Source organism: Meleagris gallopavo, chromosome 3, assembly GCF_905368555.1.
Source record: "Meleagris gallopavo chromosome 3, MGAL_WU_HG_1.1, whole genome shotgun sequence".
Taxonomy (NCBI): Eukaryota; Metazoa; Chordata; class Aves; order Galliformes; family Phasianidae; genus Meleagris; species Meleagris gallopavo.
The window spans coordinates 86,742,070-86,868,645 of record NC_139406.1 but is presented as its reverse complement, the minus strand read 5'-3'; the positions used below and the strand labels follow the sequence as shown (position 1 = coordinate 86,868,645).

The following is a 126,576-nucleotide window of genomic DNA, read 5'->3' as shown; positions in this document are numbered from 1 at the left end:
GCACTTGAGGAAAGTGACTTGCTAGCCATACATTCTCCATAGCCATCCTTCACAGTGGAGATTTCTTTAGTCGTTCAGATAGTTTCACCTTTCTTTTCTGATGCCATAGAAACCAAAAGAAACTTTAAAAAAAAGAAATTGCATCAGCTTGAGACTCTGGGATTGAAGGCAAATTGAAATAATCTTTGCTCTATGATTTTGTCCCTCTTCATCTCATACTTTCCTTGTTACCTTACATGTGCTTTAGAAGTTTTCCCAAGGTATTCTAGCATTGGGAATATTTCAGAAACAACTGCTAGCTGTAAAGCACACATTTTTTTGACAATAAAAGGAGTGAGGCACTGGAACAAGTTGCCCAGAGGAGTGGTGGATGCCCCTTAGAGACATTCAAGTTCAGACTGGACTGGGCTCTGAATGACCTGATGGAGCTGTAGGTGTCCCTGTTCGTCGCAGGGGATTTGGACTAGATGACCTTTAAGGGTCCCTTCCAAGACAAATGATTCTATTTAGGGACATGGTTTAGCAGACAATATTGATTGTAGGTGGATAGCTGATTAGCTGATCTTAGAAGTCCTGTCCAACTTTAATGATTCTACGATTCTATGATTTTGGACATCAACAAGGCGATATTGATACTGTGTGCAGGCTTTGAGTAGCACTTGTCATGCCATAACTTTTCTCCCAGAAGATGACAAAATATTATGTGGAAAACCCATCCTGCTCCCACGGGTCTGGTAAACCTTTCTATTATCAAAGAAAATCACTGAGAACAAAACTGAAAACAAAGTTGAATATGTTGTAGTTCTGGTTCAAATATCTGTAAACGACTGCATAGAATGTCCTATCGTTCAGATGCCATTACATTTTAATGCAATCTGGAATGTTATTCCCATGCAAAAATCTAACTGCAATTTTTTTCTGGCTGTACTCTCTGATTCAGAGGATCCATGCATATCTTGCTTAAAGAGGTTGTGGATGCTCTGTCCCTGGAGGTGTTCAAGACCAGGTTGGATGGGGCCCTGAGCAGCCTGATCTAGTATTAAATGTGGAGGCCGATGGCCCTGCCTGTAGCAGGGGTTTGGATCTTGATGATCCTTTAGGTCCTTTTCCACCCAGGCCATTCTATGATCCTATGATTCTATATGATTACCTTTCTGCTTGTTATTGAAACAGGATAGGTAGATGCAGAAAAAGTGTTTAACCTCACAAAGATTTGATCAATTTTCCTCTCAGAAGAGGTAGTGGGGAAGGAAATGACGCTGATGGGGAGAAGAGAGGAGAGAAGACATGGGTGCAACATGGGGGGACCATTTACACAGAGGAGAGATAGGAACTGTACTTGATGAAAAAGGAGATACACAAAAGAAGAGAAAACTGTAGAATAATTTTGATGAATTAGAGGCATAATGGTCCTATTTACTGATTAATACTTAAGATTCTACTCTTAAACTAGCAATATGGTATAGTATGAAGGAGGATCTGTTTGCTACTGGTTTGTGGAGATGTATGTGTGGCTTCATGTTCTTTGGGAAAAAATGATGAGGCTTGCAGCCAGTAATCTCTTCTGTAGATCCAGCACAGCAGAAAGGGCACAGTCAGAAAACATCTTTATTTTCCTCTTAAGCTCCTATTCAGGAAACACCAGGGACCGTTTGGGTGCAAGATGACCTCTCATCTGCAACACAGCTGTCATTTTAATAAATAACCTAAGGTGATGGAGAGAAAAATACTGGAGAATATGCTTTACCGAAAACAAAATAAAACTCAGCCTACTCCCCCCACCCCATCCCCAGGACACTTTTAATATGTTGGTTTTGTTTAAAAAAAAAAACAAAAACAGGGATAATGGGAACTGCATGTCTGTGCAGAGTATTTTGTGCGTAATTAATTTTATGTATGGACAAGAGCTGCTTTATCTACTAGATTAAGCATCAATTCCAAGGTAGTGTTTCTTGCTTGTAGTTTGGGGCACAGGGCCCTATTTTATTAGGCATTTTAATTGCTTGTTGGATTTTTATACTTCAATAAAACTTCTGGCACAGTTGTCATTTCCCCTTCTTAGAGATGAACAGAGAAGAATGTACAGTTTTAAAGTAAATCCCTGGATGTTTCATTGAGCTCCCAAAGACAAGCACAGTCAGACCTGCCAGCGGCCATTCCATTTCTCCACCTGCTTGAATCTCTGCTGCACAGCAAAATCACATGTAGGATCTTTAGCAGCAAGGTGCTCCAAAGAAACATTGCTAAGCCACTGATGTGGCTTTCACTCATACCCGTAGACTGACTCCATCTCCCGCAAGGAGATTTGGAACAAGAAATGAATAGTTTGTACTTTGTCCCTGAATGACTGATGATTACCTCAAAAAGGTCATAAAGGACATTATCAGCCAAAAACTTTTCCTTCTTCTGTGCCCATATCCTGGTGAGGATACACCAATCCCTGCCACTTACTGCAAGAACTGAAGAACTTGATTAGAGCTTTCTCAAACTGCAGTCCATGGGAAAATATGCACGAGGAAAATCTAAAGGCCAACAACACACAGAGCGGGAGAAGAAGAAACCTAAAGGGCTGAGAATGGTGGAAGGCCAGAGGAAGGTCTGCTCTTGTTCAAACTCAGTAACAACAACTTCAGAATCACACTGAAATTGCTCCATAAACTGATCAAGAAAGGAGCTTTGATATCACAGAATCACAGAATCACAGAATTGCAGGGGTTGGAAGGGACCTCCAGAGATCATCGAGACCAACCCCCCTGCCAAAGCAGGTTCCCTACACCAGGTCGCACAGGTAGGTGTCCAGGTGAGACTTGAATATCTCCAGTAGATATTCAAGTAGATATCAGTAGAACTTAAGGGCTTGGGCTGAATCAGTACTTCAAATACTCATGTGGAGTTGCTAGAATAGCGTGAGGAGCAATGTGAGCTTGAATATGCATTACCTTACAACACCGACATAACCCAAGAAAACTAGTAGATCAACAGAACTCCCACTGTGTACATATTATCAGCTTTGTATGCTGAAGTATGATATCCAGCTAGGATATAATAGCCAGCTTTCATGAACAGCACTCATTATATTGTGTCCATTATAAAAGAGCAGCTACATGACAGTGCTGTAGGCTATAATATTCTTGCTCAAAAGAGTTTCAATTTTCTTCCAAAAGACAATATCTTCCTTTGGCAAACTCATTTCGTGCATCCTGTGGTCACTTCTACTTGATAGGATGGGTGGAGCTTTTTGTTGTTCTGTTCGTTTGTTTGATTGGCTTGGTTTGATTGTTTGCTTTCCTCCTAAAACAAGAAAATAACAACAAAAAGATTTCTGCAGTGATTTGGGAGACAGAGCAGGGTAGGTAATCAGCTAGTGTAAATCAGGATGACACACAACAGCTGAGGGCTTTTACAAGACCACCATAAACTTGCTGGATCAGAATGTTTGTTGATGACCAAAATATCTAACAGAAATGGCTAAGGTGTCTCGCTGTTGAAGCAACAGAAGGTATTGACAAGTCAGCAGAAAACTTGGTTTTATTATGTGATGATTTAACATTCAGACAGAAGAGCTAAGTGACAAAACTTTAACAGTGAGATAACACGGAGCAGAAGCAGATGAAACACCTACAGTTTTGTGGAGAAACACCTGAATGGCACAGGCAGATCCAGTCAGAGTTCACTGTCTCTGAATAACTGCCCTTTATCTGGTCCGAACTGTCAAGTTACCTATACAGGTTTCCAGGCCTGTCTTAAGAAATCTCTGCCATGTAGAAAGCTATATCTGAGCAAGTCATCCCCAGCACCCTTTGTAAGACAAAGAGCTGCAGAATGCAACTCATCTAATCCTGCCTCAAAACACTGCAAAGAAAAGTAAAACTCAAGTGCCCTTTCCATTCATATTAGTCATAAAGGAATTAGAAACAAATTCTTGTGGGTTTGGTGTTTCAGCAAAAATCTGAGATTGGCTGTCGCTTTCCCTAGAGAGAGATCAACCTGGATGAATTTACAACTTACATTTGCACAGAGGTATGGGGAAACATACAGGAAAGTCATGCAGGAGTCAGCTACTAAGAAAGACAAGACAAACAGGTTTCCACTCCAGGCACAGTAGCTGTTATCTCTGTGATCACAGATATATAAGTATTTTGTGATATGCCAAATCACTATCTAAATACTTAAGCCAAAGAGCACTCCTGAGATCTCTCTCTAGGATACTGCTTTCCATTCAGCCAGGAAAGTTTGTCTGAAGCAATCTTGAGCACAAATTCTTGCAAAATCCAAGGCACTGTTCTGATGGAGCTGTCTTTAATTTGATAATAGGGACCTGGTGATTCTCACTGCCTTGACAGAAATGGTATCTGGTTTCAGCCTTGAGAAAATAATTTTCTTGTAGTTAGATGTGATGTCACCTGCAGCCTCCACTCAACCTCTGTGTTGGCATGGCCAACACAGGAAATTGTTCCAATCACTGGTGCCAACACTGCATGTGAACAAGAGCTGTTAAACCCAAGATGAGATGTCCAGTAGTAAATGAACCATATTCCAGCAAGGGACCTACACAGAAAGAAGAAGGGAAGACCTAGAGAAAGTGTCGCCTTCTCTAACTCATCATTAGTAAGAGCTATAAACGGAGAGTTTGGGATCTTGGCGGTTGGACTGGATGGTCTAAGAGGTCTTTTCCAAACTTTATGATTCTATTTTGGTCTTCTGGATCATTCCTAATTGTGTTGCTGCAGACATACTTGTGGAGATGCCACATCACTGTCTTATCTTCACTGGGATGGGAGGTGGGTGGTCTCGCTGGCCTCGTTATGCTTGCTTTACAGGAGTTAGTCCCACATCAGATTTCTCCCTTCACCTCACTCTTGTAGTCTTTGTCAAAGGACCCCAGCAACAACTGTACAGACTGTGATGATGAAAAGACAACAGAAATTATCTAAGGTTCAGAGTAAGATTTGTTGTCTCTTTCAGTCCTTGTTTCCAGATAAATCCTTTTTTTACCCATCTCTATCTTTATTTAAAGTCTAGTTTCATCAATGAAATTGGATTTGTCCGACTAAGCTTTGTGTGCACCTGTGTGATCCATACTAATAACCTCTGAACCTGCTGGCCAAAGGTATTGACAGATGTCAGAACTGTGAAGTTCTACCACTTATGAAAACAAATAAATGCTGCCAGTTTTTCCATTTAGAAGAAAGGAAAACAAACAAACAAACAAAAAAAAAACCTGGCAATTAGTGAGTAAATGCTTCACTATGGCACTGCAGGGTTTTTATTCTCTGGAAGCCCTATCTTTGTCTGTAGGGTGGCTCATGTTTTTTGTTTGCTTTGATTTTTTTTTTTTTATTTATTTATTTTGATACAATTTTTCTTTCAGTCAGCTAATTCCTTGCTTGACCAAATAACCCTCTGCACACATTTAAGTTAGTTTCCTTGGCTGTGCTTTCCAGGACTGAGGATATCCCACAGATAGCTCACAACCTATAGAAATGACCTTCTAAAGTCTGTTGAAGATGAAAGAGTCAGAGGCTTATGTTATCATTTTTACTCAGTATACCCACTTTGCTTCATGCAGGATCACTGTATTCACAGACTAGGTGGTATCACAGCCCTTTAGCATATGCCATCAGGATTCAAGGTTGGAAGATAGTGAATTATGTTAAAAAATATTGACAGAAATCCTGAGTTCCACTTACCCTGTATTTCCCATCTTGGTTTCTGCAGCACTACCCGCCCCAGTAAAAGATCTTCAGTAGGGGACTTGCTAATAAGTTCTAGTGCCCAGGAGAAGTGTGGGAGGATGTGCCTGCTACAGTTATCTCCTGTCTCCCAGGGAAAACATACCAAGTGTATTTTAGAAAAGGTCTTTCCATGCATTAATTAGAGCAACACTGAGTCACCCATCTCATTACACTGCTGATAGAGCTCAGCAAATACTTCCTCTACAAGCTTTTGACATCTTCCAGGGGCTGCAAGTAACAGCACAAAGAGATATACTACTTTATTTAGTAGAAAACCTGAGTGAACTGTTTTCTGGTGGATTGAAATATTTACTAGCAGCTTGTGAAGAGATTAATAGTATGAATCCTCTTCCCTACGCACAAAACAAAGCTTTTGGAGGTGGGAGCTGGATACATTCCCATCTGGCTTTATGGCAGAATTATCGCAGCGTTGGTCATGATGATGCTTAATATCTGTTTCAAGCCCATGTGGCATAGCCAAGGACTCTCATTCTTCTCTCTAGTCATCTTCTCTTTGTATTTTCTTCCATGTCCCATACAGCATCAAGCAGTAGGAGAAGGCTGAAAGTGGTAGTTCTAACAGGTAGAAAATGCTTTGGGCAGGGAAAGTGCGCAGTCTCCTTATCTGAAATGCTCATGTCAGGTTGGCTGTTCTCCTGTGCCAGCCGTGGGACTGAAAAACAGCTATTCCCAGTGGAATATCTAAGTGACTTGGAAAAAGTGTTGTTTTTCAAAGGAAATTTTTTAATGTGATCATTTCCGTCAGAAGTTTGTTAAACAGTTCTACCAAACAAGAAGCTGGGGACAGTGATTTCAATTAAAACACTACTAGTATTTTTGAAGCAAGTTTTCATTCCTCTTAACCTAAAAAATGCATGAGGTCCCACTATGCAAAAACTGAGGAATTATATTCAAAATTCACTTTGGATATGAATGTTAAATGTTAAAGATCCTGAAACGGGCAATGGAAGATTATTTGCACTGTGGGCAATACTCTGGAATGGAGTCTCAGACACTACAGTTGTCCCCCTCATATATATATATATTTTTTTTTATTTTATTTTATTTTATTTTATTTTTTTCTTTTTATAAGTCAAAGTGCAAGCCTAGGACATATTTCAGAGCATCACAAAACTCCCTTTGGTAGACAACTAAATCATCCTGAAAAAGAAACACTTTACCAGGCTCAAAAATTAATTAAAAATGCTTGGTGTGATTCTAGAAATCACCCACTGAATCTCTCTGATACATTTTTAATGAAAAAATACTCCTGAAATTCATTAAATTTTACAGATTTATATCTTCCAAATTATTCAAAGCAGCATTTCCAGAACGAGGAGTGATCAAATTCCCCAAATTGATAATTATGTATAATTACATAAATAAGACATTTGACATGCAGTAAATACTCCCAGATATTCTGTTTCACACACACACACACACAATTAAAACAAAGAAAAAATAAAGAAAAAAAAGAAAACCAAGTAATTAAGAAGTCTGAAAGCAAGTATGTCATTTGATATAAATGAAAAACGACAGTTCACAAATGTGAACAGTGCTTTCATTATTACACTTTAAAGGTTTTGTAAGGCTTACAGTGTTGCTTGTTACTAAACAGTTCTACTCAAAAGGCAATTTGGGGTTATAACAGCTATGAAACTTCTATACCTATTTGGTGCAAGATGACAGCTGCTATATAAAAGCAGTAAAAGATCTGCAGAATGACTTGGGATCCAAATTGAGTACATTTTTGATGAGTGTCTTGAGAGACCTTTGAGGGACCTGCTTTTTAAGAATTCAGTGTGTTCAGTCCTCTCTCAAGTGCTTCTCATACAAGAAGTTGTGTATCTAGAATTGCTAATGATGCTTTGAAGATCTAGTATAGAAATGTACATATTAATGCTAAAAAGGCCTCATTTTTGAAGTTTGGCTTTGTTGGCTCCTTCTAGAGTAACATTCATTTCTTATCCTAAATCACAGCAGCTAGAAAACAGATCACTCGTGTTCTTTGCAAAAGTACATTTAAAGCCCAGTGTCACTGAGATGATATATCTGCATTCTAAGATGTTAATTCTTTAAAAAATTGGATTTTGGATTAGTCTGTACAGCCATGGAAGAAATAAGCATCTACAGGAATGAATAGCTCCACTGAGCTCCATGGGGATTCCTCCTATGAAAATGCTCTCCAGCACAAGGAAGAGATACAAAACCAAGACCTTACCACAGGAGAAGACTAATATTTTTAAAACCTGGACAAGATGCCAAGTCTAAAGAGTTATGTGCTGACTGTGAGTGACTTATTGGCATCACACTCAATATAGAAATGGTCTAGCTTGTTAAACAGGGTTTTGCAGCATCCACCAAGTTTGTACCTACACATTCCTGAGCAAAGAAGAACAAAAAGGGACTTGAACATTTCATTTCCTCTGGCTGGCTTACTATAACCAGCTGTCTCATTTTTGCTGCCCACACAGTTTTATCCAAGAGTCTTACACTCTGTCTAAAAAAAAATTGGCAATTCAAGTAGAGAATGCAGAATTCTTGGGAATAGTTATATGATGTTTCCATTTCATGCATCTTCTTCTCATTAACATGCTAATATCTAACTGACACCATATCTTATGTATACCTTGGTGCTTTTTGTTGCTATTAAAAAGAAAATAATTTTTTTCAGGTTCTGTAACAATTTTAAATACTTCTGTGTAGAAGATGAACCACTGGATTAATTGTATAAATCAAAATTGTTATGAATTTTGAGGCTGAGAGAAAGGGAGATAGATACACTACACACTGTCTTGTAGCAAATGACTATGTTTGATGTTAGTCTGGAGAAGAGGAGGCTCAGGAGAGACCTTATCGCCCTCTACAACTACCTGAAAGGAGGTTGTGGTGAGGTGGGGTTTGGACTCTTCTCCCAGCTAACCAGTGAGAGGACAAGAGGGAATGGTCTCAAGTTGCACCAGGGGAAGTTTAGGTTGAGTATTAGGAAAAATTTCTTCTCAGAGATAGTGGTGAGGCACTGGAACAGGCTGCCTAAGGAGGTGGCAGAATCACTTTCCCTGGAGGTATTCAAGAAAAGTGTAGATGTGGCACTGAGGAACATGGTTTAGTGGGCATAGTGGTGACAGGTCGGCAGTTAGACCAGATGGTGGTCTTTGCTAACCTTAATGATTCTATGATTCTATGATTCCATGACATTCTGACCTTGCTGGTGTCAGTAATTGACTTTGTCTGGTTCTGCTTCCAGCTGCTCTCTCACTGCCTCTCCTCATCAGAACAAGCGCAGAAAGTAAGGCGAAAGAGCTCTTGGGTTGAGATAAAGACAGGGAGATAATTTCCCAGTTATCATAGGGGAAAATTAATTTAATTTATTACCAATTAAAACAGTAGGATAGTGAAAGTCAAAAGTGAAACTATAAACATCTTCCCCTCACCCCCATGTCTTCCAAAGCTCAGCTTCACTCCTTTGTTCCCCACTGAATACCTGTAGAGCACTCCTGTAGCCTCCATGCAATCAGAATCTTGACACAAAAACCCTATACATTTACTAAGAGGAGAGGGACAGGAAGCTTTTAGGTGAAATTCCACCTTCCCCTGTAGAAAATACAGAAGATGTTGAATAGAGTGTGACGATGCACAGTGTGAATTAAGAGCTAATTGTTCCATTAAGTTGGTGCAGTGAAAATCAAGGCATAAAGGAAGGTGACAGAGGAGATGAGAGTCAAGAACATAAAAATAATATTCCCTCCCTTCTTCAAGTGATAAAGTCTAAGCTTTCTTTAGAATTAAGAAAAAAATTACCCTAATCTTTCCAAAACGGGCAGAAGGACAACACTTAGCTTGATGTGCAGGGAGGCTGGAAAATGATCTCCAAGAAGTGATGGAAGTTTTTAGTCTCCCCAGGAATCTGAAGCAGCTCCGACCATCCAACCAGCCTCAGAATAAATCCAGGCAGAGTCCAACCTTCCCCCACAGCCAACAACTGTTCATGTTAGCGATCCAGAAACACTGAAGTGTATAACTGCTTGAGATCCCCTCCCTAGTTGAAATACAGAGATTTTTTTTAATGCCTCCTTTATTTGTATGCCTGCGGGTTTTCAAAACATGTCATGTGTTTAAAATATTTCTTTTAATGGTTAGTATTTTTTACTGAAACAAAAGTCAATTTTCACAAAACCAAAAACGGTGGTCACTCAGGTTTGCTAATACTTTCCACAAGCATCTTAGATAGTGGTTAAAGGAATGGAATTTGCTCTAAGTGCCAGCACCTGAGGAGAGCTGCTGGGATTTTTTTCACATTTTTTTCATGGAACCCTTGAAAATAAGAAATGAATTTAAAGAAATTCTTTTTAGTATATTTCTTAAAATCTCTCTCTGCCTACAAATGAATAATGGCAGTGGTGTAAAACTCAAGGCAAACTGACAGTTAGATAAAAAATAATTAGCTCAGAAGGTCACAATCTGTAATATGTTAATATTGTTTATTGTAATCTAACACAGACAGTGAAGGAAGGCTTGTTGCTGTGTCAATAAACAAATGTTATTTCTAGAAAGCAATCATTCTATTAAAAAAATAATAAATCTCAAGTGGAGATAGAGTGAGGCTGTGCTATGAGAAATCTGGACACAGCTTAGGTCACAGAGCAGAGGCAAGTGGCCAAGGTGACTCCCACAAAGGGTTTTCCAGATGGTGTTTCCAGTATACTGAAGGGGTCAGGCAGTCGGGGTGGTGAGGCTTGATTTGACCTTGTAGCAACAGGGTTGTATTGAGAGGGTATTTATGGGCATTGATAAGATGTCCCCCGAGCTTCCTGTTCTCCAGGTAGTCCTATCTCCCCATAGGAGGAAGAAAGAGACAAAGTGAACTGCCAAAATGTAGGAATAAATGGGGCAGTATCCAAGCAGTATCCATCTCCCTACTAGGGAACTGCTAAATGTGAGAGTGCGGAGTGTAGAGGAAAAGATGCTATTTCTCTGTCTTCCTGGCTCTTTGTCCACTCTGCTGGGATGGCTGCAGCCAGCCTGCGCACTCATTAAAAAAGGTTTGTCCTGTGACAAAACGCTCCCTTTGGAGCTGATCTTAAGGAAATTATGACAATACAGCTTTCCTGACAAGAAAATTGTCAAGATTGACTTTTCCAATTAAAATATTTCAGTCAGTGGTTAAAAAGAAAAAAGAAAGAAAAATAGCAATTTTGAAGCTACTTTTAAGAGGAGAAAAAAATGAAATGTTTCATCACTCTAGTTTTTATTCATTTTATGTTGACAGATTAGATGAGTTCACATTGTATTTTTTTGTGCTTTGTACACATTACAGCAATATTAATCTGGGCTACCAATCCTTTCCTCTATCTTACTTAACATCTTATGACTTTTGGGACTAGAGCTGTCGTTTCAGCCCAGTCCAGAACATTTCCAATATACTTCCATATATCCTGTGGGAATGTTAAATGGGGTCAGGTGAGAGGGAAAGGAAAGAACACAGAGCCAGCTATGAATGTAGAACATTCCGCTTTCTTTTACTAAACTCTCACAATGAATTATATCCTCTGAGCCTAGTTTGTTTTATACCAGGCATGTATATTTCCACAGAGAATTTCTTTGCTTTTATTAAGACTAAAAGAAATTCATTTACAACTATGTTTAATTGGCTGCTGTCTTGACATAACCTTTGAGAAAAGCAGGGGTTGCTCTCACTATCCAACAGCAGCACAACCCCAGAGATCCTGCTACCACACATCCACTTTTCTCAGCCTTAGGGAAGCACTAAAAAATGAGAGTAAGCTTTACAGTTTTAACCTGTGCTATGAACAAGATGAAAGCTGAAGACAGATGAAGCTTTGAGAGAGTATCACGTGTATTTATCCTTAGGTCTGAAGGGCTAAAAAGATAAAGTGTTTTGCTGAGTAGGCAGATGTGGCTCAGTTGGGAAAGCCCAGGAATGTTCTGAGAAAGCTGAAATAATGGCAGTTTCATCAGTCACCTCTCAGTGTCTCTCTTCTTTGACCTTCTGTGCATGTTGCACCTCCTGGTCTCCTTCAGAACCTATACCAAAAAGCTCCTTGGCTTCTGGACATCTTCTCCTCCAGGAAAAGCCTCACTCAGGAAATACATTTCCTAGGATGTTCACCACCTGAAGAAGCTCTCTGCCATGCCCACGGTTCAAACCCTCTGCAATATGTCCCTTTCAGGTGAACATCCCCCCTGAGAACCTGGCTGATGGAAACTCCCTTCAGATAGCTCCCCTTGCACCTGGTGATGCTAGGGTAAAAGGAAATGAGCTGCTTCTATCCGTAGTTCACAGGGGACTGGTCTGAGAGGCATCAGGCTAAGAAACACCAAAGCCATAAATCAGAAAAAGAGAAGTGCTGTAGTTAAATTGACACCTCTGGTGGCAGCTGAAATGATCCAGGAAGTCTCTAGAGGCAATTGAAGTTTCTGCTGTCACAAGTGAAAATATCTGAGTATTAAGATGTCTTTTACATCAAACTTTGATCCCTGGTTCCTGCACAGAGAGGTCAGCCGTGTTTCAAACCACTGGAGAAGCTGCAGCTGCAGAAAGTGCTCTGCACCAGGGGAGGCTGGGAACAGTGAAGCACGAGAAAAGAAGAGATGGAGATTGTTCACAGGACAAAGTTGATAAAGAATGGTGGAAAATCAAAGACGGAATCAGGGTGGGGAGAGAGGAGGACAAACAAGAGTGAGACAACAGGCAGAATAAGAGACAACGAGTGGAGGGTAAGAAAAGAGAATATGGGGCAGGAGACAGGGGCACGGAAATGAGATGGGAAAAAATTGAAGGAAGCAGTATGAAAAAGGTGATCTTTGAAAGCTTTTCTTCATTCTGAGGTTTTTCCTTCACCACAAGACTGCAGTAGCACTTGAGCTGAACACACACAACATCATTTCCCTTCTTCAAGCAGAAGTACCACCTGCTTGACAGTTCATCTACTTATATCATCCAACCAAGTATAATTTATAGGAGAAAAATGGCAGACTGTCAGTCTAATTGAGGAAGAAATTAGATGTTGATGATGGTTATAAATAGCAAGGATAACTTCCCAAAACATCCCCAGCAAACAAGGCTGAGCAGGACCTATGCCCTGGGATGCCCAGGGTTTCTCTAAGGCTAGTACAGGAAATGAAGGATCTATAAATATATTGCAAGATATACTTTGGTAACAGATATTGCTATCTAGAAAAATGACCACATAGTGCAGGTACAAAAAAGGGAGGTAATTTAAGGAAGAAGAGTGGCCAACAGGGAACTGCTGCTTTCTGAGTCTTTGTATCTGGTCACTTAAAATAGCAAAGCAGAGATATCTGCTTCCGTAAACACTTTGGACATCAAGTTTCAGTTCTTTATTTTTTATTTTTTATTTCTTTATTTCTTTATTTTTTGCTAAGTTTAGTGGCAGACATTGTCAGTTTTTCAGTCTTTTTTTATTTCTCACCATCTACTGTGGTCATTCATGTTATTATCTTTAGATTACATATACCTTGTATTGTACTTACTAAAATGATTAATCATACTTTCTTCTTTCTTATTCCTATCTTTTTATTCTTCTGTGAAGGAACTGACATATAGAACCTTTTTGAGATTTAAACCTGCAACTAGTTTAGATTCAGGGACTTCAAGATGAAAAGTCTTTCAGAACTGGAAAAATATGTCTGACTTTCACTGCAGATTCTGTCCTGCCATCTCTCTGGAAGGAGAGTTATGAGAAGTGTTTATGTATGGAGTGGAATCTGTAGCATCCCAGCCATAAAATGGCAATGGATATTAAATTAAATTGTATCTCAATACATGTAAGTCAGGAACTAGGCATTATCATATTTGGTAAAAATAAGTAAACAGAGAAATAAATAAATAGTCATTTTTATTGAAACGGATGCAGATTCTAAACAAAATTCTTTGTCTGGATGCCAGGTCAGACCTTTTGAGTCCAGCTTGCTGAGCCATTTTCTATATGAGAAACATGTCAGATTTACAGCGCTTTGGGAACACATGCAGTAGACTTTTCATTACCCAGGCCTCAAAGGAGATATAATTGGTTTCAGAAATTATGTGCAATAAATCCTTCTGCTTGGTTATTAGTTAAATAACACTTCTGTTTATAGCACTTTTCAGTGCTTCCTGCCAGTGTTTTTGCAGTGGAAATCCATGTTTTGTTGCATTGGATTCAGGGAAGGGAAGGGAAGGGAAGGGAAGGGAAGGGAAGGGAAGGGAAGGGAAGGGAAGGGAAGGGAAGGGAAGGGAAGGGAAGGGAAGGGAAGGGAAGGGAAGGGAAGGGAAGGGAAGGGAAGGGAAGGGAAGGGAAGGGAAGGGAAGGGAAGGGAAGGGAAGGGAAGGGAAGGGAAGGGAAGGGAAGGGAAGGGAAGGGAAGGGAAGGGAAGGGAAGGGAAAGGATGGAGCACTGCTGGTTTATAAATACCTTAGTGTCTAACATGCTCAAGTCCTTTTGGCAAGGCCCAAGTGTACTCTAAGACCTGAAAGTACACCTGCATCCCACCCCAGGACAAGCTGATCCACGGTAGAACAATGGCAATGTTTACTTGCCCCTAGGCTTCCCACAAGGCTTGAACAGGGAGAACAGCTAAAAGAGTTTACTGTCTGCTCAGTAATGATTAGATGTAGCCACCATAACAGAACAAAACCACAGCAGTCACAGATTGTCTTCAGGTAAAGAAAGTGTGGTTTTACTATGGACATAGCCTTTTCCCTCATAACAAATATTCACCATCATTATTACGTCAGTAGAGAATTCCATCAGTGATTAGACACGAGCAGTTCTTCACAATTAGTTGACAAGGAAATCCCTTACCCAAACAGGTTTGGATTTAAAAAATTCAATGAAATGTAAAGGTCAGGCTCAAGAGTGTTTCCCCAAGAACTGATTCCTCAAAAGATTTGAGTAACTAGTGTTAATAAATCACTTTTTATTTGCAACTTTCTGTTGCACCTATTGGACACAATTCCTAAATTTAGACTAAAGGATAGTATATATTTTATAAGAAGTAATGACAGGGCAGGCAACAACTGAATTTTGGAACTTGCAGTGAATTACAGCCTTGGATAGTTTAAAAAACACCATAAGATAAATAGATGATACATGCCTACCATTGCACATCGATCACCATGACCCAGCTTTGGGAAAGGGTCTTGTTGCCCTTACGTCATTCTCTGCAGCTGCTTCTTTTTCAAATGCTGTTTCTATATGCAATAAGAACCATTCTTGATGATAAGACAAAAGGATTTGACTTTTATAAATCTAATTTATGGCTGCCCATGCTGCTCTTTCACTAGTGACTCTTTTGTTTAACTTACGCTGGAAAGGAAAGAAATTGGAAGATTCCTATGGTACTAAACTCATCTCTGAAAGACAGAAAAGAGGAGGGGAAGGGAAGGAAGGAAGGGAAGGGAAGGGAAGGGAAGGGAAGGGAAGGGAAGGGAAGGGAAGGGAAGGGAAGGGAAGGGAAGGGAAGGGAAGGGAAGGGAAGGGAAGGGAAGGGAAGGGAAGGGAAGGGAAGGGAAGGGAAGGGAAGGGAAGGGAAGGGTTATTAAAGGCAACTTTGACTTCAGAGATGCTGTGATCCTGCAAAAGAGGGAGAGGGAAGAAGTTGAAATGGATCAGCTTTTGGTAAAGGAGCTGAATGTTAAAAAAGAAGGGTTTTCTATGGATAATTGTCAAGTCCTGGCCATTTCTTTTCATCCACAGCAGCAAAGACACTGTCAAGTGGTGTCAGATGCACCTGGAATTGCACCAACAGGCATCGCTCACCTCATGTGCCTCCAGCACCTGAAGCAAGCAGAGCTGTGGGAAGGTGACGTATAAGCCTCTGTCTAACAAGCCATAATCCAATTTCCACATTGAGAATAATCCACTCTGGCTTCAGATGGGTACTTTATGCATCAAGCTGAAGAGAGAGAAGCAGATTATTACCTTAATGAATGAAGCAACATATTGCTCCCTATAAAGACCCTTTTACATGTACTGCTTTAGCTCATGGCTGCATGCAGGGAATGACTTTTTATCACTGCCACTCTCCTTTAATATATATGTATATTCATCCTCTACTACAATGGTATTGCTACCTATTTCCTAGCTATCCTTTTCATCATCTTGTTGGAAAAGAGACCCTGACCACAAAACGGAATTTGTCTTCTTAATCAGAGGAAGTCAGGAAGTTAATTCATCAAGTTTTGCCCAAGACAAATAGCAGAACTTTATATATTAGCTAAGAGTCTCTGAAACACCCCAGATTTGTGAGGTTAAAGATGAAGCAAATCAGTGCTTACAATCTGAGATTATCTTGTTTTCTTGAGATGTGTTGTGTATCTGCTGTTCTTTGGTGCAGCCAGTGACAACATCAGATTGCTGTGTATCATGGAGTATATCTATGGCTGTTATATTAAATCTGTAGTGGCCACCAGTCAATTATTTATAGTATAACACACACTTTGTTATTTATATACCCTCCCTGTGCATCACAAGATGAATCACTAGGATGTAGAGAGTGATCCAGGATATTCTTCACAGAGTTTCACAACAGTTTACAACTGCCAGGAATCTTCTCCAAGAGGCTTTGCCATAATTGCTATAGCAATTAAGACAAGGGACTGTACTGCAGACAATTCCCATTTTAGCAACAAACATGAACACAATTCTGAAATCTATTTTAAGTTGTCCAAGGATAACTACACCTAGGCTACATTCAGCTTTGTTCCTGGTGATCTAGACAAACACAATGGCTTTGATACCTATCATATTCTTTCCCCTCTGTATATAAAAGAAATGAAGGTAAGTCTTATAAATCAAAGGGAGAATAATCCGGATTAAATTTGCTCTTGGGTGTCTCAGTATAAGAGTGCACCATACATTGTAGTTCAGGTTCAGGTTCTTACTCCAAGCCTCATCTATCTCCCTGGAAAGAGAAGTCTGTTGTTTTAGTTTCCATTAATTAAGATCTATCTTTTGAAAGAGGAGACACACATAAACAAACACATTTTTGGTCCTCTGGGTGTTTAGTATGAAAAATAGTAATATTGAAATAAATACAATGTTATAGACAGTATAGATGGAGATATATTGAATTATGAAGATATAAGATCTACACATGTATATATATGCGTGTTTTTATATATATATCCAAATTTATTGTCAATAATTCTCAGTACTTCAGTATCAAAACATAAATTTAACAGGCATCAATTGTGCTATTGTGCAGGCCAAGAAAAAACAGGAAGGAAGTGAGGAAAAAGAGGACAGATTTAAGTGACTTGTGGGAGGACACTGGCAAGCTTCTGCTTCTTGCACCTTCATAATGGGATGATCCCCTTTCTCACAGAAATAATACACATTGCAGTTTATATTAGTGAAATTACACTTCGTTTGGTGTATCTTAATCCCACCCTCTCCTGGTTCAATGCTGATAAGAGCAGTGAAACCCAACAAACTAAATAACAAGCAAGAATGCTCTTCCTCAATCCAAGTGATCCATGCAGAATCAGATGGGCCCAGAGCAGATATGGAAGCAGCCCTGGCAAGAGTGGTAAGTGGAAGATTAGATTAAATTTAAAAACATTTTGCCTTGTAAAGATCACACAGATGGAGAGGCCTGTTTTTAAGGAAACCTAAAGGTCATGCATTGCTTAGGCAGAATTGAAATTTTTGTCCATTCTGCTAACTTAAAAAAAAAAAAAAAAAAAAACCTGTTAAGAATTGAATAAAAGTGGAGTTAGAAATAGAAGCATTTTAATTATTTTGAAATACTCATGCTTGAGACATGTACAGAACCATAGAAACAGGGAATTTACATAGTAATTAAAAACATGAGCAAGAAGACTGTGAACTCTGCAAGACAAACTGCATTGCTGTCCCAAAATTGTCTAGGACAGTGATTCATTTTCCCCAGATTTAGGACTGGCACCTCCAAGCACCACAATAACAGCAATGTTTATGCACAGTGGGTGCATGTGACAAAATTACTGAAATTGGTAAGGATTATAGCACCTTATCCACCGACTTCAGGGACTCTAGAAAAACACTAGTAAGCCTAAAAGTGATACTGTATCTTTTTTGTTTGTTTGTTTGTTTTTCTGTTTAAGCTCTCTGGTAGATAAGATTTTGAATAAAGAAAGAAAGCACTTCTGCCCCCATAGGAATATATACAACCCCATATCCACATCAGTTTCAATTAGTCTTTAAAGGAAAGGTGGGCCCCTTTGAAAAACTGACTCTGTTTTGGATATCTTTCATGGATAACTGCCATGAAAGAAGTCAGAACTCACAAAATTGAAGCAGCTTTTTTTTTTTTTTTACAGAGAAGCATTTACAAAGACACTGCAACTCGCAAGAATCCTTTTAGTAATTCATGCAAGGACTGATCTGATGGATGTCTCTGTTAAATGCACACACTCATCATGCATGCCTCCCTCTGAGCCTCAGGCCTCTCAGTTACCATAGGTGCAAATGGCACAGAATTTGTAGGAAGATGTACCTCAACTACTGGTACAGGTGTCATATAAGTGCCACCTGCCTATTTGCAAGATCTATAGGGGATGAAAGTGTAGGAGATATTGAAACAGCTATGCTGCCATAAAATACCAAGCAATCACCATGTGATGCATGATACTTCCTTGAAGGTTATCAATTTAATACAATATTTTGACAAGACCACCTACTACAGAAAGGCATACTAGATATATTATATCATCAGAACAAACTTCTACCCTAAGGGAGGCATACTGTTCTGAGCTGTTTGAAGAAAGGGTAGCCTGATTCCAAAATAGGAACTTTAAGGCTTATGTGAAATGGTGATGTGGATTTGGGCAATAGAAAGGAGACCATCCCAAAGCACTTGTAAGTGCTAACAAAAATTCCAGAGAAGGAACCATACAGGGTCAGACTTTTCCCACAAGATGTGGCATGAAGTGACTGAGAAAATGGATGGTGAGAACGCTTTAGGCTTTTCCATCCTTTATCTTTGCTATATAGCAGCAGAACGTATTGGAAGTCTTCCAGCGCAGAACTTCAATCCAGTTCTGCATAGGAACAAAGATCTCAGATCCCACAGAGCTTTGCTGAAAATGTCTTGTGTTTGAGGAGAAACTTGCAGTAGTCAAAGAACATTTGCTCTGCATCCCTGCCACTCCCCACCACAAAGCTCCTTTTCTCTGCAGCTGATCTTTGCTGTGCACCTGACAACAACATCAGAATGATAGGCAACAAAAGTTTGCAGAGTTTCCAGATAAAGAAATAATGGTTTGAATCCAAAGTGCAGCCAAACACACTGAAAGAAAAACAAAGACTATACAGCCAGCAAGATTTCTGCTTTATTTATCAGCTCCTCCAGTTTGTAACCTAGATTTTTGCTCAGAATATGATAATGCTATAAATCATCTACCAAAAAATTTGCATAAACAGGACAAAGGTATTTTTTACTGCTTTATGAGTGCTATGTTTATTGATAAGGATTTGGTCCTTCTGGGAGACCTCAGAGTTCTAAACTTGTACAATGATTTTGACTGGGATAGAGTTAATTTTCCACATAATAGCTTGTGTGGTGCTGTATTTTTAGTGATGAAAACAGTGTTGATAACACAATGACATTTAATTGCTGCTGAGCAGTGTTTACAGAGTACCAAGTAGAAACGTTTCTCATGCTGCCCTGCCAGGGAAGGGCTGAGGGTGCACAAGGAGCTGGGAGGGGACAGAACCAGGACAGCTAACCCAGACTGACCCATATGATGTGACAGTCTGCAACAGCTGGATGAGAAATTTACCAGGTTTGCCATTGCTCTGGGAGCAGCTGTGGATCCATCAGCTGGTGGTGTGCAATTGCTTTTTGCATCATTCCTTTTTCTTTGTTTGCTTTGATTATTTGTTCGTCTGTTTACTTTTTAAATTGTTTTTACCTCAGCCCATGAGCTTTATGACTTTCGCCTTTCCATTTATCTCCCCCTCATCCTGCTGGAGGGGAGTAAACAAGCAATAAGCAAGTACCTCCCAGCCAAGGTAAACCAGGACTATCAAATTCAGAGCTAAATTTGAGTTTATTCAAGGCTGAAGGTTTCCTATATAGTGTAATTGTATTAGGATCTGCATCTGTCTAGTTTAATACAGTTCCCTTTGTTTTACAGCCCTCAGTGATGCTTTTTGCCCTAAAACGCAACAGTCTGTAAGGAAATCAGCATCAGAAAGTGAATTCTTCAGTCTGCTGGGCAGATGACAGTGCCTTTACAGATATACAGAAGAAGCCTAGAACAAAGACACATTCCTGGCACAACTCATTAGTGCCACTTTGGTTGTACCAAAGTGTGAGATGAAGCAATTCACTTTTAGAAGAAAGGAGTTCTTGAAACACTGGGCCATGTCCTTGCTAGGGGTTCCCCACATCCCTCTTCTTCTAGGCTCACTGCTCAGGAGTGTGTTCTGCATACAGACATACTGACTAGCAACCAGTTTACACCCAGCTGGCCACTTTATCCCCAGCTAGTTCTTCCCCAAACCAGATACACACATCCCCTAAACATCACACAAGCTTCTAAAACATTTTGCATCAGTTAAAGGGAAATCTCTCAGGAGCAAAGCACTGGATGTGTCCCACTCCTTTCCGTGTCCTGTAAGTTATGAGTTACAGACTCACTGCAGTTTTGAGAAAGTGTGTGCCATGTGAGAACATGGATGGAGAAGGATGGCTGCTCAACCTAGCTGAATTAATAAAGTGCATTTTGTTAATGTTGGTGTTATTGCTAAATATTTGTTTGAGAAAATAAGGGAAGTTAATATTATAAACAAATGAAAGGCTAGAGGTAAGAGGTCCTGACAGGGTACTTTCTGAGACAATTCTTGGGACATTTAGATTCAGATCACTTGGAAAGGATCCATGATCCCTGCATCATGGAATAAGCCTTCAGGAGTATGAAACAGCATAAGTCCAGAATTCCGAACTTGCTCCACCATGTATTATCACACATACTTTATCCCACACTTCACAATTTTCTGTACCAGCCTGAGGGGACCATAGTCTGTCTTCCTCAGTTTGGGCATTAAACCCAGGTATTGATCCTTCTTTCATCTTCTCCTTTGAGTCCAGGTGAAAGTGCTATTGTACCTTCTGAATTCATCACATTGTGGAAACAATATTTGTATGACAGCAAATCCATACAACTTACAGCTAGCAAAAAAAGAGGAAGCCCATCAGGTCCTTGCTAGAAGGGAAAGTAGTTCTCTCCTTTTCGTATTTCAGAGCAAATTCTTTGCATTACATGAAACCAGTCACCACAGAATTTTCCTGGTTCTTTCTTGGGGGGGGTGAGTTGTTTGGTTGTTTGTTTCTTTCTTTTTAAGATGAAAAAAAACAAAAGCCTGGATTCTAATGAGTTATTTATTAATTTTTTTCTTAACAGTAATTCAGTATTAAGTTGTTTGATTTACAGTTAGTCTGATCCTACAGTATATTGCATACTTTCCGTTATCCATAGGCATATAGAATGGAAAAGAAATATAAATCCTAGGCACCGCTTAGGATAAGGGAAGGAGGAACGATCTTGGTCTATCTGTGCCTTTCAATCATAAAATGATGGAATACACTACTGTGAAGTCTTTGAGCAATCCACTGGAATGTTTGTAGGGGGCTAGAGATAAGAATTGTCCCAGAACAGCATTTTAAGAAAATCTGATAGCTCCAGATTGAAAATAAGACTAGTAGATCTCAGATTAGACACTGAAGGTGCTTTTATTTTTGGGAGACTCATAAATTCATAGAAGACTTCTCTGTTTTCTTTGCTGTTAGTCACCTTGGTCTCCGCATACCATAGTGTATGGTAGTGTCAGAGGGATTTGTCTTACTGCTGTAACTTCAGAGCAGTCAGAAAACAAGGAAATTTTTGCCAGATAATGTCAATTTGAAATATTCATGGAAATGTGTCAAATGTAGTAATATTTCAGTAAACTGCAAACTTGGTCAGTACCTTTGAGGGCTGCGATGGAACCCTGAGTCATCTTCGTGGGATGAGGCTTTGGAAACCGTAGGTAGTCTCAGGTCTCTTTTCTATACAGGTCTCTTTTCTATACAGGTAGGTGCTAAAGATTAAACCAGACATCAGTTTCCAAGTATTCCCAATTCCTTAAATAGTATGTTATAATTCTCAAGTTTGTTATAAAAGTTTTGGTGATTTGAGACCTCTGGGTTAACATAGGATGTTCTTATATTCTATGGATAGGATGGAGGAATTTGGAGATTAAGAGACAGACTTCCAATATTAGGACCCATGTAAATAATCCTAATCAACAGATATCTTTGTATAAGAGGTATTAGTTCTTATCATGTTTTCTAGCTTCAGACTCAGCCCTCTCAGGAACACAGAACCCCACATGTCCCTCACAGTCTGGTGGGATTAACTATCCAAGGGTCACAAATGAACATAACGAACTCACATGATGGTCAGATCAGAGTGGATGATCACAAAAAAGCCTCTTTTTCCAAAACATCACCTGGTAGAGCTTTTGAAAATAAAAATTGAAAACATCAAAGCAATCACAAATTCAATTTCAGCCAGCAGTATTTTTGATCTCCCTTGCATCCATTTTACTAATGTTGAGAGAGTCATTCCTGACATGGGGACTGGAGAGTGATCAGCAAGGAAATTCAATTAGAGTAGAGTTGATTAACCTGTGCATTACTCTGAAAATCACATTTATTATGTATCATGGATTTGCTGAACCCTTAGACTGGATTGCCAAATCCATCCTGTTAAACATATTGGAGGGATCTGAAACAGCCTATTTTCCCTTAAGTTCAGTAACCATATCTGTACAAATTTTCTACAATCACATCATGGAAGAAGAAGCTAGCAGGTCAACCAAGGTCTGGTTGTGCAGAGGAAAACAACAGATATTGTGACAAATCAGATTCAATGAATCCAAGCATCAATGTTGGCTCATGTCAGAAATATGACATTCTCTATGTGCAACTGGAAAGGGGCTGTGGCCTTGGTAACTAGTACAACCAGAGAATATAACTGGGGAGACTGGTATCCAGGGCCAGCTACTAGGTAGACTGACTGCCTGAGCCCGGATGAATCACACAGAATCACAGTATCACATAATGGCCCAGGTTGGAAGGGACCTCAAGGATCATGGATCTCCAACCCTCTGACACATGCAGGGCCACCAAGCTCCCCATTTAATACTAGACCAGGGTGCCCAGGGCCCCATCCAACCTGGCCTTGAAGACCTCCAGGGATGGAGTATCCACAACCTCTCTGGGGAGCCTGTTCCAGCACCTCACCACTCTCAGATGCTGGGGAGATGACACTGTAAATGTGTGTATGTGTGTGTATATATATATATACATACTCTTTTCTGCTCAGCCAGCCAGAAAGGGGAATGGGATGAAGTCGTTGGTGCTGTGTATGTTGTTCATATGTGTACTCTGTGGGTTTGCATATATTTTGTGTGGTCAGACATGTCTGTCTGTCTGTATGTGCTGAATAGGTGTGCTGAGTGTGTGTGTCTGCCAGGAATCTGGGCTCAGCCTGGCTGCTGCTGGGATCTGGGCATGGGTCCACTCCAGTGTCACCTCTCTCAGATTGCTGGACTCATGGAATTCCAGAATGCCTGAGGTGATCAGGGAGTTCTGGAGGTCAATTGGTCCAATCTCTGCTCAGGCAGGGACACCCAGAGCAGAGTGCTCAGGACCACGTCCAGGTGGCTTTTGAAGATCTCCAACAAGGAAATCCTGCAACCTATCTGGGCAACCTGTTCCAAGGCTCAGTCTCCTGCATAGTATCAAAGTGCCTCCTGATTTTAAGACAGAATTTCTTGTGATTCAGTTTGTGCACACTGCCTCTTGTTTTGACACTGGGTACCACTGAAAATAGCCTGTTTCTTTTGCATCTTCTCTTCAGGTATTTATAGATGTTGATAGGAACACCCCTTCCTCCCCCCCCCCAAAGATGTCTTTACTCCAGGCTGAACACTTCCAGCTCTCTCAGCCTTTTCTGAGGAAGTTCTCCTGTTCCTTGACCGTTTAACTGGCTCTGCACTGGAGTCTTTCCAGCATGTCTGTTTTGCATTCTCCTAAGAGTAACTGTCACCACTGACAGGACATCTCCACCAGGTACAGATGGAAGACGTGGTCTGTCTCTGGCAGCCCAGTATCACTGTCCCAGAAAAAAAGTTCAAGGAAAGAAAGAAAGGGTAAGCACAGCTACAAAATCCAGGCCATGATGGCAACGGCACCAATTGTTGTGAGCCCATGTGACCTGTGGGTTTCAAAGCCTCAGCCCCCTTTCTTTTCCTTCCATCACCAACATAGAAAGTTCTATTCCTCTTACAGGAAACCTAGCCAACACTTCTTCCCTCCCACCTTCCCACCTTCTCAAACCTAATCTGTGATCAAATCCACCCACAAAAATCAGATGTCTTTCCAGGGATGAACTTTCACACAGTCTTAGAAGACATTTCCTAGTTCTGTGGTTGGAGAGAATGAAAAATTAATGCAGCTTTTTCTGTGTAGAAGCATCAGTCTCACTTTGCATTTATGCTAGATTCACAGGGTTACAGAAATTAAAGATTAGAAAGCCCAGGGGAGACAGCTGCTCCAGCTAAGGGACTGTGCAAAAATATTGCCTGTACCACATTAAAGCAAGGAAGAGCTTTCATGAGCTGCCATGCTGTCCTTGTTTTCTTGTTATCTTCTTCCTGAAACATGGGTGTGGCTACCGTCTTTTCCAGAGAAAGTTGTTTATTAATTTTCATGAGCAATCAAAATGTGTGGAGTTGAGGAACAAGCTCAAATTAAAATGTTATTATTATACAGTGAAACACAGGCCTTTCACAGTGACATTTAAAGAGCCGTGTCTTTATTTTTGGTTACAACTGCACTGAGCTGATGTGAGATCCATCAACCTACCTGTATAGGGAGCTGACCCAGATTAGATATATTTGTTTTAACTCTCAAGCTATTATTTAATTGTGGTTCTCATCTTAATGCCAATTGAATGCTGTTGAAAAATCTCCAAATGGCTTTGGCTGAGTAGAACTAGGCTCCCCTCAGAGTATGTGCTTAAGGTCACTTGCTGTTCTCAGATATAAACCCAGCAGAGAGCCACTGAAAGCAGTATTGCTGATACATGTATATAACTCTGGCAACAGCAGTTGACTCATTGCAAGAGTCTATCCATGGCCCCCATTTAGCATAGATCTCCCGGATCCATTGTGTGGCTACCACCTGACTCTCATTTGAGTTCTATTTAGTTGAACTTTCTGATGACACTGTAATGATGGGATGAAAATTGCCATGTTTGTTGTAAAATTGTTCCCCTATGTTTTCCTAGCCCTATGCAAGTGGCCAACATTGGAAAGAAAGTGACCTGCTTCACTTTTCTTTCCTAACCGAGAGTCAGTCAGTATTTCTTCAAGAAAGCTAAGACCTTTGGTCAGGGGTATGGCTCACTGCCCACCACCCTCATTTCATCTCTGCAGAGCCACAGGAGGTGTCTTCAGGTGCTTCTTCTCTTGCACAATGCCTCCTCCACACTTCTCAGCATGGGATGTGACTTTGCTGTTCACTTTGTTCGTGTCCTAGATTCACTCTGCTTCACAGAATTAATAGTTCAGCAAAAGGGCAATTCCACACGAGGATTTAGAGGGCTACTAAGCCACTGCTGCAACAATCTTTTGCTCTCACTTAAAAGCAGCAGACTGGTGGGCATGAGAAGAAATCCACAAGGAGCAGGGAAAACATATTCATTTGCCGTGACTTGCTGATGATGTGGTTTTGCTGTCAAAACCCATGACCTGAATTACTGCCTGTACTGCCAGAGGGATTATTGGAAAGAGGATAGCTTCGCTGGGAAAAGAAATCAGATTTCTGGGCAGAGCTTTTTTTAAAATAAAAGGAAAAAACTTATCTCTGATAAGCAAAGAGGACATGGTCTGAACGTCCCTATTCCTAGACCACGCTGAAGAGTGGAGCTGGTCCATGTGAACCACAAGTCAGGAATGCTGCAAACTGCCTTCATGCCCTCTTCTGCCTAAAGCACCCAAAGCTTTGTTCCCCAACCTACAGTTCTTTGGATGCTTCTCTAGTTTCCAGTAAGCTGAAAAAATTACAGCTGAAGAAGCATGGCATAGGGTTGTTCTCAGATCATCTCCCATTCTATATTCCATTTTCCAAAAGGAATTCTGCAGACCTTTAATGCTGCTGGAAGCCTGGAGTTCTCTCTCAGATGATGTTTTGAGATATTGTCAAAATATTTGCGGTAGAGGAACTTCCAGAGCAGTTGTGAGCATGACAGCCTGCATCCCGCCCCACTGCTGGGGGTGCATTGCCAGGAGGACAGCTGAAAGGTTCAGCCACACAGTCTTTTGGTTGGTCCACAGGACTGACTCGGATGCCCTGCTCATCCCATTTGTATCATTGTGTAGTCTTATATGCCTTGCTGCAGGATAAGGTCTCTTCCTATTACTTCTCCCTTGTTTTGAGACAAAAACAAAACAAAAATCTACAGTGATTGCCATAGACTCATAAAATCATTAAGGTTGGAAAAGACCATTAAGATCATCCAGTCCAACTGTCAGCCCATCCCCACCATGCCCACTAAACCACGTCTCTCAGTGTCACATCCACTCTTTTCTTGAACACCTCCAGGGAAGGTAATTCCATCACCCCCCTGGACAGCCCATTCCAATGCCTCACCACTATTTCTGGGAAAAAAATTTTCCCTAATATCCAACCTGAATAACAATATCTTGTTCATGCTGCCTTGAGCTATTCTCCCTAGAGTTTAAGGGGCTCCTTGAGCAGCTCGAGCTCTGCACCCTGAACATCCCTGCTTGACCAAAATGGAAAATCACATCATATTAAATACTGCTAACAAACTTGTCTCAGACAGGTGTCCTGGGGATGTCAAACACTGCAGCTCTTCAAATGCTCTAAAATCACCACAAGTGAATTTTGTTGGTTTACTGACTTTTCAATTTTTAGCTTTAACTTTTAGTCTTCTTGTATATAGCATCACTTAATGAACTCCAAAGGGTAAAGTTTAGGATACAAACCATGAACAATAAAACCTTAGCAAATAAGTTCAGGTAAGTCATTAGCACTGGTGTTTATGCATCTTTACTTAGAAATCAACGTCCCCTATCTCAAAAATATTTTTAACTATATAAAGATTAAAAGCTCTTTTCAGACCACTTCCTATTCTAGTGAATGGAGTCATTAAATATGAGTTCAGTGTATATCTATAGTAACACTTCTGCTATTGTGCTTCTGAAAATTGGATGCCGATAGACTCATGACTTCAGCAAGCTGCAAATCTTCCCTCATGATGTTACCCTCTATAGAGATATCAGTGTCTTTTTTGTTCTTGCTCATAGGCACCCTTGTTGACTCTTTAAATATTGTGTCTGACTTTGGGGAGGAGTAATTTTTGAGAGATAAACAAAACACATTTTTCCTTAGGTGTGTTTTGGCATATTTTGACACACTGCCCTGAAAACAGGCTGATGGGCATTGACACTTTTTCCCTCTGGAGTTTCAGTAGTGATGGTAGTGTTCAGACTGAAGCTTTGTCTATAAAGGGGGATTAGCTTTGATCTCAAAAAGCCATCTTTCCCTGTCATTTAAGATAAATCCCTTTTCTGGAGTGAATGTTGGTATGATTGGAATCAATATGTTTGATCCTTCAAATATTACTGCTTTCCTAATAAATACCATGTACACTTCCCCCACACATATTGCAGACCCCTGCTCAAAATCCTGCTGTAAGCTGTATCCTGCATCACCAGGTTATGCTTACTCAGGGCATGTGGTAGTTGCCAATATGTAGGTTGGTAATGGCATCAACAAAAGTCCTTTGCCCTACTGAAACCTGGGCTAACCTCGAGTATAAACCACTGTGACATCTTGAGTGGCATTTAGGGAACCCTTTAAAGGCTTTAAATCCTTGTAGACGCTGATTTAACTGGTCTACACATAGAAATTGATACTGCTGTGGCTATACACATAGAAACCTCTAAAAGTCCATTACTCAGTTGTTTCGAAATTCATATGTTATCTAAAAATGAAAGGCACTGACATGACCAAGCATAAGTGAAAGTCAGCATGCTTTAAGTTTGTAAATTAAATAGCTGATTAGATAACTTGACCTACGAATCAGGAAGAGATTCACATGAATTTCCATTGCCGCCCTGTGCATGTCTTCTCTTCTTTCACAACCTTCTTTCAAAAAATGTCACAGCTTAGCCTCTCTATCAAATACTCCATTCCATCATGGCTCATCCTCTCCTTTGTCTTTTCTCATTAAAATCTATTTATTACATCCACGAAAACATTTTTGTCAAGATCCATCCACAAACGTAGAGAACAAAGTGCCAACATACTTCAGTGGAAGCTAAAGCAGAAGGATTTTTCTCTTACAGCCATGTGCTTATTTACCAAAATATTATATTTTCACGTCAAATTGGGCAAAGTGTTCCAACTGAAAAATATGTATATATGTATGTGTGTGTGTATTGTATATATGTATAGAATAATTTATTGTCAATTTTCTTTTCTTGTCATTATAGTTTATGGCAGCCTCACATTCTGTAGAATAACTAGGTTCAATTTATATCCTCCAAAATAACCCCCCAATTGTAAAACTACAAAAATCTATATTTGCTCTTTTGCTGAAGTTGTTCTATTTTGCATAAAACATTTGAATTTTAACTAGCACAGCAATAGAAACCCAGATGGTTTACTGCCTAGGTGAATCTCTGAGTATCTGACACTGTTGAACCCTCTCCTCCTATCCTTCCCCTGTTTTCTAGCTCAGGGAATAATTATTGTTATTATTGTTATTACTGTGCAAAATAAAATATTATTAAGAAAAACAATAAGAAGAAAACAAATTGCAGATGCATCCACAGTACCCTGGGAGATGTAATTTAAGGAGCAGGTGAAAGCTAAAGCTGTTTTTTCATATAACTCTCTGTAGATTACACTATTATAAGTGATATTATTATATTAGAAACATTTTTATATCACCTTCTGTAGATTGGTACACTTAGACCAGGGTGCAGGGCTATCTGGAAATTCAGGCTATTCCATGATGTCTTGACCAATTTGTGATGGATGTCGTGGGCACCTTTTCTACCCATGACTGGATAACAGCTATGCAGGTGGAAGGGAATATAAGGTCCTGGGATTCCCTCTCAGAAGGACATACTGAGGGGTTGAACAGGTGCAGATGCTTGCCCTAGTTTATCTGACAGTTCCTTGTAATACTTACTGATGCTTTCACCCAGTCTGAAAATGCAAGGCAAACAGAGACTCAGAAATAGGCTAGAGTCACGCTAATAGTTTCCCTGAGATAAAAACATCCAGGAAATAAAGGGATTTTTGTCCACTGTTGGGTTGGTGTCAGTTAAGCTTGACATGTCGACTGATGCCTTAATGGGCGAGAAGTGTTAATACGTTGTTCCACTCATCTGGAGAGATGAGCAATGAGATAGCCTGTAAAACATTTAACAGCTGCAGTGCTGTTGCTGGTAATTCCCTCCTTATCCAAGAGTATCTCAGAGGCTAAGCCAATATTTGGACAGCCTGAGCCCATTCATTACTACCTTCAGTAAACCTCCAAACATGATGTTAATACATCACCTTTTTCATTGGTGGTGTGAGAAAATAGAGAACAGAAACATGAAGAGGTTCCTCTCACATGTTTGTTGCATTTTAAATTTCATGATGAAATTCTGTCCTTGCTAACCACTTCAGGTCACCCATTTTCAAATCCTTCTCAAATCCTTTACCAAACTCAAATCCTTTACCAAACTAGTTGCTTAAGTTCATATTAAACAAGAAAGAAAAAAATTAAGGACAGGAAAGCGAAAGAGTTTCTGAGACGCTTGGGACATCCTTGAGATACAGAACAGTGACTTCACCATGTGAATTTTCTAAACACAGCAACTGAAAGCAGGCTAGTCATGCTGATGAAGTCTTCCACCTAGGTAATTAATCCTCCTTGAAAAGCAGGATAACCTAGGCTGGAAAGCCTGACTATCTAATTCATGACTGCTCAGTATCTTCATGTGCTATTGCACTGCTCTGTGTAGGTACTTTTTGACTTACAAGCTTCACTTCTTTCACTAAAATTAATGCACCAGCATGCAGTTACTATGGTGATTTACACTACCTAACTATTTTAGGCTACTCCCATACTCACGTGTGAGCCAGTTCTCGCTGTCCCTGAAGTTTGTTGGCACCTGACCATAACCAGATTGCAAGCCAAAATACAAGCATGGATGAATGATCAGGGAATGTGAAAACAACTGAAATAGGGAATTGTACTCTTCAGTAGCTGTGGACTTGTTTGGGTATCCCCATGTACCTGTATGCTCCATATACGTACAGGGGACAATGAAAACGAGCTTTGGTCTTAACAAAGAAAACAGCAACGCAATCAATTTCTTCTGAACTCAATGCTTGTGGACCTGCGTATGCTGCTTTCATTTTGCCAGGCTCCTGCCTTAGCTTAGGAGGTAAAGGTGCTTCTGTGTTCTGTTCTCAGCTATAAAAGGTCGGGCTTCAGAGTAGATGGAATTCACCCCAAGAGCCTCAAAGTCTCTGAAATACTGGGATACTGAGGCACATCATATTTCCAGGACTTCATGACATTGAACAGATACTTACATTGGCCCTCTGCATTAAAAGCCTCAAACTGTAAGTACCACAAGCAAGTAGAGGACTTCCAAAGGATCTGTTTGCGACTATGAAGAGGGTGAACTTAATGAAAACTATGATTTGCTGTTCGTCACCTTCTCAGCTACTGATGGTGTATGGCTTTACTCTGCTGCTTGTTCACAATCCCTGGAGTCTCCATACCTGAACATTGCCATGGTGATTTTATTTCACTGAACTTTTTCTTTAGAAATAAATCTTTGTGTCCACTGATGGCTTAGTCAGCAGATTTGCTTCCCCAGTGCAGCTCACTCTGGCAGATGGTGCTGTTGCATATTCTGAAAAAGAACAGAGTTGCTCTGATTTACTATAACGACGACAGCCTTCCTGCTATGATGGCACAGAGACATTTATTTTTTCCAAGATTAGGGGACATCTGTAGATCTTCTACTGACAGGAATGTGCTGCTGTAGCAGGCTGTTTGCAGAAGCACCCTTTCATTGCTCAAATGGCTTTGTCTGCAGCTGCATGCTGCCAGAAGGAGGAAAATCTGTTTTCTGTTAAAAAAGAAAAGCAAAAAAATGGTGATAGGGAGGTTCTGAGTCTTCCCATCAGATCTGCTTCTTAGCTTACCTGCAGCTTAGGGTACCAACCAATGTCTGACCAATACAGATTGCCAGTCTGGAAAATTATGTAGGAGCAGATTTTGAAAAGTGTCGGTAGATGCAAAACTCTCACCAAAATGAGAAAATAAATAAATAAATAAATAATAAATCTGTTGGACTCAAAAGAAGTTGGATGCCTAAGCAGTCGGGGATTTTCAAATCCCACTTTCTGCATTTTCAGGTACTGACTAGCTTTGAAAACCACTGCAGAGCTTATGAATGTCCTTGAGGGTTTTATCTACAGAGGTGCTACAGATATCTTTCAATATTCTTCCAATTCCCAGTGGGTCTGAAGCACCTCAGTTGCTCTCCAGGACTGGAGGAGGCTGCAAGTTGCAGTTCTCTGTGGAGACGTGTGACAGTGACAAAATTCTGCTTAAGAGTTCTGGGCAAGAAGAGCACTGAGTTGTTTAAAGAGCTTTAAAAGTGTTTCCTGGCAATGGGACTGGTGTGAGAAAACACAAAGCCTGCAGAGGGTAGGCTTCAAAACAGTGAGTTCCCTCCACGAGCATCAAGCCAATGACTTGAGGATACATTTGTAGATTGTTTTAACCAGTCTAAGCATCACAGTGACCATGCAACAACAAGCCTGTTGGGGGATGCACTGATGTATCTGAGCTGTCAGCTCTGTCATTTCTCTGCATTTCCAAATGAACTGTCTCCTGTGAAACCTCTTATTTCACAGAATGGAGCAGCCCAGCTGGTTAACATGCTGTATTCCCTCACACAGACCTTCCTCTTATGTTTCTTAGTTGTTTTTTGTTGTTGTTGTTATTTTTTTCATTCAGTGAAAGAATTTATTTTATGCCATTTAAGCTGGAGGAATCCTCTGGCTGCTCCCATGTGCTGTAAATCTGCACTGAAAAGCCCTCCCCACCAAAATAACAAAAGAAACAGAGAAAGAAGCTGAGAAGTAGATGGAAATAAGATCTGAACTACAGAAAGAGATTATTATTTTAAGAAGCTTATCGTCCATTCTATCTTCTAGTACAGGCTACCTGCCATTAAATCTAGAAAGGAATTTGTTCTTTTCTCTAACACACAGCAGTGATTTTTGTCTCACTGAAATATAATACAGGTAACTGCCCTGTTCAAGACATACCTGCGTGCTCCCAGAACTGCAGATCAGGAGTCACTGCTGTATTTAACCACTTAGGCAAAGAAAAAGAAAAAAGTATTTCCCACTAAAAGTACAAGCAGAAGACTGGGCAGAACTAGCAAACTAACTAAACAAAGACACTGTGTGGAACTGCACAGTTCATCTTGCTTTTTCACTGTAGGTTGACATAGTCTCATTCTGAATTGCACAATTACCTGTTCACCTCACTAGTATAATAAATTAGGTAGCTGTGCTTCTTCACATTCATTGATGTGCAGTCCAACCTACCCACATTGGAAAAGAACAAAAGTAGAGATCTTGTCATTCAAAACACTTCACAGCTGTGAAAGCTTGTGCTGAAATGGAAATCCTCATTTTTGCAGTGCAGGAGCTAAACCACAACCAGAAAGCAAAAGGTCTGAGGAGCACTGAGTGAAATCTTAGTCGTTGACAAACATTTAATAGGACAAGAATAAGAGTAACAGCGGTAGAAAGGCTGGAAGGGGTTGTGTTGGTCACCTCTGCTGACATTCTGCATGAAAAACACCGGTGTTTCACCCACATCAATCCCATGGTTCATGGCTTGACCATAAGCTAGTAACACCCAGTCATGCCTGCTAGATGCCAAGTGTGTGAGCCACTGTGCATATTCAAGGTGGAACAAAAGCTTCCTGGTGAGTGCTCTAACCTTCTGGTAAGCTTTTGAACCATAGAATCATAGAATGACCTAGGTTGGAATGGACCTCAAAATCCTGCTCAGTTCCAACCCCCTTCCATGCGCTGGTTGCCCCCCACCAGACCACCCATGGCCCCATCCAAACTGGCCTTGAACACCTCCTGTGGTCCCCTCCTTTTTCTGAAAAACTCTCAGGTCCAACCATAGCATTGTGGAATGCTATAAACATCCCAAGTCAATTAAGCGCTGAGTAACACACGAGTCAGGAACCATACGCTGTCCCAAGGGTAGGTCTAGCTAGCAGCATAGCTCACTGATCTGTCATTCTCACTAATTGGCTTCACTGTGAGAAACTCTCACTTTATTTATATTGCAAATATGCTTAGATTCACCTCGCAGCTACCACTTCTCATAGGGTACAGTAGGTTGAGAAATATAATCTGAGCTGTGCCTTCACGACCTATGCTCATATCTGCATTTGGAGTGGTGCAAAGAGGGTAGTGTAAGGCGAGCTTAAAGATCTCTGACATCAAAATCTGGTTTGATTGGCAGGATGGATGAGCTGCACAGAGCCTGATCTCCATCTGACATGGCTTCTGCTTCTTGGCTGCAAGCTGAGCAGCTGAAGCCTCTCTTGGTCCCTTGATGTGCTGTGAGCCATGGGCACTGCCTCTCCCTTTGAGTCTCTGCAGCGCTTTGGAGGGTTACCAGACAGCTCAGAGGGCTGCACTAAGCCCCACTGGGGACACATGATGTGGGTGAGCTGGAAGTCTTGCCATGCATTCACTGCACTCTGGAGATTCTCGCTGATTTTCACAAGAATGCCAAATGCAAAACCCATGAATTAGGCCATCCCCAAATCCCCAATCCAACATTAAAATATTTCTTTATTCAATGCCGTAATAAATGTTGCAAAGTTTTTATATGCCTTCTGCTTTCTGAACCTTCTGGGCACATTCAGTACACTCATCAAAGATAGAAATATGCTTTTGCTTCTGACTTACTTGATCTTCCCCAAACCACCTATTTCCAGAAATGGGGAATTTCAGTGAAGCACCAGTGAGAAGCGCAATGTCAGACAGTAGTGCTGCCGCACAATATTTGCTCAGGTATTGGCAGTGATTTTTTCCCCTTCAGGCCTTGTTACAGATGAAGACATTGCACATACCTGTTCTAAAGCTATCACATGAATACTGCACATTATATAACTAATTTGAGTGCTTGACATTCAAAAATGATAATTTAGCTTTCTAGAGCTGTGCATTAAAATAAAAGCTATTTCCAAAGTCCAGTCATAAAGTGCATTCAATGACATCCACAAAAACAACATCAGAGTTTAAATTTGAACTCCATGCTCTTCAGTTTGCAGAAGCGCTCTCAGATTCTGCATATGCTACCTTGGGAGCTGAGGATCCATCTGAAAAAGTCTATAAATTTGAAAAATAACTCTCATAAAAACTAATGTGATTTATGTAAGCACATTAAGGGGAAAATACCCTGAACAGTTGGTTTAAGTGCTTAGGCTTCCTAAACTTAATATTTCCATATGGTTACATTGTAATTTTAGATTTTTAGTGTCTTCATACCCTTCTCTGTTAAATTTGAGAAACAAATCAAGGTACCAGCACAAAGAAATTAAGATTAAGGAACAAAAATGACTGCAATGAGTATTTGATTTCTCCCACACAAAGCAATGATTCTTCCTACAAATTTCCTTAATCCTCTAGGAAGCATTATTCCAATTGTCACAGGATTGTTTGTGAGATGTTGCAAACAAATGATTATAAAATTCTTTTGGTATAAATGGCATACAGAAATGGCATACACCATACATTTTATTTTATACTTTTTAATGCAGGATCATATTAGCTAAGTAAAGATTAGCTTTAAAATTCCAGACAACGCTTTAATTCTTGCTGAATATTTCACACCTTTAACACTCTCTTATTTTTCCCACATGATTTTCACTTCTGCCTATCCCTTGGTGGCTTTGCAGTGAAACACCACTAAAAACCTGTTTTATCTGTAGCACCAAAATTGGCTAAGGTTCCAGTTTGTAACTGAAGGCAACAAACATCTTAAAAATGATTATTCAAGCCAACACAATCCATTGCATGAACCTTCCTGAATCAATCGGAGCCCACATTGTATTGACTTAGCCTAAGCTGATCCCTACTGACTGCAACTAAATGGATATAAATCACCTTTACAACAATGCAGAGGGATGCGCAGGCAGGTTTTGTGGTCTCACCTGCATCACCTCGGCTCACTGACCACAGCAGCGTGCAGCAGAAGTTAAGAAAAAACAATTCTTCACAAGGAATCTCTGCTACAATCCATTTTGATTTCCCAAAAAGAAAGCCATGGTACAAGCACATTGAAAATAGGTGGTGCAATCTGCCTTCACGATATGTGTCAGACTATTTTACAGGTATAGATGGAGTTGATGTGAAACAACACAGTGAATGTAGGCTACAGCTTGGTTCTACAGCATGATCTGGGCATTTTCAAGGGACACAGCCATAGGTAAGAAAAAAATGGCAATACCGCTTCAGAAGTGCTGTCCATTTTCCTAAAAGTGTCTGCAATCAGAGGTAGTGAATGTGTGAGAGGAGAAGGCAGGGATGGGGAGATATCAGACAAGAGAGAGGGACAGGCAGAAGTAGGGCACACCTGAACTGTTGCTATGAGTTATGGTAGAAGACCTCCAACAGGAATAAGCAGGATGGGGAAAAAACAATTCTCATTTCTCCTTGCCAGCTACACTTACATAAGTTCCTCCTGAGCAGTGGCTGCTGCCCAAGTGAGTGAGAAACACATAATCATGTAATAGTGATAATATTTATCACATAAGAGCTTAAACAGGGATGTTGGTCAAGAGAAGGGATTTACATCACTTCTTTCCTGTAGAACTAGTAAAACTCTTTGAGAGTGATACATACAGGGTAACACACTGACTCTTAAACACATCTAATTTAAAATAAGGGGAATTTGTCCAGCCACAAAAATCCTTTGTCTTTTGTTGCAATTCTCTGGTTGTCTTCTTCAAATGGGAGAAAAAAATAAATAAATAAAAAAATGTTGGATTCATTGCTCTCTGCTTTACAACTTGACAGATGTTTGTGTTTATTTTAAAAAACAAAAAATAAAAATCTGGCAGCTGTCTGGCTGAACTAGTGGCTGAGCCTGGTGTGATTAGATACAGCTGAGCAGCTGATGCTAGAAAACCAAGCTGGATGAAAGGACCTGTGGTGCTGCAGGGGATGTTAATATCAGAAAAAAATGGAAAACATATAGAACAAAAATACCAAGATTAATAGTTACATAATACAGTCTTTTTTCCAGGAGGATCATAAATATTAAGGTGCTTTCTCATTCTTACTGCATACTCCTCATTAAGAAAGTACAATTAATGCAAAATACAGACTGTAGACAACATGCATATTGAAATCCAGCTATATCTCCCTCATCAAATCTTCAGTGAACCGCCCCAGTGTGCAGTCCCAGCACCTAGGAGTAAGGCATCCTTGTACATGGATATTAAAGCCATGCTTCTGCTCAAGTTTCTAAGTCTCATTTGTGTGAGGTGCAGAGGAAATGATTCAAAGCTGGAAAAATGACAGCTAGAAAGAAAGATCCATCTTGCCTAAATACACTGGTCTACCATGCAGGCTTTGACACAAGATGTAGCCACTACAGGCTTCCTTGATTGTTGCTAGAAAGAAATAGAAATGCTGTGAGGGACATTCATCTAGTCTGTTTCAAACATCCAGTTTAGGATGAGATGAATTTCACTCTGGAAGGACTCATTTCTCTGCACTGCCTTCAAAGCGAGATGATGGCAGTAGTGCTGTACAGCCATCTGTTGGGTAGAAGATCACATCTGGTCAGAGGTATCCACCTGAGAGACAGGAAAAACTCAGTCTACTTAATTCATTAGAAGCAGATCATGGTGCTAACTTGTTTATAACACAGAAGACCTTCAGATGAAGACATTTGTTCCCAATGAATATTGTTATCCAAAAGAAATAAACAAGAATTAACAGCTGGAGGCTGAAACAATCAGGCACATGCAAAAATCCGGAAGGTTTTATTTGTAAAATGATTGAGAAAGCCCACTGTCAGATGAAGATATCTTTCCAAAATACCTTTTCAGGCCAACATTCCTTTTTTGACCTAATAAGGGCTGCCTGGATAAATGCCTATGGGCTGGGTTGCTCCAGAAGATAAAGATGACTTGTCCAGATCATTTGGTTAATCTCTGTCTTAAATTTATTTTGAAGCTTACACACTGAAAAGTCCACACTGTTTTCCACTCTGCTGGTAAACTAATAAACACAAAGAAAATAAACAAACAAAACAATCAAAAAACTCCCCAAACCCCAAGCAATCAACCAACCAGCCAACCAACCAAACAGAAACACGTAAAAATGCAGCAAATTCCTTCATCTGCTAAAAAAAAAAGAGACCTAATCCTTTTTGACCATAACTATACCTTATGTAGCTGTGAGAATGATCTCAAGGATTTGATCTGCCTCAGTTAGGAAGGACTTCACAGACCAAAAGGAACAAGTTGTCTGAGGTGCCATCCCAGGAAAGAATGATGTATTGCTCTTTTACCTCTTTTAAGAGACAGATGGAGATTTGAGAGACTGAGTGTGTTCAGCCAAAAAGAAATATTTGCACTGGACTTACGCATGTCAGGCTCAGTTCAGATCTTAGTTGAGATCTGCATCTCTTCTCACAGACATGAGAGCTTCCCAACAGGTCACTACCTCAGCTCCTAATGTGTCAAGGAGGAGAGGCTGGGATATAATCCCGGTTCATACTGGGTAAGTTCTTGATCCATGGTGGGAACTGATAGGAATGATCACAGTGTAGGAAATACAGACACTGCTCAGTAATGGCAGCATGTGGGATTTAATTCAGAACAAAGAAGAGAACAGAGAAACAGCATCTTACACGTGGTGGAATGGGTGGATTTCTGAAGTCAAGAGGGGAAGGTATGTCAGTGAGAAAACCTATGGAGATACAGTGGGAAAAAAAGACACTGAGATAGCCCAGCATTTTATTTCCTAGACAACTGTTTCCTTGTGTAAGATCTGCATTTCTATGATGTGTAATTTACACCAGTTAAGGTTTAAATAGAAATGCTAATGATGTGAATGGCAGAAGAAAGGAAAGATATAATGAGTGTCCTACCAAATAAAAGATGAAGGCAGATTGTTGCTTGATGTAAATCATCATAAATCCACGAGAGTTGCTAAAAAGCTGCTTTATGCTGAGGGTGCAGCCCTAAAGTCTGCAGTTATCGACTGATCATGTTTCAGGGTTCAGGGAAGAAAGTCCTCCTGCAGTTATGGGGAAAGAAAATGGCAAAGGCATTGCAGCCCTGTATGAGTTCACGAAGCTCACTTTGAAACACATTCTTTTTTAATTAACAGTGGTAAGACTGGAATGTCAGCCAGTACCACAGCAGGGTCTTTTTCCTCTCATATCTTGATCAAAACTTCTTTTGACTTCTCAGACTGCTCAAAGTACAACTGAAGGAAGGAAAAAGACAGTAAAGATAAAAAGTGTGTTCAGTGACACAAACTAGCAGTAAAATGAACAGTAGCAACTATTTTGTTGTAAAACATTACCATTCAAACTAGCTTTATTTTTTTATTTTTATTTTTAATTGAAAATCATTCTTCTGCCAAAACTACAATATTTAGAAACTATATTTTGGAACAACATATCTGTGGGAAACTTTAATGTTGCACAGCGTGTGACTGATAATGTGAAAATACTAATAATATCTGATCTCAGTGACATTTCCCAGAACAAGCAGCACCCTCGTGCAGCTTCACTCCGTCTTGTTGTAATCTCAGCACTCTCATAGGGGCAAAGCAGGCCACCCTGAGCCCCTTAGAGAAGTTGGAAAGGGTGCTGGATGGTGGCCCTGTTGGGAGCAGCAGAATTCCTGCCAAGCTGTGTAACATCTTTTGTTTCTTACTCTTTTCAGTGCGATATAATGGATGCCACCTGTTATGCTGTATCTCCTTGAGCATACACAGCACCAAGACACATTTGCTTATACAAGGATATTAAAGTCAGATCCATTAAGATCAGTCGTTTACTCATACAGGAGACTGTATCATAAAATTTTTCCCATAAACGCATCAAGCCCTGTATGCAAACACCACGAGTTTGCTCTCCCTTCTCCAGTGGAGGTTTTTTTTTTTTTTTTTTTTTTGCATCATTTTGTCTTGGTTAGTAACATTTTTTGAATTCACAATCTCAATGTATTCACCTGCAGCTAACACTCATTGCTCCTTTAGTTGCTATACATTTCCCCCTTCCCTACCATTTACTTCCCAATTAATCGACAGCAATCGGATTCCCCCACAGCTTTCATTTCACTAGGCTGAGCAAATCTCATTTGCCCATTTCACGGCTCCATCCTGCTGGCGGCTTAGAGTCATCTCATATACCAGAATTTTTCCCCTCTTTAATTGGAAGCAAATGAAGAGCTGCTATCTCAAGGCAGATGGTTCTATTCATTCCTAAGGGTAGGTTTCACCTCATTTCACTTGGTCTAAAGTGCACATTGTCAGCTCCCTCAAATTTGCGGACTGCTTTCCAGCCATGGAGCAACCCCCTGCCCAAGCCTTTCTACAGATCCAGGGAGACAGTAGAAGACTGGGAACAGTGCAAAGGCACGATAGCCTTGGATGAGGCTTATTTGGAGCCACAATTGTATTTAATTAACAGCGGTGAATGTGGACTGTCAGTATATAATGCAGGATGGGCTTTCTTCCCCATATCTCCATAAGAAGCTATTTTGAATCCACGCTTACATAAAGAACAAGTAGTTCAGCTCTGTCTGTAACTTCTGATAGCTCATCCTCAGCAGACACACACTTTGACCCACCAGTCTCATTTACCCTAGCTTCTAACAGAACCAGCAGTAATCCCAGTAGTACCAGTCCACCTGCTTCACAGAACGGCCTGGGTTGGAAGGGACGTCAAGGATCATGAATCTTCAACCCCCCTGCCACAAGCAGGGCCACCAAGCTCCCCATTTAATATTAGACCAGGCTGCCCAGGGCCCCATCCAACCTGGCCTTGAACACTTCCAGGGACGGGGCATCCACAACCTCTCTGGGCAGCCTGTTCCAGCACCTCACCACTCTCTCTGTAAAGAACTTCCCCCTGACATCCAACCTAAATCTTCCTCCCTCAACTTAAAAACCATTTCCCAATGTCCTGCAGTTATCTACCCTTTCAAAGAGTTGACTGCCCTCCTGTTCATAGGCTCCCTTTAGGTACTGGAAGGCTGCAATTAGATCACACTGGAGCCCTCTTTTCTCCATGCCGAACAAGCCCAGCTTCCTCAGCCTGTCTTCATAAGCTTCATCAAAGACCACCTTCCTGCTTCATCAAAGACCAGGTGAATACAATCTACTACATTAATCTTTCCTTGAGAACTACTCTGTATCTCAAATACACTTTCAAATTTTTCTTGTTTAATCTCCTCCTGGTAAATACAGGTTGCCTTTTATCCAACTAGCTATGTATCTCGCATTTATCTCCAGATCTTAATGTTTCCTTCTGAATTTGTTCTATAATATGACACTGTAAAAATGTTAGATTAAGTGCCCTCTGCATTGTAAAAGAAATTTCCCTTCAACTTCCTCAATGCAGGTTATAATCTAAATGCTGCATCCATCTGTTTTACAAATTATTTTCAAATCTTTGAATTCTTTTGTCTGGTTCTCATTTCTGATCATTAAAGCAACTCCTTCATTCACCCAACTTTGGCCTTCTGAAATCAGATACTCGTAGTTATAATCTTGGTTTTCTTTATCTAGACATACAATTTAAGTAGGAAAAAGGTCACGATCAGTTACTTCATAGTCATCCGTTATGACAAGTCCTTCCATAGCAGCTGATTTGTTAACATCAGGTAGAAAACAGCACTGTGGATAACTTAATGCTGCCTTAGTAAGTAGGTCTGCAGAGAAATAATACAACCTAAATATTTTCCAGTCTACATCTGGGAGATTTAATTTTTCCAGGCCATTTCAATTTCTAGACTTTTTTTTCCCCCCTCCAGTAGTATCTCAGATACTCTGTTCTACATGGAGCTCCAAGCCTGTGGATTAACATCAGCACTACTCCCAGCCCCACTGCTCAGCTGCATTCCCTGGAGCAATCCTGTCTACACCATTTATCCCTGCTCAGCTTGTCCCACCAGCTGAAGGGATTGTGCAATGTTATCTCAACATTTACACCTGGCAAGACAAAAATCTCTCCTATTCCATGTAGTTTATTATGTTGCTTTTCTACCAACGAGCATAAACGTTGTTCCACAGTAAATTAAGCTGTGACTAACATCTGTCAGGTGTGGCTCACTGTTCTTCTCATTGTTTTCCTAGGAGATGACTTCCACACACAATTAGTGCTTTGTTTTCTTAGTGTGTTTAACTTAATACAGCATGTAGAGCCCTTGTAAGGTGTGCAATGTCCTTTGAGGGAGAATATTTATCTAAAAAACTGCATGGTGGCAGAGTTTGTGTGCTTCTGTGACATTCAAGAGAGATGAAACAGTAGCTGGTACTGATGAGACAAGCACACTAGCCTGACTTTGAAAAGGTTCTTCTATGTTGCTATATTTATTTTGTTTGAGTCACACACACACACACAAAAAAAAGCATTCTTGTCAAAATGTTTCTTTAACAGGCTTTGCTTGCCTTTCTTCTTGTGGGCTGGAGACTCAAACACAGACCTAATAGACACTTCAACCTCACCAACATTTGTTTTCTGAGTCTAAATCTAATCTTACCTTCCAGTTTACTCCTGATTATCCTGGGGGTAGCTGCAATGAAATGAAATGAAATGATGCTAATAACTGCACAGTCAGTTAATGCATCAGTTTTCAAGTCTTCAGCTGGGAACAGATGAGGATTTTGAGCTGAAGTGGCTGAGGCACAGTAGGTTCCTGACGCAAAAAGGTAAATCAGGTGAATTTTACTCTTGACCCTTTCTGTAGGTGATGTCTGAACTACCTAAAATGGTTCTTTATGCTGGGGAGATTGTGCATGTTACATGTGTATAAAACACTCCAAAAGTATTCCTATGTGAATTTAACCTCCTTTATTCTGACAGATGTATTACAGTTTTATCTAATTTATAATATCCTCAAAGTGCTTTATTCCTATCTTCTGTTTATTATTTCTTTTGAGCTTTATATTGCTCTTGCAGAAAAACAACAACAAAAACCCACAATACTTATCTGAGAGTATAAAAGCAAGGCAGTATTTAATAGCTAGGATTGTTTTTTATGTGAGTTTGCTAAGGGCTTGGCTTGAGATCCAGACTTGCTGCATATTTCTGCTAATCAACCTTCTAGTATTTACAGTGCGTATTTATGTGCTACAGCACTGAAACGTTTTTCTGACTTTCGTAGATATTCACTGAGAGCAAGTTGTGCCACATCGCAACCTCTATCCACAGCAAATACTTTCATATCCAGCTCTAAGGAGTCCTAAAAGCTAAAAATGTTCTCTGTATTATAATTTGATCTCAGAGGAAAGCATGCTCTGATATGAACGCCATCTCAGATGCAGTACAGTACCCAGATGCTGAAACCACCAGCCATGCATCAATCCCACTCAACCCTTGCAGATTTCTTGCTATTTGAACTCCAACATCAACCAGAGAAAGGTGTTGCATACTTTTTTTTGGTTCTTTCCTCTTTGCCTTTAAAGCCTTCCAATTCTAGAGTCTAATTTTGGACATTTTGAAGGCTGAGGACTTGATCTAAAAACCTGTTTCAAACCTCTGAGCAATTCTCAGGAACAGAGAACCAGCTGCCATTCGTGTGTTTTGGATTAGAGAACAGGATCACAATTTTGCAAAATCCAAAGTCAGATAGGATTTAAGTCACAGAATCACACAGAATCACAGAATTGTAGGGGTTGTCCACTGCATTGTCTGCAAAAAATGAGCCAATACCTGAAATCAAGGAGTCCACCGATCACGGCAAACCAATTGTCATCAGATACTTCTAAAAAGTTTACAATCTTGTTTTTATTATGTACAAGGGCTTCTCCAAAAGTAATACCTCCTATTTTATTATACTGTCCAACAATGTTGGAGGCAGACGTTGGTGAGATGGCAGTAGAGGTTGAACCTTCCTACCAGTATCTCATTACATTTTGTTGCAGTGTGACAGACAGCAGCAGAGGGGCAGAGGGTACGAATCCCAGAATTGTAAAATCACCAAGATTGGAAAAGACCTCCAAGATCATCCAGTCCAACCATCCACCTATCACCATTACTTCCCACTAAACCATGTCCCTCAGTACAACATCCAAATGTTTGTTGAGCTCCTCCAGGGTCTGTGACTTCACCACCTTTCTTCATGAAGGAAAAGTTTGTCATTTAATTCCTCTATGAGGAAAAAATGGCACCCATTGACATTCATGGACACTTGCTGAACATTTACAGAGACCAAACAGTGGATGTGAGCATGGTGACACGGTGGTAATGTATTTCAGCAGTGGTGACAGTGACAATGGGTCACCTCCAATGGAGCAGATTCTTATGAGTGCAGCATGCATGTTCTTGTTCATTACTGGCTGAATTGTAGAGCTAATGGTGGTGATTATATTGAAAAATAATGTTTTGTAACTGAGAATTTGTTCTATCAAATGGTGTTATTGTGCTCTTTGTATCAGTTGTAGTTTCCATGGAAATAAGCAGCATTACTTTGGGAGTGACCCACATACTTACTGCTCTTATGAAGCAATGCGTGCAACACAATGGCAGTGCCTCTTCTGCATTCAAATAAAGAATATCATTCATTTCCTCAATGGAAATAACATATACGTAGACCAACTGTCTCTCGTATCAGTCAGAACAAATAAATGGTGCAGAGCTCTGTCATGGTCAATAATCCTAATGGTTACAAAGTTTTGAAGTATTTAATTTCCTTCACAGCTAAACATAATAGACAATAGGTGTCTTTCTGTACAATACATAATAAATGTGTATGATTAGCTGCAATAAAAATATACAGATTTAACAGTAAAACCATCTGTGTGGAGTTGGCGTTGGACTGGAGACACTGTATTTCTTTGTGGCAGGTCAGTAATATCAGCTGTGACAGCAACCAGGCAGCATTTCAGTGTGTACAATGGTTTGTATCAGCAGTAATAGTGGGGAAGCTGAGGATGGGGCATTTGTTGGCCACGCTCCCACACGTCTCCTCTTTCCTCCATTGGTAGCATGGTTTAGTGGATCACAGAATCATAGAATCATTAAGGTTGTAAAAGATTTCTAAGATTGTTTAGTCCAACCATCAACCCATCACCACCATGACCACTGAACCATGTCCCTCAGTGCCACATCTACACACTTACTGAACACCTCCATGAATGGTAACTTCATCACCTCCCTGGGCAGTCTGTTCCAATAACTCATTACACTTTCACAGAAGCAATTCTTCCTAATATCCAACCTGAACTTACCCTGGCACAACTTAAGGCCACTATCTCTTGTCCTATCACAGTTGCCTGAAAAAAGAGGCCAACTACCACCTCACTACAACTTCCTTTCAGGGAGATGTAGAGAGCAATAAGGTCTCCCCTGAGCCTCCTCCAGACTGAACAATCCCAGTTTCCTCAGTCACTCCCCATAAGATTTCTGCTCCAAACTCTTTACAGCTTCATTGCCCTTCTCTGGACACTCTTCAGGGCCTCAATGTCTTTCTTGTAGTGAGGGACCCAAAACTGAACACAGTATTCAAGGCGTGGCCTCGCCAGTGCCAAGCACAGGAGGACGATCGTCTACCTGCTCCTGCTGACTGCAATATTTCTGATACAAGGCAGGATGCCATTGGCCTCCTTGGCCACCTGGACTCACTACTGCCTCATGTTCATGTGGTTGTTGTTTAGTACCTCCAGATCCTTTTCTTCCGCATAGCTTTCCAGCCACTCTGTCCCAAGCCCACAGCAATGCACGGTGTTCTTGTGACCAAAGTGTAGGACCTGGCACTTGGTTTTGCTGAAGCTCATACAACTGGCCTTAGCCCATTGATCCAGCCCATAGCACTTAAGTTTCATTGCAAATATTTTGGAGCGAGCCAGCCATTCTGAATGACAATTTATTTACACAGGCGAGGAGAAATAGCTTCTTGGCAACTGTGTACAGACCAAATGCTGGTTTTCTATTTTAACTCCTTCTTCTGGCCAAGACACAATGGCAATTGGCTTGTTTGAAAGATGGCAAGTTACCTATTGCAAAGAGCCCAAATGCGGAGAAAGCGAACACAAGCCCAATCTGCACTCTCAACTTACATCTCACTGAAATACATGACATTGGTTCTGGTCCTGAAAAGCTTTTAAAATAATCAAAATAATTTATTTTAATTGCAAATCTGGAGTTACTATAAAATAGACGTGACGTGCTGGCCAATCCAAGGAAATAAGGAAGTGTGTGGACAAAGGTGTGTCAGACTGAAAACCGTTCTGACTTCAAGCATCTGCATCACTGGTTGCAAGCAGCCAGGGAGGGACAAGAAACAAAGCCAGTAAAATATGAATCATTGGGTACTTACCAGCAATTAGCATCGTTTTTAAAACTGCCAAGAGTGACTAAGCTGACGTTCCAAGCACTACATTGTTTAGGAAGTTAACAGGAGGTTGGAAAAAAAAAATATCCAACCTTAAAAAAAAAACAAAGTCATCATACTGTGAGTGTGAGGGTCTCTCAGCTCCTCCTCTGCCACAGCTGGGTCCAGCCAGTAGTGTGTCATTGACCAAACTGAGCTCCTCTGGGATGGGTTTTTTTGAGGTGAGTGAGCCCCAGCTCTGCCCACATGTGGTTCACCAGTGTGTAAGGGGAGAAAAGCAGTGAAATTGCTTCATTTCTCCTCTTTTCTGATCAGTGCCAGTGATAATGATTTCCCTGTTACAGCTTGTAGACATCAGCACACCACTGTGTCAATGCATAGGAGGGCTCAAATCTGAGTCTTAAATAAAAAGGGTTTTGGTTCCAGCACAGCATGTTTGTGAAACATGTACTGACAAGACAAAAAAAAAAAAAAAAAAAACTGTTCTACATGGCTTGTAAAACATATGTTAAAAATTCTGCATCATAGACCAGCTTTAAATTATTCATTTTTAATTCCTTCAGCCTTGAAGAGCCTTTAAACAATCCTGCCACTGAGGGAACAGCTATAAAATAAAATACTGGCTACTTAAAATTATAGAGAAAAATGCTTTACCTAGACACGGTTTCTGAATTTTAAGATATGAACAAAGGGCTGGATCCCCACTTGGTGAAAGCTGATAGAGCTGCTTTGATGTCTGCATAGCGATCCCCCATCAGCAGCTGAAAGCCCTGGCCCTGAGTTTAGAATAGATTGCGTTTATCCACATAAGAAGACAAGCAAGATTTGCATGGTTAGTTCAAACTATTTCATATCTACTGAGCTGTTGAGGAAATATTGTCTGTGAAACAAATCCTGGAGTCTTTCCCAAAAACATCTAAATGACATTTGGTAGAGAAAGGCTGAGAGGGGAGCGGATCCAACCCTCCAGGCTGAATCCTGCTGTAATTACTCCTGCATTAACAGAGAGCATTTTGCTACCTGCACACACACTGGGGAGCAGCAGAGAAGTTACAAGCATCCAAATAAGTTAACTGATAGAACAAAGAGAAGTAGGTTCCATGCTTGCTGCTGCAGGGGGATGTGGTCTTGTTCTCTTTTCCTTGCTCAGCTTCTCAGTGTTTGTGGTGGCAATGGCTGAGACCTGACCTCCATGCCCCACAAATGTCCTCCTCTATACCTCATCATGGCACTTCTCCATGCCCCAGCAAGGCCCTTCTCCACGCTACACCATGGCACTTCTCCATGCCTTACCAATGTTCTCTTCCATGCCCCACCACGGCACTTCTCCGTCACCCATGAAGGCCCTTCTCTGTGCTCCATCAAGGCCCTTCTCCATGCCCCACCAAGGCCTTTCTCCATGCCTGACCACAGCGCTTCTCCATGCTCCACTAAGGCTCTTCTCCATGTTCTGCCATGGCATGGATACAGGATATCATAGAATCAGAATGGCTTGAGCTGGAAAGGACTTCAAAGACCATCTAGCTTAGGAGATCTCATCACTCTCTCCATAACCTCAATGTTTTTTTAGGTGGGATCCCAAAGGCTGCTGTATAGCCTGAGAGCTGGCGAGCCATTCCCAGAGACTTCCTCACAGACAGACCCACTTACCCACAGTCATCAGGAAGCAAATGAAGCAGAAAACTCAACTGCTTTGCTCGAAAGTATAGGAGGGTTACAGAAGCTGTCATGGTTGATCACACAGAGTTCCCTCAGGAACTATCCCACCTCCAGGAGCTCTTGGAGAAAGAACTAATTAATACTCTGTTTCCCCCCAGCAGCAATTCTTTGTCTTAATACACTCTCTGTGAAATAATTTTTTGAACAAAGTATTTTTTTTTTACCCTCTTTACTTTTGATTTAACTTCTTCCACACTCCACTTAGGAAAGACACAGCACGACGTTGCTCTGTGGCATCCAGAAGCAGAGTTGGGATGGGGGAGTTCCCCTATGGGTTTATGAGCTAGTTTATGGATCCGTGGGTAAATGGGTCCATGCTCAGTCTGTCACAGGTGCTCAAACCAAACACAAATATCTGCACAGAATGGTACACAACGTGGCACCGGTCTGCAATCACACTTTACGCCTTTAACTAATGCAACCATGGAAATGAGCTCGGCAATGATTGATGACTTACAGCTCCTACATAGCGCCTTACAGCTTCCAGTGGAAGTCAGTAGTGCTGGATGCAATAAACCAACAACGTGGGCAGTTCGGGTAAATAAATTAATAACTGTAAACTCATAGGCTTCACAGAGCTACTTATTTCCCAGCTGCCCAGCATCTTTCAGAGCTCACATATGCTGTGGATGTGTATCTTCTAGGCCCACAGTGGGATTGGGGAGAGGAGCAGAGAGGTATTTGCTTTTCTGGACGTGCTATAAACTCTGTGCTTCTCGGCTTAGCTCCAACCCTCGCACACCAACACTAAAAAAGCCGGCATTATGTTGTTAAATAGTTAGAGCATACACTTTATCAGTTGAATGTATCTGTCAGGGGGTTTCTTTAATGACGCTTTTTAATTCGACAGCATTTTATAGCAGTCTTAAAAATGTCAGATGCAGGACACAAGGAAGATATTATTTACAATGCACACTTTTTTATTATTAGCATTAACGGCGCAAAACACACTTTCACCCCTGAGAATCACTGAATTTCCTTCCACTGAATTTTCTTCCTGCTGCCATCACCTCTGGGATGCCTACGACGACAATCCTGGTGTCCCAGCGATGGGGGTGGACGGAAGGCACTTCAGGGTGGTGATCTGGGGAGCAGATAGCAAACGTCTAGTGGGGGAGAGGGCGGTCTCGGCACCCACCGGACAGGGCAGCTCCGCGCACAGCCCGCGGGAGGCCGGCTGCCCGTTATCGCCCTGCCCAGCTCCGAGGAGGAGCCGCGGGGCCCCGCGCAGTCCACGTGGCTGGGGGCCGCTATATGAGCGTGCAGGAGGCCGGGGAGGAGGTAGAGAAGGGGAGGGACGGGGCGCCCGGAGCGGCTCCGCGGGCAGCGGAGACAGCAGTAACAGGAGCAGCAGCAGCAGCAGCGCCGCCGCAGCGCCGATCGCCCGTCGCCGGCCATGGGGTTTGGCCGCCCGCCGGCCTCCCGCGCCCCGCCGTGAGTACCGCGGGACCCCTCCGCCTTCCTCCTCTTCCTCCTTCCCTCCCCCTTACCTGCAAATCCCGCTCACCCCACTGCAAACGGCGCGGCGGGAGCCAACACCCCTCCCCACTCCTCTTTAAGTTCTTTATCTGAGGGTTCTCGCCCAGAAGCAGAGAGAGCGGCTCCGGCGCCGCGCCGCTCCGTTGCGGGGAGGCAGCGGCCGCGCAGCCGTGAGCGCCCCGCGGGGAGCGGCCGCGGGGGCGGTGGGAGCGGCGCAACTTCAGGACATCCCCGGGGCCGCTCCGGGTCCCGCCCGCCGCCTCCGAGCCGCCCGCCTGCCTCGGTCCCGCACCCGCTTGTCTATTATGATCATTTTTCTCTCCATTTTACTTTTTTTTTTTTTTTTTTCCTCGCTCTGCCGGTATTGCTCCGTTAGAGGAAGGAAGCGGACCTTAGGTACCCACACATCTCCGCCGGCAGTATTAATTTCCAGCGCAGTGTAAATAACTAATCTTCGAGGTCAGCAGTTTGTCAGCTGTTCATAGCGCTCTTGGTGTCTCTTCTAGCCAACAGTTGGTGCGTGCCGTGGTGGATCTTAGCCTTGGAAAAATGAAAACAACATGGTCAAAATTGCCTTGGTGTGCGTTGACTCATTTGAGATGTGTGGTTTTTTTACAACTCTTTATAAAGCTTGAGTTCCTCTGTGTTCGGTACTCCAAAATAACTCATTCATATATAACCGTAAGACAGAATTATAGTTTTGCGTGCTGGACGTGCATGTGAAGGGAGAACCTCCCTGGCTATGGATCGTTTCGAGGAGATTGGAAGGGTGACAAAGCCCTTGTAATCTTCTGGGTCCGTTTTCATAAGCTCTCTTGGAAAAGGAAATTAAATTTCAGCATGGAAGAGAAACAGGAAATGTGAGGATATGAAAAAGAAACTCCACCTTTTATTTCGATCCCATCCTCATGCATTGCTCCTGAGCGTTGGTGCTCTCCGCTGGCAGAAGGCACAAAGAAGCATTGCCCCTTACTGGAGCCTTCCTGCCACTTGACAGCTGGAAGTGCGCTCTCCGCCTGTGTGTTAGGCACATGGCTTTAGCTGGAGGCTGGCTCTGTGCAGAGTATTTGCTTTGGAATAGTTGGATCCCTACTTGGTCTCCACTTGGATCCCTGCTTAGTGTTCCGTGTGATCTTTTGATCAGCCTGTGGGATGCTGCCTGCTGTAATGCTTTGGCAAAGCTGCTCTTGTCTTAGAAGCTGGGGTTTGCCCCAGGCTACCTGTCCCACTTTTAGCTGTGCTTCAGGTCCCTTCTGGGAGCATGATGATTTTGAATGGATTTGAATTTTCAAGCTTATGAATGGTTGGGTGTGAATTAAAAGAGTTTGGGAGTTGTTTTCTTGTTTTGCACTTTCTTGGTTATCCTGGAGACGGCAGATCCTCCATGTCGGTCCGTGGGGAACTTGTTGCTGTATCCCCTTCCCACTTCCTCACTCTGTTTGCTTCATTTGGGTGCTGCTGGGGAGTAACATTTCAGCAGGTTTAAATCCTAAGCAGTGACAAAGCCACACTCTGTAGCCCAACCCAAGCAGCTTCTGGTCTCTCTACCACTAGGTTTTTCAAGTACGCTTCTGTCAGACATACTTTTGTTGCACTTTTCTGCTAGGAGCACGTGAGAGCATTGTCTGAAAGCAAAAAGAGAGAATAATCCAATTCCATATTCTTTGGGCTTGCTGTTTGTGCATGGTTTGCTTGTGCATGGGAACAGTGAGTTGCTCTGTTTGTATCAATTTTTCACACATCCCAACCGGAAGAGAACGCAGCCTGGATTGCAGTTTTTCTTCCAAACTTGATATTAGTATGAGAATCGCAACTGCAAAGGTAACTTTTAACACTAAGCATCATTTTGTTTAAGGCTTTGCTTCAGCTAATCAATTTGCTTTTCTGTTGCTGGAAAACTGGGAGTAATTTGAGGGGAAATCGTGGTCATGCAGATGGAAGTTTCATCCCCTTGGCTACCATGGCGTCCTTTATCTCAAATACATTGCAAATGTTGCTATTAAATGATAGCAGTAATTCCTCTTTTTTATTAAGGACGCCTTGCAGAAGTGTTTTCAGAGGTGTAGTGAAGCAGAAATGTGCTTCTAAGAGCAGATCCGGCTCCACAGCAAATTTAACATGCTGTTAATCCCACCACCTGGTGGAGCTTTTTATGGCGCCAGCTGAGGAACGCCGGATAAGCACACGTTTTTGTTTGGGTTTGCTGGCCAGATGCCGTGAGTAGACTTGCTTTAACTTTTTCCTTCCTCGCACCAGGCTTACTTTTCTGTACGTTCTACCAATTCTATACTTTGCAGAAGGGTGCACAAGGCTGTGGGTGTCTCATCTGAAGCAACATTTCTGTGCAGACAGTTAAATCAGTGACAGATTTCCTTCCTTCCTGCCCTTCTCCTTCCCTTACAGCACACTTTTTTTCCTTTCTCCTTTTTATTTCAGAAAGATGATGTTGGCATAGATCACAACTGTAAGCTGGGCGTCCAGAAGCTGCTTGTTTTCACTTAGGGGGCAAACTCCTTCTTGGGGGAAGTATCTGATCAGGAAGAGAGAAGCAGCGATATCTTTTTGCTTATAATCTGAGATTACTGGTAAAGGTTAAAGCATGGGAGTGCATGTAGGAGAAGGGATTCCTTTGCCCCTGTCTGACTTATGTAGTCCTGCTTCATTGCATCAGAATGTGTAATGTTTGTTATCTGCTCAGTGAAGATGCTGATAAGTCAGAGGTATGCAAATTGACAGCTCATACATTAGAGTGGAATTGGGTACCACAGTGTGAAACTTTCTGTTAGCAGACCCCAGAAAACATCTGTGTAGGACAAGGGAATGAAACATACAGACAAATTATTTTTGTGACCAGGAAGGTGGTAGCTCCTGTGTGCCTCTCAAGTTCTGCTGTGATGCATCTGGTCCCATATCTGGTCCCATTTATCCCAAAGTGGATAAATGCCTTTGCAGTTCATTCACAGTCATTTAGCCTTGCAGGTATCTGCTCCAGTGTACTGTGCGAGCCATGTCCCAAGCTTCAGGGTCTGCACATTTGATCTCCGCAGAGCATAGGGAGAGTGCAGTTGTCTACCTGTAGGAATCTGTCTTTCAGCATCTTGAACACAGTGTGATTTTTAAGTACCAAACTGAAATACTTAATGGAAAATACAACAAGCTCATGTTGGTTGGGTTTGTCCAACATACATTGCTGGGAAGTACAGAACATGAGGAGGAATGGATGTGGTGAGAGCCCACTGGGACCAAAGATGACCGTCCCCATATTTTGCTGCCTGTCATAGGGCTGCTGCTGCCATGGAGGTACCTGCATGTACCTTGGGTGTCCCTAAAACTCCTCTGAGCTGGAGACATTGTTACCCATCTCCTTGGAGGGTTTTTCTGCAGAGCAAAAACCAGCACAGGGAAGTTTAAGTATTCAACTGAATGTTGGAAGCAAGATTAAAATGCCTCTGGACTGAATAAATTGTTACTGAAATTTTTCCAAGATTGGTGTATTTCTTTAAGTTATTACTTTCTAGCTGTTGATGCACCAAAACAAAGATTATTCCTTTTAAAGGACACAACATTATTTCTGGAAGCTGGATCTTCAATCAAGGGCTTAAACTTACGTATCTGAAGTGCTGGATGTGCTGACACATCACAGTGCTGAACCAGCTCAACAGAGAAATCTAATTCTATCAAATCTGCCAGCTCAGTTAACATGACCCTGCTAGGGAAGTGTAAGGTGTCACCTCCTGATTTTTAGGTAAGAATCAGGTTCTCTATCTCCAGCTCAAATTCACTGAATGCTATGGGTGGCCAGAACTGGATTTATTTTTAAGGTACCTGCTTACAGCATGGCATGCAAAACTAAAGATCAGGTTAGAATATGTGGTCCGAATATTAGGGTCGAAGTACACCAGTTGGAGTCCTACAGAAAGTCCTTGCTTGGGCTCAGTCTGGAAATAGAGTACTTTGGTCTGAGACTTCTACAAAATTGTATGGAAATGGAAAGAACATGGTATTGAGCTACCTGCAACACAAATTAGAGCTGACCTCTCTGTATGAATCTCTTGTATGGTGCCCTGCAGCTATCGGGGTGCAATAAGGACATTCATGCCTATATCTTAAGTTCCTTTAATCTGATGGGATATAGTGGTGCTTTTCACATGATCTGCCCTTGGGCTGCATTAGTGTGAGCCTTTAGCTGCTATTGCTCCATGCATGTCATGTTTTCTCCTACTAATTCTTGCTGAATAGGTTTGTGAAGGTGATCTGGCTTAGCTTTTGGCTTGGTGGGGAAACATAAGCAGGTCAAGATAATCATCAAATCAGAATTTTGGTTTTGAAAAAACAAGGCATTCATGCTTTTTGGTTCACTTGAACTTAATTCCGTGTCAATTTCAAACACTTTGAGATAAAGATTTTTGACTGGAAGAACCAAAAGTAAAGTTTGCCTTTAGAAATATCAGGACAGTTCCCATGGCTTCGTCCACGTTTCTAGCTCTCCTGCATGGCAGCCAAGTGGTCCAAGGTTTGCCATTTGGGTTTCTAACACAAAATGTCAAAACTAGCAAAAAAATAGCAACACTTTTGTGATGGAGAGTCAGACAGTAGTGAAATTCCCGTGTCAATTATATTCAGATTTTTCAGGAAGCATAAACTATGGACGTGTGGCATTGTGCCCTGCCGTCAGTGACACTCTGTGTGTTTGGATCAAAGTTAAATATATTGGGTGGAGTCTGTGGTTTTTTTTTTTTTTTTTTTTTTTTTTTTTTGTGCCAACTGCCATCAAAGCACTGAGTGTGTGAGAGGCTGAGAGCTTCCCTGGAGCTTTGGGGTGAGTTTTCTTGTTTTCTCTCCGTTTATCTTTATGATCACACTGAAATGTTTTTCAGTCTTGCCTTTCCAGTATGCTTCTGCTTGTTATCCTTTCTTTTACATGCGTTCTTCCTCTCATCAGACCCTGTGCCACCATTGCTCCTTGCTAGGGGAGAACAGACTATTGCAGGCCATTTCTGTCTCTCTGCTACTTCCTTTCCTTTGCAGAGTTTTGTCCTTTAAGAGCCATGGTCAGAGCAAACTGAGACATCAGGAAGGCTGAGGACACTTAAATTTTGCACCTCAGGTGATGTCCTGAGTTTGAATCGGGAAAGTCCGATTAAATCTGCAACCTAATGGACAGAAGATCTTTAGGTCTAGAGTGATTCGCTGTCAGCCACTCCATTGAATAGTGTAGTCATTGATGTTGTGCAAAAGCTTGACAACAAAAATCATTTGAGTTTCTGCTATGTCTGCTGTGGTGATACTTGTGCTGCAAAGTTTGTGCAGTTTGGTGCTTAGTTCAGATGGCTCTTGGGGCACTGCTATTGCTGGCTTGGTTCTTGAGATCCTGCAGGGCAACTGCAGGACTCTCTGTGACTGCCACAAAGGATTTTATGTGAATATTGCAAAAATACTTATGTAAAAGTTAAAAAGGAAAAGCTTCAGATCAGAAAAGTTAGAAGAAACAGCTGTCACGTGGTAGCAGAATGTGTGAGCATGATAAAGGTTTACGGTTGCTAAAGCTGTCTCCACGGCCTCTTCATTAGCTTGCTAAGTTAGTAACATGCATGTGTCTTGAACATAGGAAGTTCCATACTAATGTGAGAAAGAACTTCACAGTACGGGTGTCAGAGCACTGAAACAAGCTGCCCAGAGAGGCTGTGGAGTCTCTTTCTATGGAGATATTCAGGACCCAGCAGGACACCTACCTGTGCGATCCTGGTAGGAACCTGTAGGGTTCCTGCTTTAGCAGGGGGGTTGGACTTAGTGATCTCTTGAGGTCCCTTCCAACCCCTGCCATTCTATGATTCTGTGTGTATACTGGGAGATAATGTAATCAAACTCATTGAAGAGTGTGCTGATTATAGACAGACTTTCTGCGAGCCAGCACATTAAGTTTGATAAGATTTGTTTACATAATTGTGTGCAATATTCAGGTGCTCTTTGGCCACTTTGAGGGACTGGAAGTGTTTCATTGACCTGTAAGATTTGTGCACTATAAGATATTTAAGGGCACTGGAGAACTGTGCTGTGTAGCCCAGACAGAGGGAAACTTGGGCTGATTCAGATCTCTCACAAGTGGGAATTTCCCTCCAATTACAGGAAAGAAATGTGACTCAGACTGATACTTTCTTCTGTATTTCTCATGATCCTTGAAAACCATGGAAGTTACGATCAATATATACAAGCTTTCCAAATGTTGCTGTGATTTAACATAATGTTCACAATTCAGACTAGGTGTTAGGAAACATATTTCCTTGTGGTCAGGGTCAAACACTAGAACAAGCTTCCTAGCAAGTGCCATAGCAAATTCCCATGACTATGGCTGTTCTGTAGATAGTTGGGTAATGCCCTCAATAATATGCTTTAAGTCTTAGTTAGCCTTGAAATGGTCATTCTTTTGAGCTTGATCTTTGTAGGTCCCCTCCAACTGAAATATTTCTACACTATTCACAGTTAAACCACACTATCATGAGTTGAATGTAGATGTCCAGTTGAGCCTGTCTGTAAAGGAGTAAAGGAGCAGGAGATCACAGAATCCCAGAATTACAGGAGTTAGAAGGGTCCCTTCATTGGGTGTTCATTGAGTCTAGTCCCTCTGCTAAAGCAGGTTTCCTATAGCAAGTTGCCCAGGTAGGCGTCCAGATGAGTCTTGAAAATCTCCACAACCTCTCTGAACAACCTATTTCAATTCTCTGTCACCTTTCCTTTAAAGAAGTTCATATCTGTATATTTGTGTGGAACGTCCAGTGTTCCAATTTTTGGCCATTGCTCCTTGTCCTGTTGCTGCACACTACTGGAAAGAGTCTGTCCTCATCCACTTGCCTCCCACACTTTAGATATTGATAAACACTTACCAGATCCCCTCTTAGTCTTCTCTTCTCCAGGCTGAACGGACCTGTCATCCACCAGAATGCCCAGGTCCTCTGCAGAGCTCCTCTCCAGCAGTCATCCCCTACCCTGTACTGATGCAGGACTCTATGCTTGCTTTTGTTGAACCTCGTCATGTTCCCCTCCACCCAACTATTCAGATGGATGCTGGCTGTTGAAAAATACAAGACAGTGTACAGTAACTGCAGGATTTGTTAAAGCATTTGCTGGTAGCATGGAAACAGGAGTTTTTGAATAAGTTATCTCTCTGCAACTCAGGAGTCTCTTGTCAATACTGGGTTGAGTATAAATATTGGCTGAGTAAGCTACTATGTAAGTGATTCATTTTGGGATTTTTTAATAGGGAAAAACTGGAGGTTTGGATGGAAGAGAATCGATAGGCTGCAATTACCATCTCAGCTTGTTTGGAAGGGGATGTCTGCCTCAGTTTTGCACAGACAGAGGAGAATAGAATGCTTTTTTTCTTCCTCTGTCCTGTTGGAATAGAAGAGGGGCTCATTAGTTGTGTCTTTGCTTCAGCTTGCTTATAAGCAGGGCATGTTTATCCTTTACCTATACCCTCAAAACAGTGGGTGAAGAATGCTTTGTTAGGAAAAAATATTCCCAGATGAAGCCAGAAGTGCTCAGTGCGGTCAGTGCCTCTGTTGCTAATTGGTGAAGAGATTCCCTCTCCCCCAGTCTAGACCTTTGTCCTATACATGGGGATTGTCGTTGCATAACTGACCAACAGTCCTATCAAGCCACATGTTTGCTCCATTTAAAGTTGTTATTTCTGTGAGAAGGACAGTCTTCTTGTGGGAATGAGCCTGACCAAGAGTTAGAAGTTAGAGCAGCAGGGAGCAAACCTTGGATCCTCATTAGGAAAGCCATCGGGGATGTGAACGTCCCAGCTTTCTTCACTTGTGTATGTGTGAATTTCTTAATGAAGCTTTGCTCAAAATGTCAACTCCCTAATTTATCTTGCCACACTGAAACTAAGGAATTTTCTGCATTTTATGAAAAAAAAAAAAGCGTCAGAGCTTCTCTTTGGAAACCTGCATTTCATCAAGCTGTCAATCTGCCCCAAGATTGTTCCTGTGGAGCCACTAACCATGCTTTCGGCATGACTCTGAATGTGGAAATTGACACTGGGAATCCGACTGTAATCTGCCAGCAAAGTTTTATGCCATTGCTGTCTTGCTTAGAAATGTACAGGCTGTGATGCATACATGCAGGAGGCATTGGCGTGTATCCTTAGGGAATAGACCAGAGGCAGAATGCTAGACCCTGCCCCCATTTCCTCGTTGAACTTTCTATACATGCTTGAGATTTTCTTGGCATAAAAGCATGTGTTAAGGGTTAGATTAACAGGATAGGGTGGAAATCTTTTCACTATCAGAAGAAAGTAACAGGCTTTTCAGGACAGGGTGAAGTGAGCTACTTAAACTTGTACTGCCTATTCCTTTGCCACTGACAGCTGTCTCATTTAAATTATGAGATTTTATATTCAGGCATCAGTGCCTGAGGGTCACATCGAGGGTACAAGCAGGTGAGACTTGCAGATTTTTGAAAAGCATCACTCTCTGACCTCCTCACCTCTACCAAAGGAGCTGCTTCAAATTTGTCAAAGCCAGCATCCCTTTTTTCATATTCTTTTGTCTAATCTGGTGTTATTTGACAAGTGTAGCTCTTAGAGATGGAAATTCTGTTATTAGGGCACTGACACTTTCTTGAATATTAAAAACCCTCTTGTTTTTTTACAGCTATCAAAAATCAATCTTTCCGATCTCCCCTTGAGTTGCCGTGCTTTCTTCCAAGCTGGCTGCTGCTCCTGGGCAGTGCTTGGCAGCATCGCTTTGGCTGGGACTGACAATATTGACTTCCAAGGAAATGAAGGTGTTTCTGCTTCTAGTACCAACTACTGCTTTTGGTTTTTAATCCTCTTTTCCATCAATAACAAATGCTGCGTGACAATTTCACCTCTTTCTCCAAGAGAGAATAGAGCTGTGCAAAGTAACCTTGAATATAAACTTGTCATATCTAATGAGCTCATTAAGGCTTGATCTGCTCATTACTTGGGGACTCTTTTGAGCCTGAAATGTGTTAAGGAGACAGAGTGGGTAGGATGCTTCTCTCTGAGTCAGCGCAGGGCTATTGCTCAGCACATGTGTTAGAATCGATTGCTGAAAGTCTCATCTGCTTAATGAGACTTGCAAAGCATCTCAGTTCTCATAATCTCTGGAACACATGGCACTTTTTTAGACAGGCTCATTGATGCTGATTTCCTTATCCAGTTCCAACTGGACTATGTTCAGTGTGTCTACCAGAGTTATTTTCCTAGACATATCTGCCATCGCTGTCCAAGAGTGTGGTTAGAGGTAAGAAAAAACAAAATGTCCTTTCTTGCAAAGTAACCTCATCAGGTTTCCTCCCCTTTCCAAAGGAGATTCTTTTGTTGAGATGACAGTCCTTGGTATTCTACTTATAGCTCCTATTGAAATTCAACTTCCTGTCCAAAATAGTTGGGGTGTGAGATTAAGTTTGGCTTGAAGGCCACTAAGTCCTTGCAAACAGTGCATGGTAAAAGATTTCAAACCTGATAAGTGAACTTTAAGGCATGCCACAAGGATCTGCAGGAAGCAGTTTGTGTGTTGAAAGAGTTAGAGAGTAAAGAATTGGTTCTTCTTGACACGCTTGGCATCCAGAATTAAAGGTGTCCATCAGTCAGGCTGCTCAGCAGGCTATTTTAGGAGGTGTAAGCACAGTAAGCATCACGGCAGAGAGGCTGAACTACTCCACATCAAATGAGAATAGTATTAATGTAGGCTCAACCTGTCCTCAGCAGGTAACTTCACAACCCTCACAGGAAATGAGGAACTGTATCTTGATCTAAACAGGAAAGAGACTTATGTCTTAGTCTCTTACACCAGGTTTTCCAGTGTGCACACTCTGGTGCATTAGCACAATCATGAATGGCAAAACTTGTATACTTCTCACATAGTGGTACAGGGATGCATAGTTTTATCGAGACAGTGACTTGGTGATGTGGTTTTTTTTTGTTGTCGTTGTTGCCTGAAGCTTCAGAGGAGAAGGTGAAAGGGGAATAACTATCAGATAGCCCTGCATTTATCTATATCTAGTACATTCCGCGCTGGAATACCCGCTGAGATGCTTTGTAAGGAAGTTACGTGCATCTGGCTAAAACTCCTCTTTTGTTTTCCTTTAACATATGCCTGGAACCAGGGACAGATACTGTAAATCAAGGTAATTAAATGCGTTGATTTCTTGTAAAAGATGGTTACTGTCATTCATTTCATGGTTCAGGGGTCAAGAGGGATCTTAAATAAAATGGTGCTCTTTCTGTGTAATTTACATTCTTAATTTTATTATTTTTTTTTTAATTGCAAGGCTTGCTTAATAAATTTGCAGGCAGAAGTATTTTGCAATAATGAATGTCTTCTGTTGGGTGTTATCAGCAGCACTTCTGAACCTCAGTTCAGAGTGCTTTAGGCAGGATGGATGGGGACATGCAGAAGAATTTCTTTGTGCATAGAAGAATTAGAATAAGCCCAGCACATGGTTTGTACTTAACACTGCAAGCCTGAATCTGATCTTCCTTTTACTAATCTCTAAAGGGATTATTCCTGATTTACACCATTCTGAACAACATCAGAATCTGGCCTGAAAGCCTCCTTGTACTTCAGACATTGTCTCTAAGCAGCTGACCAGTGAATAGGGAAGAAGCAGCTTGGCTCACCACAAGTTAATTGTTTTAAATTTGTCAAGCTAAGTGGACTATAGCTTGTTTAGCAGGGTTTATTTTAAACTACAAGATCTTTATCCAGGAAACTATTGTAAAAACTCAGTCTAGAATCCATTTACTTCTCTTGGACCAGCAAGAGATGGTAATCAGAGGACGGTCTTTGGTACATCACAGTGCTCTTTATTTGCATACTTCCCTTCGTCTGAGGATATTAAATTAATACTTCATTGCAATTCTAGAAGCTTCTCCGCCAGACAGGTCTTGTTAATGACCTGAAGTGACTGCAGTTGCTAGCAGTGAAGCAAAAATAATCTATTGCACTAGGTCTGTGGTCACAAGTGTCATCTGGAAGAAAAGGTCTTCAATCAGAAGGGGAAGGAAGCTGATAGCTAAAAATATGGGGGTTGTGGAATAAAGATCATGGCATGCCTGTTCACTGTGGAGAGAGTTGGAGAGTGGCTGTGTTTATATCATACCTGTTTGTATTGTCATGAAAGGAAAGTGGAATACAACTTTTCCTAAGGACAGTAATACCTCATATAACCTTGCATATTTCCAAATGAACAAGTCACATTTGTCTTTGCTGTAAGGAACAATTTTATGGTAGTGATACACTTATACCCGGTTTGAACTGTACAAATATAACTGTACAGCCATATAATGTCAGGAAACAAGATGAGTGGCCTTGTGCAATGTCTCTATTTCTTTTGAAAATTTTCTTGCATTCTGTTGCCAACTTTGTTTTCCTGGGAACTGTCTCATTGCCATGACTATTTGAGATGCTCCAAGCTTTAAACTACAGTTTAAAGTACTACATAGTAATCAGGGTTTATGTTAACGTTTATAAACGCTAAAAGCATGGATGACCGAAGTGACTGAATCACATGTCCTGATTACTGTCTTTGCAACAAGGTGGTAAATGACTCTCACAAGACATGGAATTGCTTGGATGACCATAGGGAATCATGTGTTTATGGACCAGTTGATATCTACAGCCTGTAATTCACCCAGCATAGTGAAAAACACAGAGTTCTGGGATACCTGTCCAAAATGCACAGTGCAGGAGGATTTTGCTTATGTGGAATCACTTATCCTGTACAAACATATGCTCCTGGCTGAAGGCATGGCAGTGTGAGGCAATGGCATTAAGTATGTGCCACTATGTAATAAACTAAATTTGATATGCACAGCCATTTGGCTGGAGAATACTCTTAATTTTTTTTGCAGTGAGTACAGATGTCTGCTGTTTTGTCGGTCATAATTTACCTTTGTTGCCTGTTGTTCTGAACTGACAGCCAGGAGAAGCTGGATTTTCTTTTGGAGCTCTAGCCATTTGATTGAATTAAGTTTCTGTAGACAAGGTAGAATGGTTTTAAACTAAAAGAAGGGAGATTTAAGTTAGATATTAGGAAGAAATTCTTTACTTAGAGAGTGCTGAGGCACTGGCACAGGCTGCCCTGAGAAGCTGTGGGTTCCCCATTCCTGGAGGCATTCTAGGCCAGGTTGGATGGGGCTTTGGGCAGCCTGAGCTGGTGGGTGGCAGACAGCCCACAGCAGAGTGGACAGGATGGACATTAAGGTCCTTTCCATCCCAATCCATTCTATGATTCTCTTCACCTGTATCTGCTCTATAGAGTAAGAGACATTTTTTCCCAGTTTCCCTGCTCTCAGATGGTCCTGCTAAGGCATTACAGCAGATGTAGGGGTGGAGAAACTTGCAAATGCAGCATGTGCCACATACGAACTCTCTGCTTTACCCAACTGGGTAATGTTGTTCTGCTGACAATTTTATAACGTAGAAAAAGCTGCATTTTATTGGCCAAGCACCTCATAATTTTCTGGTATTTCTAAAATGGATGACAGCACTTGGAAATATTGAGTAATTTTTAATTGAAAGGATATGATCAGTAGGTGATTAGTTTGTAAAGTGCCTTGGATGCATGCTGTGTTGTAGAGACAAGCCATCTGGAGCAAGCCTGTGATTTGGCTTCTGTAATGAGTACCCACAGACCACGATGCCAAAATTGAACCAGCTTTATTACGTATATATGAAGATCTTGAGTAATTCAGTTCATTTTCATAGATCTAAATGAACTAAAATAGGAACATAATTTGGCCCAAACTATTGATTTGCTGCTCTTAACCATTAAGTCAGAATCATCGATGTATCTTCCAGTGCCCTTAATAAAACCAGCCACAACAAATCAGACTATTGAGTTGCTGCTTCAGTCTGTAGCTTTACCAAATTTGCTATGATCAGGATTTTACTCTCTTTTTTTTTTTAGTTACAGAAGCCATAGCTTGCATTACTGTGAGATACCTGAGTTGTTACTGTTGTGGGTTAGATGTGTGGAAATACAGGGATTCTACATTTAAAAAATGTTGGCACTTGACTTCTCATCACGGAAGTAGTTCCAGAACTGAAAATAAATTGTTAGAGCTTTGGATTGATCATAGAATTGTTCAGGATGGAAAGACCTCGAAGTTCATGAAGTCCAACTGTTGACCCATCCAACCATGCCCACTGAACAGTGTTCTTCAGTGCCACAGCTACACATATGCTGAACACCTCCAGGGATGGTGGTTCCGTGTCTTCCTTGGGCAGCCTGTTCCAATGCCTCACCAGAGTGACATTGTCACTAACTTAGAGGGACATGTCTTGTAACCCAGAGACAAAGTGCATCTGCCATCCTCTCTTCACTCTTTCTCCAGCTTTTTCTGGACACAGTGATGTCCGCTTGAGAGATGTGGGACACACGGGTGTCTCTTGGATTCTTCAGCTCTTAGTGGGTACCTGCAGCAGTGCTGGCCATGTTGCAGCTCTTGAAGCAGCTGGAGTTAATTACTCTGAAATGGAGATTGATTTGCAGCATCACACCCAAATTAATCCTCCCTCTCTCTGAATTTATCATTACACAGTCGTTCTGCTGAGGTCCAATCAATCATCCTGATGTACAGCATTAAGACTCAAACACGAAGGGGCTGCCCTGTACCCGATCTGTTAGGTGGTGCAGGAAGGAGCGAGTAGAGGGAGAGGTAGCAATGAAAAAAAATCCTTCAGAAGGCTTCGGTATATGTGTGCCCTGTTGGGGAGGGCACTTGTAGGAGAAGGGAAGCAGATGTATTCTATTTGATGTGTGAGATCAAGGCATCGGAGCACTTAGCTGCTCATCTGGCCATCTTGCACATTTTTCCTCTTAATTCCTCCCTAGCGTTTAGGAATTGTTTTTCCCTCTAGTTCTGTGAAGCATTCTTATGCAAAGCCCAATCTCCTGCAACTCAAGCAAGCTGTTTGTAGCATAAGAAGGAGGTGCAGGAGTTTTGGCTTTGTACAAAAACATTTTTTTTTTTTATCTCCTCAAACTTGTTATTGAGGGAGCAGTACTTTAATGAAGCATTTCATGGAGGAAAAAAATGCAATTTTTTTCATGTACATCTTTTCCAGATCCACAAGGGAAAGATTATTTGCAGATTAAAGTCCTCACTGTTTCCTGTGTCACTGCAAAGCAAATAATGAGCAGAACTTGAAAAGCTCAGCTATCCCCTGGCTTGGAGTGCCAGCCCCTCACAGAACATTAGAAATGCCAGCATGGTTTTGTGGTACCAGATGTTTTATACTGTGTTCTTTCCTGATTTAATGCTGCTAATAATCGTGTGAGCTGGATTGAAAATCTATGTACACGTTTAAAATCTCAGCTTTTGTATTTGACTTTAAGTCTTACAGGAAGAACCCATTTGAAATGGAAGCGTGAGTTTAAAATCTCGTTTTTTGATTTTCTTTTGTTTTTTTTAATTGCAATTTCTTCAAAGCCATGCAATCCATGTAAGATTACAGATCAGGAATGAAGTTCTTGCTGTAAGCATGGATGTGTGGTGTGCTGGCACGTGACAGACAGACAGCAGTCTCTCCACAGAAGCTGAGTCACTTGGGTAATTGGGGAGTTTCTTTTTTAAACAGCAGCAGTGAATTCATGCTTGAAGCAGCCTCAAAGAGGCAAAGAAGAATAAACTTTAAGTTTAAATCTTCTGCTTTGTGTCATTACTTTCTCCTTCCTTTTTCCCATGCAGTGACAATGTATCAGGTAACAAAGGAAAAGTGAACCGTGTCATAGGTGGGAATAATAAGAAGCAGTAAAATCTGTGGGATAAAGGTCCCAAACTAAAACAAGAAATATAGAAGCATCTAACTTCTAACATATTGGAAAGAAAACTAGACACAAGTTTATGTAGAACATTTGGGCAAACTGAGTACAGATTTCCTCTATACAAGATATGTCTTAGAGCAGGTGAGGAGATAATCCAGCTATCCACCTTGACTAAAGGAAAAACAGATCTAGCTAGCTGACATATGTTATTTATGAAACACCCAGAATATATCTGTAACACATTCTGCTCCCAAACTACATTTTACAACAACATCTGGCCCTTCTGCTTGCAGTGCGTGGTTGCCACTGCTTTGAAATGATTGGTTTCAGTGGCAGTGTTGATCTGAGCGTATTTTATCTATTGTATAACCATGGGATGAAGACTTGTGACCTGCAGTCTAAGGTACAAAAGATAACATTTGTTTTGTCTTTGTTTCAGCAGAAACCTGTGATACAATCTCTGATTCCAGCCCCTGAGAGAGTTTGTAGAGATTAGGTAAATAGAGATTTTGATCATCTTTAGAACAAGTGAAATGGGATAGATTTTTAGATAGAACACTGGCTTGAAGATGTTTGCATAGATCTGGGAAATTCAGCTGTCTGTTGTGGTTTTGCCAGCCATGGGCTGGAACTACTACTTTCTATCACTTTCAGAGCTTATCTAGTTTTAATTAACATTTCTTTTCTATCTTATTTTCAAATATGCTGTCACATTAAACATTTTTGAAACAGAGCTGGTTGGGTCTACATTCTGAAGTACTGAAAATCCTCAGACATCTGCTATTGAAGAGCTGAAATGCAGGTAGTTTATTCCATGGGGAAGTCACAGATGCCAAAAGCTTGTAGTAATGAAGAAATACAGGGAACCTTTGAATGTGCAGCGTAAGAAGACTCTGGTAGCACAAATAACACCGTAGTTGTTCGTTTTTTTTTCCTCTTTTTAAGGATTCTCCATATCCCATGTTGTGCAAACATGACTGATGAGATGTTAAAATGTGCCAGAGCAATGTTCTAGAGATTACACTGTTCTGGATGGAGATTAGAGAGCTTAATACTTACTTGAATGCAAATACACCTATTTATAAAATATAAGTATGCCTCCTTTAGACAGGTAGATGGGTAATTTATAGTACCTAAGCTCTCAATGTATGGAAGTCTTATGTAAGTGAATTTGGTTTTGTAAGCTATACCTTGTAAGCCTTACTGTACTAAAACAGAAGAGTGAATGTGACTTATTAATAGCTCTTGATAGGTAGCAGCCATGGTAGCAAGTAACAGCATGTAGTTGGCAGTGTGCTGAGAGCACGTGGCCCTCAGCAGGATTTGGTGGCCCTGGAGGATCTGCTTTGGCAGCAAGGATGGAGAAGGTCTCAAAATGGGATGCTGCTGGCTGCCAACCTGTGAAAGCAGAGGTTAAATATAGCCAGGATGACTCTGAACTGATAAAAGATGTTTGGGTGAGGGAATGGATCAGTCCAGGTGCAGAGTAACACCCTGTGGCGTCATAGTTTGAGGTCTGCCAGGCCCAGAGTTGCTGCAAAGGTGTCAACCTTTCACGCAGAAAACCCTGATGTGCAGAGGAGTATGAGGTGAAAAAAGCTGTTCGGCTGCAATTGCTGTGGTACCAAGCCCCATATTTAATTTGATGTGCAGCAATAGAGAGTGGAGGGAGTCTATCAGAATACTTTTCCTGGATGAATCCTAGGACAATGTTTTCTCCGTGTCTTCCTGATTGGAGGCTTGGGAATGGGAATGAAGATATGGTGATTGTATCCATGCTGGGGAAGATGGTTTCAGTGCCTTTAGTCAGGTTTGTAGGCCTTCGCTTCCACATCTTGTTGCAGCACTGTCAGGCCACATGTGTCCATAGGGAACGTGGCTCCTGCTGTATCACCCCAGTATTGCTGGTGAGCACTATTGGCAGAATCAATACTCTGAATAATATACCACTGTGACACAATAATTTAAAAATGACCTTGCAGAAAGGAGTATTCCCTGTGTCATCCAGGGAATTTGGACTTTATTTGGACTTTATTTTCCATCAGGAGTGTTTTGGTTTCTTTTAATTCGGAGAAAACTGATTGTCTTCCAAAATGAAAGTGTTTGGAGTACAGGTGTAGAAGGGAGGTAACTGTGTTCCTTTTGGAACAGTGTTTTCCTGTTCTGTCCTGGGACTTTGTGTAGACAGTGGGATGCACTCACCAAGCGCATCTGCTATGATGAACAACATAGGTGAAAATTTACCCAGCCATTGTCTTTCCAATCCCTGACATGCTCCTGTAGATGGATTCTTAGACCTGAGAGGTCCAGGCTGAGGAAAGCCTTCTTCAAGGATTCCCACATCAGAAATCAACTTCCCTTAGTATTGTGTAGTTGTTCTCGTGCTGTACTTAAAAAGATGCTCTCGGCACTCTACCAGGGCACATGTGTTAGCATTTTTTTTTTTTTACTGAAGTGAAAGAATAACAACATTTGAACTCTAGTGAGGTATTGCTGCTTTGGCAATGCCTGACCCTGAAACTTGATGCTGCACTCCAGGTTTGAGTAAGCCAGAAAAGTACGTGGTGTGTCAGGCACTGAATCTCATGCTCTGTTCTGTACTGCTGTCTCCTAAAGGTTAAGGAGGAGATCCTTTTTACTATCTAGGGCTTTTCACAACTTTCTGCTGATTATCTGAAGCACCAATTGCTGCTGATAACCTGAGGAAGGAATATCTTCTGCAAAAACATCTGATCATTTGTAATTTCTGTGGCAATCTCCCTTTGTTCACACCATCTAGATGCTTTTTTGACATGCTTTGTAGCAGAGCATGCATGAGCTCTTTTCTCAGTGGGATGTTTCTGCGGTGTATGGAAGTCACCAGTGATATTATAACAGGTTAGCCTTTAATTTAGTAGCCCTGTTGATCTTACACATGTTCAGTGTCACTGCAAGAAAGCTTTTATTGACTTTTTTCAGGAAGAGATAGGGGGATGCAGGAGGAAAATTTCTCTAGTAGTGAAACGTCAATTCTCCTCTCTGCTAGTATCTAAATACATAAAAAAATAAGGCTAAAAATATTGATTGAGCTATAGAGAGGTAAAAGGACTACTAGCTTGCAAATGCAGCCATGGGATGTGAAAACATGATTCTCATTGAGATTTTGGATTCTGCATCACACTTTTGCTCTTCAGAGCTTCACTCAGTGTCCCTTTATGTGTTCAGCTTGTTTGGAGTGTTTGTGATGAGCTGGACAGCTACAGCCTTAGATATGATGTAATCTAAAATCATCTGAGATGCTGAAATACTTGGAGAAAATAGAAGACATGGCTAAAGAGTACATGAAGTAACTGGAAAGTCTGACCACAAAAACCTCAAATGTCTGCTGAAGGCACTGTTTGCTTAATTACTTAATTTGGGTTGTTAAAACTGTATGTAAAAATAATAATAACTTGCAGGCAGTTCTTCTGAGGTCTAGAATGACTGGGATGAATGTATTCTTAGACTGTGAAAATACAGATGCATCCAGAAAAACAAACAAAATCTACTACTTTTTTTTTTTTTAATAAATTATTATTGCTATAGCTTTTACATCAAGTTCACAGTCATTTTGAGTTTCTCTGAATGCTAAGTCTGCTTCAGAGGGATGCTTTCCTCATTCTTGAGGCTTGTACCGAGCCATTGATGAAGATCTGGTTTCACTCATCCCTGAACTGCTCTCCGTGTGGCTTTGCACTTGGCTGACTTGCTGTGTGCTGGCCGCTGCCATATCTCAATACCAGACCCCAGGGAGTGATGATTTCCCAGCACAGAGCACTTGGCCTGTAGCTGTGCTTTTACATTGTCCTATACGTTGTCTTTTTTCCCAACCTGCTGCCAGTGGCTGTGTTGAACCTGTGCCCTCATATGTAGCCTTCACATCCTGAAATCTTGTGCACAGGAAGCATCTGGCAGTTCCATGCTGATGGGGAATTCTTTTAACGGATTATCTGTTTCCTTCTGGCACGAAGCCCTGAAAAAGTCATTTGACGAAGCCAGCTCTGCACATCACCCATCTCTCTTTGCTCATGCGATGCGATTTCTCTGCGCACTGCCCGGGTGAACATCTGCTGCTTGGAGCTGCCTTCTCAGGAATCCCTCAGGTTTTCCCCCTTCTGGTTGCTTTATCATTTAGAAGAGAAACTGCAGGGCCCTAGGGAATAGCTGAATCAAAATAGATGAAACTGCAGGAAGTGAAGTTTGGGACAAGGTGAAATTTTTTGAACATCTGCTTTCAGTATGGGTAAGGCAAGGAGTGGTATTCCCCTCTGCTCTGCATTTGCAAGTTTTCCATTAAGAGAAAAGGGAAGTTGGTTTCAGTTTTGCAGGTGTAAGAGAAAACAAGTGTCTATGGCTTCCTTCCGATTTTACAATGACTTTTTTTTGGCAGCTCCTCAGCCGTCTGTGCTTTCTTTCGTTGAGTCAACAACAGATCCAGACAGAGGAGAACAGCTTAATGATCTGTAATAATCATCTAGCCAAAAAATTCCTCTCCCCACACTATCACTCCTGCATTCATCCCATAGGGGATGGCACTTGTGTAGGCAGCGGGGTTTTGGGGTCCTTTTGCCCTGGGTTGGGCAGGCGATGCTGGTGCAGGACAAAGACCCCCAGAACCCCCATATTCCTTCTGAAGCCTTTTCTCTGGGTAACATATATTCTACTGGGTTCCATATAAGCAGATTTCACTTTGACTTTGGAGCTGCAGGTTTTCGACTTGTGGATTGCTGCTGTACTGAGGAGATTCATGTTGTCGTTATGGTGTTTCAGCAAAATGTTACCTTTCCAGGTGGAGCAGGAAGGTGGGGTGTTTTCACTTCACTTTTTAAAGTGAAAATGACTTTGTTACAGCAGGGGAAGCTTTGAGGTGAAATTCGTAATGCTAAGATCAGAAGCTCTATTCAGAGAATGCAAAATCTCATGATTTCCAAGGCCTGCCTGAAGTGTATTTAATGTCTGGGGCTGCTGACATGCACCAAACTCCTCTGAGTATGCCTGGAATAAAGGAATAAAAGCCTGGGAGAGACACACTAATTCATTACGATGTATGCTCATACATTATAAAGCTTAATGTTTGGTTGAAGCCTGGGTGACAGGGACTCCATTCTGCTGTGTTTGGCTGTTAATCATTATGATAATTCATTATACATCATTTTTGAGGGTAGATTAAGTCCAAGCTTGACAAAACCTCCTATTGGGTTGCTGCTGAGATCTATTTAATAAAACTGGTGTTGGGCTTTTTTAAAAAAAAACAAAATTCTTATTTTCCAGTTACCTAACCACGCAATTACTTAAAGAGGTAATTTTTCTGCTCAGCGAGGAAATCAGTCCCCTGGATATATCAGTGGGGTCACCCCTCTACCTGCAAAGGAGATCTAGCAGCTTAGCAGCGCTTTGCTAATGACTGCTGATCCATTGCCCGGTGTGCAGCAGTCACTAGCAAGATGCTGTTGGCTACTGGCAGTCCCCAGGCTGGATGCTGGTGGCTGTGCTGTGCTCAGCATTACAGAAGTCCTGAAGCATTGATAACCCTGCCATTGGCACAGGTTGAAAACAGAGACGACATCTTGACGGAAGCCAGGCAATGCTGTTCAGTGCACAGCATGGTCTTTTCTTCATTGTAAGAATTTATTTTCCCTTATGAGGCCCCTGGGCTGGCTTTTGAAAACGAGAACCAGATTTTGTGCTTTTGTTCCAGCAGAGTATCAACTCACTTGCTCCTGCGGAACTTCTCCTAGGGCTGCAGAAGTGCGAAAGAAAATCGCTCTTGCTCACATGTTGAAGTTGACTTCCCGTGTGAGCCTGGCGGGTGTTTCCAGCCAGCCCCACGCCCACAGTGCAGGCTGGCAGAACAGGAGAGGTCCCACGGTGTCAGTGCACACTATGGGTTTGCTCCCTGCCTGCAGCTGCCTCTGCTTTGTGTGAGATGTCTCTTCCAAGTGAGCAAATCCAGCTTTTACGGCGAGCTCACGGCTCCCCACGAGGGCTCCTCCTCCTCCATGCTGCTGCTTTGCTGGAGGCAAATTAAACAGATCTATTCCTATCTGACTGAAGCCATCGAATTACTTAAACAGATTGACCCGACTTAGGCTTATCAATTTCTTTAATGAGGTATCCTCTGCAGCTTCTGCTTGGCTTTTCGCCATACTTCTCATTAAAAAAGTTTATTTTGAGATCACTTTGTTCCAGGTGGGTTCATTGCCAGCCAGTTGGCTGACCCTTATCCCCTAATAATGCTTTAATTTTAGATTTCAAATCATGAGAAATTGAAAGCAGATGCACTTAGAAATAACCTTATTTACAAATTAATGATTTAAAGGGCATTTTAATTAATTGTAACTCATTTAACTCATTTTAACCCAAGAAAAAAGAATGGAGAGGGGGCTTTCTACCTCTGGCTGCGTGGAAATAATCCTGCAAAGCACAGTAGTTTCCAGATTAAGATACTTCATCTTGCAACTTGGGTGAGATGCCTTCTCATGATAGTCTTTGAAAATGACAGAAATGACAGATTCCACCCATGCTGGAGGACAGCAACCTCCCACAGCAACTTCTTCACCGAGCAGACGTGCAAGATTCGGATCTGTGAAGGGCCTACCCTGTAGTGTAGGAAAAAAGTCGTTATTAATGTTTAGAGAAACTGATGCGTTTCTCTAGGATGAATATGCGTGAAAAATGGCTGAATTTACCTAGATTTACTTGAAAAAACTCTGTTCTGCCCTGGAGCCCCAATCCATCTCACAGTCTTTCTTTTGGAAGCTGATGAAGCATCTCTTAAAGCCATTAAGGGAGCTACTGGTTATCAACCCTGCCCATGGCAGGGGGAGGGAAGTAGATGATCTTTAAGGTCCCCTCCTAAGCTGTTCTGTTATATTTTTAAATAGGTTAATGTTAGGGGATTCTTTTGCTTTTTTTCCTTCCGCTGGTAGCTATCCTATATGTATGTCATACATCAGCCAGAGCCAGATCCTCTAAAGGTCTTCTATGTGCATGAATTGATGCCTTTTTGGCCTTATTGAGGGCTACACAGAAGCCAACTTCCCTGTGATTCAGATCCTTTACCTTGAACCTTCACTCAAAGGAAGTCCCAAGAGTTACAACCCTGAGATGTAAAGCATTTACCTTACAAGCAGATCTGTTCTGTTTAGGAGCACAGATTATTAATCCAGCAAGTGAGGTATGGAGGTGGGAATCCTGCTGGGTGGAAGAGGACATTTAACTTAAGTTAGCAAAAATTTCATCTCAGAAGGAGTAGTGGGGAATTGGAACAGGGAGGTGGTAGAGTCAGCATTTCTAGAGGTGTTCAGAAAACATGTAGATGTGGTTCTTAGGGACATGGTTTAGTGGGCATGGTGGGGATGGGTCGTGTTGGTTGGACTAAATGATCTTAGTGGTCATTTCTAACCTTAATGATTCTATGATTCTAACTGCATGTCTTGCCTCAGCTGAGTGGTGGGGAGGGAGAAGCTCCCTTCATCTCCTTCTCAGGAAGACTGATGCCTGTGGTTAACTTTTCTGCCAAAGTCACCCACTTGTGTTAGTCACAACACCTGCTATGCTAAGGCCCCAAGGAATGCCTGATTTTTGTGTGTATGCCATGTCATGACACAGATGCTAAACGCTCACTTGTTTTCAGATACAGTGTGCAAAGACATCACTCTGGACACCTCTGGGAACCTGTTATTATTATTTTAGGATTTACTGGATTCCTTTCTGGCAAAATCCCTGCACAGCTTGGGGTACCAGTGTCAGAAGAGTGCTGCTAAGCAGAGGGTGTTACATATGCAAGTTTGCACTAAGGCGTCTCTCTTAGTCTCTTTTTGTTGGTTTTAACTCTGACCTTTTCCTGAAGCAGTCTTATCAGAGCTGGCCAGACTTACAGGGACCACCTTAAGCTTCCCCAGCATGCAGTATGTATAGCGCTGATAGAGGCAGGATGCCAGTTCCAGTGTAGTATCGCTTACATTTATTTTGAGGTTTGCTCATTTATCCTGGTTGAAATAAAGCCAGTTTAATACAAAGTTGCTGGAGAAGAAAAGCCTTATGCTTTGGCAAATATGCTACCTCTGCTTCTGTCCCTCTCCAGCTCCAGGCACCCAGCTGATGCGCTGACACTATCTACATCTTGAATGCATGGTAGCAGGGAAACCCAAGATAAATCTTGCATAATAGATGTCTTCTATATCAAGACACGTCTTATTTGCAGACAGGGAGAGGAGGAGGAGTGTGTGAGGCTCTCAGCCTGTCTCTGCACACCCAGGGAATTAAATGGTATGCAGGGAGCAGAGGCAGCCCCCCAGCACTGATATGTGAGGGCACAGATTCATTCCATCCTTCTAGCTGGAATGACTCCTTTATGGCGCAGCATTTATTACTGGCAGCTATTGGATTTTTATAGACCTGATTCAGCAGTGCATTTGCATCTGCATTATTTAAGTAAGTGGGAAACCCACTCTGTCTTTATAAAGTTGGATGTGTGCTTAAGTGTCTTGCTGAGCTCGGATTAATTTAGGGAAAATAAATAGCAAGCAGTCTGGGGCCACCATTTGCAAGCTGACTAGATTTAGGATGTTTCGGTTCCAAGTACCCAACTTGAGATTCCTCAGCGCACAAGTTTATCAAAAATACAAGCATTGGTGAGAAAATCAGAGCCTTAGCTGCACTGAATCCCAAATGGCAGCTTGAACACCAATTTACAGAGCGATTTTTTGAAGTCCAGACAGTTGGATAATGAATACAAAGCTGGCCACCGAGCTACATGTATTGGATCTGTAGGCAGTGTTATTGAATTGTGGTCAAAACGACCACAGATAGACCTATTCTGACCCAAGTAACCCTGCATCAGTCTGTGTGTGATCCAGAGTAGCTTGGAGAAGCTGTTTCTTGTCCTTGTGTGTGCTCAGCAGACCCAAGCCTTCATTGCTGTGCAGGGTCTGAGAGAGCTCCCATTAAAATTAAAGAGATTTTCTATGAATAGGGAGTTTAGGCTCTATCACTCTGTATTTGAATTCTTTCTGTTAATTTTCCTTTGATTACTGGTACAACACTTTAGTTTTGCATAGTGTAATATTTTATTAAAGCCACATTTGTAGTCAATAACATTTATGAAGAGGTGGCTTTGACTGAAACTGCATCTGTATGACACTTAAATAATGAATGGGAATGCCATATATTCATTAAAATTTGAACAATGATAACTGTATGTCTGTTAGAATCCCCTTTTTTGGTGGATGTGGCCAGCATCAAAATACAGTGTAAAACAAAATATATTCTTGTTTGCAGGCTCACAATTGCTGATAATAACACTCTTGATAAGCAGTTGCAGCTCAAGACACTGAATTTACAAAAAGGATTCATCGTAGCTAACAGCAGCTGTAAAGATGAAATGTTGCCATCACTCAGCTCAACTTCTTTGTTACTTTACAGTCTGTGTGTGTAAAGAAAGGATTTCACTTCCTCGTCCATCTACAGAGTTCATTTTCTGCTGGTTCCAATGGGAAGCCACGCAAGTTCCAAATGGGGTATTGGCCCATGTCCACAGTTAGCATGGACTGGACTCAGAGGGAGACATGGGATCTCAATGTGTGATGGTGTTTGGTGAAGATGTTCACTTTGCCCAGGCTTTTCACAGCAAACCATGCATAGATAGAATAGGTAGCATGCAGGAAGCACTGGGATGTTTTTTCAAATGATTTGGCACCTGATCTCAAGCAGCTGAGACTACCGTGATCCTTACTATAAATAAAACTGTCCAAGAGACCTCTAAAACGTGCCTGTCTCTATTCTGGGTACAAAGCAGCATTTAGCACCCTGTCCCCAATATGTTTCCTCCAAAGAGAGCATATAAAGCTACTTGGCCCTCTCAGCCTACAGTAGAGCACTTGTTTTATAGGAAAAAATCTACTTTTCAACCTATTTTTAACACAGAAAGTTTTATGGAATTCAGAAGTGGAAGTGACTTGTGGGGTCATCTCACCTGTTTTCTCCACTCCTCCACTCTTACTTCCAAAAGTTTGTGTTTCCAGGTTTTTTACTGTTTACAGATGCATTGCTATTGCTTCTGTTTCTCCAGCTGTATCATGTGTGGGTCTGATTTGGCTCTAACAAGAAGACCTACGCAGCACTTTGAAACTGGAAGTAAATATGGAAAAAGCAGCATCTGTCCCAGAAAGTGACTTTGCTTAGCTTACAGTAAACACAACATTGTTTTAAAAATACATTAACTACAGACTCATGTAACTCTTTGCTTAGACCTCTGAAGCTGACCCAACAGAAGCAATGTGCTGCAGTAGTTACGATGACTGACAGGCAGCTGACAGGCTTGTATGTTCACTTTGACCTTCAAAAAGCCCCTTAGTAGAGCTTTTCCTTTCCACGCTTGACCATTCTGCAGGGCAAAGTTTATCTGAGCAAGAACCACTTGCTAAGCATCAATGCAACATCTACAGGGCCAGGACCCTGAGCTTTATCTCTCAAGCCTGGTCAAATAAAAGTAAGTTGGACTTCTGAAGAAATAAGGCTTTGAGAGAATTTTGTAGGATTGGATTTTCAGCTGGCACAAAGGATTTGCCAAGACATCTGAGTTTAGCATTTTCTCTTTCATCAAGGATACAGTCTGTTGACTTTGCTGATTCTTTCCCCCGTTCATGTGTTCAGTTCCAATCTGGCAGCAGGAACTGGAAGGCTCACATCCTTGTGCATTAAACAGGATGCAGTGCCTAATTATTATCTTGATTAAATTTTGTGATTAAGTGGTCTGTAATTGTCTGTAGGCTCAGACTTTCCAAGAGATTACTCAGAGCTGCGCTGACTGATCATCTGGTCAGGGCTGAGGTGGCCATGCATTGATTAAGTCTTACTTGAAAAGGAAATGGCACACATCCCTACACGCACTTGAGCTCTGTGGAATTTTGTTATATTTGTCTTTGGTGAGTAATATGTACAAGTCTATCAAGTGCAAAGCTAGATAGGTAATAAGTGTTTGAGGAAGAACGTGTGGAGAGATGCATGTGTAATGTTTTAATGACTCCTTGTTTAATTTCAGAAGCGGAAGAAATAACAGTTTACTGATGGAAAATGTGCACAAAAAAAAAAAAACACCCAAAGAAATAAATAGATGGTAGCAACTTCCTCTTGATGATATAGCTACGGAATGTTTGAAGCTAGGGAAGAAGCAATTGTAGGTGTGTTTAAATTTTGATTTTGTATCCTTTCAGGATAAGTTATTTAAAGTTTTGTTCCTTTAATATGCTATAGCATATTGGTTATTAACAAAAATAATAACAGTGGCCATTTTAACAAAAATATGCAGTTTGGATATGCTTACACTTTTCAAGCTCCATCAGCTTGGGCTTAAGTCGAATATCACCCAACAATAACGATGCAGTTCACTTGGATAAAAAGTACAGAGCAATGCAAGTTGACAGGCTTAGTCCTAAAGGGCAGTAGTCTTGGATCCAGTAGTCTCTCTCATTTTGAATAATTGCTGTTCAACCTTAAATTCAACATCTATTGCTGAATACAGGCACATTTGCTCTCCCCGGTACCCTCTATAAGCAAATGTGCAATATGGTTTTATTACGAGGAGTGCATTTTGCACAAGCTGTTTGCTTTACAGAATTAAATAAAGGCAGACAAAGGACAGTCAATACGATTGTTTTGCCTTCTTGCATTTAAATGCTCTATCCTAGGCAGTTCAATAGCAAGCCAGGAGAGAGTACTGCTCTGTCTAAATGGTTTGCACAGAGAAATTCACCTCTGAGGAAAAGCTCACAGGAGCACCGAAATCGAGGGGTTACTTCTCTGTAGGCCAGCAATGCATTCAGACCGGTGCCTTCATCTCAGCAGCCAGTTGTGATTGATGGCTTTTGAGGATTAGGTTGACTGAGGAAATCTCAGCCAAAAAAAATTGTTTCCAAGCTGGAATGGCCAAGCAGTGGCCAAGCTTTGATTTTACTGCCAATGCAGAATTTGAAGAGTGAAACCATATTTGTGGCTGTGGCTGAAAGAGCTTCTGGGAGTCATTTTGAACCCATGCCATGAATTTATGAACTAGAAACATTTTTCAGTGCACAGAAAAGAGGATGTCTCAGACTAGCATTTACCTTGGGGAGGGGTTGATAACGGTCTTGTCTTTGAGCAGAGCCTGCAGTGAGGCAGGTGCCTCTTCAGATCAATTAAAAATAAAGGCATCTGGTGCCTCCCTTGTCGCGATGACAGCACATTGCACTTTTGTGGATGGACATTAGGAGCTACTTCAAGTGCCAGCAAGTGCCTTACTGATTGTGCTGACACATTCTTGCACTGCTAGGTCCCCCTGCTAGGAGCATATAAGGTTAAACGGGCAGAAAGGTTAATGTGTTCAACTCCTGTCTTTGAGAGCTGTGAGCAAAGAAGAGTTAAAGCATCCCAAAGCATGGAGAAGAGGCTGTGATATTGTTACCATAAAATCTTGAGAACCTTGCTCAGATCTACAGATGCAGCACAAGCCCTTAAATTCTAAAGTCTTCTCATTGTTCGTAATCTAGTACACATTGATGTTATTTCTCACCCACAGCCTTGCCCCACTTTGTACTATATATATATATATATAAAAAAATATAAAATACAACTATACTTTGTACAATGATAAGGTGAAGTCAAACGAAGACACTATAAAATATGTTTTGTTTGTGATTGATAACACTGCAAGAAAGTAGGGGTAAATTCTGAAATATTGATTTGGCATTCAGAGACCTGTAATTGGGCATTTTGAGAGCCTTTAACTCAGGAATATGAACACTATATGACAGGCATTCATACTGTACAACCACATTTTCCTGTTGCTGTTGCAGAGATTAGCAGAGAGAAGCCAGCAGTACTCTGCAAGAAGCCCTTAGCTGCTGCAGGTCTGCTGGTGACACAAAGATAAAAATCCCAGGCGTCAAGTTCCCATGTTGTGCCCAATACAGGCGCACAGGGTGCAGGATAAGAGCTGTTGTTGATCATTTTCTGAGTTTGACCCCAGGTCTAGGCATAGCTTGAGCAACTGGTTTTGTCTTGAGCGAAGAAAGTAGGGGATGATATGTGACATCAGCACATGGAGTGTGTGATCTGGCAGAGGAATGTTCTCTGCTGATATTCCGTGTAAACATTCATGAGATGAGTAAAAATGAAGCACTACCCAGAGCTGAATTAAATGGAAGCTAATGCAAAGGTGGTTGGGGGAGTATAAATGGACTTTTCTCTCAGAAAGATGGGTAATTGGTGACCCAGACTTTCAGGACACTATCTGACACAATTTGATAACTGATTGGGTCTGTAGAAATTATCTTGTTGCTCAAAAGCTCCCAGATCCTACTGTCTCAGTAATGTGCTGTTGGGACAGGTAGAAAGGACTGCTTTCCAAAAATAAATGGATGTTATGCAATAAGCTTAGTTACGTTAATAACTAAAAGACAGATGTACTACTTACTATCAGCTTTAAAATCCAAGCAGGCAGTCATACTGATGATTATGGATTTTTTTTCCCTGCTCTTACATAGGGAAACGTGTGAGGAATGGAAGAACTGAGTATTTAGCATTCTACTTTTGATTCTATATATCAGCTCGATAATTGATGCCATGGTACATGCTGCTCACAGCTTTTCTGCTGACTTTGGGCTTTGAACCAGGTCTAGGAAGCCACATCAGGAATCATTCTCAGGTCCTCTGCTCAATGCAGGGGCCTTCTGGAATTGTCAGTGAAGTGAATGGAGTAGATCTGGATAGAAGGTGCCCATCTTCGGTCTGTTACTTCCTATTTTTTCTGTCCTGATTATGTTGAATATAGAAAGTGTCCTCTACCTAATATCCAGTATTGTAAGCATGAGAAATCTTAAAATACATTCTGAGTTTTAAAAAGGGAACACTGGATTAAACAGCTGGTGGAAATCATTTACAAAGCTCATCCAGTTTTACTTGGTCTTGGAGCAGGCTCAAAATACAATCATAAGTCCAATAGTGAAAAAATGTCTATGTTTGTTTTTAGTTGATAAATCCTTCCCCTGCACTCTGGGTTATTCACACACTCTGCCTGCATTAGGCAGTTAGTGTGATGTCTAAATTTGGAGGCTGGTAAATGAGAGGGCAAGGGGAGCCAGCGGAGGGGGAGCCTCGATATGAGAGTTGCCCAGCAGAAGAGTTTACCTTTGAAATTACAATTGTGAGTTGAACATTTGAGATGAATCATAGAATCATAGAATCGTTTGAGTTGGTCACGTAAAGGTCATCTAGTCAAACTCTCCTGCAACAAACGGACACCTATAGCTAGATCAGGTTGCTCAGAGCCCCATCCAGCCTGACCTTGAACATCTCCAGAGCCATAGCTATCAACTGCTTCTCTGGGCAACCTGTTCTTCACCACACTTACTGTAATAAAATCATTCCTTGTAGCCAGTCTAAATCTCCCTCTTCTAGTTTGAAACCCTTTCCCTTTGTCTCATCACAAACAGACCCTGCTGGAGAGTCTGTCCTTTCTAGTCTGACACACCTTGACTGCAATGGATACCTGCTGATTTATATCAGCAGTGTATGTGTTTCATTATATGTATATATGTAAAAAATCCACACAAACTGGGCTTCTCTGATGAGCCATGACTAAACTTTTGTAGGCAGCACAGACAAGTTGTGAAAGTCAAAGCCCACAGCCAGGCAGCACCAACCATACACAATACTGCTTCTAATACTCTTCTAGGCCATCTAGGCTTGGCTCTGGGTGGCTTTGTTGCCAGTACAAACATTTTTTTCTCATTCTCTCTCCTTGCTTTTGAACAGATGGCACTGAAGGACTTTTGCCTTTTCCCCCATATTTTTTAGGCTCTCCCTGCCTTTCCAGCTTGCATCTTGTCATGGATGATGCCCCTGACCATTCAGTCCTATGCTAGCAAGCTTGCTTCTCCAGAAGCTGTTACTAGGCTTCCAATAAATAATCCCTTCTCCTGCCTCAGGCAGCCCCCCCTTACCCTCCTCAGTCCTGCAGGAGACTGGGAAATGGGGCAGACGCACACTTTGCAGTGCTGTGGCACATGCAGCCCAGGCTAAATGACTGATGGCAAAGCCAGCTGAAGCAACACAGTGTTCCTTTCATCGAGCTGTTCTCACCTGGCATCGTGGAGCTGATCATATTGGCAGGGGCCATTGTGTTTTTTTTCTCTCATCCTTGTCTTGTTTGTTTAATGGTAAATTAGAGCAGGCAAGCGTGCCATCTATTAGGCTATAAATGCTGCTGAGCGTTCTGTCTTTGTGCTAAATAATTGTGCATTTTATTGCTATTTACACATTCATTTTCCTGGGCAATAAAATGCAAGCTGCAGTCCCTGGTACTTTTTGTTTTCTGTATGTATTGTGATGGCCGCAAAGGCTTAAGCAGCATCATGCAGCCTGCTGCCATAAATTCACTGTTATTTGAGCAGGTCTAGCATTTATTTATAATTAAAGTGAGGGACCTTACATAGTAATGCCAATTATTGATATTTTTTTTTTCTTTAAGGAAATTACTTTTTTCCTTATTACTGCCATAGCAACCCAGTCAAGTTGCAGTGGCTAATCTTGTCCAGGGATGTGGGAGAAAAGGCTCTTGGAAGCTGGTGATAAAGTTACAAAAACAACTCGTGAACCGTTAGCGCTGAGGTCATATAGATTGGCAATATTGTCCTGGGGAGGTATAACCAAAATGAGCATCTCTGATGGTAAATGTGAGTGCAGACAGGTGGCAATGGGAAAGCTCTGCTGCAGTCACTCAAACCACAAGCCTGTGCAAGTGGCAGTGAGTTTAGATGTCCCATGGCAGGACATGTCCCAGACTCCTGTTAATTTAGTATTTGCAAGGCCTGACTAAACAGGGGACTTTCTTTTGAGGGTTGGATGCAGCTCTTGCATGCACTGCAGTGTAATACAGTTGAAGTGGAGAGGAGCCATGCACACATGCACAAAGCTGCATATTGGGACCAAAGCAACATTAAAATAATAGAATCATAGACTGGCCTGGGTTGAAAAGGACTGCAGTGATCATCTAGTTTCAACCCCCCTGCTACGTGCCGACCATCAGACCAGCCTGCCCAGAGCCACATCCAGCCCGGCCTTGAATGCCTCCAAGGATAGGGTATCCACAGTCTCTCTGGGCAACCTGTTCCAGTGTGTCACCACCCTCTGTGTGAATCATCTAGTCCAGCTCGTCAGCCCACTCCCACCATTCCCACTAAGTCACGTCTCATTGTCACATCAGCACATTTCTTCAACACCTCCAAGGACAGTGACTCCACCACCTCCCTGAGCAGCCTGTTAAAATGCCTGACCGCCCCTTCAGAGAGAAAATTTTTCCTAATATCCAACCTGAACCTCCCGTGACACAACTTAAACCATTACCTCTTCTCCTATCATTAGTTACCTATCTGCCACAAACCTCGAGTGCATTAAATGGCTGCAGTGAGTGCAAAGGCCAGAGTTACTTATTGATCATCATGCAGCTGATTAATGCCACTCAGGTTTTGTGATCTTCTAGGTACATGTTTTCATTCTGTTTTTGTTTTGTCCAGGACTGTTAGGGTTCTTCTCTTTTCACTTGCTCATCAGGAAGACAGCTCTATTGTGATTTCTGAGTTGGCTTGGTATTTCTGCGCTCATTTCAAGATGCTTGGCCGACTTGAAGTAATGGGCACACCTGTCGAGCCACAGGCTTTGCACATCGGGGCAAGGTAGTTTGGAGATGGACTTTGGGACTTTGTGTACATTCAATCAGCCATGTATTAGGGGCTCGAGGCAGACATCACCCATAGGAACCTTACCCTCTTAAATTACTGATGAGTGCCTGGGCAGCAAATTCCTCCCTGTGGGCTCAGTTGGGGCTGCAAAAACTTCTTCATCCCTCTTGCTGTGGCAGTGACAAATGGGCGAGTTAACTCCATGTTTTCTTTTATAGCTACTTGTAAAAGCTTTGTGGAGTGCAAGGTTGAAGAGAGTACCTGCGATAGCAGCCAAGGAGAGAAAGAGAGCTGATTTCAATTCCTCTCTCCTTTGTTCAGCATTTAGCTTTGAAGAGGGTTTTATCCTGGTTAGAGTTTGCTTTGGTTCAGCCCACAAGGAATTTGGACTGTGGGTAGATGCGTGTGTAACTCCCTGCATCCTTGCATGCAGCAGCACATCCCACCTAAGGGTTAACTCCAGCTTTAAGCTGTCAGCATGGCTGTAAGCTCGCTCTCAGACCTTCCTGCTCCCAGCTAATCCTAACAAATCCGCTTTCCTTATGCATTTTCCTCTTTCCTCCAACACCGTGGGGTAGAAAGAAGGTGGAGCTAAAGGAAACTTACACAAACATGCTTTAACTATTTTGTTATGTGCATGAAAACAAAATGAATCTCCTTCCAGGTACAGCAGTCTCTGATATCCCTATGGGCTACGTACGTTTGGCTGTGTCCTTCCTTGTTGGCTGCCTGGCTCAGGCATACCAGAACTTCTCCTACAGTTATCAAAATAATGTCATATCCTGTGAATGAGGCAAGGGATCCGAGGCTGAAGCTGTTTCCCAGAGGGGTGTTCTTACTCCTTGCCCCTCTGCATCACTGTGGTGGCTTCAGTGTAGCATCAGCAGCAGATAGATGCTCACCAGGACCATAGAATGATAGAATCATTCAAGTTCAAAGGGACCTTTAAAAGTCATCTGGTCCAACTCCCCTGCAATGAACAGGGACACCTACAGAGCACCTGTCCAGCTTGACCTTGAATGTCTCCAAAGACAGAGCATCCATCACCTCTCTGGAGCCAGTGCTTCACTGCTCTTATCATAAAAAATTGTTTACCTATATCCAATCTAGTTCTCCCCTGTTTTATATTGAAATCATTTCTCCTTGTCCTGTCACAACTGACCTTCCTAAATAATCTGTCCCCTTCTTTCTTGTTGCTCCCTTTAGATATTGAAAGGCTGCTCTCAGGTCTCCCTGGAGCCTTCTCCAGGCTGACCAGCCCCAGCTCTCTCAGCCTGTCCTCATCCCTTGAATTGTTACCATCATTTTTGTGGCCCTCCTATAGGTGCACTCCAACAGGCCCACATCTCTTCTGTACTGAGGACTCTGCATCTGGTCACAGTACCCAGGTGAGGTCTCACCAGCTCAGAGTAGAGGGGCAGGGTCACCTCCCTTTGATCTGCTGGCCACGCTTCTTTTGCTGAGAAAAAAAAATAACTTGGAATGGCAGAACAAGTTAGACAAACATCTCACAAAATGGCTGTATGTCACTGGCTGGTTCCGCCTTCATGCCTCGCCCAGCTGAACCTCCTTCATTTCTATGAACGAATGTCCAGAACCAAAGCCAGACTGTCTGCGTTCTGGCCAAATCAAAGGGCCAGCCAGGAACCGCACCTCGCTGTGCAACTGTGAGGGCTGAAGCATCCTCCTCTGCTGCTTTTCTGGGTGGTGGAAATGACTGAATGTATTTGTAAAACTCAGGTGAGGTAATTTTGCCTTCATATTCCGTGTGATGTCACCATGAGCCCTGGTGCTGCCTGTCTCCCACACTTTCTTCACTGTTTCTTATACAGATCAGCAATGCACCAAATCTGCCGTGCATGTAAATTGGAGCAGGGTTGATGAAATTAAGTAGGAAGCACAGGAGGCAAGAAAAAGAGAAGAATTTCTGTCAGTTGCAAGTTTGGAAATGTCTGTGCAGTGGTGATGCTGATCACTAGGAAGGAGGTTTTTTAAACGAACAGCTGGGAACTACGGGTATTTTTTGTTTGGATGAGAACAGCCTGGTAGCAATAACTGCCCACTGCTGAATGAAGCTGTATGTTGTGAAGCTGCTGGGCTGGGAGCTCTTGACCCTTCCTAGACCAGCTTGGAAACAGCAATGCCCCTGAGCCAATGCTGTGTTTCCTGCATAAATTATCATTCATCAGTTCACCTCTGGGAATTTATTAGGATTGTTTCTAGGATCATTTATTCTGGAGATGAGGAGACTCTGAGGGTAATTTAACACTCTACAACTCCCTGAAAGGAGGTTGTGGAGAGTTGGGGCTTGGCCTCTTCTCCTAAGTAACAGCGATAGGGCAAGAAGTGGTGGCCTCAAGTTGCAGGTAGGTTCAGGTTGACATTAGGAAGAATTTCTCCTGAGAAAGAGTGGTGAGGCATTGGCACAGGCTGCCCAGGGAGGTGGTGGAGTCACCCTGGAGGTGTTCAAGAGACATGTTGATGTGTCACTAATGGACATGGTTTAGTGGGCATGGTGGGGATGGATAGGTGGTTGGACTAGATGATCTAAGTGGTCTTTTCTAACCTGAGTGATATTGTGATTCTATGAAATTCTGTTTGCGGTGATTTCCTTCTCACATTTGAGTGAGAAAGACATCTTAAAAAAAAGGGATTAAAAACTTATTGTACCTATTTAAAGCCAAGCCAAGCAGAACAGTGTGTTTTCAGGAATTCACAATATATACAATTCCTGGCAAATCCTTGAGACATTTTAATTAAAGGTGAAATGACTTTTCTTTTTCCTTTGCTTAATTGAGGCCACACAAATAGAGATCCTGTAGCTCCCACTTGCAAAGCAAACTTATTGACTTGAATTGATTGCTCATTTAAAAGCAAACCCAAAGCCCCAGGCCACTGCTGTGGTTGCAGAGACCCTTATTTTCCCTTACTTTTTAGTGCTGTGCCCATTAAAACTTGCCTGGAGCTTTAATGCTAGAACAAGTGGTGACATTTTTGTAAGTTCCATTTTCAGTGACACTTTTCATGGGAGTGAGAACAGGAGCACTGAGACCCCACTTTGACTGCAGTAGCCTTTCCTGGTCTGAAACAGCCATCCTTCTTTGGGAGGACAGGATTGCTTTTTATTTCTGTTGGAAACTTTTGTGCACAGTAGCAATATTTGTGTGCATTGCTAAGTAACTTCCATGTTGCATCCCAGATGGAGCTTTCTTTTAAGCCTTTCTTTAGGTGATGCTCATGCATTCACAGCTCCTGGAAGCTGCTCAGAAGGTTTGACACTTAGAATCATAGAATCAAAGAATCATTAAGGTTGAGAAAGACCTCTAAGATTGTCTAGCCCAGCTGTCCACCTGCCACCAATGTTGCCCAGTAAACCATGTTCCTTAGTACCATATCTACATGCTTCTTGAATACCTCCAGGGACAGTGACTTCACCACCTCCCTGAGCAGTGTCTCCCTTCCTCTCCATGTCATTGACAGAAAGGGAAATTTCAAGCATCTGGCCTGCTACAGCTTTATTTCTGAGTAGGATCATAGAATCACAGACTGGTTTGGTGTGGAAGATCATTTAAGATCATTTAGTTCCAACCACCCTGCTTTAGGCAAGGACACCTCCCACTAGACCAGGTTGCTCAAAGCCCCGTCCAACCTGGGATGTGGCTTGGAGCAGGATGTGGCTGGCAGCCCAGCATAGGGTGAGACCAAGGCGCTGATGCCATATGTGCAAAATGGAATTAGTGATCATTTTCTTGTGCTAAAATTTCTGCTTTTTTTCTAACTCAATGGACTATAGTATGATATTCAAAGTTCAGAATTTCAGTACTAAATAAATGAAATTTTTCTCTGCCAATTATTTCTTCATGGGACATACTTTGAATTTCTCTTTGAACCAGGAATTCCTTAAATATTCTAGGAGCGCTGGCTACCTAGCTACCTTAGTACTCTCTTTTTTTATGTTTTAACCATCCAAGTAAGATAAGTGGAAAAGATGCCATAGTTTTGTGCTCATCTGTATTTCTCCACGATGCAATTATCAGCATCCACATACTTCAGTATTAACATTTTTAATGCATTTCAGGATGCCCAATCGAGCTGCTGTACATACAGTTCTGATGTATGCAAATCCATTTTGCATGCAGCTCTTGACATATTTTCATATGCAGGATTACGGGAAGCCTTTTCTGTGCCACTCTGATGTATGCTAATCTTTGTTTCCCTACAAACACTTAAAAAGTCCAGACAAAACGATAGAATTTCTTTGCTGAAATACTTTTCTCTAACTAGGTTTTCTCTAACCAGGCTGGCACACAATCCAGAGCAAAGCTTCCACTCACAGAATATCATAGGTGTTTATTCAGATTGCCTGCTCCGGGCATCAGCTTCTATCCAACAGGTATTAGAAACAGCCTGAGATCTGGCAGTCCTCTGGACAAAAGGCAGCCTGAGTAATTCATTCCTTTCCTGTCATTGTAGATGTAGGGCAGAAACTGGCCTGGGAAGATTATTGTGCACAGAGCCTGGATGATGTGTGAGCACAGTGCGCTTAGATCCAAATAGGTCGAGTGCTCCTCTTAAGGGTGTACAAATGATCAATCAGTTTAAAAGACCTGCATAATGGTTTTGTAATTCTGGCTCGTAGCACAGTGTATTAATTACCACGTGCATTACTTATCTCTGTTATATATTTTCTCAGAGGCATGCACAGTAAATGGAAGACTGGACATTTTAATTTGTACGTTCTGTATCTTGCATAGGCTGACAGGTTCAGACTGCACAGATGCTAAAACCCCTCCAGTTTTTATTGTGGGCTGTCCAACACCTATGCCTTCACTAGGCTGAATTCATATACCACATTAGTGAAGGAGCAAATCCCTGTGGTGCTATTAGACCTTCTCCAGCATGAGTGCAGCGTGTCTGATGAATAAATTTTTAACATAGAGCTGCACTGGTTGGTGTCATTGATTCGAAGAGATAGGCTGTTGGTTTGACAAGGAGCCCTCAGTGTGCATGCAATGAGTTAATGAGCCTGCAGTGCCAAAAACTGTTCAGTAGTACTACCAGGCAGAAATTCCAGGCAAGACAGTGAGAGATGCTCACATGGGCCTGAAAACATATTTCCTAGATTTGGGGGATTATTGACAATACTGTTATCATTATTATCTAACCTTTCTCTGGATTTAGAATTACAGTGCTCAGAGGCATTCTGCAGCATGTTAATCACACTATTAGTATCAGAAATTAAGATTCTTCACAATATATTCCTTGCAGCTTCTTCCACATGAACATCTGTATTTGGACTCACATCCATTTCCCTTGGTATTAACGAAGAAACAGCCTGCTGACTGTTTGGAGCTGGTGACTATTTGGGGCTGGATGCACGTAGACAAATTAGCAAAGCACGTGCTGTCAATGTGATTGAATTCTACCTTTAGTTTAGAGTGTTCTGTAATCTGAAGTAATCCAATATCCTCTCCTGTAATCCTATAAAACTGAAATTAATGCATGTACAGGAATTCTCTTCTACAATATTTTTAACTTGCCTCTATTTCTATTACTGCTGTTGCCACCATTAATTTGTCTTTTTGTACTTGGATTACCTGACAGTAGCATTCTTACTGACTCTAGAGAACTGATGCAAGATTCTTAAATATGTATATATACATAGAGAGAGAGAGAGAGAGAGAGAGAGAGAGAGAGAGAAAGAGAGTCAAGTCAATATGTAGTGAAACCAAAAGGAAAATGTGAAAATTTCTTCACTCTTCTCCTACCAGGAGTGAAAATAGAGCCTAGAGTTTTTCATTTCAAATGTCAAAGGTTCTTCTCTTTTTTTTTTTGAAAGTTTCCTGAAACAGAAAATCAAGATGGAAAATTATTTTATCTCTGAAAAGCTTCAGTTTTGGCAAACTGACCAACTTCACCCCAGAAAGAAAGAAAGAAAGAAAGAAAGAAAAAAAGAAAGAAAGTTAGGAAGGAAAGGAAGAGAAGAAAGGAAGAAAGAAGAAATGTAGGAAAGAAATGAAGGAAGAAATGAAGAAAGGAAGAGAGAAAGACAAGCAAACTATTCTTGAAAAGCTCCATGACTAGGACTGTTCCTATCATGAGCTATTGAAGAATTGCACTTGGTGGAAACACACGTGAGTGTCCTGAAAATCCCTTTGACAGCTCCTGATCTCCCAAGCAAAAGCCAGCTAAGCTTATCTCCGATTAAATACCACCTAATGGCATGGGAAAGATTTCAGAGTACAGAAACTCTCTGTCCACCGTGGTCTTTCTGTCATCAAAGGGTGTCAAACAGCAATTTTTAATTGGTCCAGTCTTCTGATTGGATGTTTTTAAGAACTGTTACAAGTTGAACAATTCAGAGAGAGATGTTACAAAGGAATTTTAGGTTTGGATTTTTCACTCAACTGTGGAGTTGTATTTGTTGCCCCAGCTTTGGGCTCTTGGTGTATAGCCAGCCTGTATAAAGACAGCACCAAAATCCCAGCCCAGCCCATTGGTGTGTATTGCCCCAGTGCAGAATAGCCTTCCTAGTCCAGCAGTTTAATCCTGAGCCTGTCTAGCATTGCAGACTGCAAGATGAGGAAGGAAAAGAATATTTTTAAGAGTTTCTAGTGATGCATTTTCTATTTAAAACATGTGTATGTGCGAAAGAAAATTTGGAATACATGAAAGAAAATGAGGTACCACAAGGGAAGCAGAGGTCCTGTTTTTGAGTCATACTGTATGTGGAAACAAGTAAGACTCCTCATCCAAAAATCACTTTTTAGTGGGAGAATGTTGCTTCCTACAGCATGTTCTTCCCCCTCTGGTTTCCATCACAACCCAGGTGAGACCTGGGAGCCTCCCACCTCACCCTTGGCTGTAATCACTGCTCCTCACAGTGTTGCTGGATGGCTTTTGCTCTGGTGCTCTCCTTTTGTTTTAAAGATGCTTAAACTGAGGGTTGAGTCAAAGGAATGTCTCAGCAGTGGAGTTGCCTGTAGGGTAGAATTAATCGCCCATCTCAGAGGTCTCTCCCAGTTTATCCCATGGAAAAGATACTCGGGCTGATATGATCATGGTTTTATCTTCACAGTTGCAGTCACCTCTGAGTTTTCCAGTAGTAACTGGGACCCGGGGGATGTCAGCCTTAGACTGCCGGCATGCTCCTTGCAGCCTTCTCTTTCACCCCAAACCCAGTTTCACTCCTCTCAAGGATGAGGGTAGTAGATTGTGTGTTGTTTATCAAAAAGGCGACGGCTTGATGGGATCCTGGAATGATTTTGCAGCATCAGCATCTTTTTCTTTTATTGGGATCAAAGAAGAGAGCAAACACTTAAGATCATGATGTATGTTTTCCTGAGCTATTTTTCATTTAGAGTCCAATCCAAGCTCTGCTGCTCAGAGCAGACTTTGTTTCAGACCCATTTCTGGCTCACCACCTCCCTGCTGTCCTTTATCCTTAAAAAGGTTTTATTTGAGTATCTGCCTTTCTCCACGTCCAGTTCCCCATAATGACCTCTGCCATAGACATGATAGATAGAGAAGAACAGAGATGTTGTTCAGCCCTTCCCTCAAGAACTGCAGGAGAGATTCCACTTCCAGGCACCTTAGTAACACTCCTGTTAAAAATTACTAAGATAAAGATTTATTTTGAGGTAGTAGAGTGCAACTACCCCACCCAAATTTCTGTTAATATTGTACACATCTTGCACAAAAACCTGTTTGCTTACTCTGACCACACAGAACTGTTGTGCATGTAGACAGGGAGGGCACTGTTAGTATCAAGGAGATCTCTTATCTGCCTGAACAGCCCAAGTGTGACAGATAAGACACAGGTAATAATTTTTTTCAGATCACTAGCACCTAAATGCCATGCATTTACGCTCCATAAACCACTTCCAGTTTTTTTCCTATTCACTGTGATGGATGAAACAGTGCCCAAGGACTGGTTTCAAATTCAAGAAATGTGGGGGAGTTGCTGTCTTGAAATTTGAGTAAAGCAAATTTTTCTCGTAGCTTAAATGTTACCTAATGTGTAATTTTACTTTCTGTTTTCATTTGATTTTTTTTTTTTGTATTTTGTTTTGTTTTCATATAGGCAGTGTTGATATGATTAGTTGGAGTTACTTGAGGTGAGCGTTTTAACAAATGTGAGCAGTATTATCAACATGTTAGACTGACTTTGATATTGTGACCCTTTTTGACAACAGTGGTCAAACAGGCTTGTTCTTCACAGTGCAGTCAGAGATGTGGCAGGGGAGTTACAGATCATTCTCTTACTGATTAAAACACAGGTGCGACTTGGAGCTGCTGTTCAGTGCACACAGGACAGGAGCACCTGTGTCACCCCTATAAGGATGGGCAAGAGCTTCCAGTTAGCTCTGAGAGACAGAACACAGTTTGGTGTTAATTAACTTGTGGATGGAAAAGAACACATTCATGGAATCATAAGAGTAGTTTAGGTTGGAAGAGACTCGTCATGAACATCTAATCCAATCCCCCTGTCATGGACAGGATCATCTCTCACTACACCAGGTTGCCCAAAGTCCCCTCCAACCTGACCTTGAATACTTCCAGGGATGGGGCATCCACAACTTCTCTTGGTAGTCTCACCACCTGGTGCTTTTCCAAAATAGCATCCTTGGCGGCTTTTGGTGGCAGAGGCAGTGACACCTGTGTTGCTGGGTCATGGGCAGCATCCCCTGGTGTTTGCATCCTTTGTGTGGTCCTTGATTCCTTCTGAGACTGATCATCTGGAGGTGGAGGAGATGGCCCAGTGATCTTGCATGGGCTCCCAGCATTGTCTGTGTAAGGGAGATTCGTGTTTAGCTCTGAGGAGTTGTCAGGCTGTAATTGCTCAATCCATCTCACACTGCAAAAGCCTCATGCTCAGAGGTCTCTGGCAAGGTGTCAGACCAGTGAAGTGTTTCTAAATGTCAGCCAGCTGCTAGCAGTGGGAAGGAGACAGCGATGAGCTGGGGCAGGGCAGATGAGCCCGTGGTTTGGAATAACAGTCCCATCCACTGTTCCTTTCCAGGATTTAGCACAAAACTGAGTTGAAAAATTACACGTTTTTCCAGGGACAAGCTTTCTGCTGCCCTATGGTGATATCTTCCAAAACATTTGGGACCTTCATTTGTACAGTAAAGGAAGATTTCATTTTGCATCCTCATGGTGCGTCCAAGGACAGGGCTCTAAGACCCAAGGTTGGAAACGTAGTTACTCAGGAGGAGTATGAGTGGGAAAAAGTCCCAAAACAGCAGGAAGCATGCTTGAGGAAATACAGCTTGTGTTGCCAGAAGGCTTGAAAACAGTATATTGTGAATGCAAAGCACCTTGGAACCTTTGAGCTGTTCGAAGTCTGCGTGGAAAGCTGGAAATGTCTCTATACAGGGATGTTGCTTCTTGTTCCTTTTGTGCTGTTCTGACAAATCTGCTGCATATGTTGATTACATCAAACCAGAGAAGTTTGTTTTACACCTAGGTTTTAATGTGGGTTGTGGACCAGGAGGCTGGATCCTGAACTGTCAGCATCAAATGCAGGCTGGCAAAGATCTCACTGATGTGCTGACAATTAGTACTTTCCTGCTAGCAAACAGGCATTAGGAAGAGGTCAAACTCAACCATAAAAGGCCATTTACTTGGGGAGACGATTATTTTCATTATGCTTTTTTGTTGTTGTTGTTTAAGAAAACAATCAAGAAATGAAGCATTCTGCGAATTTTCATAGAACCATAGAATCATTACGGTTGGAAAAGGCCTCTAAGATCATTAACTCCAACTGTCAACCCATCACTACTATGAAATACTGTCTTTAACACACACTTGAATATTTCTAAGCATTTCTTTCATTTCTAAAATAATTCAGAATAATTTTGAAAAAATATTTGCACATTTAGAAACAAAATTCGGGAAGAAGTGATATTATTGTAAGCAACATTAAGCACACAGGTTTGACCTCAACAAAATGCCACTTGCATAGCTCAGATTATTTTCTGTCATTCATTCTTGAATGATATTTTCTGAAGATTTGTATTTCCAAAGAAATTACCTGTGGTGCGTGGCCAATGTGATTTGAAATGACTGAGTAATTCACGCTGCTGTTCTGACGCAGTGTTGTTAGGGGACAGTTAGTCTGGATCCAGCAACCAGGAAGAAGTGAGGCTGGGGCAGCACCATGCCTGGATCATAGAATCATTGAATGGCTTGGGTTAGAAGGGACCTCAAAGATCATCTAGCTCCCACCCCCCTGACATGGGCAGGGTTGCCAACCCCTAGATTAAGCACTAGATTGAGTTCTACTATCCCCAGATGCTTTTCCCTTGCATCCCATACTGTGCTCTATGCCACCAGGCAGGCAGAAAAGTTCTCTGGTGTTGGCTTATCTGGGTGGGTTTCACACCTGGACTGCCACGGACTCATATAGGGTAGGTCTTTTTCTGAGTCATTATTTCACATTTTCATCTGTCCTCGTGCCCCTGTGCTTGAGGAAATGGGCTCTGATGGGTTGATGGCTCCCTAAGATGAGCCAGGAAGCAGCCAGACAGGGTATTGTTTTGGCTTTCCCACCTGTCCATGTCTCTTTGTGCTCCTTTGTGGCATACAGGTGAGCTTTCTTCACATTACCTAACAAATGCAATGAGAATACATTGCATTTCAAGGTGGATTTATTTAAAAAAAAAAAAAAAGAAAAGTATTTCCTGAAGGTCATATGAGTTTCTTTTATTAATCTATCACATACATTTGATTTTATCCACATTCCAAGTTGGCGAGGACCAAAGACTTTCTTCAGATTTTGCAATACAAATAAGATCTACCCTAGGGGAAAAAAATGGTATTTATTTTCCTTCTTTCCAGAATGCAAGAAAACAATGAACACAGTTAATTGCAGTGGATTAGTCCCAGGATATTTTATTTCAGTTCATAAAACTTAGAGGACTAAGCTCTGTCCTCCTTTATGACCATGGAGTCGCACAGGAACCACTCCTGCACTTAGAACCCACCACGAAGGAACCTGCCTCACATTTGATCTTGCTTGAGAAATGCAGTTTTGCATTTTCTCTGCATTGTATGCCACTGTGTATTGCGAGTTCGCTGCAGAATTAAGTTATCTCAGCATGTCCAAGGGTATTTTACATGAGAACAAGGGTATACATGGAAGCAAGAGGAAGTAGGAAGGAAGCAGGAGAAATCCAGACTGCAGATAAGACTCAGTAGCTTAAGATAGCTTAACCTGCTAACAAAGGCAAAGGTAGGCACAGGCACAATGCAGTTCAACCCTATTAAACTGTCAGTGCATCATAGCCGAGCAGGGCTGGGCATGTCATTTAAACCTCCACATCTTAAGTTCCCAGGAGTTGTTCCTTGGTCCAATGCCAAAACGACCTGTTTGCAGATATGTGAATGTCAAGGTCACAATGAGTTGTGTTGATAAAACCGTGTCTGGTTGCACACTGCTTCTCTGCAATAAGTTAAACTGACTAGTGCAAATAGTATAGGGAGATGAAACAACTCTAGAGTGGGGGTTGCAGGCACTAGCCCAGTGCCAGGTCTCACATCAGCAGCAAACATAGGGCTGCTACTTTAGCACTGCCCCACTCTTCTTGCACGGTGCATGGTCTCAGATGCAGTAGAAGCCTCAGTGCAAGGAAGAAAGAAAATCCTGATCTCCGGGTTGGATCTAACTTGTGTTAAGAACAGAAAAAAATGGGCCTCATTCAAGTCACAGCAAAGCCAATGAAAACTTTTGCTATTCATTTCAGCATGCCTTTTCCTCAGGCCCTAAATCATATTTATAGTCCCGAGAGCCTTTCTGTCAGGATACATTTATATATATTTTTTCCTATTCTGAGTGCCCATAGGAAACACGAGCATTCCTAAGGAAATGAAAATAGTCAGAATTAAAATAGAGTGCACGGTGTGCGTTTCCACGCAGGAGAAGGGCCGTGGGAGTTCTGCTCTTTTCTCACCTTCACCCCGTGCTATAACGGGTGGTATGATTACAGTTTGGAGTCACTGCAGCTCACTGAATAAATACAGCTTTTTTTTTTTTTTTTAATTCTAAATATCAGTTTAACCATAGATCAGTTAAAAAAAAATGTTGTGAAATGGATATTTATTCTTGAGGCTGCAACTGTGTTCTTTTCTGAACAATACCCCATTTTATTTGCTTTTCCAAGAAGGTCCCTGTGGGAATGTAAGAAAAAAACTGTTCAGGGCAGCGGCTGTGGAGCAGGGGGAGATGCTCGGAGCAGCAGCTGCGGAGCAAGATAAGCAGTATCAAGGACACCTTTTGAAGAACAAAGAACATCTCATGACTCTGACTGGATAAGTTTCTGTGTGAACGATTGAAGAGTGTTTTTTCAGAATGCTCTGCTAACATGTATAAATAGAGTAGTGCTTAACAATAAAGTAGACTAATAGCCTTTAACCACATTGGTGTGCTGTTATGTCTCTAGCGAGTCCTGAGAGTCCAGAGACTTCCCCACAGGTCCCCTCCCTCCTCCACTTAAAAATAATTGAAGAACAGCAACTGTGTTGACAAACAGTGACTTGGCTCAATATTAACAGGAGTTCAACCAGCCAGCATTGCAGCTTTTGAATTATTTGGCCCGTAAGGAGAATCAGTTTGTTTCTGGGACTTGGCACTGCTTGGGGAGGTTGGGGGCTGTGTTTTTGTTTAGACTAGCAACTGCATCCGTACCACTAAAGCAAACACATTTGGGACAGTTCTCTGGCACAGACATCAACTGGTGTGGACAGGGCTGTTAAAATCCCATTCTTACTCTCCAAGGCATGGTGACCTCATCCCCAGTGCCTTTTGAAATGTGAATCCCAAACTGTACCCAGGGAGGTTTCTGGTTAGCACCAAAACTCACCAAAGGTCCCTTCAAAATAATCATTTTAGAGACAGGCACACAGGATTGCTCTCTGCAGTGTAATTCACTGCCTGAGCAGCCTGGGTTAATAAAGCCTTTCGTTATCCAGGTTGACCTGCTTGTCAGCCTTGGTTGCATTTGTTTGGTCCAGGCAGCAAATAAATCTAAGCGCATTTGGCAAGCAGCAACTAACTAGGTGGCACGCACTGCCCATCATGGAGGAGAAACTTGGAGCAGAGCAGGGGTTCACAACCATGATCGAAGCTCCTGCTTTCAGGTTTGGCTTTATAGAACTTGGTAAATATTTAAACAACACCTCTAAAAAATTGTGCGGTATCTATGTCTAGCCCTTTGGAAAAGCAGTTTGGCCTTTAGGGTGCCCTTGCGGATCCCCAAGTGAAGAGGCAGCAGCCTCTTTCCTTTGTCTGAGGGAGCCTCAGCTCGGGGGTGAAATGGGAGGGATCCTACAAGGATTAGTTTAATATGGGAATTTCTGACAGATAGCAGTTGCTGTTTTGCTCTTTCTTTGCTGGCTGAATGCCTGAAGCTAAGTCCACGAGACTTTGTTTGCTGGGCTTTTGCTTTTTCACAAACTGCCCGTATTCTAATGCAGACTCTTCTCCAATGTTTTTCCTCATTTTTGTTGGTTTTTTTTTTTGTTTTTTTTTTTGTTTTTTTTAGTTAAGAGAATGTTGATTAAGTGATGGCCTTCTTTTTTGCAAAGATCTAAACTTTAAAAAACCACAAGACATCTTCTTCCCATGAAACAGTGGCCTTGTGGGAGGAAGGGATCCATTATTCAGCTTTTAAAGACTTGGTGCTTGTTTAAATCTCCTATCTGGGCTGCTCAGCAGCCCCCACTCTTTGCCTTTCTGCTTGTCTGGGATCTCAGGGGAGCCTCTGAGATCAAAGGCTAGCTGTACCTAGCCTACCTTGGCAGTAAGAGGGAAAATAACAATAATCCATGCAAAACAAAGACCATTTATCCTTTAACTTCCTCCATCTGTCCCAGAATATACGAGCTATTCTTGCTTAGTTTTCTCCGAACTACAAATCCAGCCCCAGTACTTAGGAAATGAAGCCTGCTGGGGGAGAAAGAGAAAGGAAAGAATTCCTTTTTCTTCCTGTCCTTCCCTCCTCTGTCTGGCACTTTTTGTTCAGCTGGATCACGTTATGCATACTTGGCTTATCTGGTGGCTATCAAGGTCAGCCTAAGGGAATAAGGTGTTTCATTGCTATTCAAATGACTGACCTGTAATTCAAACAAGACCAGAGAGCTGTGGCTGACTCAATATAAAGGGACTCAACTTCCACAGGTCAATGTTCTGCCCTTTTGGAAACTTCAGTCTGAAACTCCTTGGTATGCATTTAGGGCAGCTGACGTCATAGCTGGTGCTGTGTTGAGGGCTCAGAAGTTTTGGGATGGGCAGTGGAAAGTATGGAAACTGAGATCTGTTTTTCTCTCTTTTTCTGTGTGTGTGTCTCCAGGCTGCGAACTGCTCTATATGGCTTAAATGGACATCAAAGTATGTTTCTCAGCTGGAATATACATCCCCTAATGGTCTGATCCTTGGTGAACTATCTACAAGGAAATATAGAACCACGGTCTGCTTTTTACAGTTTGGATCCCACACGGAAAACCTGGAATGTGAAAGGATAGTGATCTGTCTTTGTTGAAGCCATAGTGGGAGAGACTTCCAAGCACCGTGAATAGGGAAAAGAAATACCCAGCTTTGCCTTTTTTTAAGCCTGTCTGGGGAAAACAAATCTTCTTCCCCCATGGACAGAGGTACTGCAGTAGGTAGGTGCAGCCTAGGCCCCAGGTGGTGACCGGCCCCGAGAGGGCTGGCTGCAGCCTGTCCGTATTGCCTTAGCTTTCCCTCCACGTCGTGCTCCACCAGCAGCAAGATGGTCACTGTCAGGAAAAGGAACGTGAAGGTCTTCACATTCGCCTTCGTGCTCATCACGGTGACGTCATTCCTGCTGAACTACAAGCACCAGGTGACCATGACCACTTGGGATCCTAGACATATCATCACTCAGTTTTCTGAGCAAGTCCGAAAACTCATCAAATTTCCTAGGAGGCCGTGTAGCTGTAGCACATGTATTTCCGAGCTGGGACATTCCCTCTGGTTCGACCAGAGGTTTAACTCAACTATGCAACCTTTCCTGACCTCACAAAATGCCTTGATCCCAGAGGACAACTACAGGTGGTGGCTGGTAAGTGGAAGGTGTGCTGGCGGGGAGGCGGCCTGCCCTTGGTGTGTTGAGATTTAGGGCCTTGGGTGATGCTGAATAGATGGTGGGAGGTAATTCTTGCTGTAAACATTTGTGGTCCCAGTTGACGAGGCAGTCAGAATGGGGAGAAAATGAGTGTTTTTGCAGATGTTTACCACACAGGTACTTGTTGCATATGTTCGTTTGCTGCAAGTTAGGAAAATCAACCTTTTGGAACATGTCCAGAGGAGGGCCACAAAAATGATCCAAGGACTGGAACTCCTTCCCTACATGGACAGGCTGAGAGAGCTGGGGCTGTTCAGCCTGGAGAAGAGAAGGTTCCGGGGAGACCTGAGAGCGACTTTTTGATATCTGAAGGAGGGCTATAAGACAGAAGGGGATATATTCTTTAACAGGATCTGTTGTGACAGGACAAGGAGAAACGGTGTCAAACTAAAAGAGGGAAGATTTTGACAGGATATAAGGAAAAAGGTTTTATAATAAATGTGAGCAGTGCAGCATGTTGCCCTGAGAGCTGGTGAATGCCCCATCGCTGGAGACATTCAAGGTCAGGCTGGATGGGGCTCTGAGCAACCTGATCTAGCTGTAGGTGTCCCTGTTCAGTGCAGGGGAGTTGGATTAAATGACCTTTAAAGGTTCCTTCCAACTCAAATGATGCTGTGAAATTCCCTGTCAGAGCTAGGAATTTGCAAATCTCAGTATTACCTCCCTTCCTGTTGGGAGGAAACTCCCTTCTTGTTGTAATGAGAAGAATTTGTAATGCAGCTTATTGCACTTCAGGTGGTAAAAAAGGCATTCTGCTTTTTTGTTGAGGCAGCAAAGTAAACTTATTGGGAAGTGTGTAATTCGTTTGGGGTTCTCCCAAGTGTAAGACATGTAAATACTTAGCAGGATTAAACAGAAAATGATTCATTCCATGTGTATGAGCACAGGCTGCATTGTTGCTGGTGACGTAAAACAGGTCTGCAAGGCACACAGACACACTGGGTCACGGGAGGGAGCAGCCCATATGTGTCCTTAGGACTGAGTGGTGCAAAGAACTGGATCTCAACATCATGAAATCCGGTAGATATCTTGTTCCAGAAGCACAGGAGGAAAGAAGGTGTTTCCTGATGATTTGTCTAATTGAAGCCCCTTTTGTATTTTCTTGAAATGAGATCTTGCGTTAAATGAGTTGCTGATGGCCCCTGCTGCCCAGCTGCTAAAGCACAGGTTCTGGCTGGTTTCATAATGAGTTGCTTCCCTGCTTGTCAGAAAAAAAAATAGTTTCACAGAGCTTTTCTTTGAACACACAACTGCCTACAACCTGGTCTCCCATGCACAGCCCTTAATGTGGAATTAAGGTGGACATTCATCTGCACGTTGGGGGGGTTCAGGTCTCAGAGGAGGTATAAGGTGCTGTAGAAACAAGGCTGGATCTGATTTATCACTTTTCACTCCATTGCCTGTTGCATTTTCTGGTGGAAAATAGCTGCCAGTAAACTGCAATGTTCAACTGTTACATAAAATATATCCTCATTTTATGAAAAGCCCACTTTGAGGCTGTTAGCCTCATATTCCAACTCTTTCATCCTTTCACCTGCCCTTTTGCCATGACAGCTGTTTCCAGTCACCTGTGTGTTTTCTTGCTACCCTCATATGCTCTTCCTTCTTGTCCCCCTGTTTCTCATCTGGGTTGTTCTCATCTGGGAAGATGACAAGCTCAAGTTCTGCACTCAGACTCAGCTTTGATTTAAACACAAGATTTGGATGCATTCTCTCTTTAAAATAAAAGTTGAAAAAAAGGAAGAAAACTTGGGACTTTCAGTACTGAGTTCCTGATTCTCCTTGTAGTGAAACTGAAAAAGCACAAATATCTAAACATCAGTTCAAATCGAAACAGATATTTGGAGAGGAGGGTTCTTTTTCAGGTAAATGAAGAGACTTTCAGGACAGCCCAAAGCTTTTTCTTTTTTTTTCTTTTTTTTTCTTTATCCCCCCACCCCCCCTAAATTTTCAGGTCTAACTCTATTTTTACTGTTTTCCTTCATTTTTTAAATTCAGGTCAAGTTCAAAGGGAATACACTATTTCAGAATACAAAAGCAAAGCAAGTTTTTCTTAGATGGAAGATTTCTACACATTCTCCACCAGTGTTTTTCAGTCAGAACTTACTTTCAACCAGAACATGTGAAATGTTTTGGTGACACCCAAAATTGCATTGTTTAGAGGAAATCAGCCACGCACTGAAAACACTTGCCCTAATCTAATGTTAAATGGTGGAGGAGCCCTGCAGGTCCTGGTTGCAACCAATCTGCGTAGCCCTTTCTGAGACAGTCTTAGTTGCTTCTGCAGTTGGTGTATCCCAGGTGCATCCTGAATGAGCCCCATTTCAGCTTTCAGTTTTTAGTCTCATTTTTCAAGTTTATTCAGTGATTTCTGCCAGTCTTAAAGAAAACATTGCTCATGGCCACGTTTTATGGTTGCTTGGTTTGCTAAGTCAGTAATTGGTGACTTTTCACTATATTTGTACTTAAAAGATGAAGCACAAGGAGAACTGAAATTGCTAGCTGCTACTTCAACTTCATTTTGAGGCAGAAATGTTTGCAGGACAGACTCCAGACAGTGCAATGCTTTCATTACCCTGTAACTGAGAGGAGGGTGATTCTGCTGGGGCTCTTGTATAAGGCTGTGTCTCTGGTATAATGGGAAGACAAATGTGATGTGGGCTAAATACATGGAGAGTCCTTGCTGGAGAGGTTGCTCTGTCAAGCTTAGCCCACGCTCCCTTCTTATTAACCCTCCTTCTAAAGTTATGAATAGGCGTTATTCAGCCAGACGATGACATGGCATAAGTATTTCTCCACTTCTAGCAGAGCCATAACTGATTTCAGAGCCTAGTGACAAGGATTTGAGGTGAAGTGATATGTGGGGCCAAAGGACACGGTGGTTTTGCTTGCTTGCAACTCTCTGCATGGTTACCAGTCTCCTTCATGGTGTATTTGTAGAATATACAACCAGCTTGTTGGTATGTGGCCTTCTGGAGGGGAAATACTCTTGCTATGTGTGAAGGTCTAAAAATCTGCCTGGTTGTGTCTTTGTTCACAGAAACAAGGAGCTTCTTTGTACGGCTGTTACTTTTCATTTGCTTAAATCCACCTAGGAGATAAACCCTCCCTTGTTTTAGTCATCCTTCCTTCCTTTCTGCCTCCCCTCCCCTCCCCTCCCCTCCTTCCGCTCCCCTCCCCTCCCCTCCCCCTCCCTCTCCCCCCTCCCCTCTCCTCTCCTCTCCTCTCCTCTCCTCTCCTCTCCTCTCCTCTCCTCTCCTCTCCTCTCCTCTCCTCTCCTCTCCTCTCCTCTCCTCTCCTCTCTCTCTCCTCTCCTCTCCTCCATGTGTCCCTCTGTCTTTCTGTCCATTTGCATTTACTCATCTTGCATTTCAGGGATTGTCAGAGTCTCTCTGGAAGTTGGAACCTTATACAACTGCGTTTCTCCCTATTATCTATCCCATTCTCCTGAACAACAGGCTCACTTTCAAGTTTTCCACTGATCTATGACAGTCCCAATGAATTCAGTAGCCCATATATAAGGAGCTGGGACAAAAAAATACATGCTGTAACATGGCATAGCATTTATTTATAGTTCTCACGTTTCGTCCTGAAAGTTTTTCTTCATTGTTTTTAGTGATCAGAGAGTATAAAAAATGCAAGAATGGAACTTGCTGTTCTAAATTCCAAATAACTCCACTCAAGCTGATGGATTAAAGTTATAATAAGTAAAATCAGGCTCAGAGTTCCCTGGCAATCTTATCTGCTGCACATAGTTCATAAACTTCCACGTTATAACATGTTTTATCTTGAGTTTTACGGTATTGGAGGGGTTTGTTTTCTTTTTTTTCCTTTTTTTTTTTTTTTGTCTTTTAAGAAAGCTCAGCTCTTGGGGACATCTGATTAGCATATCTAAAAGAAAATGCTAGCTTTTTGTAGCTGTAGGAAAAAATGTAATGTATGGCTTAAAGATTTTCTCAGCAGACTGTGAATAAAAGGGCATCCCCACCACGTGCATGTGGAAGCTGCTCTTATTTTTAAGGCAGTATCACAGATACCTGGCACCTGAGTCATGCATTTTGAATGCTCTTTGTAGAAAAATTTATCCAAATACTTTGATCACAAGAAATCTTTAAAACTGGGACACCGTGATGCTTGAAATGCAGTACCAAGGGCTCAGTGCCTCGAAGGCAATGTGTTCCCTTCAGAAGGTAGAGCTAAATGCAGTCCCAGTGGCTGTACATACTCAGTGTGACCTCATGTCATCCTGCTTGGGTGCAAGCCCAGTGTTCAGACCAGCCTTGGACATACTGAGAAAAAGAGCCTGACCTTGTGTTTCCCCTTGTCCCTGCCAGCAGTGTCTTCTATGTCCAGCTGAGTTGCAGCACCAGGTTCTCCTATGGTGAGAATAGATGGATTTGAAAGTGCTTTGAACCTGCAGCCCCTCTGAACTGCAGGCTCAGTTCTGCTGAGCTGCAGGCATCCCGCAGCCAGAAACACAGGCAGACAGAGCTGGCAGAGGTAGGATCTTTTTGCTCTTGTGGAGGTGGCTTGTACCAGCCGTGGAAGCTGGAAATCATACAATTTGGCATACACACATTACTGTGTGCTATTTACATAAAAAATGCACATTACATTTATATTTGAAAATGCATATTTTATGATAGACACAAATCATTACACAAAGCCAACCCAAACCCTTGAAAGGCCCTATATTCTTCCCCTAAATCTTTTTGATGCATAGTAATTGCAGGACATTAAGTATAACAATAATAATGTCATATTTTCCAGACTAAGGAGACATTTTTGAAATTGATGGTCTCCTTTTAACCTTTCCTTCGGTCTGCAAAATGGAGATTACCTGCATTTGCCCCATCAGGCTGTTGCTAGGATTAATCTTTGCACAATGTCTTATGACTGGGATGTGCTGCCAGAGTGTTAATGCCTCCAAACCGCTGCAGCAAGGCAATTAGTAGCTGTGCAAAAGAGGTTCTCATGGGGCTTAAGTCTCTCTTTTAAAGACAGTTTGAAAAAAGGAAAAACACTGAAAAACAGTATTTCTGCACTTACTTCCCTAGGCTGCCTGGCAATGTTCTTGCAAAAGGGCTGTCCCAGATGTGCTGCCAGACCCACACCTATGGCTTTCCACCACTTAGGTTGTGTCCTGACCCAGGCTTGACACATTTCCATCTACATTCAGGTTAAGCAGGATATTTTCTACATGCTAATATATTGGGATTTTGAAGGTGCATCTAATATAATGCAGTGCCAAACTTATAATCAGGAAATCATGAAGGTTGGAAAAGACCACACATCTAGTCCAACCATCAACCCATCCCTACCATGCCCACTAAACCATGTCACTCAGTGGCACATCTACATGGTTCTTGAAGTCTTCCAGGGATGTAATTCCACCATCTCCCTGAGTGGTTTGTTCCAATTCATTACTGCTCTTTTGGAGAAGATATTTTTCCTAATATCCAACCTGAACTATCCAAATTGCCCATGGATGAAGTGTTTTGAGATATCTGATATGTGGACACAAGTCAGGTAAAGATCCCTTTTGGACTTGGGCAAGAAATTAAACTGCACCATTAGATAAGGCTGTTGATTGCAAAGACTTTGGAGAAGACCAATGACTTCACCAAGGACACACGGTTCAGGTATTTCAATGTATTTAAGCCTGTTTCCAGCAGCTATATCCATAGACATATCCCTGGCACACACCTACAGCACTTGGAGGGAATATCACATCTCAGCAGAGCTCCAAGCGGGCATCATGCTGCTGTCTGCACTGCCAGAGATTACATGGATCTGCTTCGCATGACAGGGATGGACTTAGGTTCCTCACTGTTTTCATTTATGGGAAATGCCAAACTGGTGTTAGATTGTTAAAATGACAACATTACTCAAAAAAAAAAAAACAAACCCAAAAAACAAATATTTGGTGTGGGAAAGCGAACTGTAATTGGCTTGTAATTGTACAGCTATTAAAATAGACGTTTTCAAGAAGTCAAATAAACATTGTGAAATAAGGAATTTGGCTGCATATTACATCTGAAGAGAGTAAAAGAGATCTGCCTTGGAGTTAAACAACTTTATTGCCTGTTCTGCTTTGTACTACTGAAAAGTCAAAGACTAACCAATTGAAGATTAGTCCTGGTCTTGAAGAATAAAGTCCAATCAGATTATCCCAGCAGACTCAGAGCTGTGGTAGTCCAAGCCCTTCGTCTTGTCTCTGCCAAAACTCAGCATCAGCTGCAAGCCAAGACAATAATGGATGGTAACTTCAGCCCAGCAAGAGTTTTGTGCTGACTTCTTTTAATGAGAACCACCCTGTGCATTCCATACATGAGTGTGTAGGTTAGCAATGGTTAGCAGGAAGGTGAAATTGTTGTCACTGGGTAGTGATAGAACAAGAAGGAATGTTTTAAACTAAAAGAGAGGAGATTTAGATCAGATGTCAGGGGGAAATTTTTCACTGTGAGGGTGGTGAGGTCCTGGCAGAGGTTGCCTGGAGAAGCTGTGGATTCCCCCGTCCCTGGTGGTGTTTCAAGGCTAGGTTAAATGGGGCCCTGGCAGCCTGTTCTAGTGGGTGGCATCCCTGCTCGTGGCAGGAGATTGGAACTAGATGATCTTTGAGATCCCTTGCAACCCAGTCCTTTCTATGATTTTATGATTCCATGAATTTGTTAGGTAAGATTTATTTGGCTCCTTTGTTCTGAGTCCTTGGTTTGTTGTCCTGTATCTCTGACCTCCATGGACTTGACGTTCAATTCAGTGCAAATAAGGTTTCTTTACATAGATCTGTGAAGAGACAACATGTAATTTTGCTGATCAAACAGAATTTGCAGTCATAGTTCTTTATGTGTACGTAGAGAGAGTAGGACAGATTTACAGATCCTGGTGCAGGTGAGAGAAAAGCGTCAAAACTAAAGCCAAATTACCCCAGGCCATTGCTGGGAGTCGTGGGAAAAGGTATTTTTCCTCCCTCCCTTCCTGTCTTTCCTTGCCCTGGGCTTGCAGGGCAAGGGCAGAGCCTTTTGGCAGATGTTGTCTTGGATCCATTCTCCCTTAGGGAGCTTTCTATCCTACTTGTGAGCAGGTGACACCACGGGTGTGGGCAGTGATTTGTGTCAGCACGCCAGCACTCCCAACCTTTTTAGCAGCAGATTCCCAGAAAGGGAGTGAGTGTAACATCACCTGCCCTGCACCTTGCCCGTGCCTTCAACGTCTGGCCATTGTTTCCACCACGCACCACAGGATTGATACAAAGAGCTTCCCTCCATGGCAACAGGCACAGTGACCAAGGTCCGGGGTGGTTTTCTTCATCCTTGAGAATTTTTTGTATGGTTTTACATCTCCAGCTCTCAGGGTTAACTCTACTTTTCTGTACTGTGTTGCAACTAGCGTCTGGCTTCTCTGCAGTCCAGAATAACAGAAGTGAAAACTCACTGTCCCACTTCTGGCATATGCCAGAACTTGAGGGAAGGGTGTCCACGGCTACTCTTGCTGGCTCAGCCCTACTTCTGTACTCCATCGGGTTCTCTTACACTGTTTTGTCCTTCCTAGTAGAGTTAAAAGTAATCTTCTATATGTCTTAACAGAAGGCAATCCAAGGCAGTACAAGGCTTTTAGATTTCAGAACAACTTTAATTGTGCTGGGGTCAGCCTTGAGGAGAATGTATGATCTATTCCACTATGGCTAAATAGAGACTGGGGATGTGAGGCAATTAATGGAAAAGGAGGAGAAAAGGGAAAGCAAGTTAAAGAAAAGTAATTGGGAAAAGGTTTTCCATGTTTTTCCTTCACATTTGAAGCTCCCACCTGAAGCCTTGTAGCATACACTATGGGAGACAGTGTCTGCAGCAGCATGAGCTAAGGTGGTCTTTGAGAAGACATTTGAAATCATGTCTAGCTCACGGAGAAGCTGGCTTTATTGGTATAGTGGTAACCTGGAGTGATTTTTCTCCCTAACAGAAGCTGCAAGGAGAGAAATCTCCGAAGAATATTAATGATACTCTCAAGGAATTGTTTGGGATCATTCCTGGGGACGGGGACCCATTGCAGGAGCGAGGCGATTTCTCATGCAGACGTTGTGCCGTCGTGGGCAACTCTGGCAACCTTCGTCAGTCTCAATATGGCCAAGACATTGACTCCCATGACTTCGTGCTCAGGTAAGCAGGAACCACTTCAGCTCCAGAGGTCTCTGTTGTTTGAAAATTCACTACTATTTTCTGGGACAAGAGAGCAAAAACGATTTGAAGAACTACCTGGTGAAATCGGGTGCTCAGGACCTGTCTAAGCTACAGGAACATAAACTATGTGTGTTAAAGATACGGCCTCTTGTTTTAGTCCAGAAAGAAAACATGTCCTGTCCTGGATTTAGGTATGTGTTGATACTGTAACTTATTGTGCACTGTTAGAAACTGCTTGTGTTTTAAAAATATGCCTGAAAAAATGATAATTCTGGGTAAACATTCTCTCTCTAGCTAGTGCTTACAAATGATATTTTGCACACATAACTGACTGTATCAGATCTTTCTTTCTTGCACTGGTTTACTTATAAGCAGTGGTAGGTTGAGAAGGCTCCTGTGCAGAGAGGAGACAGCTAAATGACTAGAGCTACTTTGTTAGGGGACGTATCACCTCTGTGTTTAGTGACAGTGAGCATTGTCTATTTTTTCCTGCTGAATGACAAGGAGACATGAGGTAGACAGAGAGAACCTCCCAGAGGGCAATCAAGATATCTAGGCTAAGTTCACCTTGCCAAAGTGTCAGGGGGAGCTTTCTTGACCACAGTAGTCCAACACATTCTCCAACTCGACACCACAGCTGGCAGTGCAGCACAATTCAGGGAGCCTTGACGGCAGGTCAGAAGGCCTTGAATGGAGAGACTACGACTGAAAATACAGTGTGTGAAATTAAGCTCTCAGAATGTAATGTTTAGCTGGAAGCAGTTGAAAGTGAGTTAACAGAAGATCAGCGCTATTTGAACTGTTAGGCCACCTTAAGCCTCTCAGTTTTTGACGTGGCTTGGAAACCTAGATGTGTTTGATAAATTATTTCAAGGATTGCTTCCTTCATTTGAGTGCCTTGCCCCCAGCAACAAATATCTTCCCAGAGGCAGTCAGCTGACCAGATCTTCTCATACAGGGCAAGTATGGGGAAGAGCCCCCCACCTTAATCCCACAGGTTGTAAATGCGTGGCAGTGGAAGTGCATTTATGCTTAATTCTTTGTTCCTTGCTTTGGAGACCACCCTATTCCTGTGTGGACTTTCTTACCTTGCCTGGCCTATGTTTCCAAAATTCTTATAGAAAAGCCTGGCAGGCTTTGCTGGAATCAAAATTGAATTTTTTTTATAGTAACTAGGGGGATGTGTGTCCCCCCCATAACTATGCATCCCTGGCAAAGGGGAAACTCTCTGTGATTTGGAACTTACCATGCCTGTCTCTGACTTCGAGAATAGAATCATATAACCCTTAGAGTTGGAAGGGACCTTCAAAGATCATCCGGTCCAGTCCCCTTGCAGTGAACAGGGACATCCACAGCTAGATCAGGTTGCCCAGAGCCCAATCCAGCCTCACCTTGAAAGTCTTCAGGGACAGGGCATCTGCCTCTTTTTTGGGCAGCCTGTTCCAGTGCCTTACCCCCTCACTGAGAAAGATTTTTTCCTTACATGTGACTTCTAATTTAGCTGTCTCAAGCCAGATCTGAATGAATGGCACAAGGTTTTAGGATTCGTTGAAGAACCTTGTGCAGAGGAGGTAGCCCATCCATGTGCTAATCCAACAAATGAAATCTCTGGTGATTCACTTTCACATGCTCTGGCAATAGATCCAAGTGTAGAAAAGAGCCTGAGGTGACACCCTCCTTTCCATACACTGTGTTCCAGGTCAGTTTTGTTTTGTTGTCAGTTTTCTTGACTAAGTGAAATGCCAGTCCTTTCTGTTGAGACTGTATATGATTGCTGCCTTTGTGTCCATAAGTGAGACACAATGCTTGGCTTTGTCTTCACAGAAAACATGCCATGTATAGCGTACTTCAGATTGACTAATCTCAAGATAGAAGTGTAGGAATTCTTACTCTTTGTATAGTATTTTTACACATTACAGTAGGATCCCTAAAGCTGGTAAGGAAGAGACAATTCAGCAACAAGTCCACACAAGCCATCAGGATTTTCTAACTATGTTAACAACTCCCTTTGAGGAAATTAGAAGAAATTTAACTGATTCACCTGAAGGAGCACTGCAAGAATGCAACTTGGCTTAAACTTGCTAAAGACAGTTTGCTTCCCTGTTAGCAGTGTTAGCAGTGGCCACAGCAGTATGTTATCCAGCAATGTATGATGACCATCGTTTCCTCAGCTACATTCTTCCTTGTCCACCTGCCAGGAGATGAGCTTCTGTCTCTACAGGAGACTTCTCTGGGCAACAGACAAACTTATTTTGCTCAGAGCCGACTTGAGAGTGTCTCTTGGTACTGTACTGTACCATGGAGATATTCAAAGCCAGACACACTGTAGTGTTCTCTGATCTGCAGACTGGATATAAAGCAGGTATTATCAGGCTTTGAAGCTGGTTTTGTAGTGCTCCTTGGTCCCTAGATAGATGATCAAAGTTGAGGAAATGAAGGGTTTGACAGCAGACCCTGCATTTGCCACTGAGAATTTGGTGCTTTCTCATGAAAGGACTACAAGGAGTATTTGCTGCTTCTCATCACAAATGACATGGTTTGTTACTTACACCCCAAACATACAAATACACCTGTACGAGTGAAGCAAATGGAACTGCGTGAAGTTTAGTTGATGGGTTTGAGGGCAGTAATTTTCTCACCTGCAAGAGGTGTAATTAATACATTGATTAGGGTGAGTGGATATGTGTCCTTATTGGCCCACAGCTCTGTTGACTAACTCTCTACTGACCATACAGGGGACCTAGGGACGTGCTCAGAAAGACACCTTTGCAGACAAACCCAACTGTACACTAAAGCCTATCCTTTGTTTGCTTTTTAATTTATCCACCGTGAAGGTCACTTCAGCTGCCTGGGGATCCCTACACCTGAAGAGCTTACATGCAGCACTCTCTTTAGCCATGGGAATTTTTTCCTGCCACTTCAAGCTAGAAAAATCAAATTTGCACCTATCTAATTCATTTCCCACTTTCTCACTCTCTTACTTCTTATTTTTGGGCTGTAGAATGAACCGGGCACCCACCATTGGTTACGAATCAGATGTTGGGAGCAAGACGACCCACCACTTTGTTTATCCTGAGAGCTACAAAGAGCTGGCAGAAAATGTGAGCATGATCGTGATCCCCTTCAAAACCCTGGACCTGCGCTGGATTGTCACCGCTCTCACCACAGGCACTATCAACTTGTGAGTAAGGGCAGTCCCAAACGGACAGGCTGAAGGATGGGTGCTATGAGGGTCTGTGAAGCTCCCCTGTAAGTTAATCCGAAGTGGAGATTTGCCAGTGTGGTCTTTTTGCTCTTATAGCAGCATAAGGTACAGAATCAGGCGTTTTATAGGTTAGTCATTTAGCAGAGCCACCCACATTATCCTGCTTGTGACATTTTGCTGGCCAAATGATCCTCCAGCATACATTATCCCACTTGCAGAAGAGGACAAGTAGACAGAGGGGAATCATAAAATCATTTGAGTTGGAAGGGATCACAAAAGGTAATCTAGTCCAACTCCCCTGCACTTAACAGGGACACTTGCAGTTAGGTCAAGTTGCTCAGAGGCCCATCCAGCTTGACATCCACCACATCTCTGGGCAATCTGTTCTTGTGCTTCACTATCCTTATTGTAAAAGACTTTTTTTTTTCCACATCCAGTCTAAATCACTCCTCATTTAGTTTGAAACCATTTCCCCCTGTCCTGTCACAACAAACTCTGCTAAAGAGCTGTCACCTTCCTTCTTATAGCCCTCCTTTAGGTTTTGAAAGGCTGCTTTCATGTCTCCCTGGAGCCTTCTCTCCTCCAGGATGAACAGCCCCAGCTCTCTCAGCCTGTAGATTGCAGAATGTGCAAAATACTTGTCTAAGGAAGCAAGAGCAGACACAGACCATGGTGTTTAGACATCCATCCAGAACTTCTTCCCTTGGGCATGTTGATCAGAAGCTGTATGCATTTTACCTGGTCAGAAGACACCTACTTCTCCCCAGTCTTTCCAGGAAGGTCCTGAAGGCTAAACACTTGCAACATTTCACTGAATAGAGCCATACCCATCTGTAGGAAAGCTGGATCCATGTGAGAGCATTATTTTGCTCTGAGTCTGGAGAGCCCCTTCAAATTCTCTTGCTTCCTCCGCTCTTTCTCATACTCCCACTCCTTCCCTTCTACCTGCTTCAGAGAGCAAAACCACCATTTGAACTTTCTGTCTGGTGTTATTTTAATTTCCTGCTGGGAAATTGTCTCCAGTCCTGGTGCTCTGAGACAAATCCATCTCAAATGTACAGTGGAGGTCAGACATGTGGTGGGATCAGATCTGTAGCTAATTGCAGGGCTGAGATCTGAGGAGGTCTTCAGGATGGGTTGCAGCAGAGAAGAGAGATGGAAAATGAAAACTTGGTTGTACTTATCAGCTGTTACCTGAGCAGTTTTGGTCCTTTCTAGATTTTTCAGCAGAGGAAGAACAATCCTGCCTCCATTCTCAAGAAAATCAACTCTTCCTCCTTCGTGTGACTCAGAGCTACATGGCTCAGGGCAGAGGAAGAGCTGGAAATGGCTCATCCTGCCCTGACTGCTCAGTTCAGCTTCCCACTGGCTGTTGGTATCCTCCTTTGTCCTGGGATTCAGTGCCTGAGTCTGACCAGAGACACACAGAATCACAGAACCATGGAATGGTTTGGGTTGAAAGGGATCTTAAAGCCCACCCAGTTCCTACCCCTCTGCCACAGGCAGGGTTGCCACTCACCATATCAGGCTGTGCAGGACCCCATCCAACCTGGCCTTCAACACCTCCGGGGGTGAGGCATTCACAGCTTCTTTGGCCAGCCTGTGCCAGTGCCTCACTACATTAATAATGAAGAATTTCCTCCTAACATCTGTCCTCATTCAGTTTGAAACCCTTGTCCTGTCACTACATGCCCTTATAAAATGTCCCTCTCCAGATTTCCTGTAATCCCCAGTCATCCTCATGGCCACCTCTGGTCCCGCTCCAAGAGGCCCACGTCCTTCTTGTGCTGGGGGCTCCTGCAGCATTCCAGATGGAGTCTCATGAGAGCAGAGGTGGGGTCTCACATCCCCCCAGAATGGATTTTCAGAGAGAACAAACAAGTAATTATTCCAAGTGAAGAAGAAGCAAATCTCTCTTCATCTATCCTGGGTCTTTCAGTGGGAAATAGTGGTGATGCAAGAGGTAGTATTTGGGTTTGGTGTAGATGAAGACAGAGAGTTACTCTGTGCATCCTTGACTAGTTTTTTCCTTCTCCTTTTCCCATTCATGCCCTGCTCCTCGAATTTGTCTCAGATACCCCTCTTGAAAGCTATGAACTTCTGCTCAGCTTTGGCACAACATCTTTGTTCTATCAGTATGAAGGTATCTCAGGATAGCATGGCACGTGGTGACTGACAGCCATGCAGAGGAGGCAACATTGTTTTGTGCAGCACTTGTGTGACTTAGCCTTAAATTAACACATTTTACCTGGCAATAATGTGCCACAATGATATTTGTTCTCTCTTTCTTTATGAGTGCTTTCAGATTGAAGTGCATTTTTGGCAGCACTAGAATTAGAAATGTGAACAAATTGTATGTTTTTTCTGGATGCTTGCTAGCAGATTCTCTCTTCCCATAAAATGGCTTTTCTTAATCCAGAGAATGAAATATGCGATATTTGTACTGTACATGAGGTTATCTTCTGGATGTAAACTTTTTGATGGGACAATAAGTGGAGTTTTAATTCTTTTTTTATATATTTTTATCTTAGCAAACGCATTTTTTATTTTCTTCACTTTTCATTAGGATTCTCTTAATTAGTAATAAATTTGATTTCATTTCTTTTTAGCTTTTTTTTTTTTTTTGTCACCAGCACTTAATATGTCTAGTCATAAGTTGTCTCAAAAAAATCCATTTTCAAAAGACAGTCATACCTCAGATAAATCAACCCACTTAGAAAATCAGCTAAGAAATATCACTGACCTTTTTTGCAAGGCTTAATTCTTTTATTTTGTAAGTTATATTGATTAAAAAAAGATTGAAAAACTCTAGCCTTAAGCCTGGATCCTATCAGGAAGCAACAGAAGGCTCCCAGCTGCTTTCGGTAGCCTTTGAATGAAGCCCCTTGCTACATCTTTGTCAAATACATGTCTGTGCTAGGAAGAGGAGCTTGCTGGGGGACAGTCTGTAGAGTCATTGAATCATTAAGGTTGTGAAAGAACATTAAGATCATCTAGTCCAACCATCGACCCATCATCAGTTGTTGCTAGCATCACCCTCCCATGTTTCCATCACTGTCACTGCTCTGTGCCCAAACTGCAAAGCCATTCCTATGCTGTGTGGAATATTTACCTTTCAGAGGTCAAGCGAGTGGGTTGCAGTGAGAGGTAAAAGTTGAGTGAGCCCTAGCCTGGCTGGAACAAATAATTTGTTAACTACTATCAATAACAGGAATTAGAAATCAGCACATTAACGGAAAAATATCTCTGCTTAGGAAGTTGCAGGATATATATTTATAATTAGATTGTATTAATAGGCTTGGTAAGCAGCTGGTGTAAATCAGTATGTATTTATCACATGGAAGAAATAACAGTATTTTAAAATTTTTGGCGTACTCATAGCAGGGCAATTGCATAATTAATTAGTTGGCACAGGCTGGATAATAAAACCAGACAATCATAAGCACACAAATCATAACATTAAACAGAATTTTAGACTAATGGTATTAACCTCTGAGGAAGCATTAATCATGATATCAGATACAGTGTATAAGGCAACTGCTGACAGTACGTTGTGGAAGGGAGGGAGGATGAAATAAGAATAAAACCCGCCTGAAATTTGATATTTCAAAAGAGAAGTGTTCAACTCCTTACTGCATGTGTGTGGCCATTATGTGTTGCACGCAGGCTGCATAGTGTCAACCAAGTTTGGGTTAACAGCACTCATACTTAAAAAAGGTAGGCATCACTGTTAGTTGGGCTTTTATGCTGTGCTTTATTTTCTGTGTTCTATTCAAATGAAATAATAAACTCCTAAGGCTCAAATCTGTGATTTAGCTTGTTCACCTCCCAGCAGCATTATCACAGAATCATAGAATGGCTTGGGTTGGAATGGACCCCCAAAGATCACCACAGGCAGGCAGGCAGGGCCACCAACATCCAGATTATATTACTAAATTGCTGTTATTATATTATTGTTATGTTTTCTACTTCTTTTTTTTTTACTGTCCAAAAAAAAAGCCAAACAGCAGATATTCCTATAATTGATGACTTATTGATTCTCTTAGACTTCTACCACTTTATTGATGGACGTCCTATTACAGCGTAGGTCTCTAGGACTGATCTATTTGCTAAAAGGTCACAAGCATTCTGGCTGCTCAGCAGCCCAGATTTTATGTAAGTTTAACAGTTGGGGTCTCCATTTGACTTCGAGCAGTGTGCCAGTACTCTATGCAGTCGTATGAGATTCTGCATCAGGACTTGAGTATTGCTTCTAAAAAAATATATCCCATAATAAGCTAGACTAACTTATCACATAACAAGAGCTACAGGAGTCTTGAGGGTGGATTAGAGCTGTCTGCCAATACTATCTTGAACACTTGAACTGGATCTGGCCACATGCCTATGAAATATGGTCTCCTTGTTTCCTCTACATCACTGTCACCTTTCTGGAAAAGACTGACTGTTTATACATGTAATAGTGAGATTTTATCAACAAGGGAGCCCTTTCTGTCCTCTTAACCACAGAAAGGTTTGTCAATCCTGCTTCTCATGATCAGGGTCAGACATGGGAAACAGGTGCAGGGGCACATTTGCTGACGGCAGACTGAGAAGTCTGAATGGGTGTCCCTTTCTCCGTAAGCTCTGACAAACTCTGTGCATGTCTATTGTGTCATACCTGCAGGGACTGCAACCCACCTGTCCCCTCTCCTATTACACAGAGCCCAGAGTAGACGTCTCAGGTCAGAGTGCCCAAAAGTAGTTAAGGAAATGAGAACACTGCAGTTTTCGCCACGGGATTACCAAAAATCACACATAAATGTTTAGATGATGCTAATGGAAGGCTCACAGCCTCTGTGCAATAAGTATGCAGGTGTGTTTTGAGATATGCTCCAATTAGAAGGGCAGTTCAACAGATTTTCTCACTTGACACAACCTTGATTCATTCAACCTTGGGGAGATTTTTTTTCAGCACTCGTGATGAACTGTGCAGTCTCAGCATGTGCTGTTCATGAGATACAGAGCAGAAAAGACTTTTTTGTTTCTAGACATGACTCGTGATTTCAAGCCAGTCATAAGGTGTGATCTGAAGGGTTTACACCGAGGAACTGCTGGCAGCCATCTGCATCCCTCTGGGAGCAGGGAATAGCCTGTGGTGAGAGACTGTGTATTGGGATGTCCAAGTTGCATAGAACTGTACAAATGAGCTCTGCTACCACCTTCTCTGAAAATAATGCAGCAGCTACAAGTATTAGGAGGGGAAAGGTTTCCCCCTGGTGGGGAAAGGTTTTTCTGCCATGAAATTAAATGACAGCATGTTACAAGCATGCAAAAGCTGCAAAAGTAACAGTTCAGGAATTAGAAATCATGATCTCTGTGTCATAGTAACTGTGTAGTAATATGCTCCACTACATCCTTGATGTTCCAGTGTCAATAATTACCTTGAAAATTAAAAAAAAGTAATGCCTTTCTATAAGCCTTGCTTCAATAAAAACTCAGATTATTTTTTCTTCATGCTCTATTACTTAATTGCAGCCTTATTTTCCAATCACTTTCTGAATCTGTTACTTTCAAATTATTTGAAAATTTTACTTTATGTGAAGTACATTCATTCTCCCTTTGGAAATACATGATTTTATAATGTGCTGGGTTTTTACTAACGTTGGTTGTTGTTGCTGTTGTTTTTTTTTTCTTTTACCAGCACATATGTTCCTGTTCCACGGAAAATCAAAGTCAAAAAAGAAAAGGTGAGCAGTGCTTGTCTGTTAATTTGTTATGTTGGTCCGTCTGTTGATCATTTGCCTCTTCAGGAAACTGCAAGAATCCAAGGAAGTCTTTAACATCCATGAAAGTAGCGACCAAAATACACTCTTTTTACAAGACTTAGATAAACAAAAGTCTTAGTTCCTTTGTGCTGTTTAGGGATTATGCACTAAATAATACTCAGCAGACTGACTTCTTTTCCCAAGTACACTGTGATTTAACAGACCCTATTGCTGGGGGCAGGATTTCCAATGGAGCAAGATGGCCATTTTCATGCTGGACCTTTAGCCACCATGCATAGTCTATTGTTGTAGCTACATGATCTGAGGACATAAGCAAGGCAGGCTGTGTAGAGGGAGGTTAAAGACATTTCATCTTCCACAGACTTTCCAACAACATGGAGGTCTTGTTCCAGAAACTTTTGAAGAAGCTGATTTTCAGAGAAGCTTAGAGCTCTTAGTCTCTCAAGAACTGGCACAGTATGTTGTCAGTCACGGAGGATTACGATCACAAATTAGAGTGCATCCTTCATTCACCAGATTGGGTTTTGCCAAGGATTTCAGATGAGGCCTTTAACAGTTTGTATCACTCTACTTCAACCATGGACCTATGTGGGGTATTAAATAATCCCTCAGCTCACTTCTACCTGTAGTGATGGACACATTAACTTCTGCAAAACCCTTGTGAGTTAGACTGTGGCAGGTTGTTAAAGCGGTGTCACAATTGTGTAGCACCAGCCTAGCCCTTGGCTGGGGATATTCAGCAGCTTCCCAAACAAGAGAGACAAGAAGTATGTATTTCCTCCCACACTGTGTGATCCTAGGCATCATTCAAGAAGCAATTACACACAGATAAAATATCAGCAATTAACCCTTGACTTTGTAAAAGCAGCTAACTAGATAGCAGTGAAACACTGTCACTCTAATTCCAAACGCAGCATGGAGGGAAAAGCCTCTCTTTTCCTGATTCAGTACAAGAACATTGAAGACAGGGGCTCTCACTAGTCCTTGGAATCACTCTTTATCTTGCCTGTTCTAAATTACTGTTTCCATTAGATGACCCCATAATTTCCCCAGGAGATAACAAAGTCTGATGTATGCCTTGCTGGAGAAAAAAAAAAAAAAGAACAGAAAAAAAAACAGAAGAACTTAGAAAAATGATATGTTTGGGAAACAGGAGAAATGTAGCTGATGCTCCCTGATAGGCTTCCTGATTGTTTATACCTGACCCTCGGGTTTGCTTTGACCTATAAATACAGACACCAAGACATGGTTGCTATACATTACAGAAGATGTAGTTGCTCATACAGCTCCCAAATACAGCATGTAATCTTACATTTTCTTTGCAAAGGCCTCAGACTCCCCAGAGCTCTACAGCAGGATGCTGCAGGTAGAGTTGAATGCCTAATTTTCTTCTTCTTGCACAGACTCATACCCATTGGTTTGAGGAGGAATTACTTGGGCTTTATGTTAGTGTGATCAAGTGGGGTACTGAGTCTGACAAAGGAACAGATATGCGTAATTGCACATAGAAAATATGGAATATGTTTAACTATGGGACTTTATGTTTCCCTTTCACTTGTCCTTAAAGAATACTTATTATTCCTTTCTTTCCTACCCCAGTGTCACTTAGGGATGAAATGCTACCGTTTGTGTTGTGTTTTTTTCCCCAAGGTGTTTTAGTAATGAATCCATCTCTCCAATTTTGCCTAGATCCTGATTTACAATCCATCTTTTATCAAATACGTCTATGAAAACTGGCTTCAGAATCATGGGAGATACCCTTCCACAGGCCTTCTTTCTGTGATATTTGCACTCCATGTATGCGATGAGGTAAAGTCTGGCTACATGTGGATATCTAGGTTTTAATAAGATGTACCACACTGAGGTGCCAAAATCATGCCCTGGCCTTTATTTGCCACCTTCTGCGCCTTTTGCTTCTTCAGACAGATTCAAAATCCTCAGTAACATTCAGATATGCTCAAGTGACAGTCACTGTTTCTTTTAATCATAGAATCATCTAATCCAACTGTCTACCCATTACTACTATTGCTACCACAAGCACTAAACCATATCTCGTAGCTCCTCATCCAGATGCCTCTTGAACACTGCCAAGTACAGCGATTCCACCACCTCCCTGGCAGGCCATTCCCATGCCTGACCACTCTGAGAGAAAAAGTTCTTCCTTATGTCTAAGACTGATAGGGTTTAAAATGCATTTCAGGGAAATTTAACTGAGCATAAAAGGTGGTAGTCCACTTGGAATTAAAAGATGTATAAATATGGATTGTGTTTACATCTACAATTAGTTGTGTATCCATCTCATCAGTGAAAGTCCAGAGTATACTGTCTGACTTCAGGCACCCAGAGACATTGGCAATGCCCTGAACATTGCCCTGGCAATGCCCTGCCTCTGTACCTCCAGGTGATAGTTCAGAAGTGTGGGAGTCTCTTGGTCCTGTTTGATATCTGCCCTTCTTGAGTAGATGTCAAGTACTCAAGAACATCTCAAGTAGCACTTATGTTTGGGCAACTGCACTGAGCTCGTACCTATTTAGTCAGTGGAGTGAAGAGGCAGACCAACCATTTGGTAATACATCTGGGGAGCAGGATTGCTCCCTGAACTCAAGGATTGCTGCCTAGTTCTCCAGGTGCTCAAGCACACCCATGTAGATATCTGAATCTTAAACATAATCCCACTGGAATCATTTTCTTTACCAACTCCTACATAAGTCAGTTTGGAGAATGCAAATGACTTATTTTCAAATCCTTTTCTGTTCCCAGGCTTGTGAATTTAAACAGTAAATGCCTCTTTTCCATGAGTCTGAGGAAATTTCCTTGACTGGATAATGTGAGGTGATGCAAGCATGAGCTTGGAGCATGAGGGAAAAAAAGACACAGTGCTGGCAAAATCCCTGGCCTGGACACAGCTCTGCTGATTAAAGAGAGCTTTTGTCTCCTTAGTCTTTATTGCTTGGAGGGGTGTTGACAGTATGCCAACTCCTAATGACACTGGCAAAAACTGTACTGTGGCAAGGCATATGGGATGGACAGGTTGGGTGGAGATTGGTTTCTGTCAAGCAGGTAATGAGCAAAGCATTGACATTATCAGAAATAATGTAAAGACTCTTGTATTTCAGTGAGTCCAGGGTAGAGTGCTTATTTTATGGGCCATGACTCATTTGAATCCAGCCATATCACCACACCTACTTTACATTAATGTCAACCATGATGTTTGAACTTATCACCAGAGGAGACAGGCATAGCCATTGATGAGTGAGCAGCTGGAAGAGGAGAGGCCACAGGAGTACTGCTGTACACAAACAAAAAGCATAATGACCATCTGACTCTGGATCAGAAGTGACTGCAGGGCTTGGCAGAGGTCATTATTTGGAAGACGAACAAACAGATTTTTCTACTGTTTGTGACTTTAATCTGAAACAGAGGAGATTCCCAACCTAGGTTGCTGACCTCCTGAGATCAAACATCATGCTTAGAGAACAGGAATGTGTTTTCCATATCACTAAACAAGAAGTCATGTCTTTATATGTCCTTTTCTGTCTGGGTATAGTAGTTCTCAGCACAGCTTAGGGTGTGCGCTGATTAGGCCATGGGCCATTATCCTGTGGTGGCACCATCTCAGTCAGTAGAATAGCTTGGTATAACAAAGAGGTCCTCAGGTGGTGATGTCTATAGATGTACTGAAAACCAAGATAAAGCTTTCAATATTTCAGATGACCAATTGCTTCCCATGCCATATCACTAGTTCTCTTATTTCCTAGGTGAATGTGTATGGTTTTGGAGCAGACAGCAAAGGACACTGGCATCACTACTGGGAAAACAACGCTTCAGCTGGGGCTTTCCGACAGACAGGTGTCCATGATGGGGATTTTGAGTTCAATGTAACTTTGACTCTTGCCTCCATTGAAAAAATAAAATTTTTCAAGGGCAGATGACCCTAGCCACAGGGAAGAGTAGGGGCTGCAATTTCCAACATGCAGCAGCACAAAGCTCAGTGACGATGATCTGGATGCCAGCCAGGTTTGAAGGTGTGAATCTGGAGTGGATTCGGAGTGTCACACCGCTGCAGTGCTCACCACAGGGAGCTCGGCCGAGGACCAGCCTCAGTGCTGCACTTGATTTGCTATCTATAGATAGCTGGAAACTACCGATCAGTTGTGGGAACAAATGACATCCTGACTCACTCCTTAGGCTCTACAGATTGATTCCTGAATTATTGGTGAAAGATCTACCTGTTGCAATTTGGGGAAATTTGGGCACAGGAACTGCTGTTTGTATGACCATTCTTTCCTTGAGTGAGGCAAGAAGTCCTTGAGGAACATGGAAAATGTCTTCTAGGATTTGACACCTACTAAAATAGCTCTAAACATCATAGTAAGGATTACCTCAAAGAAATGAATTCAGTTCTGCTGTTAATTTTCTTTTCGAATTCTCTTCTGTTTCCTCTATTACTTCTGGTTTCATGCACTATAAAGCAAAAATGTGATGAAGTTGCCTGGAGTAGTAACTGTTTCTACCATTGCCACATTCTGCATTGATGGCATGTAGAAAATAGAAATCAAATCACCTATGATCATTACTTATTTATTATTACTTCCTATACAGCCATAGTAAGAAAAAAAAAAAAAGAATACTGAAAACTCCAGAAAAAAAAAAAAGGCCTTTTTAGCCTGCTTAATTGTCTTGTTTAGTTATATATAACTTTTTAATTTTTTTTTGTGAAAATTACTCCAGAATGTTATTTTTATTTAATCATTTTAAGGTTGGAAAGTGGACTGTTTTCTCTTTCAGTCGTTTACATGTGCCTTTTATAGTTGTGCAACAGATGTGATTTTTTTTAATGGTGACAAATGGTATTTTTTTTTCTTTTTTTTAATAAAGGGGAGGGAAATTAACCAAAGTGTAGCCTCCAAGTGGTATACTTTTGTAGTTGAAATTAAGAATAATAGCTCCTCTGTTGTACTTAAGCATATACAAACAAGGCTAATTTTTAAAGATAGCTTTTACCTTTTTTATGGGAAAATATCCAAATGTTCCAAGGAATCTTTTCCTCTTATTTTTTTACAAATTTAGAAAGTGGTATCTCTTTACAATGTCTACATTTGAAATGGAAGAAATAGCATGGGTTGGAATATAAGATAGTGACGCAGTAGTGATGAATCCCTTGCACAGTAGCAGCATCTATGAAGACTCGATCTACGCAACTGATCCTACAGTGTAACTCAGGCTTTATGTGCATTGCTGGAGGAATGAATGTGTTATTGGCAGAGCTTCTAGACAAGGAGAGGAGGGAAGTGCCAGTGGTGATTTTACGTCTGCAGATTTGTCTGGATTCAAAGGTCCAAGAGTGAAATTCAGGTACTCAAGAGTGGAGAACTGTGGGTTTTGCTTCCCAAAATAATGAAAATAGAACTTATGAATTGTTGACCAGTTTTTAGCTCTGCCAAAACCAATGGAGTTCTTGCTACAGACTTCAAGAGACTTTAGATCAGGCCTGGAAAAAAATGGCGTCTTTCATTTCTAATGGATTACAGTGGTTGGGATTTGAGGTAATTCAGAAATTGTATCTAAATGACCTGTCTTTCATGCACCAGTTGTGACAGCACGTCCTAGTGGATAGGCATTTTGGAGTGAGCTCAGTGAAAGGCTAGCTCTGCAACTGGTGATGTGCTTCAGTCCAAGATTTGTCCCCCCTGGCCAGCTTTTAATAGCGTGCTCCCCTCCAAGGCAGCAGTTCATGGCATAATGACACAGTCAGATGGAATATACGTGTTTCACTAAGATGAATTTCTTTACCCACATGACTATTACTGGACTTAAAACATGAAAGGAGCCATGGATGCCAAACGAGGAACTAAACTGTCTTTGATGTTCACATGTAACTCTTCAGTTTAGCAATATGGAAAGGGCTGAATTTTCAAATCTTCATTATGAGACCTGTTTATGATCCTTATGTTAAGAAGTCCTCTCCCAGCATGTTGACCATCACAACTACTCACCTGCATGTCACAGGTTGAGCAAATTCAACATGCTTAATGTTTCTACCTGAATCTTGTTTGTTTATTTTAATAATTTAATAATTTAAATTGTTAATCAATATGCTTCTGGAAAGATGTCACACTAATATTAGTCGAGCAAATAAACTTTAAGAGGAAAAAATTTCTATGGAAGACTCCAACAGTATCTTCACCCTCTGACTGGATTCTGGTGATTTTTTTTAAATCATTAGTTTGAAATATTACAATTTATTTTCTCATTGTTTTCTTCTCTGAGACGTCAGTAACGGGAACATTTCATTGCTATTCCAGTCATTTTCAGAAAGATGTGGAAGAGAGTTGTGGCTTGGTACCATTTCCCATTGATTTTTTGTTAGAAGTGGCAGCTTGCAGTCAAGAAAAACGATATTAAAAAAATCAGCTATCTTCTAGCCTGTATTATTTTAAAAAGTTTCCTGTTACTGTTCAAATTAAATTTCCAACTTTTCCCTGAATATTCTGCTTCTGACAGCACATACAAAGCTCTTGGCTCATACTGTTCTGGATAGATTTAAAGTCTTCATGTGACAAGCTGCAATTTGCATTTTTCTTGCCAACAGCAGGTAGTAACTATGTACCACTGAGGTCCATTTTTCAGAGCAGGAGGAGAGCAGAGGGTGGACCTTACAAGCTGTAGGATGAAGGATAGTCCACACCATTGCATTTCTATTTCAGAGGAACTTTCTACAGAGTCCTTTATGTGACTGACTGCTCATCATTCAAATGCCTTCGGAATAAAGAGGTACCAACAAATGATGCTGGAGGAAGAATTCATTCCCACTGTCAGTGGAAGACTGTCTGTCTTCCTGCTATAAATTTTCTAGTTTTATTTTGTTTAAAAGAAGAAGAAGTTGCTAAATCAACATGTCAAGACATCAAACTCTTGAACTGTGTTTACCACCCCTAAAAATTCTCTGAAGCACTCCTTGAGTGTGTGTTGTGTTCTTAACCAAAGCCAAATGTCTTGAGCACTTTTTTTCTCTCATGAACACATTTTCTTCATACTTTTTCTGACTACATAATTGATAATGATAATCATTTTTGTTGTTGTTGTTTTGTTTTGTTTGCTGTGATGGTGGGGAGTCTCAATCATTCTTTGACATTTTATTTATTTAATTTTTCAGTATGATATGAATCAAAATAAATTTTTTACTGTTATCAAGTCAAAAGTGTTTTTCTCTGTCCGTACTTTATCTTTTTCCCATAGTATTTCCATTAGTTCCTAGGACTTCCTCTGACCCGTAACAGTGCAAGATGGAAGCATTCCATCTTCTCCTCATGACACAGTTTCTTTCTCCCATGAAGAAAACTACCACAGTCAGGATGTCTGCAAATTGTTGCTCACTCCCAGAGTAAAGTTGAAAACAGCAAAACTTCAAGGTTTTGAATGGAAGGTTCCCACATTCTTCAGCAAGTTTAGCATTCTGAGTCCTAAATCCCCCTAAATGGCTTCCTAACATGCAAGAAGCTGCATTTGGGTCTCCCACTCCTACCTGTAGGTAAAGCTCACTTCTCAATCTCCTTTAGATATCTTTAGGTCTTACATCCACCTGATCCCAGTCCTTCAGTAACTCAGTAATTGCCTGATTCGTCCTCTCCAACTGTCCCCACAGTCATTCACAGAATAGGTTGTTCCTTAGCAGAAGGTTTTACAGCCATCAAATGATAACTAGGCTCTCAACCTAACTGTGATAGCAAAATCCTTTCCCTGTGGCTCTTACTTAGCTTGGCCTCACAGCATGCCAAATGTTGATGCTGCTGAGGGATAGTTACTAAGATTAGAGGTTCTCTATTGGCCAGCCTCTAAGCCCACATGAAACCTACCAACACCAGCATAAAGTTTCTAGAATTTTAATCCTAAATGCTTCTTTATGTCACTGTTATTCAAACTTTAATGCTGTTGGGAGCTTTTAAGCAAAAAATTGCAATGGTAAAGCTGTTGTCAGTGTGGCTAGTCTTGTCTTTCAGGAGCATCTTGAAAATGTATCTACCTAGCCTGCTGAAAAGGAGAACAGTCCCACCATTAACTAACCAAATGTGTGTGTGAGGTGGGGTCAGAGTCTCACGACCACCGCAGACCTCTCTCCAAACACATAGGCACAGCATACCCAAATGTGTATAAGGAATGTGCCTTTGCTCTGTTAGGGTCCACAATTAGGTGCTGCTCGTGCATCTGACACCATGTTAATGCCTGCTTCTGAATACCACATTGTTCTTAATGGATTTCATTTGTGCTGGGGTTTTGCCAGCAGCAAAGTTACTCAGAAGGGTAGAAGGAGGTGCCATCACAGAATGACAGAATTGTAAGGATTGGTGAGATCCCTTCTCAGTCTTCTCCTATCTGAACAGTCCCAGGTCTCTTAGCCTTCCTCCTCTGTCATACTTAGCAAGGCAAAATAAAATGAGGACAGCTTGCCATTCAAAACCATGCTTCATGTCCACTCACAAGAAGTACGCTGAAATGCAGATTCCATGCCTAAAGTGATTTTGTCTGGAGAATAATTTGTCTTAAGTATACAATCTAAAGACTCCAGGGAACAGAAAGATATGTAGCAGCAACAAGAGCAACATCTAGACAGATGGACCAGCTACAGGAGTTGGACAAAGGCTTTTGTTTATACAATCAACTGAAGAAACAGCTACCTGCAAAGGCAAAATATGGCTTCAGTTCATGGCACGGGTTTCTCTGATGGCTCACACTGAGGACAGCAATTAAAGCAAACCAATGAAAAGGAGGAAGACTCTTGCCACCTTTAAAATGTGTTCTCACTTGTCTCTCCTGCACTTTCATTGAGCAGATCTCATTGTTTCTTATCTTCAGGCAATGTGAAATAAAACACAATTCCCTCAGTGGAAAGTTCTCCAAGGTTAGGTTATTTTATGAAGAGGTAAATGTCCATGGTTTTAGTTTAATTTTCTCCTATAGGAAATGTTGCACGTTGTTTTATTCCTTAGTTTCTAAGGCAACATTTGGCTGGCAGATTATAAATATATCTGTATGGGAATTTGGCTGGTCCTGTGACACTAACACTCCTATTAAGACATAACATTTCCTAGACCTGTTACTTTTTCCACATGATCAAGTATTCCAGTGTCACACAGCAGGCCCATAGATAGCTGTGCTGTCAGTTGCCTCCCTGTCCACCCAGATACTAAATCAGCAAGAAAATCATCTTGCCCTATGCCACCAATGCTACATTCCACAAGCTCACAGTGTTCCTCCTGTGAAGTCCAAGCCAAGTGCCAACATCAGGTTTTACATCAAGGAACACTTAAAGCAGCTTCTCTCCATCTATTTTTGTTGTGTTCTGATCCTGTTTCTCCTTTGGGTGTTGGATGATTTGTTAGACCGCATCCTCGTGCTCAGACATCAGAGAGTGTATATGAGTGAACAAGGGCCTCAGGAGGCTGATGAAGCACTGAGTTTCTGGCTGTGGAGTCACAGTCATGGGAGTGGCTGATGACCAGCGGTTTATCATTGGGGATTTTGGAGAGTTGGCTGGCTGACAGACCATGTCATTGAGGGTTTAATTTGAATAGGTAGACAGGGAAACAGAAATAAATGGAAGGTCAAGACAAGCTAAATAAAATCAGCAGAACTTCAGAAAACCTTCAGAAACAAATTGTTTTAACCACTTGTTCTGGCCAGTCAAAATTGGTAAGCCAGGAGAGAATTAGACTGCTCATGGCTTTTGGGAAGTGTGTGTTGTTGGAGATTGACCATGGATAGCAGCCAAGCATCCACACATCTGCTCCCTCCTCCCAGTGACATGCGTGAGAGAACAGAAAGAGCAAAAGAGAGAAAACTCAGGGGTTGTAAAGACCTTTCCAGAAGTCTGAGGAAAGGTAATATCAGTAACACCTGGGAGAAACCAAGTCAAAATTACATCAAGCTAACTCAGTTACAAGTTGTTCCCAACTACTTATCCCACAGATCACCCACTGGAATCAGGTGAAATAACTGCTCATCACTAAGAGGAATGACATGATCCAAACTGGAGGAGTGCAACCAGGAGTACTTTGTATGCTCTTGCTGAAGTGCTTCTGAAGTTGCAGTGAAATCACTGGTGGCAATTTAATTCTTGTTATTGTGAGAGTTGGAATAATTTTTAAACCACTCATTTCCAAAAGCCAAGGGCAAAAAGTGTGTGACCGTGTGTGTGGCGTTTGCTTCCCTCCCTGCACTGGTGCAACACCTCCTTCCCCAACAGCATGTGTCACTGCAGCAGTGATAGCATTTCTCACAGATGCAATTCCTCAAGAACCAAAGGAATTCACAGCTGGTCACTGTTTGCAAGCCTGGCCCATAGCTGCATGACTTCATAGATTAATGGGGAGATCCAACAGCATAAGTTAATAAAGATAGAATGTTGTTTTTATTTCCTATCATAAACATGAGCATGCATGCAGATTAATGAGTCTCTGAGCAGTGAGATGTGATTAACTCATTTCAGTCAGAGATGGAGGTCTCAGCACCTCATTAGCTCTTTCACTAATGGTTACTGCTAATATCTGATTAGCATCTCAGTTTAGCCTGTAATGAGTTCTCCATCTGAATGAGGAAGGAGTTTTCCACTGGGTGATGGTGAAAGGGAAAGATAGGAAAGAAGCCCTCTCCTTGCTGTGCTAAGGAAATACCCTGACATCATCTTCACTAGTCCATCTGTTCTCCCTTTGCCCTTGTCTATACACTGACAGAGGCACGTGTAAGATGTGCCAAGAGCAAGCCCAAGGGAGAAGACCCAGTTCTGGTACCTGAAGAAGAAATCAGCCAAAGTCAGAACAGTCAGGACAGTCCAGGAGGTACTATCTTCCTCCTTGGCTAAGTGGAGGCAGTAAGTGGCCAGAGACGTACAGAGAAGATAGAAGAAAAATTGGCTAAAGATATGAAGCAACAGCTGCTTTCCTATGGAGAATTCCACACCACACAGTGAATTGTTTTCCAGTAAATTATTTTATTTCCCCACTAGAGAGTGCTATTTTTCCATTCCCAGGAGTAGTAGAGTGACTTGTGGAGAGCCCAGCTTACTCATAGCAGCGAGGCTGTGATTCATTTACTAGATCTATCTTTCTGGTCTGTGGCCTGTCTGAGAACTGAATGCAGGAGCACACTGGCAATGAAAGGGACTGGGGAATACTACAGGCAGGAGTCCTGCAAGGCTCCACACTGGGAGGGTTCACATCAGTGCATTTGTCTGTGCAGTTTTTCTTTTATGCATTTAGAGGGGACAACACACTCAGAAATGCATTGGTTGTCTTTCGTAATGAGTCTTTAGAAATGATCGCCACTGCAAAAAAGGAAATTATTTTCCTTTTAAATTTAATTTCCTGACCATGGGCAGATATTTGGAATTCCTGGTGTTGTTGCAAAGCTCAAATCTTTTTAGTTGGAGATCTAAAAGACTTTAGTTATAGCAGATGAAAATGCCTTCTGTGGACCATAAAGGCAGCTCGCTTGTTTCTAACAAGGCTTGTATGCTATGCTACCAATATAATCAACTTGTGTGGTTTGGGATCTTTTTGTTCTCAGGCGCAGTAGCCACATGTTAATCAGAGGCAAATATATTGCAAAAAGCAATCAATGTCACACATTAATTAGCTGGGTTCAGTGAAAACAGAAGTCCTATCTGGCCCTAGCTGTGCCCTAAAGCCAAGGGATCAGGGAGCATCGGGGGGAGCAGCATGGCCCAGTTGGCAGAGCACCCACAAGGACCCAGCACTCCTGGCTCCTGCCTCGGGCTCTGCTGGTGACCACACTAATTCCCATCTGTGTCTGTCTGTGCAGATGTAAGAGCATCTATCCTGGGATGGCACTTGTTGGAGCAAGCTGGCATCACTCATTTTGCCCTTGCTGGGATATGGAGCTGTGTCCCATCCACCTTCTAGGAGGGGACAGTTGTGCCAATCCCAAGAGACCCACAGAACAGTAACTTACTGCAGCATTCAGAGATGCAGGGTGCCTCATCTCCACAAGTGTTCAAGACCAGGTTGCATGGAGCTGTGAGCAACCTGATGGAGTGAGAGATGCCTATGACAGAGTTGGGCTAGATGATTTTTAAGGGTCCTTTCTAATGCAAACCACTCTGATTACAATGTGATACAAAGTGCACCAGCCTGACTTGCAGATGCTCCAGTCACTGTTGCCTGTTGTTGGACATTAGGACATGAGAGTAAACTTTCTCACTAGGAAGATGAGAAGAATCAAATAGAAAATTGATGGGACATCTGTTGCTGGAAAGCTGGATAGACAAAACCATGACTGGTCTGATGCAGCACTGGGGGCTTGCCACTGAGATTAGAGATCTTCAGGTAGTCCTTCCAGGCTATGCTTCTCGGAAATTCTCATGAACATGCAGAATTTTTCTCTTAATTTGAAAGACTGAGTCTGTATTTGGGTAGGTTGCCTGTCTAAGGGTGGGATAGATTTGTTGAACTGAAGATACCAAGAGTTTGGAACAGAAAATAAAAACTTTTCCCTAAACAAACCAAGCTCATTAGCTCTGCATATCTGTGTAGGGATGGATACCTATTAGTATAAGGATGGAGGCATCACATTATTAGCTGGTGATCTTCTCAGTAGGTGGACAACAGCTCCTCTTCCAGAGGTCAAAGCAATCACATCCATTTACAGCAGCCAAAAGCAACACATTGCCTTTTTTTTTTTTTTTCTTTTGTCATTGTCTGAACACTATCTCTGTGAATTTAACTTTCTCAATATTAATTTGTGGATTTATGGAAATACCATTTCTGGAAGTGCCATGCCCTGGCATCCTCTCCATTCATCCCTTTGAGCTTGTCTTTTATCATGCCTCTGTATATTGCTTAGCACAGGAAGAGATGGGGATGATCAGTTTTGATCTGTTCAAGCATCCAGCAAAGCCTGTCTGCCAGTCAAACATTTTGCTGACTCTTAACATGTTCTTAAAACTCATATCATTTACACGACGTGCAACAGGTTGTTCATAATATGATAGAGGAAAAAATTATTTTCCTTCTCCTTGTTAAAGCAGGTGTATCCTGGAGTTTCTGCAATACAGACACACGCAAAGACATACATACGCATTTATGCAATGTCTGATGTATACTTATCCTTTGTGAGTTTTGTTTGTTTGTTTTTAGTATGTTGTCCCAATCTTGGTTTTCACCCAGAATTTTAGGAGTTTCGGAAGAGTTTTTAAAGCTAGAAGAAAATATCAAATATCTGCTTTTACAACAGAACAAAAGGCACTGAGGCAAAGAGAAAATTTTCCTTGGGAAAATTAATCATTTCTAAGGTCTTATTCCCTTTTGAAAGAATCCTCATTTGTGAAGGAGGAGTGCAGAAGGCTGCTGTAAGCACAAGCTTCGCAGATTTCATGCTACAATAAGTCATTCCTGCTCTGTAGAGCAGGCATTAAAAATTATCCAGAAGACATTTCTAAATCTTACCTTGGCTGGACTGTGTCCTCACAGTTACAGATTCTTAGAGCTGATATAACACGTGAATACTTTGCCTTCAGGAAGCAATCACTGTGCAATTCAAGCCTTTCTATTGAAAATTCGTATCAACATCTCCAGTGACATCAGGCTAAAGCTGCTTGTATGAACTTGGTGTGACCCTGTGTTGGCCTGAATTCATTTTAGAACACGGCATGGAGACTGCTGAAGTCTCCTGGAAATCTTTGCATTTTCCTTAGTGGGTTTGGATTAGCACTGAAGAGTTTGTGCCAGCAAACAGAACAGTTCACAGAATTCCCCTGGCGCTGGTGCAGTCAGTGCCACATACTAATACTGCCTGGTGGGAACAATCCCTGGGCAGTGCTATGATGGGACAAGGAGAAATGGTTTCAAACTGAAAGAGGGGAGATTTTGATTGGAAATGAGGAAAAGGTTTTTACAATAAAGGTGGTGAGGCACTGAAACAGCTTGCACGGAGATGTGGTGGATGCCCCATCCCTGGAGATATTCAAGGTCAGGCTGGTTGGAGCTGTGAGCAACCTGCTATAGCTGTAGGTGTCCCTGTTCATTGCAGGGCAGTTGGACTAGATGACCTTTTGTGATACCTTC

General features: G+C 41.9%; 1 protein-coding gene and 1 long non-coding RNA gene across 5 annotated transcripts; one reads left to right on the top strand and one right to left on the bottom strand.

Annotated features, from left to right (window-relative positions):
- Window positions 1-48,087: 48,087 nt before the first annotated feature.
- On the bottom strand, window positions 48,088-49,951 carry LOC109366919 (uncharacterized). 2 transcript variants are annotated; one of them, XR_002113633.3, is made up of 3 exons: window positions 49,554-49,915; window positions 48,679-49,207; window positions 48,088-48,272 (listed from the first exon to the last, which is right to left on the bottom strand). It is a non-coding gene; the product is annotated as an uncharacterized LOC109366919 (long non-coding RNA). The 2 variants fall into 2 exon arrangements; XR_014882695.1 differs by having other exon boundaries at window positions 48,679-49,951.
- On the top strand, window positions 48,394-119,699 carry ST3GAL1 (ST3 beta-galactoside alpha-2,3-sialyltransferase 1). 3 transcript variants are annotated; one of them, XM_085221724.1, is made up of 7 exons: window positions 48,481-48,622; window positions 94,557-95,288; window positions 103,311-103,507; window positions 106,530-106,709; window positions 112,414-112,459; window positions 114,188-114,307; window positions 116,257-119,699. In XM_085221724.1, exons 2-7 carry the CDS (start codon window positions 94,977-94,979, stop codon window positions 116,428-116,430), a joined length of 1,029 nt encoding a protein of 342 aa, XP_085077850.1. In that variant the 5' UTR covers window positions 48,481-48,622; window positions 94,557-94,976; the 3' UTR covers window positions 116,431-119,699. The 3 variants fall into 3 exon arrangements, with proteins under 3 accessions (XP_085077852.1, XP_085077850.1, XP_085077851.1); XM_085221725.1 differs by lacking the exon at window positions 48,481-48,622 and adding an exon at window positions 93,230-93,345; XM_085221726.1 differs by lacking the exon at window positions 94,557-95,288 and having other exon boundaries at window positions 48,394-48,622.
- The last annotated feature ends 6,877 nt before the right edge of the window (window positions 119,700-126,576 follow it).

What these genes read in the sequence shown, in the direction of transcription:
- ST3GAL1 (XM_085221724.1), top strand. Translation starts at nt 94,977, where the DNA reads ATGGTCACTGTCAGGAAAAGGAACGTGAAGGTCTTCACATTCGCCTTC. An exon ending in TCCCATGACTTCGTGCTCAG is followed by an intron (nt 103,508 to 106,529) that starts GTAAGCAGGAAC and finishes TTTGGGCTGTAG; the next exon opens with AATGAACCGGGCACCCACCA. An exon ending in CACTCCATGTATGCGATGAG is followed by an intron (nt 114,308 to 116,256) that starts GTAAAGTCTGGC and finishes CTTATTTCCTAG; the next exon opens with GTGAATGTGTATGGTTTTGG.